The following is a 129,778-nucleotide window of genomic DNA, read 5'->3' on the forward strand; positions in this document are numbered from 1 at the left end:
AGGGGGCTAAGGGATAGAGAACTGCATGTTCTCTTCTGATTTCAAGAGAGCCTTGAGAGTGAGAAAGCTGTGAGTTATAGTCTTGTACACTTTTGGGAAGGCTTGTATTGTGAGAGAGAGAAGAGGAAAGTCTTGTACAGTTTTCATCAATAAAGAAGGCTGCGCTCGGTGGTGGTTTAAAGGCTGGATGTAGTGCCAATTCAATTAGCATGAACCAGGATAATCTTCGATGTTCTTGTAGATGTGTGGTTTGTGTTTCTTGTTTGTTTTCAATTCTGTTTCTATTTATATTTTCTGTTGATTCTATTAAATCTATACCTTAGATCAAATCCATGAGTGTGTGAGAGTAAGTGTGGTACAATTTCTGTCCAAGAAAATTGTTCCAGCAACCCTAGATATAACAGGTTGACATTAATTACCAATCTATTATTGGATTGGTAAGGCCAAATGCATAAATGCACTTGGCATGTGTATTTTGAATGAAAGCTATAAACACTAAAAGAGTATTGGCCAAATGCATGTTTATTGTTTCACTTAACCAAAAATTTTAAGCTTGTTAACAGACACTAAATTGGTGATTATTTTCAGCCAATACTCTTTCGATAACTTAAATAACACTATTTTAGTCAAAAATTAATTAGATACGGAGTTCTGAAGTCAATACAGGGTGATACTGCTCCATAGATAGTATAATTGTTAATTTCAAAGGACATGCTACATAAGCAGCAAAAATGCTAGGAAGAATGGAGAAAAAACAGGGACAAGGTTCAGCAACCCTAACATCTAATGGCAGGATTGTGGACAGCAAGTTCAATCCCTACAGAAGCGTGCCTACAAATTTTTACAAATATATGTAATATCTGTTTATCCAAAAAAAAAAATCCCATATTGGATTGTCATTTCCCAGATTGAAGTGATGTTTGATAGCCCTAGCCAAAAAAAAAGGGACAAAAAAAAAAAGAAACACTTGCATAAAAGCAATAAGGATTACTAAGATAAACAAAAAGTATTTTAATTCCCAATCGTAAGTCAAAAAGAATATGATACAGGGTAAATTGAGAGGATATAGGTACAACTTCTCTGTTAAGTGTTGGGACAAAGCTTTATTGAGTTGATTTAAGTTGAGGATGTAACAGAATAATACCATTTTCTTCTCCTGCTCAAGCTTCCTTTTCTCACTCTCATTTACAACTTTGCGTTGTTCCAGTTCTTTCTCGAGCAACTCAAGCTTTTTCCTTTTCACTTCCAAATGTGATTTTCTCCTTTCATGGTCATTGAAAATCTTTTTTACTTGATCCGATGCATTCTTCTGCATTTTCTCCAGCTCTAATTAATAACAATCAACTAAACTATGGTAAGAACAAGTAGAAACCATAACGTTAGATAAGCAAAACAAACAAAATATACATTTAGTAAAAAAAAAATGTTTTGCTGCCCACATATATTACATTATAAAATAAAATCACAGCTCCTGAAACTATGTCACCATTAAGGTATTTCTTTGTTTACCTTCATTGTAAGTCTGAACCATCTCTTCTTTCTGCCTCATCACATTCCTTATGAACCTTTCTGTGCTACTTATTTTGCTCTTTATCTCGTCACATTTTCTATTCTTAACCTCAAGCTCATTAGTTAAGTTAGAAACTAGTTTTGTGTCTTTCCTTTTGTCTTCCATTTCAATATCTGAGAGAGTCTTTAAGTCTCCATTCTTGCGGAGATAATCACCAACAGGACTCTTCAAAATGTAATCTTCCTCCCTGGCAACCCAAGCATATAGTTTGTCTCCTTTATACCGCACTGCATACCAATCTCTCCTCCCATGGTTCTCCATTTCAAACATTTTTTCAAATTCCATGGCATTCTTAAAGCCATCCCAATCTCTCTTAAACTCTACTATAGCAAAGCCGGAGTGACCCGTGTGGCTCCACAAGGGATGAACCTTAACAGGGCAATATCCTTTGCTGATCCACTCATGTTTTAGTTTTTTACCACTGTCTCCCACATACTTACCATCTTTAAACTCAATTTGAATATTGGCCACAACGGCCATCCAAGGCCAAACAATAAGCTCCTCCTTTGGCTTGTGTTTGGAAACCTCAAAGGGCTTTTGTAATGTATTCCTTGTATCAGCACGTTTCACCAGGGACTTGGACACTGCATCGTCGATATCCATATTACTTTCCAGTGGTCCAATAGCTCTGCCGCTGGATCCCGGTATTGTATCTCTAACGTGCCTCTCTAAGTACTTTTCCAACCCCAAATGTCGAGCCCGGTCCTTGAATCGTCCATTATCGAAGTCATGGCCAATTCGAGAAGCATGTTCGAGAATCCCTCTATAATTGTACTCTTTCTTACCCCTGTCATGACAATAGGGGCAGCGGAAGGTTCTCTCAGAAAGGTGGACTCTTACCTTTCCATCCCTCATTTCCTTATAGTACATATGCGTGTCTTCCTCCAATTCAAAATCACGAGTGCCATACTTCTCTTCTCTTCTCCTACCCATTTACAACCTGAAATCAAACATAACCAAGTGTCATAACGAGAAGGGGGGGGGGGGGGGGACGGGGGACCATTTAGCCCTAAACCCTGTTAGTTTGCCAAGAAACAACGTGACCGTCATCATGTAAAATCAACGCAGACAAATGCATGGCCCGCTCAGGCCCAATTAAGTGAAATTCCAATCCCCGTCACCACCAAAAACCAAAAAGTAAATAAGATTCTGAATTTTTTCATTGGCGATCATTCACTCAAACACACATATAGACGTATCCACCGACGAACATATTCGACACATTCTCCGAGCAATCAACAGAGGCCGTAAATGCAATCAGAAGAATAGGAACTGCAAATGGAATTACCTCAAACTTCTCGGGGCTTCGTCGAACCCTAAGCCCTCTAGGGTTTTGACAGAGAGAAACGTTTCCTCCGCGCAACAAAGCAAATAGTGCGTGCAGAGAGAGGGGGGGTGGGGGAGAGTAATAATGTTCTTGTTTCGTTTCCTTTTGCGCGCGGAGAAAATATTCAGTGCATATAGAATGCCACGTCAGCACATTCCATTTTCCATTATAGAAAATGTTATTAGTACACTTTTATATAGTAAAATAACAAAAAAATTCCTTATGAAACGCATAAAGGTACATGTGAGGCGCGGGATATTTTAGTCATAATACCTCCGTAGCCCAAAATGTACAAAAAGATTGAGGTTTGATATCTCATTTAAAAAATTATTAAAAAAAATTTACAAGTATAAAAATAAGATCAATTGGCCATTTTACCCTTTTTTTTTTTTTTCTCACTTACACCTGTTATCTCGTTCTTAAAAATTCTAAACTGCCTCACTCCTTTATCAATGGCCTTACCAAATCAAAATTACACAAAAATATCTCACCCTTTAATAATACTATAAATTTAACAATACTATAAAATTATTAGTGAATCTCCTCCGTAAACTCTTCCTTATTCTCTCTCTCTCTCCATTGTGGGGTGCATGTTTTCCATATGTAACAGGCATCTCCTTTACCTCTCGTGTGTCATCTACCTTCGATAATATGTATCATTTCTGTTCATCAGCAGTCTTCATCAGCAACGATATCTCTTTCTCTCTTACATGCACGTGCGTGCAATTGGACTTTCAGAGTCCTTTCAGCTCGTTCCGATCGTCTATCTCTCTCCTACTCATGCGATTACATTTTCAACGTCCTTTCGAAACGTTTCGGCTATCCTAGCACCTCTCCATCCTCACTCTTCTAATGGGTGAGTTTGATTTATCATACATTTGTAATTTTTGTTATTATATATTTATAATTTTTTAGATTTAGCCAATTGATTTTATTTGATTTTTGGTGTATTTGTCTTATGTGTATTGCTTAATAGTAATTCCTCTAGGGCCATCAACATTTAGGTTCTCAAGTGTTTTGAGAGATTTTGCAAACTCATGTTTCTTGAACATTATGATCAACAAAGTTGGGTTTGTTTTTAGGGAATGTAAATGTAATGTAATGTAAGGGACTGAATGTGGTGGTATTTAGTTCATTTTATATCAATTCCTTATCAATGTTTGAAAATTACACTCCAATTGAAAACAAGTGAATTTGCTAGGTAGTGACTGTTTACATTCACTCTCTCTTTTATTAGTATATTGTTTGCTCATTTAATTACTTTTCATCAATATTATTTGCATTCAAATAAATATTGCTTATCCTTTTGAACAATAAGAACTATAATAATAAGAAAGAACTACGGATTATGCCGCGGTTGTAGATAATCGGGACACTAGTTGGATGACTATCCAAAAAAACGGCATTGTCCAGACTATGAACAGAGATTTATAAGATGGCTAAAGATGGAGAAGATGTCATTGAATCGATGGAGATTGTTATTTTTTCGTGACAAAAATTGTGAATTTTTTAAACAGGGTGAATGGGAATCAAGTGGACATGACTCAAATAAATCAGACAATAAGGTCGGTATTAAAGATTTGGCCCGACTACTGAAAATGTATGCATAGATAAGCGATAAATACGACATGGAGATATCCCTTAACATAATCATTTGAAAGGGTAATAAAACTATAGACAAGAAGGGGAAAGAAAAGTTGTAGATGAGAGCAATTTTAGTTGTACTTGTGTATATTAGAAACACAAGTTGTGACAGATTTACTTTTTCTTTGACTTCATTATGTATCCTATAATCATGGAAGTTGGCACCAAATTTTGCTACATTATGCCCACATGTGATTCTATTATCCCATGACAATCATTCTTATACAGTTAAACAACTATTTTTTAGAATATACAATGTTTTAATAAAAAAATTAATTTCATCTTTCTAATCCTAAAAGATATGTTAAAATGTACACTTGAGATGGGAAAAGGCCCTTGTCATCGGCATGGTCCACTGCAACATACAATTGGAAAAATGGTTACCCCATCCATCACTAGCATCAACTAAGATAACTTTATATGTTAAAATTATAGAATATCAAATCCCAACAGCCACTAAATGATCCAGATTCCAGATAATTGAAAAAAGTTATAATCTAACTTATGTAGAAAACAAAAACATATGCCCCACGTATCATCTTAGTTATGTATGGCAACATTGATAGGAGTCATTTAAGAATTAACGAGATTATGGAGAAATTTTCACAGAAAATTAAATGGACTCTGGCGCATTTGTACGAGGAAAAATGTTTTATACAGCTCCAATTAGCCCATTTTTAGATCTCTTCCCATCTCCATTGCTATAGCCGTCCCCACAACCTGCCACTGTCTTCAAGGTCTCTAGTGACTGCAGTGATGGCACAGCAAGAAAAAAAATTAACCAAAATTTCAACTTCTAAATTTGGCCAAGGCAGTATCATAGTGAAATATCAGACACAGAATGCAATAGAGAAATAAAGCACCAGAAAAAAAGTGAAATAAGCAAAACTGAGTATTTGTTAGCAACTATCAGCTTTAGCATCATGAGGGAATGGGGGGAAATGTTGCCTAATCAATGCACACCACTCTGCAAATCTGACGAAAGCCATAACAGATCCTAACATGAACATTGGCAAAGGAATGGAAGATTGAGCACTTCCGAGACTCAGCGATAGACTGATAGCATTCCACCATCATTATCAAGTAGAACAATCATCTTCTAGGAAACAAGGAGCAACATACAAGTTAAATTCCTATACTTCACAGACACGAAAGTAGTTGCACAATCAGATGGGTTGTCTCCCAATTTAAAGTAATTATCCTGTGAACCCAGCATTTGCTTTGTAGAGTTTCGTAAAGCTCTGTTGAGTTTTAACATATCTTTTTTAATTTGTTAGCAAGTTTTATAATCAATATAATAAGAAAGACACACCACACCCAAAGTACCCTTTAGAACATGTAAATGTTGGTATATACGTTTAAACTTCAAAAACAATTTCATTTAGAATGCATAAAGTTTCTTTCAAATAATATGTTGTTTTGAATATTAAGCTATACCCGGTTAAACATAAAATGGAGAATTATAGTGAGGAAAAAAAAAAGAAGCAAGCTTATTTAGGTTCGACATTGTCTCTGGTGGATGATGGGGGCGAAGACAGTGGCTGGTAAAGGCGAATGCGGTTCGACTGTTGGCGGTGATGGGTGGAGGAGAAGGTGGTTAGACTGGCAACGATGGCGGGTGGGGGCAAAGACAGTCCAATTGTAGGCTGGCGGAGATTTCGATTTGAAAAATGGGGAAATTGAGACTTTGATTTCAAATTGGTGGTGGCCGATTGTGGCTGTTGACAAGCAAGAAGAAGAAAGTTGTCGAGCAGTGTAGAAAGTGCTTGAAAAATGGAATAATTTGGCACTTCTTTTGATATGTGTGTCTGTATATCTATATATATATATGTGTTTATGTATGCGTTTGGATTTATTGTCAACGTGAATAGACAACCATATATGTCGATTAGCGAGTAGTTTATTGAGGGAGAAAATGGAGAATAAAAGTAGATTTTCAAATTAGAGTATTTTAAATATATTAAAAGATGACTGTCAAAAACAAAATAAATAGCTGCAAATAGAATTTCTCTTCCAAATTTAGCCCAAACAACAACACATGACCCTTTTACCCCTTGTTTAGCATTATCATAATCCACCTATACACGTGTACAGCTCGCTAGATTAGTTATTTCGGGACAAACTCATATTTTTTAATTTTTTTATATAATTATTTAATTTTTTTATTTCAATTATATTATATAAATATATATTTTTAATTCAATTTAACCCTTATATTTTAGCTATTTCAATTTAACTCTTATATTTTGACTATTTTTTTTATGATAATCTAAATTTTTCATCATTTCAGTTTCATCATTTTACATGTATTTTTAATTTAATTTAACTCCTAAAATATATAAAAAAATGTGAAACAGGATGAGTTAATTTAATTTTTTTTATACATCAAAATATAAAGATTAAATTGAGTGAAAAATATAAATAGAATGGCATAATTGAAATAATGAAAGTTTAGATTGTCACATAGAAGACATTAAAATATATGAATTAAATTGATTAAAAAATATAAGTACAATGATTTAATTAAGACAACAAAAAATTTAAATAATTATAAAAAAATATAAAAGTAAAAATAACTCCTTTGTAACCTCCATCTGGATGTGCCACGTTAAAAGATAAAAAAATAAAAAATAAATTGTTTGGCTGTGCGTTTTCCATTTCAGAAAAAACTAAAACAATTTTCAATAACAGAAAAAAAAGAAAGTGTTGAAGCCATGTTTTAATTTAAGGGAGCAAAAACAAGTTAGCAAGTATAACTTGAAAGCAAATATAATAAAACAGACGCCGTCTGTGGGAATCGAACCCACGACCACGTGGTTAAAAGCCACGCGCTCTACCAGCTGAGCTAAGACGGCTGCTGAATGCTCTCTTCACCTTAAAATTATCCAAATAATTATCTCTTAATAGCGTACGGGCTGCCAATACCCTGTTGCCCAGTGCGCTATTAACCACCAGTACTTACTAATTCTGTCTTCGTCAATTCCAAATTTCCGAATAAGAGAGTAAGGGTGTTCAAAAAAATTGACAAATCATGAAAATTAATTGAACCGAACCGCACCGCATCGCGCGATTTTTTGAGGGAAGTGGTCCGGCACAGTTTGAGAAATTCTCAAACTGTGCGGTTTGCGGTTTGAAGATTTCTTGGTTCGATTTTAAACTGAACCGCCCAAGTATTTTGTAATAATAAAAAAAATATGAAATAATTTATTCTCAAATCAAAAAAAACAAATCTGGTAAACAGATTGTCTGTTTTGTTTATATATAAACAGATTGTGAACAATCTGAAACAATCTGTTTACAGAAAACAGATTGTATAAATATTAAACAGATTGTTTATATATAATTTTTTATTTATTTTGGTTTATGGGCTAAATGGTTGATGAAATAATTTATTAAACCATGAAAATTATACCACGAAAATTGATAGATTAATATTTTGGATGTTTTAAACAAACCGCGGAAATCGCACCGAACCGCACTGCAAAATGCAGTGCGGTTCGGTGCGGTTTCGATGCACCAAACCAGACCGCGCGGTCTGGCTTGACAGAAAAACCGCACAAACGGTTTGGCGTATCGAAAATATCCAAAATCAATCAAACCGAACCGTGAACTCCCCTAAGAGAGAGTCTCCAACTATAATAGACAAATGGAGTATGAAAAATAAACTTTGAAACTATCCATATCATTGAAAAGATTGGGACCCAATGATGGTTTTTCTATTTATCTTACTTTATAACATTTTTATTAGCACTATGGTGCATACTTAATATGTCATTAAAAGAAAGTCAAGTGGCCCACGAGCATAGTCCAGCAGTTGAGGGCAAGCACAAATTGCTTTCAGAAAGGTTTTAGATTATAAACTGCTATATAATCAGTTGAAGATCCCGTATTCAAATTTTGGCCCTAAATTCCTTGATTCCTCTGCAGAAATTTTGAAGCTGAGCTGCGAGGATTCCCGAGTGACAGACTTCACCTTTTACTTTCAAAAAAGGCAAGTCAAGTAATGATACTAGTATTTTATATCTTAATATGTCAAATGGACACTTTAATATTGACTAAAAATCTCTTTTCCCTTGATCATATAATTGCATTGCATTTTTTTTGTAGTTACGGTATTTATGTACAAAAAAGAAATGTAGTGTAAAAAATAATGGGAATTATGTGATTCAAGTATTTATAAAAAATCATATAAAATAATACTTTTTATGCATTATTATTTATATGAATAAGAAATTTTATGAATACTATATTAATATATGCATCTACTCATCACTTTAAATGAAAAATGATTATGATTATGATTATTTAATGACGAACTGATATAAATTGCTTTTCGAAATTATAAAGGATGCTCTTAATTTAATTTCCAGTCTTGAAACAAATGCAGTAACTTACGTGTTGAACACATGGCTACATTTTTGGGATTTATTAAATAGCTAGCTATAGATGGCACTTGCAAATACTTGTGTAGGAGTGTAATGATATCTGCCCATTTTATTTATATGGGTATGTGTGTCTTAATAGCACAATCAATTTGCAAGGGCACGGATACAACTCAAGCATTGCAGGACAACTAATATATTAAAAGACAGTCATTTATCACAGTTAAAATGATGTACAAAGTTTTTTAGATATATTTCCCAAAGAATAGAGTACAATATTGCTAGCTTAATTAAACGCGAGTGACAATAAAACTAATTACTCTCCTTCACCTTTAACCTGTGATTATCTCACTGAAACTAAGTTCTGAAGTTCATTTAAGGTTTGAGAGACAGTTTAATTACTTATGATTGGGAGGCAACAAGTTTTATATCTTTGAACCATCGTATTTGTATGGTCCCCGATATTTGTATCTTCAATTACGTTAGAAGAAATAAATAATAGGTTGAGTTTTAGCTCTTGTATAGGGCAAATATCGAACTCGTAACCCATTAAATTGATACCAACATATTATTTATCCGATCAGTTATTTTATGACAAGGCAAGTTTTATATTATCTTTATTAGGTGAACCGGTAACAGTATCAATTTCTTGTGATAAAACTACGTATGCGTACGGTACAGTGGTTACTGTTGTATAAAGCCCATGCCACTGCCAGCAAGGAGAATGGCAAAAGCTTGCCACTCTCTCTCTCTTTCTCTCTCTCTGAGTCCGTAGTCTTACTTGCAGTAGCAGCTTCACGTACTACTGGGTCTTCCAGCTAGCAAGGTGGAGGAGATGTCCGGCGTCTGGGTTTTCAACAAGAAGGGTGTGGCTCGCCTTATCCCTAACCCTACCCGAGAATCTTTCGAGCAAGACGGCGACTCGTCATCATCCAGCTCCAGCCGCCCCGGCACCGCCACCGCTCCCGGCGCTCGTCCCCGAGTCCTCGTCTACGTCCCGGCCAACCACGTGATCCGGTCCTACGCCGACCTCGAGCTCCGGCTAGCGGAACTCGGTTGGTCCCGCTACCGCAACCCCGGCGCCGCCGCCTCCAACTTCCTCCAGTTCCACCGCTCCGACGACTCCGCAGACCTAATCTCCCTGCCCAGAAACTTCGCCGACTTCAAGCCCCTCCACATGTATGATATCGTCGTCAAGAACCGCTCCCTCTTTGAGGTGCGCCATCCCCCGCCACCGCCGTAGCACAAAATTCTGTGCCTTAATTTAGTATTGTGACAATATTGTTAATGCAATGTAAGTTAGTTTAATTCTGAAGCGAGCAAGCCTTCTAATTGATGGCCGTATTAATCAGTTTGGTAATCCCAATTATTATTCTTAAACCGTCAGTTTAATTACAAGTGATATAATTTGAATGCATTTGGATTTTCATGTTCGGGTGTTTTCTCTTTCGCAGCAATTAGAACACGTAGTTGGTACCTTATGTTTCAGTTAATTAGCTCTACACGTGCATGGTTTCTAAGTTGATAGAGAAATGTATTAAAGGGGTTGAGTTTCGACCACATATTCGTCATTAATATTGATAGCACGAACACATTGGTGATTTCATATCGGCTACATTGAATTAAAAATATGGATATATGCAACGAGCCTACCTAACTCGCTGGGTCTGGGGGAAGAGAAGGGAAGTGACAAATGTCACGAGGGGGGATGGCATTTTGGTGACTTTGTGGTCGTCCAAGTTGATCAGGAAGAGGAACGATTCCGTACCCTATGTAATATATTCCATAGTAGTGGGACCCTCAGCCAAGGCTACGACTAACTAGGAACAAATTAACAACTTTTTTATTATATTAAAATAATAATAAAATGCCTTTTGTAATTATAATATATTACATTCCTGAACTAATCTCTTTTTTTTTTTTTTTTTAAAAAAAAAGGGGGATTCATATTTATGATATGGACAGCTAGTCCAAATGATCATTTGGATAAATATATATCGTTAAGACCCTGTAAAAAGAAGACAAGCATGCATGAATTTGACAATTTGAGAGAAAGGAGGGGAAGTGGAGGAGGGTGATGAGACAGATGAAGCGGCTGTCAGTGACCCATCAAGCAAGCGTCCGCCGAATCGTACGTAGATAGGGGACGGGAGGGGAGTCAACTTGACGTACAATCGTTAAACAACCCAGACCCAGCTGTGGTTTGACCGGTCCGAGGATGAATCTGAGTCGGGTTGGGTAACTTTTGGATTGGGTTGGATTGTTATTCTTTCAGGTTGCTCACTTGCTTCCAAGTATCTGCCCGTACATGGCCTCTCGTGATTTCTTTCTTTTTCTTTCTCTCCTTTGATATGTCAACATCTTCTTCTCCCTCCGTACGTTCTATTTATATATATATATATCCAAACCCACTTGTTTCAATTATTCTATATATATATAATAAATCCATTTTTAAGATGTACAATAAAATAGATTTTTTAGTTTATTTTTTATTTTAAATTTTATAGGTGTCTTGATTGAGTTCAGGCTTTATACAACAGGAAGGCTGCCCGGCCAACCAGCCTATATAAATAGGCTTTAGGAAATATAGGGCCAAGGCCGCCTGCTGCTGCTGCTGCTACTGCTGCCGCCCCACCTTCAACTGGGTTGATTGGTTGTTTGGTTTTGCTTTTCGCTTCTTCCATTTGTATCCCAAATCTCGAATTGGACCAACCAATGCAAGCACGCTACGTCCCAGGTATCTTCCTTCCTTTAGGTGGCCTTCACATTACAATAGTCTCCGATTCCAATTCCTAGCTGGGTGTAGCTCTTTTCTATTTTTGGGTCCTTCCATCCAAACCTAAACTTATTTTCTTTAGAGGATGATTTAAATTTATGACTTTTTTTTTTTTTTTTCTCAAAGAGATCCAAGACTATGACGAAGATTCAGGTTTATCTTTATAGATTTCGACTCGAGATTAAAGTACAGTTTAAATATACCACCCATTGACAACTTATTAAAAAGTCGAGTCATAAATCCTTAATTAAGTCTTTGAAGAAGAAATGAGCTGAGCCCATTTGTTCAAGTCTTAAAGAAGTTCAAATCCAAGCTAAATTGCTCTCCAACTGTGCCCTAGTCTCGTCATATAAAAGGCCCTTACTGCTATCTTGTTGCCCTTATTTTGATGACTGATTCTCTCTCCCTCTTTGCTCACCCGATTGCTTTCTTTGTATGGCCGATCCGATGTATTCCCTTTTTTCTCTCTCGATCTAATCATTCTTTCCTTGCTGATGTTCACGTTTTACCTTGTGAATAACTTGGACGACCCTCGGATGTCTTCTATTAATCCATCCCGATGGTCTCTCTTGAAGGTAAGCTTTCGATCATTGCTCTTCGTCCCATATCTGAGTGATTGCTTTTGTTCCTTGGGGGATCTTGCTGTGAGTGTAACTTGTGTGGTTCTACGATGCTATTGCTTAAAGGAATCTGGGGTGGTGTCCACTCGCAGTCCCGCCACTTGAGCCAACAACCGGGGTGGTGTCCACTCTCAGCCCCGCCACTTAGGTCTCGTAAGGTGAAGTCCGTCTCAGCTCCGTCCCAAGTGGGTCACCTAGCATTAATCCTAGGTACGCATCCCGAGTGCTATCACTCTGGGCTACGTCACAGGTTACCAACCCACGTCCCACATGGACGACACAAAACAAGCCAATGTCGAAAAATCATAACATGCATAAAATCAACATCTCAATGAATGTGTAACACCCGAGAATAATTTTGAGGATACAAATGATATTTGATAAAGGGCATAATTGGAATTTTGGAAAAAATAAGACTATAGGACGCACTAACACAGCTTTGGATGATCGAATTAATTAGAGGAAGTACCTCGGACCCTAGATAGCCAAGGAAAATGGTATAGTATCGACGTGCAATTAAAATTATGATTTTTGGTGATGAAAGAAAGAAGATCGGGAACAGTTTTCAGTATCGCAAAAATACAGCTGCCAATTAGGTCGAATTACCGAATTGTTGTAAACGACGTCCAAAAAGTCAATGGAGAGTGCCAAGGACTAGTATTCGATGTATAGAACAACCCTTAAGTGGTTTCAGGTTGAATCAAGTGGATTTGAGGTCAAATAAATCAGTCGGGCCTAAGTGTAATTTCCAAAAATTGCCCGAGGGAGGTCAAAACGGTAATTTTTTGAAAGTTTCAAGGTAGAAATGAGAAATAATAATCTTGAGGGTCTTAGGGATGGGGCTAGAAAGATCAGGGGCTTGAGGATAAGGACCAAAATGCAAAAGAGAAATTTCAAGGGGCTGAACTGCAATTTTCAGAAAGTTGGACGCACATGGCAGATCTGGCCGAGATCTTGGCCTGAAATTCCGCCGATTTGGGCAGCCTAGGGTGGTCAGGGAGTGGCCTAGGGGGGTCTAGGAGGCGTGGGGAAGAAGCTTTGGCCAGAAATCGGCCACGTGGGAGTCGGATTTGGCTATAAATAGCCAAGGGTTTCAGCCGATTTTGAAAGCACAAATCGATCTCGATTTTTGGATGATTTTTGGAGCTTTGATAGAGGGCTTTTGATCTCTAGGAGTCAAGGATCATTTTGGCATCGTTTTGAGGCATTTTGAAGTAAGTTTGGAGGAGGATTGAGCTCGGCCGAGGGTTAGAGGCGGACCGCCTTCTGCCGCCTGCAACTCGAGTTTTAAAGCTCTTTCCGACGTCCTTTCGACTTGAAACTGGTGGGGCTAGGATCGATTCTCCAAGGGCTTTCGAACGGCACCGATTTTGTGTCCATTGGAGCATCCGCCGGCGGCCAGCTAGAGATTGAAGAAGGTGGCGCGTGACTGCCACGCGCCAGCCCAAAATGTTCAACCACTCGCCTGCGCGTAAGGGCACGTGAGAGCTTAGGTAATTTTGCAAATTTTTTTTATTATTTTAAGAAAAATAAATTAAGAATTTTCGTGGAAGAAAATTTTGAAAAATATTGGAGAAAATGGTCATTTTGTAATTTTCAAAGTAAATAAGGCTTATGAAAAATAGGAAGAGGTATTGGAAAATTTTTAGAAAATTCTGGTAGTTAGGAAATATTTATTTATGAATTTTTATGGAGAGAAATCGAGGAAAAATCTTGAGTAGGTATTTATTAAAATTTTTGAGGAGAAATTAGGAAGAAATTATGAAAAAAAAATTGGAAAAATAGATATTGATATGAATTTAAACAAATGTGATGTCTAGGGTATTGTTGAAGCGCGAGGTTGAATTATAAGAGGTCGGGCACGAAAATCGAGGTCGGGCGCGCAAATCGAGGTGACTCGCGTACTTTGAGAAAAGTCGAGTTGTAAGGTGAGTGTTCGCCCCCAACTTTGTTTTGACTTGTGAGTGGTTCTACCCGAAAAGACTTTAAGTGACATGTGAATGGTTTACTGTAAATGTTCATCCTTATGGCTTGGTTTATTATGGTTGTCCAAACAATTATTTACACATTCATTGAATTTCGTATGGTAAATTGCATACATTGAGATGTTGATTTTATGCATGTTATGATTTTTCGGCATTGGCTTGTTTTGTGTCGTCCATGTGGGACGTGGGTTGGTAACCTGTGACGTAGCCCAAAGTAACAGCACTCGGGATGCGTACCTAGGATTAATGCTAGATGACCTACTTGGGACAGGATCGAAACGGACTTCACCCTACGGGACCCAAGTGGCGGGGCTGAGAGTGGACACCACCCTGGTTGTTGGCTCAAGTGGCGGGGCTGCGAGTGGACACCACCCCAGGTTCCTTTGAGCAATAGCATTAATGCTGAGGTGACGTCGATTCCGAGGATATTGCTGATGTGACACTCTTGGGGCTAGGGTTGCGTTGGGTTTTGGAATGCTTTTGAGTTGGAGCGTAAAGCCTAACAATGACAATGGGGTGATTCCCAGGTTCATATGTCGAGGTTGTCCCTCTTAAGCAAGATTATTTTGCCAATGGGCCGAAGTGGTCGTATCGCCTTTAGAGAGATTGCATTTTCCTCGGTTAGGGTTAAGTGCTATGTGGGATTCTCTTAGGCTGGTGCATGTCGGGACTTGTCGGTTTTATATATGATTTTGCATATATTCATGAAAATGTTTTTGAACTCTCACTTAGATAATTCAGCATCTAATTTGGACTATATCCCTGGAATATTCAAACGTTCCAAGTGAATGCAGTGGCGCCAAGGAAAATAATGTCATCAAGATGTAGCTGCTGTGATTAGTTTTCATAGGTTTTGTCTATGAATATGATGTTCAGAGGTTATGTAATATTTTGATATTTTCATGTGAAACATCGATTCAGTTATTATCTGTAAAAGAAATTGTCAGTTATATATCATTGAGGTTTCGATCTGGCTTCCGCTGATGTGATTGATATTACCTGTCTTAGTCTATTAATTCTTAAATTTTGATATGCTAAGAAGGTACGATCGGGATTGTCGAGAAATGACTATGATGAAGGTATATGTATCGAGAGACTTATGTTGTGTGTTTAAAAATATATATATATATATATTCCCGAAATCTCAAGTTAACGCTCGTTGTGGGAAAACAGAGCATTACAAGAGATCTTGTATTTTGGTCGAAAGAGTTCTGGAGTCTGACTTGGGGGTTTTCATGGCTTGGTTCTTGTGTGCTTTTGTGAGACTTAGTATCCTTATTTTTTGGAGTTACCTGAGTGGTACATACTGGACAGATCCAGATCTGAGCCTTGAAAAGATATTTTACAGGGAGTTCTCTTTGTTTACTCTTTTTGTGATCTTGATTGTTTCGATATCTGTTTAAGTTTTGCATATTTTTTGTTCTAATCTTCTGTTTTGATAAGTGTTCTTCCGCAATAATGACATTAAAAAAATAGTAAGTATTTGGTCTTATGTATTTTGATAGAATTAAAGTAACGACTTTGTTTCTTCATAATAAATATGGTTTAAAAAAAATTGTTGAAAGAAAAAATAGTATCATTTTTTTATTTGGGTTACTTCTATGGATTGCCTTCTAAAATTAAACTAAAGTGTAGGATGAATTCTTAATTTTATATTGGAATGTGTATATGAAAGAGCAATTTGCATCGATACCCTCTATAATTTAAAAATATTTATTGAGATTCTTAAAATTTATTTTTTTACCCAATCACCTCATTCAAAGATATCCTGATTCTTTGTGATTTAAAAATATCTTTAGATGTTGTTTTTTGTTACTTTAATTTTTTGCTTAGGCATCTTATTTAGAGACATACTTGGAATTATTGTCTTTACACTGTCTCTTGCTACTCATGTCCTTAATTTTGGTAGAAGAAGTATATCGCAGGTAGAGATTTTGCCTCACTACGTAGAATAAGAAATTGAATCCATGACCTACTGATGTGAATCTCAACTTATCGTGAACTAATTACTTGACCTATGTTTTGAAAATTATTTAGAGACATACTTAAATTAATAGAAAATGTGCTTAAACAAATAAAAACTAAACAATAAAAATCTATAGATACATTTTTAAATCACGTGATTTCGTTATAAATAATCCAAATTACATAAAATCTAAATAAAATTTACCCTAAATAAAATTCAATTGAATTGTGAATAAGAGATAAGAATATACTTATTATAATATATAACCACATCAATAATCTATCTATTGAGGGGTGATATTGTCAAATCATTATTATAATAGATTTGCTACTTGTACATAGAGGTTGACCGATAGTCTTATAAAGATTATATACGCGATATTTTGATATCAAAATATCGTGATATATCGTTCACCTCTTTATCTTTTTCTTATTCTCTTGTTTCAACAACTAATCCTCTCTCCGCTATCTCACCTATCTGTGCAGCAACAACAAGAGAAAGAATATAGTGGTGAGAGGTAGTTGATAGAGCAAAGGAAGAGGAGCGAGAGGTATTCTGTAATTGAATGAAGGATATTTTTGTCATTTAAATTTTATGTATGTCAACACGTGATAAGCCTCTATGTACAATTAGCAAAATTCTATTATAATTATATGTTTTAAATGTCTCTCACTACTTTAAAGTTTTTAAAGCATACGGAATTAGTTATTTAAAATCATAAAATTTATGATGATTTTCAATTTTAACTATGCAATTACAAACTATACGTTTGAATGGGGTTTTATAAGTTTTACATGCAAAACTATTATTAGTTAATTATCTCCTTGTGTTTAGATTATGAGCCACAACAAGAAGGATAAATTATGTTAATTTATTTTTATCTTAATTTCTATGCATATGTACATGACTAGTCGTAACAAGTGACATTAGTATTACTCTAATAAGTATTTTATCCTAGTAGTTAACTAAGTAATTTTTGTGTATGTATGCCTATAAATTACGTAGTTTGTGAGTTATTAAATATACTCAAAATTTAGTTATACAGAATCAAAATATTAATAATCACAAATTTCTTATTTAAAGAAAACCTTTTAAAATGGCACCCTTCACCCAAATAATTATGAAGGTGCGAGGTGTTAATTAATTATGAAGTCCCATTATCACCTCCCCTGATTCTTCTTTTCTAAGTTACGCTACGCCACTTCATGATGAGCTCTCTAAGTCCGTAAATGCAATAATATTTTACAAACAAAAGCAAATTACGTGAAACAAAATTGAACAAAAGTACAGTTTGACTGTACACATTTTTTATAAAAAATATGTAATTATTACACATTTTCTATGAAAAATAATCAAACACTCTTAATTTTTTCATGAAAAAATATGTATAGTACAATTATTTAAAACTTCTTTCCATGAAATTCATTTTCCAAGGGGGTGAGATGATTTTTATTTTCTAGGGAATATTAATTCTAGGTAATGCAATCAAACACACCTTAAGAGTTATTGCATTCAGATAAATTAGAAACCCACTAATAATAGTTAATAGTATAGCTGTTGTTTATTTTTATTTATTGTTGTGTTATAAGTAAAGGTTCATTAAAAGTTTAAAGATATTTTTTTAGATTAAAAGGTGTAAATTTTCATACATAAAGTAAGAGAGGCCCCGTTTGTTACATCTTAATTAGAGAAATTATAGCTTATAACTTCTCAGATTGTAGTTTCTAAAACTTAGAATAAGTTGTGAACTTGTTTGTTGTAACTTCTCAAAAGTTGTAGTTAAACAGTAGTGGTGTTTGATACCATAACATATAAAATAATTTATTTTTGTATAATTATCTATAATACCCTTAATAGTTATAGAATTATAATTTAAAAATTAATTAGTGTATATGTATAAGTTTCAAGTGTTATAAAAAAATTAATTAGTGTATAGAGAGAGAGGGAGATGGTGAGAGAGAAGAAGAGATCTAAAAATGGAGATGGTGGTGGAGAAGAAAGACCCTTGATTACATGGCCAGAAAAGTAATTCTTTGTTAAAAACAGGGACAAAATTGTCACAAAAATGTGACTGTTTAATCAAAAGTTGTAGAAGCTGGGGTATCCCACTTTTGAAAAAGTCAATTTCTATCCATTCTAAAAGTTAGTAGAAGCTATAAGCTAGAATTCTACAAATTAAAACAAACACTACATTCCCAGTTTTTTGAAACTAAAAACTAAAAATTGCAGCTTTTAAACTGCAACAAACAGGCCCAGAGTCCCACACCAACTATATAATTTCGATGTTTGAAAATTTTTTCGAGAAAATAAACAATTATTCATACGGAATTCTAATTCTAAAAAGATTTCGAAATATTGAGATAAACGTTATCTATAATAATCATAATCTCATTCGGATTAGGAAAAATTAGAGTAAATGTTATTTATAATAATTTTAATTCTAACAAGATTATGAATAATCAATATAAGTATTATCTATAATAATCATAATTCTGAATTAACTAAAATTATTTCGTATTTCTTTATAAATAGATATACACTCATTCATGAAAAGATAGGTCTTGAATACAAATTTCAATATAGTTTGAATACAAATTTCAATATAGTTTTCATTATATTTAGTATTTGATTTAAGTATCGAAGTGTTTGTGCGAATTTTTTTTTGTATTCTCTGATTATTGTCTTATTTTTGTAAATTCAGAAAACTTGAAGACGATATTTTTAGTCTAATAAATTTATTGTTGTATTTACGTAATAATATTTATATTTTAAAATAATATTTATAAAAATGGGAAAAAAAAAAAGTGGTTGAAAGTGGTGATGTATCCAAGAGTGTGATTTGGGACGAATCTTTCGATTCCACTAAGGGCACGAATAGATGAAGGCTCGATGATGGTGTTGCCGTCTCATCTCACAATTATTATCAAAATTTGGTAAAAAGGACGAGAGCTTTGAGTATGTCCAGTGACAATTCATATTTATGAATAATTTTAGCATCTCAATTGCCCATGCCCAATTCCATAAGAGTGTCGTAATAAAAAAAAGCACTTTGCATTATGCTTTATTCTTTATTAATTATTATCTGCATAAAAATATATTCCATTATATGGCCCAAAAGAAAAATGCAAGTGACAAGGCAACACAATGTATTGCCTTTTAATTTAGGATAATTACAAAAAAAAAAAAAAAAAACACTCTTGAAGGGAATCATTTCATATATAGCTAGCGTTATTGATAATCTCTCATTCTTAAACACTTAAATAGTCATTAAACATCATAATTAAATAAAATATTCTAAGTCTAGATGTAAGAGATATTGTCCACGAAATGAAATTGCCTAATAAAAGGTGTTTTTATCTAATAAACATTTTATCTCATGCAATGTAAAAGATTGTTATACATTAACTTTAATAAATTGCACTAGATTAGATTTAACATATTTGATTTTATCTTCTTTAATAAAATTAATCGTTTGTCAGGTTGCTTAATTAGATAGTCAATTTTGATATCTGATGTGATATTTTATATTAATGCATTATATAATTACACTGATCTAACACACACAAATTATTCAAAATGTAGCAATTTTAGTAAAAATTCAATTTATTTGTTAGTTTAAAGATTTAAAATTGGCCGTTGAATCAATACTTAATGGAGTATTATTGTAACATCCCACTCGAGTGATAGGAAAGACCAGGACAACTTATCTTGATGGGTCTACATGAACTTCTCAAGGGTCATCCATTCCTGGATTACCCCAGGTCAAACACACTTAATTTGGGAGTTCTTTACCAACATTCAGCTCAAAAAGTATCCAATTGGTGTTATTTCTTTTCTTACACTATCCTCAATACATAATAATCTCTCTGGACTCTCGGAGTATTACAATTATTAATCTTACACTGTTTTTGTAAAATCAATTCTACGAGTCAACTCTTAAAAATAAATTTTTTTTGGACATAAATTAGGTAATAAGACTAACCTAAATTATTGTCATAAATACCACCTTAAGTTTATTTGATAATTTAGTAAATAACATAAATTTTGTGGTATTTATTAAAAATAATTATATATTTAGATTAATTCATTTACAAATAAAAAAATACTAATTTTAAAACCAAAACAAAGATTAGAAACAGGTTCACAATATAGCAAAATCAAATCAAATGAAACTAAATTAACAAAAAAATGAAAAAAATTAATAAAAATAATAATTCGTTTTGAAAATTCAAATTTAATCAAATAATATGCTAATTTAAAAATAAGAAAAAAAATCAGACGCGGTCCAATTTTCCCAAGGCGCCGCCCTCGCATTTAAAATGAAAGGGAAATTGGACGCGCCCACATTGACCGTTACCAGCCTTCACGAGCCCGCAATTTGGCCGATTCCAAGTCGGGGGCCAGACAATATAATAATTAATAAGAAGAAATTTCTTGATTAGGACTTATTGAAAGTACCATTTCACCCTCCGACAAAATCAAGAATCGAGTTAGGTACGGAGCTGCTTAATTTTCTCTGGCTTGACTTGACACTAAAGATTTAGAAATAAGACCAACTTGTTTAATTGCTTTTATCTGTCTGTCAGGTTGGGTAAATTTCACTTATTATTTTTTAAATTTATCTTATTTATATTAATTATAATTATATTTTTAAAAATTACATCAACCTCTTTCTTCAACACGTATTCTCTTATTGTTAAATAACAATAGTTATTTTTTTTTAATTTTTATAAATTCCTCCCCTTCCCAACTTTTGTTCTTTTTGCTAAAAAAAAAAAAAACTATAAAATCCAATTGAAACTGAAACTCAATAGCATGGGCTCTAAAGTTCTTGATTTTGATCAAAGAATTGAAATTACGTTCCATTCTAAGAAATATATAAAAAAGAGATTGGTGGCAATAGATTCAACAAGAAAAAATAATCATTTGTATGACCGAATCAAATGATAACAACGACAATAATAATGATAATATTAATACGTGCATAAAGAGAGAAATAAAGATAAAAAATATTTATCATCATGCAATATGATGTTATTTAGTAAGATATCTAATACTCAAGTAGATTAGAATTTTCTTATTCTTTTATTCTTAATTCAAGTATCGAAATTTTTTTAAGATATATTTTGAGCAGTTTTATTGCATTGTGATACTCAGTAAGAGCATAGGTTACGTAATCTTAATTGTAATTAAACCAAACACTAATCAAAACAGATAATTAAGGGGAGTAATAATTTGGTTTGGTTAATCTACGGGCGGCGAGCGTGACATAGACGCTCATCGCATCGCAGTCTGTTGACGCCTCCTCTCCTCGTGAGTCACACTGGATGACAATGAACAAACAAACGACACGGGCGACCTGCTCTCCTTGTTTTTCTATCATCTCGAAACACCTATTCATCGTGTCGCTTTCTGCTTCTGCTTCTCCTTCCGCTTCCGGTTATCTAATTCAGTTCCCTCTCTCTTTCTCCCTTCCCAAATCCCAGTTTGTTGATCTCCTCTTCCTCTGTTTCTCTCTCTGAGCCTTTCTTCCGGTTCTGCAAACCAGATGCCCCTTTCTAGGGCTTCCAAGCCGTTGCTCCAGTGATTGATCGGTGAACATGAAGTGCTTTCACTTCACCAACGGCGAGAGGCGAGAAGACGACGAAGGTACTGTCTCCGGCGTTTCCAGGACGTCTAAGGTCTCCTGGGCGCGCTCCTTCAGCGTCGCGTCCAGCAGCGTTGACACGAGGCGCTCTGAGTACGACTCCGATTCCAGGGACTTCTCCGACTCGTTCAGCTTCTACGACCTCCTGGTTCACCGCAGGGCCAACGATCTGCGGGTGTTCGCGTTTTCCGAGCTGAAATCGGCCACAAGAGGATTCAGCCGCGCTCTCATGATCGGCGAGGGCGGGTTTGGGTCCGTTTATCGAGGGGTTATTGGGGCGTCCGGCGACGGTAACGGTCCCGATTCGAAGATGGATGTTGCTATCAAACAGCTCAATCGCAATGGCTTCCAGGCATGCCCTTTCTTCCCCGCTCTACTCCACAAATATGGGTAAATATAGGTGTGTTTGTTGTGCAGAAGCTGGCACAGAAAAAAGTAGAAAATTCGAACAACATTTGCCCGTTTTCTTTTCTTCGGGCTCTAATATTAATAATACAGTGCGTTCCAGTCAAGACCCTTCTCTTTGTACTGTAAAAGAGTAGGCTGAAGTACAACATCATGTCTTCATCTATTAAATTTTATCCTACATGCAATCAGTAACGGTATTGATTGGCAAGGACATAACATGGATGTAGCGACATAAGAGATCGTTTAAATCAGACATTTTTATTCTATTTTTTCTTTTCATTTGTGGCGATACTTCCCGACCGATCTTATTTCCTGATCAATTTTTTCAGCTATAAAGATATTTGTTGCAATCGAATTGGAGAATTTTGTTTTCATACATAATTCTGTAGTGTAGTACTATGCAAACTGATAAGACGCCATCAATCTTGGCTGTGGCTCTGTTAATCTTTAAAGCACCATTTTTGTACACTTCCGATGCCGTTAATTTGTTGTGGAATGTGAAAGTGGGAGCTCAGGTTTTGAGCATTCCGAGAGTCGCTGCACTACCAAGCTAATGAGACAAATTGATTTTGCAGTGTCAGTGCTTCCTTTGCTTAAATGTAACTGAACTATTGATTATTCTCAGAAAGTGTGCCTACAATACCAAATGCTCCCATTTCTTTGTCAATCACTGCACTTTTAATGCCTTGTAAGCCATGTATCAAGTGAACAGGGTGGATTCCTCCGCCTATAGAACTAGTCTCATTTGTTGGTCTACGAGAATGGCAAAATGCTACATTGAATTATGTGAATTTTGCGAGAAACATTTTCCATTATCAAATTTATTTTAAGTTCATCTGATGGGCTTTGTTATTTTGTGTTCTAGCTCTCAGGGGCACAAGGAGTGGATTAATGAAGTGAACTTTTTGGGGGTAGTGAAGCACCCAAATCTTGTTAAATTAGTGGGATATTGTGCAGAAGATGATGAAAGAGGCATACAACGGCTTTTGGTGTACGAGCTAATGCATAACAAAAGCTTGGAGGACCATTTATTGTCTCGGGTAGGATCTCCTCTGCCATGGAAAACAAGATTGGCAATTGCTCAAGATGCCGCTCGTGGTTTGGCTTATCTACATGAAGAAATGGACTTTCAGGTCATTTACTATATTATTTAAGTACATGCATGCATTCTATATGCAATTCGGTTTATGGAAATGCAAGTCGCTCAAAGGTCTTTCTTAAGTTTCATTAGTGTCTCTCTCTCTCTGTAATAACTTGGGAGCATGTCAGACCAATTTTTGAACTTGAAGAATCTATACTGTCATTGTCTCTTTCTTTATATTTAACCATTATTACATGGTAACGGCAACAAAGTAATAAATTTCAACATTATGAACAGATACCAAATTTAAAACTATAGTTGCCATAAGTCACGCATGGAGATAAGAAACTCTTAGGAATGATTTGGATATAATGGCTTAAATTTAATAAGAGATATGGTCATTGGTAGATTTGATTGGTGACTCCACTTCATTTAGTAGACTAAATCTCGGTGGTGGTACTATTATTTATGGCTGCCACATGTCATTTCCCCCCCCCCCCCCCCCCCCCCATTAAAAAAAAAAAGAATGTTAAGTTGCAGGTGGATAATGCTGGCGGCAAACATGATAATGCTGGCCTTAAGTCATCACATCTTGAAACAAGCAACATGATTAAAAGATTGTTCATATTCCATTTGCATGGTTGTAGAGCTCAATGATATTTTGAGCTGAAAGGTGAGAGAGAAAAATGGTTTGGCAAGAAACCCAAATTAAACTATAATTAGCTACTAATCCTAAATACCTTTTATGAATACAAAATTTTGGGAAGATTTAGAGGGGTTGATATAAGAAATACCTAGGAGGTGAGTAAATGATCATGTGGGTAGAGAAGGGAATTGATATGGAGATATAACCGGAGGTTGTGGATTTGGAGAAAGAAATAATGAAGGTAAAGCTATTTCAGATTTTGCCACAGCGTATGAGCTCATCATAGCCAAAACTAGGTTGAAGAAATAGGATGAGACATTTGGTCACATGTAAAAATGGCTTATGTATGTTGCACCCTTTATGAACACAGCAAGTCACCAGTAAATATAATTTTTGACATCCATTGAAGCTTACAAAGGACAGCATATGCTCTTATTGAAGCCAAGGTTTCTTCATTTTAAGAAACTGCCTATGGAAAAATTCTGCTTGATGTTTAGTGAAATTAAAACTCTCAGTTTTTATGTGTGCCTCTATATGATAAACCAATTATTTAATCCTGTCATTGTGAAGCTGCCATGGGGAATTGTTTTCTACTCTTCTTGTTTCCCAGTGCTGATACACAAAAAAAAAAAAAAAAAGATTGCCATGGCCTTTTTTGCTAATTATGTCTTAAATCTTAGCAATGTGTAGTCTTAACAGAGAAAATAAAAAATGTTTCTTTAACACGAATGAATGCATGCATAAATGAAGAACCCTATCCAATTTGGATCTTTGGATAACAGGACACCGTGCATGAATGTTCTTTAGTTTATAGTCTCCCTTAGTCCCTTAGGTGACACCCTAGCAGCTTAGGCTGCGATCTCCCCATAAAAAGACTCAAGTTCAAGTCCCATTAAGTTACCTATTTAAAAAGTTGTTCAGCTTGTCTCTTTGGACTTGGCCATAGTCAGCTTTCTAAAGTCTAATTTGCTTGTTCTGATTTTGATCTGTTTTGTCATGGGTGCAGCTAATATTTCGAGATTTTAAAACTTCGAATGTTCTTCTAGATGAGGACTTCAATGCAAAACTCTCAGACTTTGGACTTGCTAGGCTGGGTCCAGCTGCTGGACTGAGTCATGTTTCTACATCAGTAAGTTTGTCTTTTCCTGGCATCTAAAGTCTAAACTAATTTAGTCCCAGGCTTACCCTCCATCAGGTACATCAACAAAAGTAGCCTTAATCCCACTAGGTTTATGCCCCTCCATGGTCATATTCTCTCTGAGCTTTTACTAAGTTTTCTTTGGTCTTCCTCTCCCTCGTATGCCTCTCATCAGGTGATTAGGTTTATTTTTATCTGGACCCACGCAGAAAGATTTTGTTCGTGAAGACTGATGATCTGGATTCTATAATCAATTCATCATCTACTACTTTTTTGTCGAAAATACTCCAGAATGAAATCTGTTCAATGATTAGTTGTGACCCTAACAGGGTGTTACATGTCCCCGTTTCCTTGTGATCTTATATCCAAACCTTTATCTTGCTTTAGGCAATTTTTGAGTTTAGAGCATACGTTTCTCTAATCCTTCACTTTTTTTTGTTAGGTTGTTGGCACAGTAGGTTATGCCGCTCCCGAATATGTACAGACTGGTAGATTAACTGCTAAAAGTGATGTTTGGAGCTTTGGTGTGGTCCTGTACGAGCTAATCACAGGAAGACGGGCTGTGGAAAGAAATTTGCCTCGGAGCGAGCAGAAACTCTTGGAATGGGTGAGACCTTACATCTCAGATTCAAAGAAATTCTACCTTATTTTGGACCCCAGACTAGAAGGGCAATATTGCATAAAATCAGCTCAGAAGCTTGCGCATCTAGCCAACAAGTGCCTCGTGAAACAGCCAAAATCTCGCCCTAAAATGAGTGTAGTAGTAGAAATGCTAGGAAATATTATTAGCGAGGCATCATTACAGGATGATTCTGCGCCTCAACCATCCAAAGATGATGAAGGCGCCAAGGAAGAGACAGAAGAGGAAGCCGAACCGGCCAAAGAGGAGAGCAATATCTGGAGTAAGGTTTTTGACTTTAAAGACATTGTCAACTTTAGGAATAAATCGATTGGGAAGTTGGATTGGAGAAACTGGACGCCAGGGATTGTGAGAACATGGTGAGACTAGATTATTATGCCCTTGTTCCAATCCTTCCTGCCACTCAAAACACAATTGCAGCTCTTTCTTTTTGAAGTCTTTTGTCCATACTATTCTGTTGATCAATCTTGGAGATAGCTAGCGGCTGTACCTGTACATAGGGTTGTTCTGAAAGCTGCATTCATGCAAAGTTGTTGTAATGCTTTCCGATTTAACCCGAATTTTAGGACAAATGTTCTCTCTCATTGCCTTTGTTAGCCGAGAAAGTGGTTTTGAGATGAATCTTCAACTAATCGCCATTGCCAAAGTTGGTGCATGTTCTGCACAGATGGTTTATGTTTTTGTTCCCAGATTTTGTCTGCTTCTTTCTGTTCTCTCGTAGTTCTTTCCTTTCCATTTTAGTGAACAGTGCGATAACACGCTGCTAGTCAAATGTTTACATTGGAACCAACGGAACCTTAATATATCCGCCCAGAATCATCAATTTCTGTCTACTGACGTGTGTAACTGTGAATAAAGAACAATTTCTTTTCCTTATGAAAACAGGAGCATAAGTTACATATTACAAACCAAGTAAACAAAACCAGACAAGTTTACTCGCTTGGTGAGTTTGAATTTGGGAAGGGGGATTCTACGAGAGCTAAAATTTCATGTACGCATAAGTGCTTATGCCTCCTACTGGTTTCCCCAAAACACTTTGGTAGACTGTCTGAAAGAAGCCATTCTTCAATACAATTCCTTTTTGAGTTTTACAGCTCACCCTATAATAGATTTCAGTCCACGCTTTTCCTTTGATTTGGAATATCAGCCAAAACCACTGTACAGTCCCATCTGAGCCCCCAGATCACTGCCGAAGAACCTGCAAGGCTGCAACACCACCTTTAAAAGTTGCTTGATTCACTTCCTATAGAGTGGGGAACTAGAGGGCCTGGGATAAGCAGCTGTGCTGTTTATATTCCCAGCATCATTTGCGCTTCTCCTCCGAGGCCTTGGCTCGCTACTGAGAACACCGTGAGTATTTCCAGTTTCCTTAGGGTCTTGGAGCTGTTCCAATCCCTTCACTACCTCATCCATGTTTGGCCTGAGCCTGGGTTCCATGGACAGGCATCGCATTGCAAGATTGGCTGCCCTAAAAGCAACCTCTAATGAGTACTGGCCTTCGAGACGATTGTCTAGGACACGAAAGATCTTCCGTTTGCTGGCCAGGTAAGGTTTGGCCCATTCCACCAAGTTGTGTTCTCCAGATGGCCTAGTCTTATCCACTGCTCTCCGGCCAGATAACATTTCTAGGAGAACAACACCAAAACTATATACATCACTCCTAGAAGTTAAATGACCTGAAATAGGTAAAAAGTAGAATTGAGTATCTCACGATGCATTAACCTTCTCAGAAAGCAAGACTTGGAATGAATAATAAGCTTTGAAATAGAAGACTCTATAGAAGTATGCTAAAGAAAAATAGGGAAAACTGCATCAAATTAAAAACAACGTGCAAAAATGGACCTCAGGGTTTCCTGAAGGGAGGATACCCTACGAAGTTCAGTACCCAAGCAAAGAGAGACAATTGCCCATTATTTTGAGCGAGTATAACTTCATTTGTTGGGCCCCTATGGCATGTCTTCATTGGGGCAAAGTCAGGAACTGGCTTTACCTTAGCCGTAACTAAGCATAGATGAATAAATAGTGAAAGAGATTAGGAGTCTGAAAACAGAGAAAGAGGACTAATATAGCAGACTCGAACTAGCTGGGAAATACTTAATTGAGCGAACAAAATAGAAATCTTTTCTTGTAAGTGACAAAAAAGAGCAGGCTGACAGACAAAAATGATAAGGAGACTGAACTCAACTTTCTTCCACCAGAACCAACCGTAGGCCAAGGTAGAATTACCAAATTAGAATTAGATTGGTTATTATGAAAAGGGGTATCTCCAATATACCAAATCAATGTCCCTTTCAGGCTAGGAAACTGGAAGAATTTCCAGGCAAAGCAAGGTGGTCAAAATGAAAGAGTAAGTGGACATGAAATAATATTTTCTAATATGAAATGATTATTCTTCACATTAGCTCTTTGCAATTATGAACCAGTTACAAGAACCCCTCTTGTATAAGAAAGATCAAGCATTCTGTTTGAAATTTCTGTATAAGGATTTTGTTTACACTGGAATGGTAAACCAAATAAAACTACTTCTGTCAAAGTCATACCGGTGGCCAGATACTCTGGAGCTGCATATCCATAAGTTCCCATGACCCTAGTGGAGACATGGCTTTTATCACCTGTTGGCCCATCCTTGGCCAGCCCAAAATCAGAAAGCTTTGCATTGTAGTTCTGACATCAAATGATTGAAAAATGCTTATCAGAACAGGAGGAACAGTGAGTATCTTGGGAAAAAAAAAAATCATTGTCAAAAACTTTGCTTTTCGAAGTCATATACCTTATCCAGTAATATATTAGAAGTTTTGAAGTCCCGATATATCACTTTTGTTTCAGCACTGTGTAAGTAAGCGAGTCCCTTTGCAGCACCAAGAGCAACCTTCAACCTAAGCCTCCACGAAAGAGGTTGGAAGTAAGAGCCTCCTGTTATACAACAATTTACTCTTTCATTACAAAAGCCTCATAGAGGAAATTTCAGATTAAATTTCTAAAATAGGTTAGAAACTTACTCCTGAACAAATGATTCTCCAAGCTGCCCCTGGGCATGAATTCATACACCAGAAGCCTGTGTTCATCCTCCAAGCAATATCCAATGAGTTTCACAAGATGAGGATGATAAAGCTGACCCAGATAATTCACTTCTGCCTGTAGGACCAGCAAAAATTCAAATAAATGAATGAATTACACACATCCGTTTGATAGAATAAATCCACCAGCAGTGTGTATTGAGGAGGAAATTCAAAATTAAGCCAAATCTTCCAAGAGGACTCATGAATGATTTTGCAAACTCAAATGTGCTTTGACCAAAGATGGGAAACTGTTCTTGCAAATGCAAAGACCAAAATTGCCTCAAAACAAGGCATGAGATCAGTTGTCAGAAAATGATATACTCCCAATAAGCAGAGAAAAGAACAAACAACTAACCAGCCACTCCCTGTGCCCTTGGAATCCATCTTGATTAAGCCTTTTCACAGCAATGACCATCCCAATCCCTGGCTTTGTAGCAGCAAAAGTGCTCTCATCAATCCAACCCTTGAAAACTGAACCAAAACCTCCTTCCCCTAACACGCTATCGGGCCGGAAGTTCCTCGTGGCCGTTTTAAGATCAGCGAAGCTAAAGTTCTTCAAATTAGAAGACTGCAATATTTCCATCTCACTTCGAGGAGTTGGAGGCACAGAAACTGACGAACGTTTGCTGCTAGAACCACTAAGATCCTTCCCATCTGTGCTAACATTTTTTGAACTCTCCCCTGGAAGAAAGAAAATGCAGTAAATTTCACATCAGCTGGAAAGTGATATCCATCGCAAATGCCTACGGTCTTTGGGGAATCTGAAACCCAAGAACTAGATAAACGAAGTAGTTTCATAAACAATTGATCTGAAAAGGCACAATTAACTTCAGAATTCTGAATCAACTCCATTCTGCAGAAACATGGTTTCCTCAACTTGTCCAAATGGAATAATTGCATATAATACAGTCAGTAATGTGTCAGAGGCACAATCACGATTATCCAACCCAAGAACAGCTCCAAACCAAATTGGGAGATCAGTTTGGAAAGCAAATTAATTGTTTCACTCCAACCATGATCAAACAAAACCAAGCCCCACATCAATTTATAGAAAAAGAGGAAGTCGGAAAATTAAGATACGCCCACACAATTAAAATTCCAAGAAAATGAAAGGGGTTATAATAATTGAGTGAATTTAACGGTACCTGTATGAGAGGGGCTCTCAGCTTTGATTCGAGCACTTAAGCAAATCCCCATATGGTACCGGAGCTACAACCAAGCAGAAGGTGAGGAACTAATTAACCAATCTTTGATTTCTCGAATTAACCCCCTTTGGCGAGAGCCCTCGAAACCCTAGAAGATCGTCCAAGAATTGGGCCTTTTCAGCCGCCGGAACAAAGCAGATCTGAGACCCCGAAACAGAGAAAAAAGACTTGGAAAAAAAAAACAACTGGCTTTTGCTTCAGTAGAAGAATCGATTGGCTCGCTTTACTAAACCCCAACTTGGGTGAATCAAAGCCAGTGCTCACGGAAGAAAGCAGAGAGAGAGAGAGAGATATATATATAATAGCTCCGTGAGCCTTTCAGCTGAAATCGATGAGCGAGAGAGAACGACAGAGAGGGAGACAGAGACAGAGAGACAGAGGGAGAGAGAGAGAGAGAGAGGTATCCAGGTATTCAGAATTCACGGTATTCTGCGAGCTTTGGTTTATGAGGACGCCAGTCCTCGCGGGGTCGAGCGATGGAGGCAGCTAAGGAAGAAGACGAGAAGCAGACAAAAAAGGAGTTGAGAAATGGGCATTTAATGGTGGTCTCGCGCGCGCTCTCTCTCTGTCCCCCTCTAGACTATTATAGTCTTGAATAAAAAGGAAGAGATAAGCCTCGTGGTCATTTTCGTCCCGATAAATTTTTTTTTTCTTTTTCTTTTACAGAGATAATGTAATCCACAAATAACCTGTCAATTCAAATTTAGGATTTAAAAGATTTTGATTGCTTTAAAACTAAGACTTTATTATTGATCCTAATAATGTTTGTTATTTGATCTTAAATCAAAAGGTAATCAATCATAATTAGCTGTCTTCTTCTTCTTCTTCTTCTTCTTCTATCAAATGTTTAATATGTCTTTGCATTTATTTTAAAAATCAAACACAACAACAACATATTATTAAACGTATTTTTATTACCAGTTCTAAGTGCCCTCTAGAAATAGAAGTGATGTTTGATGTGATACTTTTGTTCTTTTCCAAATATGCATGCCATTAAAATTTTGTGATTTCTCTTAATCATAATTAATAAAAAAAATTAAGTTTGCTAAGATATTTTATTAATACGAGTAAACTTTATCAATTTTATAATATCTCCCATTTTAGTTTAGACACATGAAATGAATAAGATATTTGTACTTGACTCGCTCATAAGAATCTAATAATAACGGAGTGGGCTTGAGCTTTTCACGTGAGAAAAGCAAGACTTATAATGAGCCAACTGACCCCCGCAGCAGCAGCAGCAGCAGCAGCAAAAGCCTAAAAGGAAGGAAGAAAATCAACAATGAATCGAGTGGTGCTGGCTGGCTGGCTGGCTGGCTGGCTACGTAGATAATATCTTTTTCGTGATTCGATAAATCAAGCACGGGACGGCACCGGCACCCCAAACCCCATCACGGTGTCGTACACACGAAATCCAAATTCGCCCTTTTCAGCTCGTTCTGACGTAGAATTTGATCGCCGCTTACGTACTGAGGAGCATTTTCCAGATGGAATCTGGACCGCTCCTCCAACTCCAATGATTCTCTTTCTCCATCCACCCAACCCAAGGACTTCATCCAGCAATCCAGGTTGGTTGACTGACCACTGTCGTCTCGTCAGGCATCTTCTATTCACGCATTACGTTACGTGGCCCCCCAAATTCGTGTTATCCTCCTACCCTATCCTATCCTATCATAAATAAATTTAATAAAAAAAAAGTTTATGATAATTTAAATGCGAATATATATATATATATGATTACTTGGATTGTGACATTCACGATCATATCATGTAGTAATTAATAATAATCTGATATTTAAAATTTTTGAATATTAAAAATGGAACCAAATACAGTTGAAGTTGAATGTAAACGAGACCTCCATCGTAAACTAATATCATTATTTAATTTCATTTGTTGACCGACTTAGCTCTCAAGTGAGCGAGTGGTTCGGGCGGAGCAGAGGGAGGGAGGGAGGGAGGGAGGAGGAGAAGCGTGCCGTGTGGGCTTTACCTTTACTGCGTGGACCCCCTACCCTCCCTCCTTGCCATTATTATGCTTCCAGAAAAGGGTGCTTTATTTCATTTCTAAACAAAGTGATTTGAAAGCTTCCAAACAAACAAACAAACAATGGGAGAAAGGTCCCGTGGCCCTACTTATTAAAAAAAAAAAAATTTGGGACATATTAATTATTATTTTATTAATAAAATTTGGTATTTGTTAATTCAAGGAGCTTCCATTTTGCAATCTTCTTGGACGTCCTTGCATGCAATTTTATAATAAAAACTTTTTAGATGGTTGTATAAAAATAGTATGATAAAAACTAAACAACAACAATATATTTATTTTTTATCTTATGTGGGGTTGATTATATAAATTTTAAATTTTTATATATTTCTATCTTTTGTTATATTCTTATTTAGATTCATACACTTCATATCAAATTTTAATGTCTCTATTAAAGTCTTTTTAACTCTGTCTCTACTTGTTTTAAACTAATTATTTCACTTCATCAACTCTCATCACAAAAACGTCTATTGGTCTTCTTATCATATGACTAAACCATCTTAGTTAGTCTCTCTTATCTTCTCATTGATTGACACTACTCCTACTTTATTACGAATAATCTAATTTCTAATTTTATTTATTTTTGTATGGCTGCACACCTATTTTAACATCATTATCTCTGCTACACTAGTCTTTTGCTCATGTTGGTATTTGACTACCCAACATTTTGAGTCATACAACAAGACTTGTCTTATAGCTGCCCTATAAAATTTTCCTTTCGATTTTAATAAGATTTTACTATTACATAACACCCTCGATGCATTTCTCTATTTTAGCCAACTTACCTTAATTCTATGCATGACATCCTCGTGATTTTTTCCATCTTTTTGAATAATTGATTCCAAATATCGAAAATAGTTTTTTCTCTGTATGATTTGACCTTCCAATTTTATTATAATATTCTTCACTCTTACATTCTTATTAAATTTACATTTCATATATTCTGTTTTCTTTTTGCTTAATTTAAATCCCTTAAATTCTAAATTATTTTTCCACAACTCAAGTTTAGTGTTCACTCCCTCTTTTGTTTAATCCACCAATACTATGTCATCTGCAAATAACATACACCATGGCATCTTTGTCTGAATGTGTTTAGTGAGTTCATCTATTATTAAAGCCAATAAGTATGGACTTAGTGTAAAACTTTGATGTAGTCCCATTATAATTTTAAATAGTTTAGTATCCTTTCCGTATGTTCTAATTCTTATTTTTGCACTGTGATACATGTCTTTAAGGGTTTATATATAAACTATTCGAACTTCTTTCTTTTTTAAAACTCTCCATAATACTTCTCTAAATACCTTATCATAGACCTTTTTTAGATCTATAAATATCATATATATGTCTTTCTGATTATCCCGATACCTTTTCATTAGACACCTCAATTGCTATATAGATTTCATTATTGACCTACCAAATATGGAACTTAATCACATTTTATTTTGATGGGCTTTTTTTTAATCTCATGCATGCATCCTTATTATATTAAAATCACATAATTTTATAATCTCATGCATGCATCCTTATTATATTAAAATCTTATGGATCAGCCAGCGGGGGAGGGGGGCATATTGAATTGAATTTAACTAAGGCTAATCAGTAATGAGAGGTTGGTTCTAGAGTCAACCAGTGATGTCAATTTGTTACCAACCCCACCCCTTGGCTGCGTCCCCATGATTCCCCAAACTGGGCCTCCCTCCCTCCCTCTACCGTGTATTAAATGCCTGCCCTAGCTGGGTTACGATAGATACAATCAATCACCATTTTGACAATAAAAATTTATATATTTTCTTTTACCCAAATCAAATCAAATCAAATCAAATTTTCGCAGTCCACCAATGAATAGAGAGTCAATTTTATAGTCTTTATATAGTTTACTTTTGTGTGGGACCTCAAAAGACTTTTTATCACTAAAAAAAATAAAATAAACTCAACACTTGTAAATAGAGTCGACATGGATTTGAACGGCATCGTATTAAGTAGCTTTTTGTAAATAAAAATAATAATATCTAATGGGATTAGGATGAAAGTTTTCACAATTCCAAGGGAATATTTTGACTCTCTGACCTTTCTATTGTTTTATTGTATCTTCTAGAACTAGAAGAAAAGTTTTCACATTTCCAAGTATAAAATAAACCTAATTTGGAGCCTTCTCATACACTTGCCATAAAAGATGCCAACACCCTACACTTTGTTGTTGCCATAATGGGATTGGGATCCCTCAAAGGTCAAAACACACCCAAATCTAATCTCGACAACATTGCCTTCATTAATTTCTTAACTTAAATAAGTTAACAATTTAATCCTTTAAAAGGGCAAATTTTGCTAGCAATAATCAGATAAGAAAGTAAATTAAGGACTAAACATAAGAATCATGAAGTTAAATTCATCAAGATAAATAATACATCATTAATGTGTTAAAACTACATAAGATATGTACCTTCTTGTACTCTAGAAAGGGGAAACATTTAATTATATATCAGAACTTGGCTAATGTTATACATGTGTAAATGATTTTTTTAACTAAATGATTTTGATGCAAGCTAGCCATTATTTAAATTTCAAAATCCAAATATTAATTATTCTAAACTTATTATGACATGTAATAAATATCTAATGAAGTATTTCTTAACAAAAAATTAAAATAAAATACTTTTGAAAATTTTGAAATTTCACTTATTTAAGAAATAAGTGCTTCCTTAAATAATAAGTGAACACAAATGCTCCCCCATATGCTTTGAGGATGGTTCTTATCTAAAAGAAGGGATGGCAATGTATCTTCTATTGGTTTTAATTATTATTTAAAACTAAAAAGGGTGAATCCATAAATGTATTTTGGTACTTTAGCAAAAAAGTATTATGACACTCTAAACTTTTAAAATATTTCATTAGAGACCTCTATTTTTTAAAAAAAAAATAGAATTATTAATTTTTTTTTAATTTATATTAAATTAAATATATTTCTGTACTTTACAAAAAAAAAAAACATATGACACCCTAACAAGTGAAATTATTAAATACTTTTTAAATAAGTTCGGGTGTCATGAGACATTTTTGATAAAGTACAAAAATGAATTTAGTTTAATACAAATTAAAAGGTGTTTAATAGTTTTATTTTTTTAAAATAGAGGTATTTAATGGAACATTTTAAAAGATTGGGTGTTAAGAGGATTTTTTTTTTGCTAAAATAAGGGTACATATATGCCTTCACATAAATTAAAAATAATATATAAAATTGAGACATGGACATAAGAACAGAAAGCACGGTAAGTGATATTGCTTAGTTAGGTACCTTTAACCTAACTCAAGAATTTGGATGGAATTACTTCTCCCCTGTTTCTCTCCAGGGATCTTAAATATATTTTACAAAGTCTCCTTTGCGGCATGGAAAGCTAGGCTTCTTCCCAACATTCTATTTTTCGATAGCTTAAACTTCTAAGATGAGAGTATAGGTAGAGACTGATGACTTCAAACTTGACTGTGCCATATTGTTTAGAAGACTTTCAGCTTCTTTCCACTTCCCATCCTTGCAGAGAACTTTGATGGTGGCCCCAGGGCACATCCCCACTGGTAAGGCTGTTCTGTTGGGTGCTTCATGGTCCTGATTATGTGTTCGAATTTTGTCAATAGGATATATTCTCGATTTATTTTTTTAGTGTAGCTTTAAAGATGAAGTGGTTGGATAGAGTGGTTAGCACTTTCAGTAATGAAACGTAATTGAAAAAAAAAAAAAAACTTTAATGGTGAAGTTATATATATCTGGCCGCATTTGGGATCATTTCATTGCTGCTCATTTCCCTGAGGAGTCTTAGGGCCCTGCAGGAGCTAGCTTCCTTGCAATACCCATGAATCATCATGTTGTATATCACATCATTCGGCTTCAAATGCGTCTCACTCTCACTCATTGACTTGAAAAGCTCCTATTCTTCCATCATATTACCTTTTATGCACCTCCCACTTATCAAGACTCCATAAGTGCACACATTGGGCTCCAGACCAGCCTTCTCCCAGTGTTGAGATTTGGGGGCCTGAGGTGAAAAATAAAAATGGCCCCCCAATCATAAACTACATTTAAAATTATTTTTTTAAAATTATTAATTAAAAATTATATTTCTTGTAATTTTGAAGGCAAGAATATCAATCAAGTTTACATAATCAAGTTGATCGAGTAATTTTTTTTCAATAGACAGCATAGCCAATCCATGACACTAATAAAGCAATAATAATTTTAAACTTAATTTCTATATCTAGACTTGTAATAATAACAAGAAGAATAAAATGAACAAGGCATCTCTAGATTCTAGTTCAATTTTTTAAGAAGAAAATAAACAGTTATCATGTATATAAACAAAATGAAGACATCAATAAAATTATTATTTTTTTTGTCAGATTCAACCAACATCAATAAAATAGATATAGGCAAGCTATCCAATAATCCAAATCTTCGAATGTATCATAATTTTATTTTATAAACGAAATGAAATGAAAGAAAAACTAATCGCTAAAAGTTGAATGAAGCTAAGTAGTAACCAGTAAGCAGATCTAGATTATGGAGTTAGGGTTTCTGAGAAGCAGATTTGTTTCAAAGACTGAATTTGAGGTAGTGAACGACGGAGAGCGAGGCAGTGTGAGCGAGCCACCGGTGACCGACCACTAGGGCGAGGGCGAGAGCGAGAGGGCGAGCCTGGTGATGGTGTAGGGCGACGGAGCAGCAAGGCGCGAGCGATGGAGCAATGAAAGGCAAAAGCGAAGGCGAGCCACCGATGACAAGGGCAATGGAAGGAGTGACAGAGAGCGAGAGAGGGCAGCAAAAGCGAAAGCAAGAAAGGGAGAAGGGCAGGGGTGAACACAAAGTTTGCAGAGAAATAGGGTAGACTGTGGACAACTAGGCCCTTACCAAAAGAGGGGTTTCCAATTTGTGAGCCCCCAAATAGTTAGATTTTCATGGGCCCTGAGGCAACTGCCTCATGGGCCTCATGAAAGGTCCGGTCCGGCCCGGCCCTGCCCTCTCCATGTAGTAAAACAATTCAAATGAGTGCAATTTTGTTCACCCCTTTAACGGGGTGAACATGATCCTCAGAGAGGCCCTCTCTGTTAGTTTTGACTCCAAAGTATTAGGGGTCATGTTTACCCTGTTAAAAGGGGTGAACAAAATTGCCCTCAATTCAAATGACTTCTCCATGTCATCTAGTCTAACATCTGCATCAATTAGAATTTATATGTTGTTTTCGATGGAGAAATGCCTCTCTCCTCCATCTCCCTTACTAAATCAAGAGCTTGTGCTGGATTTCCTACTTTGGAGAAACCCTCAATTAGCATGTTATAGGAAACTAAAGAGGGTGGAAAACCAATGGACTTCATTTGGTTGAACAGAGTTAACGCTCTGTCTAGCTTCCCAACGTTACAGAACCCGTGTTCCAACACCCTCATCTCTCGGCACAGCCAGCCAATCAAAGTGTTATATATCACCACATTGCGGTCCATTCATCCCTCACGCATTTCATCAAACAGTTTAAATGCTTTACTCACTTTGCCCTCACTGCAAATTCATTCACTACAGTATTGTAAGTGTATACATTTGGAGAAGCACCGTCACGTTTCATCTCTTCATGCAGTTCAAACCCATCTTTTTTTAAGCCCTTTCTTGAAAAATCCATGATCAAAACCGTGTATGTATACTGATTAGCAACCAAACCCAACTCCTCCATTTTACGAAACAACTCTTTTGCTCGCTCAACGTCGCCACTCTTACAACACCCGTCAATCAAAGTAGTGTAAATAACAACGTTCGGCAGCCAACCCAGATCCCCCAACTGAGCCAGAACCTGAAAAGCTCGATTCAGGTCACTATTCTCGCAACAACCCTTTATCCACTCTTCTATTTTAAAGTTGTATTTCTAGTAATAATTTGATGATAGAAGAGTTCTATGATGCACAGAAATGCCTGGAGAATACCATTTCAGAGTTTTTGAAATGTTTCTTATATTAAAATGCTAAAAAAAAAATAAAAATAGATAATTTTAGTAATTTCAAAAATGTATAGATACCTTTACTAAATCAGGAGATTCCATTCCATCCACGAAGGGGTTAGAGACGGAACGGAATGTTTCCGTCTCTAACCACCGTAATATATTTACCCCAACCTCTTTTTCCCTCTGGTTTACCTTCGTCACAGCTTACAGCTACTCCCTATCTCTCTGACCGTCCCCTTATCATCGTTCCCCGTTGCCGCCCGGTTGCACGGTGCTCGGTGCCGCCGTCGATTCGCAAACACGAATCGACGTTTCCGTGCAACTCGAATCGATTCACAACTCCGATTGCTTGGTGCCGCCGTTTCCGTGCAACACGAATCGTCGCTACCCCGTGCCGCCGTCGATTCACAAACACAAACTCCGTTCCTCTTAATCTAGTTACGAGTATGTCTTGAATCTCTCTTTTAGCTTTTATTTGTCTTCGTAAAGTTATTAGAGAATTTAATCCTCAAACTTTCGTTCTCGAACCGGTTCCGATCTTATTGGGAAATTCTCTTTTTCAATCCTTAGTTGAGCTTGGCTGTTTACTGCAGTAAATTAATTCGAAAATTGACCAGTGGTTTGAATTTATTGTAATTTTGTCGGTAAATCTTGCCATTATTGTATTTCTGTTGGAATAAACCCTAAAATCTGTGCTGGCGCCTCGATTTTTGATTAGTTTCTAGTGATTTTTGAGAACTCAAATCCCATATAAATATGGATTAGAAAGATGACGTCAATTAGATTATGATCTGCTTTTGTGAAATTTTGGCTCTTTGCATCAGCGGTATTAACCCCCTCTCTTTTGTTTTTTTGTTTTTTGGGGGTTGTAGGGTTGAGTTTGTTATTTGAATTTCAAGATGCCGGCGACAGCAGGTAGGGTTCGTATGCCTGCAAACAATAGGGTGCACAGTAGTGCAGCCCTCCAGACCCACGGTATATGGCAGAGTGCCATTGGGTATGATCCTTATGCCCCCAATAAGGAAGAAAACAAGAACGCCCAGCAGAAGTCTTCAAACTCAGGACCAGAAGCTGAGAATGCCTATGCCAGTTTCCAGGGATTGCTTGCACTGGCCCGCATAACTGGTTCCAATGCCGATGAGGCTCGTGGGTCCTGCAAAAAATGTGGCCGGGTTGGGCATCTCACCTTTCAGTGCCGGAACTTTTTGAGTGTTAAGGATGACCTCAAGGAGAAAGACCCAGATACAATTGAGGCTGCAGTTCTGTCTGGGTTGGATAAGCTAAAGGGAAATAGGGTTAAGGCAAAAGGTGGCAAAAATGCACCTGAGAGCTCAGAAGAGAGTTCTGAGGAGGAGGAGAGTGAAAGTTCAGATTCTGACTATGATTCAGAAATTGAGAGGGCTGTTGCTGAGAAATATGGAAAGAAGATGAGTAAATTGCAGTCATCAAGAAAGAAGAAAGAGGATTCTGATGATGATAACATGGTTTCTGGGCATAAGAAAAGGGGTAGGTCAAAGAAGAGAAGTGAGAAGAAGGCACATACTGATACTAACAGTGAGGATGAGGGTGGGAGTAAAAGAAGAAAGGAAAGGAGGCGGAGGAGAGATGAATCATCAGATGAGGATGTTGATTCCACTCGACATCGAAGGAGGAAAACTAAGAAGGAGAAGAGGAAGAGAAGGAGCCATTGGCGTTCTGATGATTCAGTTTCAGAAGACTTCGAGCATTCTTCCAGACGACACAAGCGGAAGAGTAGGAGGGAAACTTCGCCATCTGATTCTGATGTTAGCAGCTCAGAGGATTCCCGTGTTGGGAGAGACAAAAAGAGGTCTGGGAAGAAGATTAGGAGGCACCACCGTGAAGAAGAGGACTAGTTTTCTATGGATGGTAATAGATGTGCCCCTGGATTCTTGTTCTTTTCTTGTGATATGAAGTTGAATCTTTTGCACTTTGTTTCTATTTTTCTTTCTCGGAGACTATATGGTTTTTATAGTTAAGAACTTGGATACTTATGTGTGTATTATGTAACTCATGAGCCAGGGAATTGCTAGATTCTCTCATTACCTTTACTCTCCCTTTAAAGGTTGAGATGTGAAGCAGTTATTGTGAATGGGGGAAACACAGCAACTTCTATGAACAAGTTTTTTCATATATGTCCACAGACTGTTGGAAAATAGACCTGATAGAATAATATCCGTGCTCTGATGTTTTGTTCTTTTTCCACATTCCTTCGTTGGCATCTTTTTGCTTTGCCCCTCTTTGTACACAATTTCTTTGGTTTATGAATTATCATACTTGTATCAGGAATGCTGTTCAAAATCTGAAAAGAAGCTAAAAGGTTCTTTTTTATGTTTATTTGCTAGATATGACTGGAAGGTCATGGGTTTGAGTTGTGGAAACAACCTGTAAGGTTGAGTACAAAAACAACTCTCTCTTGACCCTTTCTAAGTATTGAATTTATGTCTGTATTTTTGATAACTGCACTAGGGATTTATATGAATTTGTATTATGATGGAAAAGGTTACCACTTGATCTCAATGATCATATCACCAAGGGAGCCCATGGGGGCTTGGTCTTCCGTGTAGTGTTATATGTTACAGTACAAAGTGTGGTTCAGTTTCCCTAAGCATAGAAAAATCTAATCAGAGAATACTCGTAAAAATCACCAAGTAGTCATTTGTAGAGACTAATGATAATTGTAGAGACAAATGACATGTTTTCTCAGCATTGGATGACTTTGTTACTCTAGTTGATGGACATGTATAGGTAGTCTTGACCTTTCCTCAAGGAGAGCTTATAGATAAAGCCTACAGATAACTTTCAATTATTTGAATAATTAAGTTGATTATGAAGCGTGATTTTTTAGGCCTAATGGAAGGAAAGGCACCTTGCTAAAATAAGGTTGAAGATAATAGTTGGAAAAAGGTAATATTTTGGGCAAAATTGGAGAAGATTTCACAATGAGGGAATCAAGGCTTAGTGTCTACAAAAAGAACATCCTTCAGCTCATGGAACCTTGAAATGGTTGAAATAGAACATGCGCTTTGATTAAAGAATAGACACCCTGATGCATTGGCATCTGATGTTAACAAACGTGCCTACTTCCTGGTCGAACAATCCTTTCAACAAGTGTATCTCAAATAGGTCATGCAAAATGATGCTGGAGCAAATAAAATAATATTGGTTACGGTTCTTGATCAGGAGCTGTTGGAAGACTATAATTGAAGTCTGTAGCTTCTTGATCAGGAGGGAGGCTATGCCTGAAAGCATATTGAATTCTCTTTGAATTTTAGTAAACCTCCAATATTTAGAGGATGGTGGTAGAATAGAACTAGATTTAGCTCTGGCCAGAATAGGAAAGAGTTCAAATATACTGGGGTTTATCAAGGAATAAGATGGAGATCTGGTGGGATTGGGTTTATTGAGAGTAAGTTTGTTCTTCTAGATACCATTTCCAATAGGGTGAATAGTTTTCTCTGCAATGGTGAACTCTCCCTTTATCAAAATAGACTAAAAGAAGCCAGGTAATCCCGTGGCAAGACTGCCAACCTAACCTACCAAGTCAAAAGAGCCAACTTCTAATCTTCTAGATTGATCAACCTTGCACCGGTTCCATGTTATGTGAAGCATGCACCAAAATATAAGGAATTTACATCCCCATAAAACAAATGTACTGGCTGCTGAGTGAGTCACCACATTGTAATCCAACAAATAATGGTTTCTCATTATATGTTTGTTGCCGACTTCTAGGTTGGCTTTATGCCAATGTCATGCTTGGTAACTAACTGTAGGATATGATGAAATTCATTTGAATTATGGGAGTTCGGGAGTTCTGTTGGAGGGGCCTGTCTCTTTTATTTTTAGTGTTAGTATTTCTTTTATATGCAGATCATAATGTTCTGCCTGTTCTTCAAGCTATTACTATTTTATTTTTAGTGCTGGCTGGGATTTCTTTAATCTTCGGATCATAATGTTCTTCCTTCACTTAAGATTCTACTACACATAAAAAGCATATGAAGAAACTGCTACCTTGAGCGGCTGTAGATTCTAACAGTACATCACTCACTATGTCCAATTTGGAGGCTGCTGCATACATGGTTTATCATTCTAGTGTCCGTACTTTGGTTTTGAAGTTAATGATGTGGAGCCAGTATCTGCTACATCTTTGGACCTTGATCTTTCTAATATTCTTAAATATATTGCCACCTTTCTACTACCCTGACCACCTTCTCATTGCAGCAGGCAATTTAACTTTTGTGCGGACTCCCTTTTATTCAGTTGCCTCTGCGGCTTTGCAATGAGTTTTTATTTATTTATTTATCTTTTCCCATATAATTGCATAGTGATTGATTTTTTATTTATGTTGTGATAGGAGAGTAGTTATATTTGGATTCTCTTAAAGAGTTATGTTGGTGAAATGCTAATCCCTCGCCACTATTGGTTTTGTTTAGGGCATTGGAAGTGGAACCTTTGGCTGTGACTGAATTATCAACAGAAGGCGGACTAAATTTGTGTATGCTATTTTCCCTGCTGGAAAACATATTTATTTTCTGTTTTAAGTATATTATGTTTTCTGTGTTGCCTGCTACCTTTACCCGTGCTGTAAACAAATTCACCTTTTCCACTCCACGTTTCTTTCACATTTCTGCTCGGTTTATAATTTCTCCAGATGCATAAAACCAAGTAATATGTAAATGTGGTCTCCTCGATGTCTAAATTTAACGCACGTTATCCTCGTGTCACACTAAAAAATTACAATATCTAGACATCAAAATTTAATGTTCGTTTTCATATTTTTGGGTTTGGTACCTGTCATTTGATCTTTTAAAGACAGCAAATGTTTGATTTTTGAATTTTACATGTCCCTGTAAAACAAGAAAAAGCAGCGTTTGATTCGCCCAATATATTTTTGTCTACGCATGTGATGAATTAGATCACCTGTAACTTATAAACTTTTTATTTATTTATTTAAAGATGATGAAAAGTACACAAATTACTACCAACGTATTTCTATTTACACAATGCTATTCCAATTTCTACTAAAAACTTGTGAAAATATAATGGCAAAACAAACCATACAACGACAAACATTCCATAGTCAAATGGCGAACTACCATACGACTAAGATAAGAAACCTTAGGCTTTACAAATTTTCACACGAATGATTCTAATTAACCTACTTGGAAGTACAACGCATAAAAGCGGATCCTTCCCCCGCAGCCGAGTCCACTCGCTTCTTGAAGGTCCTCTGTCCGTCGCTGTCTTCGTTGACTTCCTCCTCGCCCTTCAAACGTATAAACAATGTCATCCATTCCTTAGATCTACATTCCACATGATACAATACGCCACAATATGAAAATGAGGGTAAAAGTAATAACTAAGTACACTCAGACCACACGAACAAGAAGTCACCAATCTTCAACAAAACCCTATCAGCAATCTCATCCCATAAATCGACAAATAACATATTAAAAGCCTCCACAATCCCACGCCTTATGGGTGGCTCTAGTGGTAAAAACAGAGGATAGACATGCCTGAGATCTCATGTTCAAAATTTCCTGGAGACACTATATGAAGATTATACTGGGGTGTGGGGTGTGGGTTGGGGTGAAGCCCACCTCCCCTAAGGACTAGTCGAGCGAAGCCTAGGATACCCCAAGTTAATTAAAAAAAAAAAAAAGCCTCCACAATCCCATAAACCAACATTTAAGTTGCCAACACTAGCAAACTTATGAGAACATTTTTTCTAGTTTCTTGGTAGTCCCATGGAAATACTATAATAGCATGATAGAAAAATGGTAATAGAAATTACAACAATAACAAGAAAGAATTCTGCAACAGATAATTTCCCATTATAGAGAATGAAGGCCAGCTACTTTACCATAAGCAGAAAACTACAACAGCAGAAGGTTAGATCCACCATCCAGCACTTAAATACCACAGATGGCAGACAATGAGATACACTATTAGTTTATCTATTTACAAGGAACAACTACACGAAGCAAAATGTGAAAATTCTAGTAAAAGTAAAATCATGTTTTCATGAAAGTGCAATTTCTATTCTAAGCCTCCACATGTATGCATTTAGTTGGCAACCAAATCAAGTCCACAAGCAAAAATGAAGAACACGCATACTTGAGTAAAACCCACATAAGGCAGAAAATGGATGTCATTTAATCCTCCACTTGATACTTAATTTTCCCTTCTAAAACATTATCATTAATAAATTATTTCAATTTTTTATATAATTTTTGTTTGTATATCAATGCTGAAGATCATGAAATCAGTACACGCAAGCCCCAGATCTGACAAGCTGGCTTTCTACAAAATGTTGATCATGTTGCAAGAATAAAAACAGCACAAATTTCAAATAAATAAAGACAAGCTCCTTTCTCCTCACTCGAGTTTAAGGATTTAAAGACACAAAGATCACAGTTTGTCTCCACACTATACTCAACTGGATAAAGCAAAAGGGTCTAACATACCTAGCTTGGATCTTCAATACGAACTTGCTCCTGATATTTATAGGTGCTGTGGATAAATACCACAGTTGCATGCGAGTGCTGGATGAACCTCCTTGGTGATTTGTGTTCAGATCTGGAGTTTTTCTAGTTCTGGGTTATTGATATGAGCGCGTGCTTGGCAGTTGTGGAGCTTGCCCATCCTGTCAGCCATGTGGAGCTCGCTGAAAGAAGTAAGAGTGCTGGATGATTCTTCACTGCTTGTCCTCTTCCAGAACTGGATCTCCTAGATGTTTAGAGCCTCAGCCGTTGAGTTTTGCCTGGGAAGAAGCCCACTGTCAAAACAGGATGTCGCTGGTGCATGATCAAAGCTGATTGTCAGATGTGGAGCACACTATCACGTTGATTCACAGGACGAATGTGAGTGGAGCAGATCTGGAAGTGTGAGTGAAATTAAATAACTCAATATGGAAACAACTTCTAGGTGTTTTCATCTTTGAAGCCACTTTTCATTTGCTGTTGGGTTTCATGGAAACAAGTTGCATCTGGTGAATGCTGTTCATTTTTCTTTTCCAAAATAATGGAAACTTATTCCGCCGCCCCTGCCCCCCGGCCACATTTTCGATCTGGCTCTAAACTTCATATAGAAACTGATTCAAGACCTTCACTAAAGAAAACATAGATTCCATATAGCAGTCAACGGAATAAAAACAAAAATGTCGCCTACACCGTGCTATAGCACAGTGGGAAATAATAGAAAGAAGATAGCATACTTCCATGTTTCGCAGAAAGAAGTTGACCGAAAACAAATAAATTCACCAACAAACATCAAAGCTTTAAAGACTGAAACGAAGATACCAGTGAATCTGTGTATTTCGGCCAATAGTGGACCAAACACCATCTGTCTTTCACCAGTCAAATCGGCTAGTACACAAAAAGGAGCAAGCAAAGAAAGGACCAAGATAAGACAAAAACCTCTAAGTTCTTCATAATCATGAGTAAGACAGGATAATGAATAAAACTAACCACAACCAAATTCGAAGGCAGGAAAAAACAACAAAGCCCCTCAACAAATTCTGTAGTGCCATTATACAATGTGAAGCAACCAGTTCAAGAAGACGACAAATGATGCCATTCCTTTTCCCTCTCAAAGAGAAAGGAAGGAAGAGAAAAAGAAAAAAGAAAGGAGGAACAAGGATTGTTACACAAGTTCCTTTAAATATGTAAGATATTTTTGAAAGCCTTTGCATTTGCTGGAAGATAATGAGCCTATATAGACAGATCGGAAAAGGAAAAAAAAACTTTTGGCATTTCACTGAAAGGCAATGAGCCAACAGAAACTGACAAAAGATCAACCTTGCAAACTGCAAAGAAAAGGTCCTCAGAAATCTTCTATCAAACTGCCTGAGCTGCAGATGCCAAAGATGCATTTGATCTAAGAGATCTGTATTCAGATGCAAATGTTGTTCCCTTAACGTCCAGCTGCAACACAAATGTTGCACTGGTTTTGAGAAGAACATTGTTTTAGCTTCACGTACAAGTCACATAAGTAGAAATCAATCATGCAACCTATTAGACAGAAGCCAGAAGGCCAATCAATAGGGACCAGCATATAAAACAACAAAGAAACAATGTCTTGGCCTGGGAAAAGAAGAAAAACCTGTAATGTCATTAGCCATGGAAGTCTGTGTGCAAAAATGCCCTCCTCTGACGCTTGCAAAGCAAGAAGCCTTGTGCACCAGGGACACCATTTAATGCATATGTTACCATGCAAGTAGCTGTATGTGTCTTCTTCTGCAGGGCTTCCTCCCTTTTTACCATTGTTAATATGTCTTACTTCAAACAAGATAAATTATCAATCCATGCACAGAAAATTAGATTGCAATACCTTATGAAAACTGAGTACAGCATTGCAGACATGAAAAGCATTCATCAGCAAGGCAGTAACAACTTAATCAATCAAAATACCATCTAAATGCAGTCTGTATGATTCTCCGCCTTTAACAAGCATCCTAAGACCATCTTTTAGCTCAGGGATTCCTTCCTCCAAAACTGCACACACAGGGAAAACAGGAACTCCAGATACCCTTCTTTTTAGTTCTGCATACACTTGTTCAGCCCCTTCCTCATCAATTTTATTTGCCACTATTAAGGACGGTCTATTTGACAATCCTTCTCGATAAAACTCGAGCTCCAATATTAAATCTCTCAACTGTTCCCATGGTTGGATTCCTTTCCTACCATCTAAAGCAGCAGCCAAGTCCACCACATAGGCAAGAACTTTCGTGCGCTCTATGTGACGCAGAAAAGAATGTCCAAGTCCACGATTTTCATGAGCTCCACTTATAAGACCTGGAATGTCAGCCACTGTGACTGAAAAATCATCATAATTGAGATTCCCTAGATTGGGCCTTAAAGTTGTAAAGGCATAATGGCCTACAGTGGGCTTAGCCCTTGATATAGCCCCTAGGAGAGTACTTTTACCAGCATTTGGCATTCCCACAAGGCCTACATCAGCAATGCTCTTGAGTTCTAACAGTAGAACAACCTCGGAACCAGGCAAACCAGTACTAAGTGAAGAAGGTTCACCATCAGGTAATTCAACATCAAAAGCATCATCTTTCTGGACCCCGTACTTCACAATATTATTACTCTTGGAAATGTTTGAAGATACATTGCCTAAACCACCTTCCCCACCACGTGCAATTACAATTCTTTGGCCAGGTTCAGTTAATTCAGCAACATTATACTGTATCTGTTCACTGTCCTTTTCTTCTTCCCTCTCAGCTTCAGAAATATCACTATCAGTCACCAGACTTTCCAACTCAACAGCACTTTCTTTACAAGAGCCAAAATCGTCTGAGCAGCCCCTGTACTTTCCACAAGGAACGGAAGATTGAGGAAGAGATTTAATAAATGGAGCACGGGTAGCTCGGTTTGCATCAGCTGATCCAAGAACAGTCTTTCCGGGACAAGTCCTTTCATTCCTATTAACTGTTTCCACCATCGCTACCTCAGTTGCACAAGTGGAGATGAGGTTTTTACCAGATTCAGTAGGAGATACATCAAGGGCTCCTGGCATCTCCCACGGGTCTAAAGCTGTGGTTGAACTGTTCTCAACTACAGTTGGAGCTTCACCCTCCACAAGATGAATAACAGTGCCAACAGGTACTTGAACAACCTACCAGACAAGAAATATCTCCATCAATGGAGGCATCTTCAAATGAATAAATGGCTGAACGGCATATAGAAAGTGGAGCCTGGAAAGGAGAAAAAGAATAAACTAAAGTCCTAACCTTATCTGCACCTCGGCTTCCTATTTTATTTTTTGAAGCTCCATGTCCCCCTCTTTTTGCATTCTGCATAACCAATAAGTATTACTATCCATTCACGGTTAAATAATAAAAGAAAAGAAAAGGCACGTTTATATGCAAGGACAAGAAATAGCATACGATATGATGTTGCAGACTACTGAAGTCCCAAATTCTGGGGGAACATTCTAGTATAACATCGCCGCCTCTTCCGCCATTACCACCTACATAATTCCTCACACACAGGCCACCAAATTAATTAGACTGTAAGTGGAATAACAAAGGGAAGTCGCATCAGTTGATTGGGAGGGCAGGGAAAGGAAACATGTCTGATCAAAATAGTGACTACAAACGTTGAGTCCTCTTATAGGAAACTACTGTAAGGAAATAGAATTGACAAAATAAAATACCTAATGAACCTTGAGAAAAACCAATTGCAGAGGTTAGAAAGTTGAAAACTTAAGACTTCACCTTAGAAGTGATGCAGGAGAGCAGACAGCCAGAATTTTGAAGAAGGTTGAAGAAACATAGAAGAAATTAGGGGAAGAAGGCAAAGAAGAAGAAGAATTAGAGGGGGGAAAAAGAAAAAGAACCCAGAGAGAGAGATTTCAGCAGGAAGGAGAATCAACAATTTTTATTGTTCAAAATCCAACAAGCTGAATTTTTTTATTACTTCCTAAAGCTTATTCATAGGCTAAAACTAAAAGATAAATATTCTAGTATGATTATGCAAATAAATAAATAAATAATAAAAATCATAAATCTAAAAATAAAATCTAAATTTTAAAATATAAATAAAACCTTAATCCTAATATAGACATTAAAATTTAAGAATTCCACTTTCTCATCAATAAGGTTAGGTCACATAGAAATATATGTGCATAGTACAATTGAGAAAGAGTAACACACCATCGGGTCTACCATGGCGATCATGGCGGCTACGGTGAAAACTTGAACAACCATTTCCACCATCACCACCTTTAGCCCATAACCTAAATTGGTCAATCATTCTGCGCTCCTGCAATAATATATAAAAGATTTAAAAAGAATACAAAATAGAGTAAATAAAAGTATTAGATAAGTAAAAATTTTGTGTGTGTGGAGAGAGAGAGAGAGACCTGCAGAGGGGCAAGCTTTGACTTATTGTAAGGAACGTCTGAAATGGAATAGGATGGGAGAAAGCACGATGATTTGGAGAATTTTCTGGATAAGTGAAAGGGCTTTGCATAGCGTAACAACATCCCAGTCTCTATATTTACTGAATACTTCGTGGGTTCTGGATGTTAAAAAGATACAGACCTGTATGTATTAGCAGTGGACTCTCAATTCATTCACCTATATCATGCATGATCAAAAAATGAAATTTGATTAGGAACAAAAGGGAAGAAGTGATAATTCGTAAGTAAATTAATTCCAAGGAATGGAACACGCTGTCTATGCAGATGATGTTCATTTCTTCCCAGAGTCACTTGTAAAAATATTGAAAATAAAGGGCAAGCTATGAGTGCAAGACCCAGGTCATGATGAATCATTTTGTTACCATTGCTCCAAGGCCAGCCTTAATATAAAATATAGCCAATTAATAATTTATGGTTCCTATAACAAGGTCCATTCAGTATTGAGTCTATTGGCATCTATCTTTAATATCCATTTATTTTTAATTTGGTAGCAATGGCAAAGTTACTCCTTTATGATTGGAAGATCAAGGGTTTAGATTGTAGAAATAGCCTTTTTGCAAAACAAAGTTAGGGTTGTGTACAAGGATGATCCTCTCCTAACCTCACAAAACTAGGAGCCTCCGCACTTGATATGCTCAATCACAATTCTTATGTTTGCTTCATCAAAAGAGAACAATCAAAAGCCTTTAATCCCATACATGAGTTCTAGATCTCCAATTCACTCTTTCCATGACATATCTTCTGTAAGGTCCTTATATCCTATGTTATGTTAAAGAGTTTCCCACCAAATTTTCCTACTGTATAATGCTCAAGGAATCAGTCTGCTTCGATCCTTCTCTGCTTAGATCCTATGTTATGGCTACATGTACATAACAAACCATGTGTAGCAGTAGACAACCCACCAACTACAGGGAATTTTCAGCAGTTGACACCCCTAACTGCCCCAAGTATATCTCTCTTCATCAAGTAGATAAATATTCATTGCCTAAGCATTGCCAACTGCATGCAAAGAATCACCCATGCCAGCAACTGGTTGTGAACTACTGCCAACTGTTTCAAGCAACAATTGATGCCAACCACATGGCATGCGACTTATTCTGCAGTTATTTGTTTGCCATCCTTGTTACTAGTGCTGCTTGTGACCAACTCAACTCCTTAGCTCACTTGTCCAGCTAACCACACTAGCTTCTTGGCCCTCTGCATGGTACTAGCCTTCCATACCTTTGCTGCATGAATCATGTGGGGCACACCCCCTTTGCTGCATGTGGTGTGCAACCCCTTTGTTCCATGTGGCTAGGTGGCCTTTCAATTGCAGGTGGTGCACTACATTGCTGCTGCATGCAATATGCTACCCCCTCAAGTGCATGACTAGCATGAGCGTTGCTGGCATGCCCCCGAATGTTGTATTGACTTGTGATCAAGAGACTCTGGCTAACAGTTTCTTGTTGCACCTAGCCTAGGCATGCCTCCCTCATGCCTTGTGCTTGGCTTAGATCACCATGAAACATCAATTCATGGACAAGGTGCTTGCATATGAAGATTTCAAGGGTCTTGCACCAAACATACACCATTAAATCACAACAAATGATATTATGTTCACAAACACTATAAAAGCTTCACATCCCATGTAACGAACATTAATAAAACCAAATATCTATTTTCTAAACCATTTCACATCCATGTCATTTAGCAAGCGAGCATGTCAAAAGAGATTACAATGGGTTGCGTTCTTTTGGTATAGATTTGAAAGTTCTTTTTTTCACAAGCAACTAAAGCATTTGACTGGCCAAATGTGTATCCCATTTCTTTTCAAGTATATGATCTGATTCTGAATTCTTAAAAAGGGGAATACCCAGCACCTAAGGGTTAGATTAAGAGTAGGTTCTAAACAATCAACACCTGAAATATTTTGCAATTCATGGTGTTAAATTTCAAGTAATAATCCACTTCCAATTGACTATAGAAAATGTGTTTTGGCTTGTCTATTTTTTAACTCTTTGTCTACTGATTAAAGGTGAGGTTATATAAAAGTTTCATATAGGATGATGCAGGTGATGTACACCTTGTCAATCTACAAGAAAGTTCCAAGCGGCTTGGAATTTAAAACGTCACTGCAACATCATTTAGATTCGATGTTAGTGCATAGGATAAAAATTTTCAGTTCAGAATGAGTAATCATATTCTGAAAATTGAATCATTTCTATCAGCTAATATGCCTCCACCTCTGCCCTCATGCCACTTCTGGCCACTGGAATTTGTAAGGAAAATATAAAGTACAAGTGACGGCATAAATCTTTTGAAATTTTTTCTATGCAGGTTCAGATCCTGCCTATTCCCCTTGTTTCTAGACTTGTGAGAAGAAAAAGGAGGCAACAGCCCTGCCCTTATGCTGCATTTTCTCTCGGAATTCCAGAAGGGAATGGAAAGAAACATTAGCAAAACAATTTCAAATGTTTGATTGTTGTGCAAAAGATAAAATAAGATAAAGAAAGAAGTATACAATGTTATACGTAATAACTTCCCTCCATCTTATGATAATTTTCAAGAAGTTTTTAGTTTTTAATTTCACCTATGTTAAGGAGAAAAACACCTAGGAAGCTAATTTTCTTTTTATGATTTCTAGAGATTGATTGCCTGGGTTTACCTTACCAGCAACCATTCATCTAAAACCCATATAATCTTTCTTTCTCTTCTGGCATAAAAAGGGAGTTTGGTTGCATTTTTTAGTACTTAGTCATTGGATTTTTACATTTTTTGGTTTGAACCCAAGTACGGAGAGAGAGAGAGAGAGAGAATGATGGTTCTTGTTAATTCACTATAAAAATTATTGCTTTAAAGCTTTTGGGTGAATATGAATTTAGGAATTTGAAGATGGCATTGTATTGTGTGACTATAAGCAAGAGGATCTATGAAACTTTCTGCCAATAGTGCACCAGAAACCATTTGTCTCACAATCATATTTTATTCCAGAGTAGAAAAGGAGTAAGAGAAAAAAGAACCAACTACAACAGGACAACAAATAACCAAACAGTAAACCCCAAATAAATTATGACAAAAACAAGACAACTAACACCAAGCCCCAAACAAATTATATGATGCCATCATAAAGTCAAGGAACCGGTTTAAGTGACAACTAATGATGCCGTTCCTTTTTACTCTAAAAAAGAAAGGATAAGAATAGTTGTGCAAGTTCCTCTATAATATGTGGCCACATGTTAGGATCCCAAGGATAAAATAGTAAATCTAGTAGGTATTTTCTGTTTGTTTGTGTTCTCTGTTTCGGTTTATGCTGTAACTGTTACCGACTTACTGCCTGTCACGAACCTGCCACGGATATTTTAATTTTTTGCTCTTAGCCTAGTTTATTTTCTGCTTGGTTGTAATTCCCTATTCCGTTAGAATATTTCTGCTACAGCTAGCATTCAGTTAGATGTCAGGCCACGTGTAAGGCTTGAGGAAAAGACAAAGGAATTGGTTAGGAAAGGGATCTGAGGTAATCGGCTGTAACCGCTTGCATGGGCGAGATTCTCCCCACCGAGCATGTATATTAACTCCTCCACCGATGGAGAGAGGACATGAATGAATTAAGAATTTTCCTCCACTATTCTCTCTGTTTTTCATACTCTTCTCCCTCGTACGTTTTTCTAATCCTTCTCCCTCTCTTCCACTTCCCTCTGCCCGTCCTTGTATCACACAGATTCAAGGACTTTCTCTTGTCTATCGTGACACTGCCTACCTAAAGGAAGTAGCTATATAAAGCTACCAGAGATGTACAGAGGCATTATTGTGGAAATTGATGATTGAAATTCAGTCTTTTCCCTCTAGAATTCTCTCTCTTGATCTCCTATCCTCTCCCTCACTACCTCTATCTCTCTCTTGTTCTGTTCTGTTTCCTCTCTCCAATCTGTTCTCCTCCCTAAAAATTCCTTCTAAACTGTTTAAGAGTAGAAACAACAATACTCTCTAGGACACTCACACCCACTAAGTCAAGAATAGAGACTCACAACCACTCACGGCAACAAGAAATACAAAACACAAAAGTAAAGAACAGAAATCAGCATCAAGAACACCATAAGATTATCCTGGTTCAGTCTCAAATTGAGACCTCCGTCCACATTGTCTTGGCCCTCACTTTTCCACTATCTTGTATAGGTTGATTACATGTGCCTTTGACAGAACTCTCTCATAGCCTATATATCCTGAAAACTATGGAGTTCCCAACCCAGAGTATACACAACAATACCCGCCTCACTCTTAAGCACACAGCCAAAACAAACCCACTCGCTCACAAGATAGAATTCCCGCATAAAGCACAAAATGAAGTATGGCCCTTCAGCCCCCTCCCGACCCCTATTTATAAGCCATACAGGAGTTACAACAACAGAAGATAACGCCCCCAACTGACCGTTACATAACAATTGGCCAGCTGTCCTTCTAGAAATGTTCCTTTTAGAAGACTTTTCCTAACCAACTAAACATGACATAAACAACACTAATTTTACATAGATTTTCCTGATATCTACATCACTAATCTAGTACAAATGTCGTATCATAAACCCTAGCTCAACTTTATGAACCTAACAAATTGGTATCATAGCCAACGGTTCTTGGCTATGATTTCGGCAAACCTTAGCAATTCTCGAAACTGATTGAGTCATAGGATTCGATTTAGGAAGCTGAGCAGGCGATTCCAACTGCAATCTAGACCAGCGGTTTTTGGCGGAATTCTGACGACTCATAGAAGCAAGTTCCAACGCAGATTCAGGCTGTACAGTACATAAATCTTGTTGCATGACCTTCGACTTTGCCTGCTCCTAATTCAGGTTTGACTTTTAAAGGCGGAATAGCAGGTTGATTCGTGGCTGTTTTCCAAGACTGTTGCAGTGTGCATTCAGGAAGGCGACCTCAGTTCCCGTCAGACAATTGAAGCAGATCCAATGAAGTGCGAGCAAACAACTATCGGTTCAAACTTGGAAGGCGAAGCAAGAGGTGGTCTCTCGGCTGCGAATTTCAGTAATTCTTGGCTCAGAATTGTAGGCGAGCCAGAGCAACGCTCCTTGGCCTAGATCTAGACTCAATCAATGACAACAATGGTGGATGGAACCAAGATGAAGCAGATGGAGTCCCAACTACTGCAAGTGACCGCCTCTGTGTTGGAGTTGCAGAATCGAGTAGGTGTGATGAAGGAGACAATGGAGAAGAAGCTCAATACAATGATCAACCAGATGAACCAGATGCGTGCAGAAACACAGTGAAATAGGTAGCATGCGTGACGACATTAGTAATCAAATTCGCAAACAGATCCAATCCTTCATGATGATGTTTGGTCGACAGAATCAAGTGAGGTTCACCTGATTTTCCTCCTAGGGAAAGAACCAATCCAGTCCTGGCAGGACTTGAACCAGGCCCTAGGGCAGCAGATTCATTTGATTTTGAAGCAGAACCTTCTGTTAATGGAGAGATGTTCGAGGAGTGAATGCCAGGCAGAAGGCAAGGAATGCAGGCTGCTCAGCCTCAATCTCATTTCCCTATGCCAAAGTTGGATGTGCTGTTGTTTGAAGGGAAAAATCCACGGTGTTGGATCAGGCGCTGCAAAAAATTGTTCTCCTTATATCAGGTTCTGGAGCAACAGAAGGTCACCCTAGCTTTGGCCTACCTGAGTGATGTGGCAAACTCTTGGTTCCAAGGCTAGAACAGGTTGCAAATGGACAGCAATTGGACAGACTTCATGGAGGAATTCTGGGGCAGGTTTGGAGATCGGAATCTAGTTGATGTAATGGAGGAATCAACAAGCTGAGAAAGGAAGGGACTGCCCAGCAATACCAGGAGAAGTTCGAGGAACTAAAGTCCTTAATGATTGCTCTTAATCCCGGTTTAAGCGAGCCCTACTTCGTTTCGAGCTTTTATTAGCGGCTTAAACGAAGAGTTGAGGCCAACGGTCAAAATGTTGCAGCTAAGGTCTGTCAAACAGGCTGCGGAAAGTGCAAGATTACAGGAGATGACCGTAGAAGCCATTATGAGGAAACAAAAGATCCAATATGAAATTCCTCCTATGGTCAGTCCACATCTGGAAGGGACTTCTTGGACTACATCCTTGGGACTGCATCAAGGGAGGGCTCACCCTAACCCTAATTTTGCCAAATCTCCTTCAATGGAACAAAAGAGACAGCTAGGCTTATGCTTCATATGTGGAGAAAAATATAGTCCAGGCCATCAATGCAAGAAGCAATTATTATCTATGGAAGGTCTAGAGGACGAAAAAGAAGACGAAGAGCAAGAAGAAATTGGCTAAAGAATCAGGCCAGTTGGCGTACGTTCTTGGGGCAAGAACTCTCTCAAGAAGGGGGGAATTGTTAGAATCCCAAGGATAAAATAATAAATCTAGTAGGTATTTTCTGTTTGTTTGTGTTCTCTGTATTTATGCTGTAACTATAACCGACTTTTCGCTTACCAAAAGGAAGTAGCTATATAGAGCTACCAGAGATGTACAGAGGCATTATCATGGAAATTGATAATTGAAATTCAGTCTTTTCCCTCTAGAATTCTCTCTCTCGATCTCCTCTGTTCTCCCTCACTACCTCTGTCTCTCCCTCGTTCTGTTCTGTTTCTTCCCTCTAATCTGTTCTCCTCCCTCAAAATTCCTTCTAAACCCTAGCTCAACTTTAGGAACCTAAAACCACATTTGAAAAATTAAACTATAAGGTTTTTATATTTCCTGGAAGATAAAGAGCCAATAGACACTGAGATCAGAAAATACAAATGTTGCACTAGTTTTGATAAGAAAACCAACAATAACTCAATTTGAAATAATTCTAAATGAGTTTATTTGGTCAAACAGAGGCAGCCTCAAAATTAGGGTGACGCGAATCAACAACCCTAGCAAGAAAAGGTTCCCATCACTCGGAAAGAGTATAACAACACAATCAAATTATCACAATGAAAGTAAAATCATTAGCTTATGGATAGGAATCAAACACTTTCAAGTCAAAAGGAAGCAATATGAGAATCCCCAGAAATAAGACCATTAAACAGACAAAAGAAGAAAACAAAAGAAATCATACCCCTTTAAGTTGAATCGACGGCAACACCGAGCAATCAGAGTTTGTGTTTGTGAATCGACAACGACAAGGGGTAGTGACAGATTATGTTGCACGAAAATGGTGGCACCTAGCAATCAGAGTTGTGAACTGATTCGTGCTGCATGGAAACGGTGGCACCGGGCACGAAAACGTCGATTCGTGTTTGTGAATTGACGGTGGCTCAACCTAGTTTGTGTTTGTGAATTGATGGCGGCACCGAGCACCAAGCACCGAGTAACTGGGTGGCAAGGGAGAACGATGATAAGGGGATGGTCAGAGAGAGAGAGTAGCCGTCTGAGGAAGGTAAACCTAAGACAGGTAAGGGTTCACACAGGGTCGTACCTGAGATTTTGGAGACCTGAGTTGAAATGTAAAAATGAGCCCTTAAATTGTAATGTACATTTAAAATTTATTTTTTTATAATAAAACATCAAAAAATAAATAATAAAACATCAAAAAATAAATAAATATTCGTATCATATCAAAAAATAAAATAAAAATTTAACATTAGCATGAACAATTCAAATATTCAATCACAATTAACAAATATTCAATCACAATTAACACATGTCAGCCACAATTAACACATCTCAGCCACAGCAATTCCTAACTAAATGAAGTAGTCAAATAACAATTAGCAAAAAACCTAAAGTCATAATTCCTAAACTCATTATAGGTGTTAAATTAGCCAAAATAAAATAGAAATACACATTAAATAGAACATAATCAAATACATTAACTTACCTCTAGTCTCTTGGTCACTAGAGTATGAAGGGATGCCCACTGGCCAGCGGCCACTGCCTGCCTGCCAAGAACAAAAACACAACACCAAAGATTGAACCAAAAGATTTTTTTCACTGGTATTGAATTTGAACCCGAACAGAACACAACACCAAAGATTGAACCAAACCTCAAAAGATTGAACCAAGGTGTCCCAATGGCAATGCAGAGAGGCGAGCGACCCAGCAACCCAGCGAGAGCAAGAGTTAGAGAGCCAGATCCAGTAGCCACAGATGCGACCTCCCCAGCTACCGACCGAGAGGCGAGGGCGAGCAAGCCAGAGGCAACGAGCGAGGGCGAGGGAGCCAGAGAGGGAGAAGGGTTTGCAGATGCCAGAAGGCACTGCTTGGGGGTGGGCTTGGAAAAAATTTATGTGCCCCCAAAAATGACTGGGCTTGGGCTGGGTTGCCCCGCAAGGGCATTCCAAATTAACCCAGGCCCAATTTTATACTAACATAGTTCATGTCAGGATAATTGCTGATATAATTCATGAAATTAATAAAAAGTGATAAAGAATATTTAAAAAATATTTGGTAAATATGCTAAATTTACCAAATAAAAAATTTAAAATCAATTTGGTAAATAGGCCCAATTTAATAAATATTCACTTTATGTTACTAAAAACATATAAGACTTGATTGTGTTTCATAGAGTAATAAAAACTTTTGTAGGTCCATGTGATGCACTTTTATTTTGTAAATATGCTGATTTTTTTACTTAATAGTTGTAATTATTTTTGAAAATATAAATTTTAAATAGCTATTAAAAAAATTCAGTCAAAACATTAATGAACACTACATCAAAGAAAAATAGTTTATAGAATCTAGTTCACTCAATAAAAGTTTGCTGGTTTGATGAGTTTAATTAAGAGGAACAAGTGATAGTTTCATTTTTATCAATTAACTTTGTCGACTCAAATATAAAAATCTCAATATTTAAGAATGAGTCAAAAAATCAAACTAGTTAAATCAACAGTCTTTAAACTTTAAACCTTAAATTCAAAGTGATTTTATTTAAATTTTGTGATTTAATAAATCATAAAATTAGTCTAATAAAATAAAAATGTTTTTTTATGATTTAAATTTTTTATTTATTTTAAAAGTGATGGAATTTTTAATTGTTCATCAAGTAAAATAACAAATTTGTAATAGTAGATTATAGAGATGTGTGTGTGTGTATGTATGATTTTCCGATAGTCTGAGACTACAGGCTTACGGTGAACAGAAATGCTTATGGGGGTATTCTTTCTTTGTTTTGTTCGTTTTCCAAATGTCTTTTTAGTCTGAAACATCGATAAATATCAATAAAATTATTTTTAAACTATTTTTTATAATTTAAAAAACGTTTTGCATGGACCGCTCAACGAAGAGTCTAGAGACGGAATTTCCCGTCTCTACCCAGCATAATATATTAAATCTCGACCCCTCTTGCGAATTCTTCTTTCTCGGGTTTACCTTCATCACAACCTACAGCTAATCTCTCTCTCTCTCTCTCTCTCTCTCTCTCACCGTCCCCTTATCATCGTTCCCCCTTGCCGCCCGGTTGCTCGGTGCCGCCGTCGATTCACAACTCCGATTGCGCGGTGCCGCCGTCGATTCACAAATACAAACTGGGCTGAGCCGCTGTCGATTCACAAACACGAATAGACGTTTCCGTGCTCAGTGCCGCCGTGCAACACGAATCGTCGCTACCACGTGCCGCCGTCGGTTCACAAACACAAACTCCGTTCCTCTTAACCTAGGTACAGGTAGGTCTTCAGTCTCTCTTTTAGCTTTTATTTGTCTTCGTCAAGTTATTAGAGAATTTAATCCTCAGTTTTTCGTTCTCAAATCGGTTCCGATCTTATTGTGAAATTATCTTTTTCAATCCTTAGTTGAGCTTGGCTGTTTACTGCAGTAAAGTAATTCGAAAATTGACCAGTGGTTTGAATTTATTGTAATTTTGTCGGTAAATCTTGCCATTATTATATTTCTGTTGGAATAAACCCTAAAATCTGTGCTGGCGCCTCGATTTTTGATTAGTTTCTAGTGATTTTCGAGAACTCAAATCCAATATAAATATGGATTAGAAAGATGACGTCAATTAGATTATGATCTGATTTTGTGAAATTTTGGCTCTTTGCATCAGCGGTATAACCCCCTCTCTCTCTCTCTCTCTTTTTTTTTTTGGTGTTGTAGGGTTGAGTTTGTAATTTGCATTTCAAGATGCCGGCAACAGCAGGTAGGGTTCGTATGCCTGCAAACAATAGGGTGCACAGTAGTGCAGCCCTCCAGACCCACGGTATATGGCAGAGTGCCATTGGGTATGATCCTTATGCCCCCAATAAGGAAGAAAACAAGAACGCCCAGCAGAAGTCTTCAAACTCAGGACCAGAAGCTGAGAATGCCTATGCCAGTTTCCAGGGATTGCTTGCACTGGCCCGCATAACTGGTTCCAATGCCGATGAGGCTCGTGGATCCTGCAAAAAATGTGGCCGGGTTGGGCATCTCACCTTTCAGTGCCGGAACTTTTTGAGTGTTAAGGATGACCTCAAGGAGAAAGACCCAGATGCAATTGAGGCTGCAGTTCTGTCTGGGTTGGATAAGCTGAAGGGAAATAGGGTTAAGGCAAAAGGTGGCAAAAATGCAACTGAGAGCTCAGAAGAGAGTTCTGAGGAGGAGGAGAGTGAAAGTTCAGATTCTGACTATGATTCAGAAATGGAGAGGGCTATTGCTGAGAAATATGGAAAGAAGATGAGTAAATTGCAGTCATCAAGAGAGAAGAAAGAGGGTTCTGATGACGATAACATTGTTTCTGGGCATAAGAAAAGGGGTAGGTCAAAGAAGAGAAGTGAGAAGAAGGCACATACTGATACTAACAGTGAGGATGAGGGTGGGAGTAAAAGAAGAAAGGAAAGGAGGCGCAGGAGAGATGAATCATCAGATGAGGATGTTGATTCCACTCGACATCGAAGGAGGAAAACTAGGAAGGAGAAGAGGAAGAGAAGGAGTCATTGGCGTTCTGATGATTCAGTTTCAGAAGACTTCGAGCATTCTTCCAGACGACACAAGCGGAAGAGTAGGAGGGCAACTTCGCCATCTGATTCTGATGTTAGCAGCTCAGAGGATTCCCGTGTTGGGAGAGACAAAAAGAGGTCTGGGAAGAAGATCAGGAGGCACCACCGTGAAAAAGAGGACTAGTTTTCTATGGATGGTAATAGATGTGCCCCTGGTTTCTTGTTCTTTTCTTGTGATATGAATTTGAATCTTTTGCACTTTGTTTCTATTTTTCTTTCTCGAAGACTATATGGTTGTTATAGTTAAGAACTTGGATACTTGTGTGTGTATTATGTAACTCATGAGCCAGGGAATTGCTAGATTCTCTCATTACCTTTACTCTCCCTTTAAAGGTTGAGATGTGAAGCAGTTATTGTGAATGGGTTGAAACACAGCGACTTCTATGAACAACAAGTTTTTTCATATACGTCCACGGACTGTTGGAAAATAGATCTGATAGAATAATATCCGTGCTGTGATGTTTTGTTTTTTTTCCACATTCCTTCGTTGGCATCTTTTTGCTTTGCCCCTCTTTGTACACAATTTCTTTGGTTTATGAATTATCATACTTGTATCAGGAATGCTGTTCAAAATCTGAAAAGAAGCTAAAAGGTTCTTTTTTATGTTTATTTGCTAGATATGACTGGAAGGTCATGGGTTTGAGTTGTGGAAACAACCTGTAAGGTTGAGTACAAAAACAACTCTCTCTTGATCCTTTCTAAGTATTGAATTTATGTCTGTATTTTTGATAACTGTACTAGGGATTTATATGAATTGGTATTATGATGGAAAAGGTTACTTTACTTGATCTCAATGATCATATCACCAAGTGAGCCCATGGGGGCTTGGTCTGCCGTGTAGTGTTTCCCTAAGCATAGGAAAATTTAATTAGAGAATACTCGTAAAAATTACCAAGTAGTCATTGTAGAGACAAATGACATGTTTTCTCAGCATTGGATGACTTTGTTACCCTTGTTGATGGACATGTATAGGTAGTCTTGACCTTTCCTCAACGAGAGCTTATAGATAAGGCCTACAGATAACTTTCAATTATTTGAATAATTAAGTTGATTAAGAAGCGTGATTTTTTAGGCCTAATGGAAGGAAATGCACCTTGCTAAAATAAGGTTGAAGATAATAGTTGGAAAAAGGTAATATTTTGGGCAAAATTGGAGAAGATTTCACAATGAGGGATTCAAGGCTTGTCTACAAAAAGAACATCCTTCAGCTCATGGAACCTTGAAATGGTTGGAATAGAACATGCTCTTTGATTAAAGAATAGACACCCTGATGCATTGGCAACATTGGCATCTGATGTTAACAGACGTGCCTACTTCCTGGTCGAACAATCCTTTCAACAAGTGAACTATCTCAAATAGGTCATGCAAAATGATGCTGGAGAAAATAAAATAATAAAATAAAATCAGTGACATTTCAGTACTTTTTAATTTTTGTTTTGGGGCTTTTTATTTCTTTTTAAGTTACTTTTTTTAGTTCAATTGTTACCCTTGTTGAGATTTCATGGGTTTTAAGGAGAGCTGTTCTTTCTCTTAATTGCCCTTTATGGCTAGGTTTTTGTTTTCCCGCATCACTAAAGAACAAGAAGATTGGAGAGACCATATTTCCAAGGCTTGCATGAAATGGAAGGAGCATTTTTCCCTCATAGGTCTATTTGATTGTCATGTATAAGAATTCCCTTTTCTTTCAATGACCAAGAGTAGTAGTACTTACAAGGTGCATAGGGCCAAATGAAGCAAAAGATGAAAATCTAAGGGCTCGTTTGAAAACGGTGTTGTTTTCAAAATTTCCATTCCATTCAATTCCAAAAAATGTGAAAGTGGTGTTTGTTTTTGAAAATTGTTTTCAAAGTTTTGGAATTGGAAAAAATGGAATGGGTTCATTTTCTCCATTCCTTCTCTTTACCTTTCATTTCTCCCATTCCTGCTCTTCACATTTCAGCACCATCCTTACCATCCTCTCTCTTCGTCCCCTTTAAGAACTGAAAATCCTTTCTCATAGCTGGCTGGCCCCGACCCAAGCTGTCTTTTCAACAACGTCCTTCCAGTATCCTCACTGACCTCTCAGTGACATCTTGCAGATTCAGCCGAGTTTCCGATGAACACAAACAGATTCGATTGAGTTTCTAGCGAACCAGACCAGATACAATCGTAGTTCTGGTCATCCTTCCGGCGAACACCACCAGATCCCCCCCCCCCTCTCCCCCTTTCTTCTTCTTCTTCTTCTTCTTCACTGTACACACTCCTCCACCACCACCCCTCTTCTTTCTTTTAATCTCTTGCTCTGTTTATAAACCAAGCATACAAAAAAAAAAAAAAAAGAAGTTTCTTTGCCTAATCACTTGCTTTATAACATCGGTTTTCAGTTTAAGTTTTTATTTTTTATTTTTTATATGCTTGTTGTTTTTCTTTCAAAGTACAGGTCTATCAAACTAAGTTTTTATATCAGTATGAAACTAATTGTTCATCTATTCTTTATTACATTTTGGATTGAACTTCAATTTTGATAATGATGATTGGGAAATGAGTATATTGTGTAATTTTTTAGTTGTGGTTTTTTATGTTCGCAAATTGTATTTCATTTATGCTTGCTTCTTTTTATGAATTTGTCTACTTTGTGTTGAGTCGAAGTTTGAAATAATGCTTGTTGTTGATCTTCTATACTCCTAGTACTTAAAACAAATATAATCATCTAGATTGGTCAACCTTGCACCTGTTCCATGTTATGTGAAGCATTCTCCAAATTCTGAAAAGTCCCACTGCTATTAGCTGAATCTGCATGAATTCTGCTCCAACAGGTAGCCATACCAAAATATAAGGTATTTGCATTCCCATAAAACAAATATACGGGCTGCTGAGTGAGTCACCACATTGTAATCCAACAAATAATGGTTTCTCATTATATGCTTGTTGCCCACTTCTAGGTTGGCTTTATGCCACTGTCTTGGTAACTAACTGTAGGACTTGATGAAATTCATTTGAATTATGGGGGTTCGGGGGTTTTGTTGGACTGGCCTGTCTCTTTTATTTTTAGTGTTAGTATTTCTTTTATATGCAGATCATGATATTCTGCCTGTCCTTCAAGCTGTTACTATTTTATTTCAGTGCTGCGATTTCTTTAATCTTCAGATCATAATCCTTCACTTCTACAGTTCTACTGCATAAAAATCATACGAAGAAACTGCTACTTTGAGCGGCTGTAGATTCTAACAGTACATCACTCACTGTATCCAATTTGGATGCCGTTGCACACATGGTTTCTCATTCTAGTGGTCCATACTTGGTTTTGAAGTTAAATGATGTGGAGCCAGCATCTGCTACATCTTTGGACCTTGATCTTTTTAATATTCTTAAATATATTGCCACCTTTCTACCCTGACCACCTTCTCATTGCAGCAGGCTGTTTAACTTTGTGTGGACTCCCTTTTATTCAGTTGCCTTTTGCGGCTTTGCATAAGAGTTTTTATTTATTTATCTCTTCCCATAGAATTGCATGGTAATTGATTATTTATTTATTTTGTGATAGGAGAGTAGTTATATTTAAATTCTTTTAGAGTTATGTTGGTGAAATGCTAACCCCCCACCACTATTGGTTTTGTTTAGGGCATTGGAAGTGGAACCTTTGGCTGTGACTGAATTATCAACAGAAGGCGGACTGAATTTGTGTATGTTATTTATACGAAGGATAGATCGGACCGCCCAAGGCCCTGCTGGAAAACATATTTATTTTCTGTTTCTTGAAGTATATTATGTTTTCTGTGTTCCCTGTTACCTTCACCTGTGCTGTAAACAAATTCAACCTTTTCCATTCCGCATGTCGTACTCATCTCTGTTCTGTTTATGAATTTCTCCAGATGCATAAACCAAAGTAATATGTAAATGCAGTCTCCTTGATGTCAAAATTTAATGTTCGTTTTCATAGTTTTGGGTTTGGTACCTGTCGTTTGATCTTTTAAAAGACTGCGAATGTTTGATTTTTGAATTTTACGTGTCCCTGGTAAAACAAGAAAAAGCAGCGTTTGATTTGCCCAATATATTTTTTTCCACGCATATGATGAATTAGATCACCTGTAACTTAATAAAAAAAATTTAATTTGAAGGTGATGAAAAGTACACACATTACTATTAACGTGTTTCTATTTACACAATGCATTAAAATCACCCAAAATTTATTCCAATTTCTACTAAAAGCATGTGATAAAATGGAATGGCAAAACAAACCATATAACGACAAAACATTCCATGGTCAAATGGTGAGCTACCATACAACCAAGATAACGAACCATAAGCATTACAAATTTTCACACGAATGAATCTAATTAACCTACTTGGAAGCAAGCACAAGGCATAAAAGCAGATCCTTCCCCCTCAGCTGAGTCCACTCTTGCTTCTTGAAGGTCCTCTGTCCGTCGCTCTTCGTTGACTTCCTCCTCTTCTTTTAAACCTCTAAACAACGTCATCCATTCCTTCGATCTACATTCCACATGATACAATACGCCACAATATGAATATGAGGGAAAAAGTAATAACTACCTACACATGACCACACGAATAACAAGCCACCAATCTTCAGCAAAATTCTATCAGCAATGCAATCCCATCCCATGAACCAACAAACAACGTATTAAAAGCCTCCGCAATCCCATAAACCAACATTTAAGTTGCCAACACTAGCAAACTTATGAGAACATTTTTTCTAGTTTCTTGTAGTCCCGTGGAAATACTATAATGGTATGATAGAAAAATGGTAATAGAAGCTATAACCATAACAAGAAAGAATTCTGCAACAGATAATTTCCCATTATAGAGAGAGAATGAATGCCGGCTACTTTACCATAAGCAGAAAACTACAACAGAAAAAGGTTAGATTGATCCACCATCCAGCACTTAAATACCACACATGGCAGACAACGAGATACACTATTAGTTTATCTATTTACAAGGAACAACTACACGAAGCTAAATGTGAAAATTTTAGTAATAGTAAAATCACGTTTACATGAAAGTGCAATTTCTAAGCCTCCCCATATATGCATTTCGTTGGCAACCAAATCAAGCCCACAAGCAAAAATGAAGAACACGCATACTTGAGTAAAACCCACATAAGGCAGAAAATGAATGTCATTTAATCCTCCACTTGATACTTAATTTTCCCTTCTTAAACATTATCATTAATAAATTATTTCAATTTTTTACTGTATATCAATGCCAAAGATCATGAAATCAGTACACAAAAGCCCCAACATCTGACAAGCTGGCTTTCTTCAAAATGTTGATCATGTTCCAAGAATAAAAACAGCACAAATTTCAAATAAACAGAGACAAGATCCTTGCTCCTCACTCGGGTTTAAGGCTTTAAAGAGACAAAGATCACAATTTGTCTCCACACTACAATCAACTAGATAAAGTAAAAGGGTCTAAAATACCTAGCTTGGATCTTCAATACGAACTTGCTCCTGATATTTATAGGTGCTGTGGATAAATACCACAGTTGCGTGCGAGTGCTGGATGAATCATGTGGAGTTTCTAGTTCTGGGTTATTGATATGAGCGCGTGCTTGGCAGTTGTGGAGCTTGCTCATCCTGTCAGCCATTTGGAGCTCACTGAAAAAGGCAAGAGTGCTGGACGACTCTTCACTGGTTGTCCTCTTCCAGAACTGGATCTCCTAGATGTTTAGATCCTCAGCTGTTGAGTTTTGCCTGGGAAGAAGCCCACTGTCAAAACAGGATGTTGCTGGAGGATGATCAAAGCTGATTGTCAGATCTGGAGCGCACTATCATGTTGATTCTGTTGGAAAAAACGTGGTTAATATATCAAAGATTGAATGACTCCAAGGCACGTAAGACGCTATCTTTTAAGAGATGTTTCTCTCCGTGTCTATATTATCCCTAATGGGTTTAGAGAAAATCTCTCTCAAGATATAATAGAGTTTCATGTTTGATTCAAACCGTGATGAGTTTGATCAAGCCGAAGAGAAACTTGATTTTAGAAAATCTGATGATGTCGAATGAATGAATGAGATATGAGACGTTGTTCTCTAATCATTGTAAATGACAGAAGTAAACATATTATATATAGAAGATAGATGTCTGTTCGGAAGAGGTGTATCTCTCTAATCATAAAAATAAAGGTGTCTTTAGTTAATTCGAAACATTATAACCTTTAGACATAACTTGTTAGTAATTAATTAATTACTAACTAGTTCTCATATTTAAATTCTGTTTACCTTTCGGGGCATTGCCCCTGAGCCCCCACGGAGTGCAAGTCATTTGCAAACACAAACACAGAAATAAATATGAAAAATATCTAACAGATTCTCAGGACGAATGTGACTGGTGTAGATCTGGAAGTGTGAGTGAAATTAAATAACCCAACACGGAAACAACTTCTAGGTGTTTCCATCTTTGAAGCCACTTTTTTCATTTGCTGTTGGGTTTCATGGAAACGAGTTGCATCTGTTGAATGCTGTTCACTTTTCTTTTCCAAAGTAATGAAAATTTATTCCAAAAAACAGGGAATCTGACACAAGAAACAAGAAAAGGCCACATTTTCGAACTGGTTCTAAGAGGAGTGATATGTTGTCCGCGCGTCGGACTACCGGGAGGAGGGGGGCAATGCTCGCCCTCTCATTGTTGCGCGCGTCGGGCAACATTTCAAAATCCCTGGTTCTAAACGTCATATAGAAACTCATAAGACCATTAATAAAAATAAACATAGATTCCGTATTGCAGTCAACAGATACACAAGCTTTTGTTCACGTGGTTTGAGTAGAGTTTACATCTGCAATTAGTACATGAGAATGCTAGAACACCAAAATACCAGAAAACCAGAATATGAGAATGCCAAAAAACCAGGATTTTGTCCAAGTGATTTGGCGCACCTCGCCTATGCCCGCAGGCATATGGATGCCGCATTAAAAGTGAGAGGCACGTCTCCAAGTGCCTTGACTTCCCTTGCTTGAAGTGTCAAGGCTATTGAGTATCTCTTCCTGCACTGCAAACTTGTCGGCACGCAAGAGAAGATCAGTCAACGAAGTAGGCTTATCAAATGCCAAAGATTCCTTTAACGGGGTGTAGGTTGTCCCCTGCATAAGTGCCACAGATACCATATCAGCCGGTGCATCATGGACTTCCAAGATGGCGTTCCTAAAGCGATCAATATAACGCCTTAGTGGTTCACGCGGCTCTTGGCGAACACAGAGCAGATAAATAGGGTTTTTTGCTTGTGAAGCATTTATGGAAAAGGCCACGAGAAACTCTCGTCGCAGCTGATCATACGAGGAGACAGACCCTTCAGGAAGCTTGTAAAACCAGTTATAAGCATAGTCTACTAGGGTCAAGGTGAATACATGGCAAGCCGTGACGTCATCCCATCCATGCAGGAGTACCAGAGACTCAAACTGTTGCACATGCTGAATGGGGTCTCCCGTTCCAGAGTAGACAGGAAATTGCGGGAGTTTAAATTTTCGAGGGGGTGGTCGCCTCAACAGATTGGCTGCAAAAGGGGTTCTCTTATATGAGTTGTCACGGGCGGAAATAGTCTTTTCCCTCTCAAGTACCTCCTCAACAATCCTTTTTATTTGTGACTTCAAGGGATTTTGTGATGTGACCCTGATGGGTGCCTCATCATGAAATGTCTGTCTTCGCCTCTTCATATGTTTCCCTTCTAGAGTGGATATATGACGATGTGGCCCCTGAGGAGTCCGAGGTGGTATATACGAATGAACTGAAGGCGAATGAGGCTTGTCTCCTCTTGAGACTAAACGCCTTACTGATGAGGGCAGATTAGCGGTAGGCAGAACATCTTGCACAAAACTTGTAAGGTCCCTAAGTGCCTTTGAGTTCTCTTCGTGGCTTGCCTTCAATTCATCATAACTCCTTTTAAGCTGTTGATATTCCTCGACAGAAAGAACCTGTGGGGCAGTTCCCCCCGGAGCTCCCAAGGTTCTTGTCGAGACTTGGGCACTCCTTCTCGAGATTGTAGCACGCCTCGAGAAGCATGTGTCATAGGACCCGGCGGAAGTAGAAAGTTGCCCGGGAGGGCACCTCCGTCTACCAGACACTGAGTCCCCCAGGAGAACCCGCCCCAGGTATTCGCCCGGGAGGACTTTGGCACTGGTGGCTTTCTCCCCTTGTTGCAATGATCTTTCCTGAGCCATTATCGTTGCTTCACTCGATTAATTAGCGATGTACACCTTGTCAATCTACAAGAAAGTTCCAAGTGGCTTGGAATTTAAAATGTCACTGCAACATCATTTAGATTAGATGTTAGTGCTAGGATAAGAATAAGTAATCATATGCTGAAAATTGAATCATTTCTATCAGCTAATATACCTCCACCTCTACCCTCAGCCACTTTTGGCCTCTGGAATTTGTAAGGAAAATATAAGGTACAAGTGACAGGTCATAAATCTTTTGAAAGTTTTTCTATGAAGGTTCAAAGCCTGCCTATCCCCCTTGTTTCTAGACTTGTGAGAAGAAGGAGGCAACAATCCTGCCCTTATGCTGCATTTTCTCTCGGAATTCCGGAAAGGAATGGAAAGAAACATTGGCAAAACAATTTCAAATGTTTGATTGTTGTGCAAAAGATAAAATAAGATAAAGAAAGTAATATGCAGTGTTATATGTTATTATTTACTTCCCCCTATATTATGATCATTTTCAAGAATTTTTTGGTTTTTAATTTCATCTATGTTAAGGAAAAAAACACTAGGAAATTAATTTTCTTTTTATGATTTCTAGAGATTGATAGCCCGATTTTACCTTAACAGCAAAAAAGGAGTTTGGTTGCATTTTTGAGTACTTAGTCATTGGATTTTTACATTTTTTGGTTTGAACCCAAGTATGGAGAGAGAGAGAGAGAGAGATAAAATGACGGTTCTTGTTAATTCAATATAAAAATTATTGTTTTAATGCTTTTGGGTGAATATGAATTTAGAAATTTGAAGATGGCCTTGTATTGTGCAACTATAAGCAAGAGAATCTATGAAACTTTTCGCCAATAACGCACCAAAACCCATTTGTCTCACAATCATATTTGCTGTTGCAGAGTAGAAAAGGAGTAAGAGAAAAAAAGGACAAACTATGACAGGACAACAAAAAGCTAAACCCCAAACAAATTATGACAAAAACAAGACAACAAACACCAAGCCCCTAACAACTTATATGATGCCATCATAAACTCAAGAAACCACTTTAAGTGACAATAATGATGCCGTTCCCTTTTACTCTCAAAAAGAAAGGATAAGAATAGTTGTGCAAGTTCCTCTATAATATATGGCCACATTTCAAAAATTAAACTATAAGGTTTTTATATTTCCTGGAAGATAAGGAGACACTAGACACTGATATCAGAAAATACAAATGTTGCACTAGTTTTGATAAGAACATTATTTTCGCTTCATGTACAAGTTATGCAAATAGAAATCAATTGCTGCACCCTATTAGACAGAACACAGAAGGACAAGAAATAAGGATCAGCATGCAGAACAACTAAGGAAGAAATGCCTAGCCTCAAAATGGGGAAAAAAAAAAACTAAAAAATCATTAGTCATGCAATTTCATATTTTCTGATATAGAAGAAGGTGAGTACATAGAAAATTTCAAGCATCCACCATTTGAATATCAGCTGATGGATATGATGTCATCAAATTCAGATATAACTCTGCATGAACAAAGTAATATTTCTGTATGCAAAGCTTCAGTCCCTAAAATTGAAGAACCTAAATAGTGATAGGTCTGAATTTTTCCATATCACCCCAAGTTGAAGCGGCATTGGGGTTAGATCCAAAGTGCCCCAAACACTAGCAATATAAAAGCAAAAAAATAAAGCGTATAACCTGATTCCTAGAGTACATGCATTCAAAAGAACAGGATCCATGCACTTACTTATCAGGTGAAAAGAAGAAAGATACATGTACTTCATAGGTTCAATTGACAAATATTACAATTTGTTTTGCACAAACTAAATATAAACATAGTTAATCTCATTTAGAAATGGAAGAATCTGCAAAAGGTTTGGAAATCAGTGTTGTAAAATTATGGGTTAGCTTCAATAGAAGGTCTTGTAGGCATTATTGATTAATGCATATCAGAATCATTAAGCCCGTTTTTTCTTTTTATTTTGAGTACATATAGTAACAATGATTAAAAGCCTTGATCCCACTCCCTGAAGTCTTATTATAACTACAAGTAGGAAGAAAAAGATAATACCAGATAAATATATACATGTAGTACAGAATAAATAAACTGAGAAAAACCAACTTAATATATTGCAGAAATACAATATGCAAAATTGAACATTACCAATCCACTATTACAATATTATTTTGCAAATAAGAAAGTCAAAGCCTCCTAAAGGCCAGTTTACACACTTACTTTCTTACCAAACCAAAGAAATAAAAAAGCAAGTTAAAGCCTTTGTCAAAATTCCAAGAAATCCTCAATTCACACTTTCTGTGCTCAGGTGCCATGGGTGCTGTAATGCACACGAAACCAAAGAAACAGGTTTGATGTTTGCTTCAGGGAATTTGTTCAGAAGTTACAAGTGCCCCAGAGAAAATATATGCAAGCAATTCATGGAAAAAAAAATCACAAATACATATATACAGTCAAGAACGATTTGCAGCTAAAGCAGAATGATCAAGCCTCTGTTAACTTAAATAAAGAATCAAGGGACAAAATTCTAGTAAAGGGTCAAATAGAATTGAAAGTCTGCAAGAAAATCTGAAAAATTAAGGGAAAAAGATTCCACAAAAAAGGTAGAACACTTTGACAGAAAAGTTATCAAAAAAATTTTAAACGTTCATTCAAAAGTTGTTTTCTGCAATCACCAGAGCGGAAAGAATGTGGAAGAAATGTAAACAAAACAAAAAAAGAAGATAGAAGGGGGGAGGGGGGAATGTGTGTGCGTATAGAGAGATTATATATATATATATATATATATAGAGAGAGAGAGAGAGAGAGAGAGAGAGAGAGAAAGAAGGAATAGCCCTGTCTATCTCAATCTGTTTCCATCTCTCAGTGTGCTGCCATCTACTATCTTTTTAGTTCATCTTAGTACTCCACTCTTTTAAGTCCTTTTTTCTTTCATGATTTCAGAAGGATCACAATCAAGATAAAATATTTTACTAGTAAGCAACGTATGCAAACCTTGTATTTAAATAAATATCAAATAAGTGAAAAATAAGGAAATATGATTTTTGTTATGATAAATGTTTTCTGGTAAAAAATTCCTTCTATAGACATCTTTTCAATCAAAAAAATGGCACAAAAGAGAAAATATATTAGGTTTGTAAGAATAAGTTCTTAAGCCACCAGATAAGGCAGCAAAAAGATATAAAACTGAAGCATCAAAATATTATTTCAAGAACAACTCATTTAAAGCCACCAGACCTCAGGCTTCAGGTTGAAAACAAAACAGAAAAAAGAAAAGGGAAACAAATAAAAAGAAATAAAGCAAAAAAAAAAAAGAAAGAAAGAAGGAAAAGCTCCAAAAAAACAAACACAAGTGTCAACCGACCTGAATATGGCATCTGTGTGTCCATGAGAGGTTGTATAATATGGTGCACTATACATCATTTGGCAGTCATTAATAGAGTTTTCCATATGTAATTTCACAAATACAAAAATACTAAAACAAGATAATTAAATGGTAATTCATAATATACCTTTAGAAACAGAATTATGTCCACACAGCTCAAGACTACATCCAGGCATACATATTTTGCAAAGACAAAATTCAATCCATAGTTTTTAATGTATAATCTGTTAAAATTTCCTAAAATTAAAAAATAAGCAATATGAAACCAAACAGTGCTGATGATAATCCGGGAAGTGAGTTTGTTAATGATGTAGGAACCTCCAGTGCTCAATCAATAACTACTTTACCTCCAGAAATATGAAATGAACGAAAGGGCTAGGAATCAGTAATAATGATGTAAGGAACCTATGCCTCCACTACTTAATCCACAACTAGTTGACCTTAATAAATAGACTAAGGAGGCACAAAAAGCAGTTGTCACTGATAGAGAGCTGATGGAATAGACTGAAAGGGTCACAAAGAACAGTAGCCACCATAAGAGCTCAGCTTATAAGTGAGACAATGAGGATGGTATTAAAAAAACTAAAGTAGATGGGGTATGGCTCAGTAGGTGATACAAGGAAGCAAGTTAAGAAGTCCAAGATTGTAGAGACACCGATTTGTTGTTCCCTAGGCATTCATATGCAGCATAAATGCCACATCTGATATTAAAGAGAACATTATTACGGCGTCATATAACAAGGTCACACGACTAAAAGATCAATCACGCAACCATAGGATTGAAGCCTATAACAGATCAAAAATTTAAAAACTCAGCCTAAAAGCGCCTGCTGGAGGGAGGCAGATTTAGAGGATGTTTGGCTTACCATTTTTTAAGATGACTTTTAAGCCTTTTTACTTAAAAGCCATGTAAGGCTTTAAAGCAAACTAGGAGTTAAGTTAATAATGTGTTTGGATAAATATGTATTAAGCTATCATTTATATAGTTATGTGTTTAGTTTGAAAAAACTAATAAGCTATTAGAACTTAATAAAAAGACTAAAATGAACATGTTACTAAATAATACAAATAAAATTTATAAAATATTAATTTTTAATAAAAATAAATTATAAATTAATATTTAACTGATAAAATTTTTACTTGATAAATTATATATAATTATTAAAAAAATATTATAATATAATATTTTTTTACTTAAATAAATTTAGATTTAATTCATAAAAATGTTAAATATATATATATGTTGAGACATTAAAATGTATATGTATGTTAAATATATATAAAATATAAAAATACAAAGAGAAGGGCAAGGGACAGAGGCGGCAATCGCGATGGAGATGGAGGTGGCAAACGCGATTACGTAATGAGGCGGCGGCGGCCATGGGGCTGAAGGCGATGAAGGAGATGGAGATGGAGGTGGCGATGGAGGCAACAGAAGGAGATGGCGCTAGAGGCTGCGACAACGATGGGGCTGGAGGCAGCAATGGAGATGGAGATGGAGGCGGCAACAGAGAGAAGGGGATGAAGGGCAGAGGGATAAGGTTGACTATCATACTTGTTGGAGGGCAAAACTCTAAAATACTTGATCTACTCTAAAAACTATGTATAGCATTTTGAGAAAAACTGGGGAGCTTTTTCAAACTGCCGTCAAGTAGCATCTAAGTTTAGCTGCACATTTAATTTATAACAAAGGAATAACTAAGAGGCTGTTAGGCTTAGCGGTTTGACCGCTTTTAAGCTGCTTATGCAGCATATGAGCTATCTGGCGTTTTAGTGCGAAGTGTTTAGCAATGACAATCAGCTGAAAAGCTGTGTAGTTTAAAAGTTATTGGAATAGCGTTTTACAAAAGCTGTGCCCCCAGCTTCGGCAAAAAAGGGTAATTCTATTTACAACCATAGAATTTGCTCTATGTAACCATTCTAATTAAAATATTAAATTTTACTATTTACAGCCACACTTACTACTTTTTACAACCATTTACATACCAAATATACCCTTCACACACTCAACTCTCAAAAACTACACCCACGCGCATCAAACCCTATTCTTCTTCTTCTTCTTCTGTGACAGCGCCACCGACTTTGCTTGCCTCATCCAGCCTGTTGAAGTCCTCCAAATCGCATAACCAGTAAAAATTGTACCTTCTAGTTTAATTGATTTCATGGTAGATGTAATAGTGTTGGGACTCGTCGGAGTTCCCGACCGACGCTTGGTTAGCACCCGAACCTGGGCGTTCGGGGGAACTGGCACCCCCGAACCCAATTGTTCGGGGGAAGCCCCGCCCTCCGAACAGCGAGTTTCGAGAGGCTGGGGCTCCCCCGAACCACGTTGTTCGGGGGAAGCCCCGCCCCCCGAATAGCAAGTTTCGGGGGGCTGGGGCTCCCCCGAACCACGCTGTTCGGGGGGCTGGGGCTCTCCTGAACCACGCTGTTCGGGGGAAGCCCCGCCCCCCGAACAGAGAGTTTCGGGGGGCTGGGGCTCCCTCGAACCACGCTGTTCAAGGGGCAACTTGCAATTTTATATTTTATATGTATTATACATATTTTATATTTTATAATAGTTATAGTTATAATAATTTATGTATATAAAATATGTATGTATATAATAGTTTATGTAATATAATTATGTATAATTATATATATATAATTATAACTATATATATAATTATAATTATAACTATATATTATAATATATAAAATATATATATATATATATCTCCTGAACCTTGAGGTTCAGGAGAAATCAATTCTCCCGAACCTCAAGGTTCGGGAGAATTGATTTTCTATTATTTTATATTTTATAATAATTATATATATTATACATATTTTATATTTTATAATAGTTATAGTTATAATAATTTATATATATATAATATGTATGTATATAATAATTTATGTAATATAATTATGTATAACTATATATATAATTATAATTATAACTATATATATTATAATATATAAAATATATATATCTCCTGAACCTCAAGGTTCAGGAGAAATCAATTCTCCCGAATCTCAAGGTTCGGGAGAATTGATTTTCTCCGAATCTATAGATTCGGAATTCCTTCAATCTCTCGAATTTTAAGATTCGGGGGATAGGGGATGTCCCGAATCCCAAAGTTTGGAGAAATCCAAATCGCCCGAATCCCAAGTTTCGGGGTATCCCCCAAGCCCCGAACCCCAGGGTTCGGGGCTTTAGGGAAGAGTATTTTTTAATTTTTAATTAATTTTATTTTTTTAATTCATCACTCCTCGTAAATTATGTGATTTAATTTATTCGTAATATATATAAATTATGTTATTTAACTAATGATCGATGTTTATGATATTATAAATTATGTTATTTTTAAATATAAATTATATAAATGCATGTTATTTGATAATATTGAGAAATTATTTTAATTTTTAAAAATATTAATAATTTTTTACTATTTTATATTGATTTACTATAGTTGCTGCTATTTGAAAAAATGATTGTGGCGATGGTGGGTGAGAAAGTGGGTGCACGCGCTTGAGGAGTAATGGTGAGTAGTTAATTTTCAACTATTTAAATGAGGGCAAATATGAGTTTTTATTTAAGGATATTTTAGGAATATTAAAAGTAGGTTACGGAGAGTAAAATATGTGGTTGCAAATAGAATTTCCCGGCAAAAAATGCTGCACAGTTGACCAACGAAAATACTATTCTGCCCTCATCTTCTCCTATCATCTTCCCTTTTTGCTCTCTTCTCCATCTTCCCTTTGCTTCTGGCGATTGCTGCCGCCGCCGCCCCTCCTCCAGCTGGGCTGCTGCCGTCGCCCCTCCTCCAGATCCACCATCGGCCGCTGTTCTTCTCCTTTTCGCTGTGCAGCGCTGTTCTTCTTGCTGTGCAGCGTATATATATATATACATATATATATATTATATGTTATATGTATATATATAACACAAAATAATATATATTATTATTATATACAACATATATAATATATAATAATATTGTATTAATATATTTTTAATAATTCTGTATAATTTATTAATATTTAATAATAAAAATTTACATCATATCTATTTTAATCTTTTTGTCAAATTTTAATAACTTATAAATTATTTTAAATTAAACACATAAATATTAATTAATAACTTAAAAACATATTTATTCAGACACATCATCAACTTAAATGTTATCTAACTTTTAACTTGAAAGCCAAATAACTTGAAAGCTATGAAAAAAATGGATAAGCCAAACAGCCTCAGATAAGTTTGTCCAGGACCTAGACCATGATAAGGTGTGATTCGCAGACCATGGATTCGATTCCACAAAACTGTGATTTGGATTCAATTTTACAAGATCTCCACCTACAATTTACTTTCACAGTCAAAATAAAAGACACGAGTGATGACGAAAAACAGCAATAAAAGACACGAGCGATGACGAAAAACAGCGTAGAACGGTAATGCCAAGGAATAACTAAATAAGCTTATACAGCATTTAAGCTTCACCAATAACTTATAAGTGGTCAAAACGCGGAGCCAAACACCCCCTAACCTTTATGAAACAGAAATGATGAGAGAAAAAACATGAAGAAGAAATGGTTGTTCCGTGTTAAACATTAGTAACCGACATCACGGAACAACAAATTTTGGCACAAGCACGATAAACAAGCGAGACCAGGAAGGAATCACACTGAACAGAATCACAGAGAGGAGGAAGGTCTATAAATCAAGTGGAATTCGAGGTCACGAAGCGAACCTGCAGTGCATTGGAAGGTGATCGATCAGACAGACATTCCGAGCTTATCTCTGATTCCTAGGGTTTATGTGTGTAAATGTCTTGGCCAAGAAACCCTAGGTCGTCTCCAAATGATTGCTGCGCGCGCCAACAAGCTATCCGTGACATCGAAACGCGGCCGGCATTAGGTTTCCCCCCCCTCTCTCTGGACCTAGAACCTTCGTGCTGCCCCTTTGTTTTCTCCTTTATCTTCCTTTGCTGTCTTCGATTTACAGTTTCAGAAAAGTGTTAAAAGTCTTCAAATGAGACTTGTTCCTCTTTTTAGTTAAGTCTCAAATAAGTTATTTAATTTTGACTTTATAAAATTAATTTGGTTATCACATTTTTAAAAATATTAAATAATTTAAATATAAATTTAGGTTAATCATTATAACAATTCTCATTTTGATACTAATAATAATATTTTAATTTTATTGAAAATGGTATATCTATTTTGGATAAAAATAATTTCACTAAGCTTTAAATTTAAATTCAAAAAAATCTTAAAATAAAATAATTTATTTAACTTATCTAAAAATAAAATGATTAAATAGATAAGTAAGAATTGTTCTGCGCCAGCTTCTACCAATTCTTTAGGGTAGGGACAATTTGGGTAATTTAAGTATGAATGCAAATTTTTAAAATAAAATTATTTTTTTACCTATGATTTAATTAATTTTGTTAGTTTCGCTTTGCTCTCTCCTACACGGAACTGTCATCTCTTCTCCGGAAGAAAGCGAAATCACAAGAAATTGAACAGTTACAAGTAAGAGATGCGTAATATAAGAAACCACGTCTCTGTGGCGCAATTGGTTTTGACATCTCCGAGCTTCACGAAGCTTCCATCCCCACGCAACCAAAGAGTCAACCATCCAAAGTTCCAAACCATCAAATCCCCAAGAAAATGGAACAAGATCAAATACCAATCCAGATTACATAAACATATTCATATACATCAACAATATCAATTCGTTTCGGAACATACATAGATCGAACTCCATAACCCACAAACCAAACACACAATCAAACTTCACACAGAAGAACCAGTTATTGGGTCGATCAGCAAGCTGATCTCCTAGCAGCTGTCTTTACATAACAACACGAGCACTCATAGTAATTAATACAAACTTATTTTCATAACAAACTATTCCTACGTATGTATGTGGGTGCATATATATATAATATTGACTGCAGGCTACTTCAACTTTGGTTAACAGTTACATGGGTCGCAGGTGCAGTTCGACCCACACTTGCAGCCATGCCCAGCTTCTGTTCCGGTGCTCTTCTCCGACCCCTCGGAGTACGTCTTCACCGGCGGTGCAACGCCGCCGATGGTGATTGCAGTGGCGGTGCTCTTCTCCACGTCAGGGTACATTCCGCACCTGCCAACGCATTAATTTCAAGGGAAACAAATAATCAGTGCGTTGCCATAGAATAGAAGTAAAGCAAAGCATAACTGCTAAACCTTTAATTTTCCACAATAAAGAAATCACACACACAGACACGTATATATATGCTTACCCTCCTCCACAGCTGCTTCCGCACTGGCAGGAAGAACCACAGCCACAGCTTGACATTTTGAGATGGAAAATGGGCTAACAGAAGATTGATTTCGCCAAAGACACGCTCCAGAGATGGGAAATGCTCAAGACTGGAATTTATAGGCGGAGGGAAGGGAGGGGTAGGGAAGATCCACCCTACACGTGTCGGGATCAGGATCAGAGGGGACTTGCGTGTTGGTTAACAATGCCCTTCCAAGCTTACTTCTTCAGACCTGACAATTAATCTGTTCCTCTCATCGTTGTCGGCAAAAACTGAGGAATGATAATAAATACTGGATGGTGGGATTTGACTAGTACTAGTATTAGAATGGTGTAGAATCCTCTAGAATGCATTTAGTTATATCGTAAACAGTTCACAATGCCACGAAGGTATCAAGCTTGCAACTTCTCAGGCTCTAATGGTAAAAGGATAAAATTCTTCGAACTCAGTTCATACATAAATTTTTATATAATTATTTATTATAGATAATTAATTCATTCAGTTTGTATAATAATTTATCAGTGCATTTGTTACCAGATGAGTAGAGCATCTTCTGTTTTTTCTACAGGATGCCCTCCCCTTTCGCTGCTATTAATATATCTTAATAATATAAATTGTCACATATAACAAAATTGCAATATGTAACTAAAACTCGGTACAATATAGTGCAGTAAGTGGAGACCATTCATCAGCAGTGCAGTAACAGCCTATATAATCAATCATGACAAGCATATATATAACTGTAGTCTCTAAGATAACTGCTAAAATACAAAATCTCAATGACGTTAAGTACATCATTTTCTATACAATCAATGATCACAAATACAGAAACCATCCTTTTTACTTTCTATCTACGAATTGCTGTATGTATGGAGTTTGGATCAAACTAATTTTTTCTCCAAGTCCCACCTGATTGCCCAGAAGCAATGAGAAAACAGCTGAATTTCAAACCATTGAGATTCAGCATGCTGCAGTCTGTGTAGCTGTTGCAGAATTTCAATTTTCATCTTCTCCCACAAACCATAGAGTTTTCCATGGAAGAAAATATACATTGAATTTGAATGAAGAAGTAAATTTTGATGTACCAGACTGGCCTGGAAGAATAACATTAGTGCGGAGAGTGCAACTTGGTCTGGCCCAAAAAAGATCTCACGAGCATATGATTTCTTCCAAAAGTTCATCCAAAATCATATCCTCCAGCTCAAGTGCCACACACTCGGTTTCCATCTGGAGGTTCATCCAGCCATCATCCCTCCCCAGGTCTTGAACAATGGCACAGTCCACTGACTGATCCATCCCCAGCCTTAAGCTTCGGATCTTGCTGATTCTTCCCCAGACCTCCTCTAGAATGTGGTGCCTCAAATTCACAGGCATTGGGCGTAAGCGACAACTGAATGACAATTCCTTTGGATAGTAGGTGAATGAACTATCACGTATCTGAAGCAAAACCTCATTAATTAAATCAAACATAAGCTGGTGATGACAACAGGTATAGGTTTCTTCTCCGGAGCATTGGGATTCATGGGGCCAGCAAGCCTTCACTTCTTCAAACACCAAAGGGCTCAGTGGCTGGTCCAATGAGTGCCATGTTCCAAGGAAGCTATTTCCATTGAAGCCCGAGTGCTCAAGAATAGCGTGGACAAAATCAAAGTCGGTGTTGTCATTTGTACATAATTCAATAAGCCTCTCATTCTTAACACTCATGCTTGCATTTTGAAAATTCTCAGGCTTTCCTGTCCCATTAGAACTTGCTAGGGTATCTGAACCAGAAGTGCATCGTGAGTCAACTGAAGGTTCCTTGTCAACATAATCGCCTCTGCCCTCAGATCCTAAAACAGTGTAATGGAACGAATCAGTTCTAGGAGTTTCAGAGAACTACTTTGATCAGTTTCAATTTCAAACTACAATACAGGTTTTCTATTAAGAGTTTCATTTCAAGCTGTAAAAATCAAACAAATGACAATTACTACGGTCAATCAACATCTCAGCGAGGTATAGCTCAAGAGTAATGAAAAGATTTAACTTGTTAGCTAAATGGAATTTTCTTGTGGAATAACCCAAAACTAACTAAATGAGTTTCCTATACATGGCTTTAAAAATTAAAATGCATCAGATAACATGGCTTAATGATTGCATACCTTCTGAGGTTGAAAAATCTGCACATCTGGTTACATCTTCTTGGGAACAGCTTCGGACAACTGAAGTCGGTCTTGCTCGTGGAAGATTATTGATGGCAATCTCCCGTTCTTCAACAAAATTGCCTTCCCTTACAGTTTGCTTTTCCATTTCCTCGCCAAGCTCAAGCACCTTAGCAGTACCAGGCTGATTTATATGTTCTATTAAGCTGGATAAGTGTTCCTTTTCCTGACTACTAGAACTTGTTTCTACAGTGTCATATAGACATTCACTCTCCTTATTAGCTTCTGCTGGGACATGCTCTGCATTTATAGGAAGATTTACTGGCTTTGTTTCATCATGACTATCACTTGCAACATGCTCAGTGCCATCCACAACTGTCCTAATAGGTACCCCTGAAAAATGAGCATCAGAAGACAGCTCATTTGGAACGGAAGGATAAGAATCAAGATGAGTTAGAGACCGAACCCTTTTGAACGATTTTGGAGCATCACCTGACAGAATCTCAGACTCATTTGTCAACTTTAAGCTCTTTGAGACGTGCAACTTGACCTCCCTGTTGAAACTATTCTGAAACAACTGAGCATATCTTTCCAGTGATTCGTTTAAAGAAGATGTTCTTCTAATGTGAGTTGGTTTGTCCTTACTGAGATCATAAACAGAACCACCGATTTCATGAAAACTGTTCAACTTGTCTTCATGCTCCCCAACTGCATATTCTGTTTTCTGACATAAAGGATTCAGCGGTACTTTGTTATTCCCTCTCTCATCTAGTTCCTCAGTTGGGTATTTCAAATAAAAGGGTAAATCATGAGTTTGCACTTTTCCTCCCTTTTCAACAACCATGAGAAGCTGTGAAATTGTCTCTGGATCCCTTAGAGACTTGAATGCAACCAACTTTGGAGCCTGAGTTCCAGCAAACTTCTCTCCCTTTAGGGAAGACCAAACTTCATTTTGTTTGTGTCTGGGAGTACTAGGCCTAAATTTTCTATTGTGTGAAAAGTTAGCAGCAGGAAATGACCCTGATTTAATTAATCTCGCAGCAGGCAGATTATGATAGCATTTTGCAATTCCATCATCTGTTTCTTGCATAACTTTTAAAAATAATTCTTTATTCACCCTAAATATTTCCAGAACGTCTGCAGACTCATCATTTGAAGCATTTCCACGGTGCTGGCTAGTTTCCATGTGTTTCTGGTTTTCTGAAATTTCCTTTGCCTTTTCACACTTCTCCGAGTTCAGTTTGAGATTCTCGGTGAGCTCTTTATCCAAGCAATCCAAAACATTGTCAATATCATCTGCAACAAAATTGTCATTGCTGCCAACTGGACTCTTGGTACCGTTCATGTGGCCTTGATCTCGCGATCTGGTGACACCAGCATTACTTTCAGCATTAGCGGGCAGGAAAATAATTGGGCGATTCCAACCTGTGTTTTTCCCATGAGGCTCTTGATCTGAAGGTTCTAAATGATGGATTGAATAAGTTCGCTGCAGCTGTGACCGAGGTAAGCCTGAACCTCTTTGTCCGTGGCTCTCTTCCTTAGACATCTCTTTAGAAATTAATGCTTTTATGCGTTCTCTGAGAGATCGTTTGTTTGTTGAGCTAGTCTTTCTGCTACTTGGATCAGTCTGATATGCATGAAAGCACTTTCATGTTAGTTGCTGTTACTTCCAAATACACCCTTTTACCTTTCTATACAAGAAGTTGTGACTTCTGGCAAAATGTTACTCTAAATGTACCAAAAGAACTTAAAATGAAGGAGCTTGCCTCAGCATCCACGAGCTTTTGCATTTCATCAGAATCAGCTAAATACAATCTTGTTTTATGTCTTACATTGCCTACAAACAAAGAGAAATGATGAACACATTATAAACACTTGTAGAAAGTTCACAATTCACGAACAAATTTCACATTATGAAATTCACAAAAGAATCAACTCACGAACAAAATTTGAGAAAGGAACCAAAGTAAGTATATTTGACACAATGGTCATTAAAGATAGCCAGAAAAACAATTTGGGAAGGAGAGTATGCAGGTTCAGGCATGTCTTGTAACAATTTGAACTAATTTTTAGGCTTAGTAATCAATTAGACATTCATCGGCAACCAAGACCAGACCATTTCAGATACTCATCCACTCAGACCCAGGTCATTGGCGTAAGCTGAATTTTAAGGATGCAAAGAAACCTTTCTGCCACATACTTATGCACATTGAAGAGCGAACAAATAAACTGTCAATTCTAGATACAACTAATGAAATTTATCAGGTCCCTACTGACTTCCAAGGCCAAAGAAATAAATACTTTTGATGCTAGAAGATGAGAATCAGTTTTCCATGCACATTCTTGCCAACAGAAAAGAAGGTAACTTTAGCAGGTCATAAAAAAATGATTGAAATATTGTCCATAAAAAAAAAAAAAGGATTGAAATACGAACATAGGACATAAAGCTGTGTGTTTAGTAATGAGCCAATAGCATCTAGATTTTGCAGAGTTGATGGTGAAGAAACCAAAAAAATTATTACAGGAAGGCTCATCAAGACAAAACAAAAGTACAACAGAACTCTGGACACTTGACCCTGTCTGGCTTCCATAATCACCAAGTTATGTAAACGTCGCAGATCATATGATACTTCAAATTATCGTTTGGAAATTATTTCCTGACTTACAGAATTGATATACTGGAAGGGAACATTCTTTGAAAAAGAGTCGGATCATGTGGGGGCTAGTGACTAAAGTGCGTCACTGTAAGGTCAAAATGACACAACAGAGATGAAGCCAAGGCGGAAGACAGGTATAGAATTAAGTGACAGGAAAGAAGTTAGGATTTTTTTCTAATAGGGAGCTTAGCTCAATTCATTGCATGCTCAAGACTGGCAAAAAAGAAATAAATAGAATCCTCGTTAAGAGAATTGCCAAGATCCCTGGGATATCAAACAAGAAAGAAAGAAAAAAAAAGAGAAATAGATAGTGCTCACCTTTGTCATATCTTGGTCCATTAAGTTTTTTGTGAGGCCGTGTCTTCTTGACATTATAGTTCCAATGATGGTAATCAAGGACATGAAGAATTCCCCACATGCAGCCTGGATGATTATCCTCAAATTGCTGATTAGCAGGTTCCCTCCACAAGTGCTTTCCCATTTCTAATACTAGCAGCAGTTCTGTGAAGCCCCTTAATAGTTGAACTTAAGCACTATCTTCTCCAGCCTAATAGAAGTAATTTAACAAAAGACCATGTGAATAATCATCTTGATCACCAGTCCAAGAACATGCAACTCAGATGCCAAATTCCAAATTAACAGAAAGCAATTGGTTTGAAAAACTTATGGAATCTTGAACAGAATACAAATCAAACACCATGTAAGCAACTCACCAAACTATGCTTTTACTCGGACGTTTCAGGCGTCTTGTATATACACCAAGCTCAAGCAGCAAAATCTTATATTACCGAATCCCCATATGTAAAAAAATTGTAGAATTCTCGTTTCTCTATAGTTTTTCTTTTTCCATTTATTTACTTATCTTTAACGTCGTTGGCATGTGAATTTCTGAAAACAAAAAATCCTTCTGATAATCAAGCGTGTTCAATAACTCTCAAACAAACTAATAATTAAAAGAAAAACAAAACGGAAATTTGATGGTGTAGCCAACAAAAAGCTAACAGAACTCCAAAAATCGATTCTTAATTAGAATAGCTGGACCCAAATTAAAAACAGGGAAAAGGAAAGAAAAGTTCAGAAGAGTAACCTTTGAGCCAGAGACATGCAAGAGATTGAAGCTATGACAGCTTTTGGGGGATGAGAAATTAAAAAGAGGAATAGACTCGATGGTATCGACCACTGAACCGTGAAGTCTTATATTCTTCTTCTTCTTCCCCCCTCAGTGGAAATTCGTATCCATCTTTGTACCGGCAAGGCCCTGTGCAGGTTTATAAGATAACCAGAAGAATGAAAAGAAGAAGAGTCGGGTTATGTTCCAACTTTGGAACGGGTCTAGAAGAAGCAGACGCCAAAGCTTATGAAGCGTCCTTTACCCGTCAACTCATTCGCGCTTTCTATGTACAATATAGTAATAGAGGAGGAAGTCTGCTAGGGGTGGAGAGCTGCTGGCTGCTGCCGAAGACTGCGTCAATGGAGGAAGAGGAGGAGGTTAGATTACCAAATGGGAATATATTATACGAACATGCGACTGGTTTTATAGGCCAACAAATCTATGTTCAAACCAAGTAACCAACCATGGTGTGTTCCCTTTTGATGGCTATATATATATATATACCATGATAAGTGTAATATTATTATACTATTAAATAGTATTTATTAAAATAAATAAGGTAAAATTTATTAAAATAAAATTCAAATATTTTCAAATCAAAATATAAAATGATCAAGATAAGAATGAGGAATATTTTAAAATTTTATCAAATTATTATTAAATTTTTTAAAATTCATTAAGAATATATAAATATTTTTTTATTATTTTCTAAGAAACAAATCAAAACATGAAAAATAACAGACAGACAAATGAAAATGAATTTATTTGGAAATTTTAGAAAAATATTATTGACATGTTAATTTTTTACAATGAAAAATATTTATTTTGTCTAAATTATTATTTCAACGTGCCCTAAATTGACATCAATTCATCTGATTGATATCTAGATGGTCAACACCTTGCTCTCTCCGATAAATTAAATAAATAAGCATTGTTAATTAATCTACTGCTGAAAGGGAGGCATCAAACAATTTTGTTTTTAATTTTTAGTAGGTAACGTTAGGAAATGACACCAAGCATATGAAACGTAAGACCTTTACAAGAGTCGGACTTTTACAAGAGCATGGTGCAAAAATGCTATATAGATTAAGACAGCGTTTGTTAAAATGAACAAAATAATAAGTATCAAATTAAATTTGGAATGCATTTCGAATCAAGATATAGAATGATCAAAATAAGATTGAAAATCATTTCAAAATTTTTATTAGAGTGTTTGTTAAATTTTTTAGAATCTATTGATAATTATATTTTTTCTTTTTATATATTTGTTAATACATATGATAAGTACCAAGATAAGAGTTTTTTTTATTAAAATATTCCTATTACTAAATTTATGATTTTTATGATTAATATGAATTGTCAAAAAAATTAAAATTAAAATTAAAATTAATATTTTATTTTCTAAATTCATGTTCAAAAATAAATTTAAAAAGAGTTGAAAAGTATAAATAATTAATTCTACCTAGATAATTAAAAATGGCCAAAACATATTTTCATAATAGGTAATAAAATATAAAATTAAATAAAATAATTTAAGAATTGATGAAAGGAATTATATTAGTTAATAAAATATATAGAGAGAGAGAGAGAAATTTAAATTTTAAAAATCAATGAAATGAATAATGTCATTTAAAATTTAAAAATTGTCAAAATATATAATAATTTAAAAATATATTAAATAATATTAATTATAAGAGTTAAATAAATAAGTTTTTTTAATAAATTTAAATCTTTAAAATGTATTAAATGGCATTAACTATCCTATAAAGGGCATATAAGTAATTGAGCCTTATCTTGAAAGAGTCAGATAAATTTATCCAAGATGAGAGGTCAGATAAATTTATCTTGAAAATGGGAAATAAGAGATCACGTGAGGGCTTTTTCGAAAGTGATCAGATAAACTTAACAAACACGTTGGAAAGACCAAACATCTGGAATGTTTCTCGTATCTGACATTTTCTCTCTCTTATCTTGATTAATAAACGCCCTCTAAAAAAATTGTACGTATATAATTGTTCAAATTGTATCATTTATATAGATTACGTTTTTAACATACATGTCGGATTCTCCGTATGATCATTTTTTGAAATTATTTAAAGAAAATTTTAACATTATCAATCTCAAGATTTATGGTCATGAAGTAGAGTATTTTGACCATTAATAGCTTATTCAGACAACAAAGAGAATGAGCACTAGAACGCTATTTAGATTAAGAAATGTGTTCTTTTATATTTATTTAAACTATATCACTTATATACGTTGAACATCTAATGAATACGTCAGATTTTTAATACGATTATTCTTTAAGATTATTAGACAAAATTCTAGATATTATCAATCTTGACATTTTCAAGCTATAAAATAGAGTATTTCAAATGTGAGGCTATTTCTTCGTATAACGAAAGGAAGAGTGCGACAAGTGATACCTTCCAATGAATAAGGACATCCATCATGCGATAATAAATTATTTATGGGAAGGGATTACAAAAATAATTTAAAAAATAAGAGATCTTTCCTCGTAGACAATGCAACAAGAGGAATTAATATTTTTTAGAATTTAAATTTAATAAATACGTTTAAGCAGTCTCTGATGACTTCATCCCATGACCCAAATGTTACAATAGAGGGTCCCAAATAGGACAGGAACGTAGACTAATCAGAATAGTTGTGAATAGCGTATTGAACAAGATATTGAATTTTGACTTATTATTGGTATCATAGTATTAATATTGGATAACATCAGGTAATATTTTGAATATATCTCTATATATAAATTAATAATTTATATTATTTCCTGATGGATGGTACTTGTGGAGGAGAGCACACGAGTGCTACAGTTATTTGTTCTTTGCTTGTTCCTACTCTTCCCAGTTATTTCTTAACTAAAGCGTAAGATGAAATTTATGTGGCCTTGGAGGTATTGGTCGAGGGGGAATTTTTGGAATGCCCATAGATCATGTGGAAAATTGTTGTGGATTGTGGTTGTTCAGCTTACCCTGCAAACGACTGTTTATTTCATTTAGTAAGAACACAAAAACTGATACTTTCATTATAATACGCGCTCCCCTGCTCCCCTTCTCAGCTAGTTTACCAAATTCAAGTCTTTGTTTGGACCTGATTGTCCTTTATGCGCTTCTCACGCTCATTGCAAGGTTTGACTTTTATTCATTATTGGCATCTACCACCATCTTATATGGCCTAACTCCTTATCTTTTTTTATAATTATCTTTTTATCTGGATATTAATTTAGATGCTATTGATACTCTTATCTATAAGTGTGATTTTTTTTACGAGTTTGCTACTTGGGTTTTCCTTTAGCTCACATTCGTCTTCTTGCAAACACCCTATGTTACAATCAACATAAGGGTCAAGTTTATCTTATTCTCTTATCCCCCTTCCCTCTCTTTACCTCGTTTCTTCCTTTCCTTTATGTCGTGTTTGCGATAGTCTAGCAATTCCATTCGACCAATTCTTCTTCTTCCTTGTAGTCAGTTGACCTAGTATCGTAAAATTTGACAGTATGCTCCTGTATCAAATTGCATCGCGGAATAGAGTTGACTTCGATGGTGGAGGTCATTGGAATTGACGATTCCCCCCTCCCCATTTTTCATCCTTAAAGCTCTTTGGAAGCCTCTAGTGGGCCTTTATCTTCTGCCTCAACTGCCAACCTAGTTTGGTGGTTCTTCATAATAGGCCATTGATTCATATTTCATCACAGTATGAGGAATGCTTTCCAAGAGGAAGGTTCTGGCTTAGATTCTCTTTCAGAGATCCTCCCATATTCTCTTTAAGCCTTTTTCACATTTGTAACACCTTATTTTTTCTAAGCGTGCGTTAACATGAAATTTTGAAAATTTTTTTTTTTTCAACAATCATTCAACATACACTCAGCATAGATTAAATCCCAACAATCTCATTCTATATTTTCAGCATATCAAATTTAAAATGAATAAGTTAAGACAGGTATATCATCATATCAGTGGAAGCAAGAATCAAAACCTCGAATATATACAACCATAATTCATTTATTCATAATATAGATTTCGTACCATCAATGTTTAACATGACATCACCAAAATAATATACCTATAGCTGAATATCTCGTACATAAATAAAGACCTACAAAAGATCTAACATGTAACTATCAGCTACATCTCGATAACTTTCTTTCCTTTGATGTCGCTGCTTTTATCTGGAACGTTTGAATATTTCAGGGACAAAATCCAAATTAGATGATGAATCATGTAAGTGAGAGTTTAAAACATTTTCATGAATGTATGCAAGACCATGAAACAAACCGACATATCCCGACATGTCCCAGTCTAAGAGAATTCCACATAGCGCTTAACCTATACCATGAGAAAAGAGCAATCTCTCTATAGGAAATATAATCACATTGACGCATTGACATAACACAATCTTGGCTTAAGAGGGGCAACATCAATGCATCTTTCTGACATTTCTGGAATAATCGTTACCACTCCCAACATGGAAGGGTGAATATCAATGCGAGAATCCAGCTCACCACAATCACGTCAAAGATTACGTTCCCACTCAAACGCATACTGGAACACTACTCATGTCTAACACATATGCCAATACCATAACATGGAATGATGAATTATATAAAACAACATTTCAATGCACATATTTCAATGCAATCTTAAATAAACATTTTGGATGAACCATCCATATGAAATCAACCTATTTATATGCCAAAACCATTACATGAAATGAAATCAAGTTTAAAGTAGAAACTTTCACAAATCAAACCATTTGTATAAAACAAGCCAAGTTTTGATTGTAGAACCACTTACAGTAAAACAAAACTTCGCTTAGGAACTCTCACGATAAAACAAAACTTCGATTGTGAACTCTCACCTTGAACGTATCTCAAATCATCTCGATTTTCGTGCACAATCTTAATTTTGTTCCGATCTTTCTCATTCTTTTTGCAAATTTCTCTCATCTTTTTCAAGCACAAATCCCTCACTTCAATCTCTCTCAAATGGAATTTCAAATGGAATGGTTTTGAGAACAACTCCATGGCCCTATTTATAGGCTTGAAAATTAAGGTTGAGACTCCAAAGTGATCCAAAGTTAGAATTAAATAAGTTTTGAAATCTACAATCATACCTCTCACCTTTTTCTCATTTCTAACACATCACCTTACCATACCTTTCACTTTTTTCACTTTTTCCCATACCTAACACATTACTTGAGCTCATTACTCCTCATAATTAACCTCAATTAACTTTTCATAACCCCATTTTAGACTTTGCACAATCCTCAAATATCAAATTAATAATTATCGAGATACTTGAAATCCAAGATTAATAAGTTTAAGCTTACTCGATAAGTACGTTTTTGCCCTAGTATCTTCACAGAACCTTTATTTTATCCCAAAATCACTTCATGATTGATCCTTATATAAAACTAGAGCCCCTTCAAGATTCTGTTGACTTTTTGGAAGTCTCTTACAACCATTCGATTTTTTAAGTTGAATCATAGTTATACTGAAAATTATCTCCGATTTAATTTCTTTTGATGTCATAAATCTTGTCTGGAGATGCTCGTCGTTAACATATTTTTTTCTTTAGATTTCTAAGCTCCATAATACTCTCCACAATCGATTCGACAACTTATTTTTACTATTAAATTAATTTTTGATATTTTAATTTCTCTCAAATTATGTAACAACCTTAAGTTAAAACGGGATATTGCAATATTGAGATGCTCGTTGTTGTTCTTCCATAATTATATATTATCTTTAGTTTATTTACTCTTTGTCTTATATGTTTGAGGCTATTATAGTATTATTTTTTTTTCTAGTGGGGGCGTTGGACTGTATTTTTGTTTGTCAGCAGGTATGCCTCCACTTTTTTTCTTGGAGGTGCTTGGGTTTTTTTTATTAATATATTTTTATTTACGGAAAAACAAGCCAGATACAAGTCAGAGGCCATTGCAACAAATAGTCAAACATAACAAAAAGCTTTAAATATAAAAGTTATTACATGCTGTGTAGCACGTGATTTACTGGTTGGTTAGCCTTCAACTTTGAATTCAACCACGTCAACCATCACACATGGCAACATTCCCTTAAAACAAGAATGGCTGCTACTTATCCGCATGGTCATAGCTGGGGATACAAGATGTCTCCAAAGTAAAATTTGAGACAAGAACTAAGAATCGAGTCTCATCAACAGTAGTGTAGGAGTAATCTCTTAAAATGAGGAGATTTCTTGTGCGCAGTGAGTACTGATCTAACTACTGTACCCGACTGAGTCACCATGATTAATTCTCTCACATTCTGTAGGGCCGGGTGTGGAGGCACATTAGGTGAGCGATTCACCTTTTGGGACAAGAATGGTTGGTACTCGTGGCATACGTTAAGTACTTATACCATGATAAATTAAAATTTATATTAACACCCCATATTCTCTCAAGTCTTTATCATATTTGTAACACCTCATTTTTTCTAAGCATGCATTAATATAGAATTTTGGAGATATTTTTTTTTCTAACAATCATTTAACATACACTCAGCGTAAATTAAACCCCGACAATTCCATTCTATCTTCTCAGCATATCAAACTTAAAATGAATAAGTTAAGATAGGTACATCATCACATCAATGAAAGCAAGAATCGAAATCTTGAATATACACAACCATAATTCATTTATTCATAATATAGAATTCGTACCATCGATGTTTAACATGACATCACCATAATACACCTACAGCTGAATATCTCGTACATAAATAAAGACCTACAAAAGATCTAATATGTAACTATCAACTACATCTCGATAACTTTCTTTCCTTTGACGCTGCTACTTTTACCTGAACGTTTAAATATTTCAAGGACAAAATCCAAATTAGATGATGAATCATCTAAGCGAGAGTTCAAAACATTTTCATGAATATATGCAACACTATAAAACAAATCGACATATCCCAACATGTCATAGCCTAAGAGAATCTCATACAGCGCTTAACTCATACCACGGGAAAAGAACAATCTCTCTATAAGCAACATAATCATATTGACGCATTGACATAACACAATCTTGGCTTTAGAGGGGCAACATCAATGCATATTTTCGATATTTCGAGAACAATCGTTACCACTTCCGACATGAGAAAGTCAACATCAACATAGGAACCCGGCTCACCACAATTACTTCAAAGATTACGTTCTCAATCAAATGCATACCGGAACACTACCTATATCCAACACACATGCCAATACCATAACCACAACATGTAATGATAAATTACATAAAATAACATTTCAATGCAATCGTAAATAAATATTTTGGATGAACCATCCATATGAAATCAACCATTACATGAAATGAAATCAAGTGTAGGGTTGAATCACCTACAAAACCAAGTTTGAAGTAGAAACTTTCACAAATCAAACTATTTGTATAAAATAAGCCAAGTTTTTATAGTATAACCACTCACAGTAAAACAAAACTTCGCTTAGGAACTCTCATAGTAAAACAAAACATCGGTTAGGAACTCTTACCTTGAAAGTATCTCAGATCATCTCGATTCTCGTGTACAACCTAGATTTTGCTTCGACCTTTCTCATTCATTTTGCAAATTTCTCTCATCTTTTTTAAGCACAAATCCCTTACCTCAATCTCTCTCAAATGGAATTGTTTTGAGAACAACCCCATGGCCCTATATTATAGGCTTGAAAAGGTTGGGACTCCAAAGTGATCCAAACTTAGAATGAAATGAGTTTTGAAATCTACAATCATACCTCTTACCTTTTTCTCATTCCTACTACATCATCTCACCATACCTTTCACTTTTTTCCATAACTAACACATCACCTCACCTCACCTTGTTACTCCTCATAATTAACCTCAATTAACTTCATAACCCCATTTTAGACTTTGCACAATTCTCAATATATTCAATTAATAATCATCGAAATACTTGAAATTCAAGATTAATAAGTTCAAGCTTACTCGATAAGTATGTTTTTGTCCCAATATTCTCACAAAACCTTTGTTTTATCCTGAAACCACTTCAGAGTTAATCCTTACATAAAACAAAAGCCTCATCAATGTTCCGTTGATTTTTTTTTTAAGTCTCTTATAACCATTCAATTTTTTAAGCTGAATCATAACTGTATTAAAAACTATCTCTAATTTGATTTCTTTCAGTGTCATAAATCTCGCATCGAGACGCTCATCGCTGACATACATTTTTCTTTACACATCTAAGCTCCAGAATATTCCTTGCAGTCGATTCAATGACTTATTTTTACTATCAAGTCAATTTTTAATATTTTAATCTCTCTTAAATTATATAACAAACTTATGCTAAAACAGGATATTACAACATTGAGATGCTTGTTGTTCTTCTTCCATAATTATATGTTATCTTTAGCTTATTTACTCTTTATCTTATATGTCCGAGGCTATTATAGTATTTTTTTTTTTTTTTTTCAAGTAGTGAGGGCGTTGGACTGTATTTTTGTTTGTTAGTAGGTATGCCTCAACTTTTTTTCTTGTAGGTGCCTGTGTTTTTTTTTATTAATATATTTTTATTTACGGAAAAACAAGCCAGATACAAGTCAATGGCCATTGCAACAAATAGTCAAACATAACAAAAAGCTTTAAAAATAAAAGTTATTACATGCTGTGTAGCACGTGCTTTACTAGTTGGTTAGCCTTGAACTTTGAATTCAACCACGTCAACCATCACACATGGCAACATTCCCTTCAAAATAAATTATGAATTGGATTTTTTATTTTTATTAATAATTAATTTATTTTACTGAAATTAAGAATACAAACAATTATTGTGTAAGAATAATAATCTCAAAAATGATTATTAGTCAAATAAAAAAAAATTTACTAAATTTATATTTATTTATCCGTCTAATGCTTATATAAAGTATTTTGTGTTATAGGTATCGCACCAGTTTATTTTAAATTAATCACCTTTTATTGCCTTGCATTATGACAAAGTATAATTTAATAAATAATAATATAAATTCTATTAGATATGAACCTAATTACCTGCCAAACTCGCCCCAACATGCCCGCATGCAGACCAAACTGACTAAACTTTAATACAAAATTCATAATTATTGCTAACAAGAATAAAACAAATTATAATTTTATTGCTAAACCTAACCAATTGAATTAATCATTGACTTTTAAAGATATTATATATATATATATATATTCTAGTTATTCTAGAAACATTCTCCTTCCCAACTCTTTTAGGGTAATTGAATTGAATTTTTGTGGGATGAGGACGACTTGTGGACGTGAATGTGATTAATTAAAGTTAGTCGCCAAAATGGACTCTGAAAATTGACCAATAATTCAAATCCAATCCCTAAACAATATTAAGTATAATATTTATTAAATATTATTTGAACATTTAAAAATAATATTTAGTGTAATATTTATTATTAATGTATTATATTATATGTCTAATTAATATAAATATATAATACATTAATACAAAAATATCACACTAAACTCTTAAATGTTCAAATAATATTTTTAAATATCTATCTATTCTCTTCTCTCCTCTTAGTCTTGGCCGTTAACTTTACATCAAAGACTTGGGGGAGGGAAACTAACTGCATGCTGCGACTTTGACGCCGTTTGGTTGGAACTAATCCATCCAAACAGACAATTGAGAATTCTATTATGTCAAAGTCATGTTTCATCGGCAGCCTTAATCAACTTGAAGGGCATCTCTATTCTGCACACACATGCATATATTCTTTTAGATTTGGTGAAGAATCAATCTGGGTTCAGTCGAGAATGTGGAGGAGGAGGAGAGTCAAAGTCTAGTTTGGAATTGTACAATTATTAGTGGAGGTAAAAATATCTTATTTAGTGATAATTGATTATCTATTCGCTAAAAAATGTATAAATTATAATTGTATTCAATTTACTCAGAGATCCAATTATAAGGGAATGTCAATCTCCTCTACGATTAGACAGGTTTACTTTGAATACTTGGATTATAAAAAAAAAAAATAGAGTTTGATAATTGATAATAAGGATTTTTTTAAAATTGAGATATTATTAGCTTATAATAAACAAATTTTTCTTAAATATTATAAATGACCAACGTTAATTAGTAATGTGTTATTTATATTAATTTAAAAAGTAGTATAAACCCGTCATCTAAAATTTCATATTCCCTTATTATATATGAAAAAATAAAGACAAGAAAAGAAAAAATAGTAATTATTTCTAATTTCTATAAGCTATTTGCTTATAGGAAAATCAGAGGTTGTGTATGGACTATAATTTTGAGAACACGGTTGTTTCATATAATTTTTTATTTTCGTGGATAACATATAATTTTTAATTTCATATGGTAGTGATTTTTGGAATAGAGAAAATAGATCCTTATTATTTCTTAACAATGAATTGGTTTAAGATATTATTTGAAAATAATTTTTACACTAGATATATAGCCAGAAATATTTAATTAAATTTATTTAAGTTAGACCTAAAACTAATTTAAGGAACCAGAAGTAGTAATAAATTGTTGTGTAAAATTTAATTTTTTAAGACATTAAAGATAATAACAAAATAAGTTCAATAACAGAAGATATATAATAAGTCAATAACACCATATCATCATTCAAAATGTCATGATATCATATATATGCTGTATAATATAAAATATGGGAATTTATTGCGGGCCTTACCAACGGGCTATATTTTTGTATGGTTGGGCCCTGAATTTGTTGATGGACCACGTAAGCCCAAAATAGGGTTGGTGATAATTAAGGTACGGATTTCAAGTTTTTGGCCCAAAGCTTAGGCACAATTATACCTTTCCGCTAATTACGCAGTAGTTAAAATTGAGTGGGACAATATTACTCGTCCTGAACAAAATATGTTGAAATATTATAAAAGAAAAAAAAAATAAAGAAGTAAAAAAGAGTGAATTAATGGATATAGTTTGAACATTGAATGGTTGAACCATTAGCCACTGTGGTATCATTTTTCTAGACCCATTAGTTTGGTTTGACTTTTAAGGCCAGGTTTGGGAGAAAGGTCATGGCAATCTGCAACCAAAAGACTACATAATTAAATAAATAAATTAAGCACCTACAACTACAAAAGTAAGCATAACCATTATTGCGTGTTTGATTTTACAACATATATATTGTCAAACTTAGAATTCAAGTTCAAGCTAGCCTGTACCAGACTCAAAATTTATAATTTTATTCACCCTTACCAACATATATATATATAGAGTTTTATTAAAATAAATCAAATAAATCCTAATGCATATATATGATATATCTACACATAGTGAATGAATTGAGACAAACGAAGATGGGTGTGGGAATGGAGACAAACGTGATGGTGGTGGAAGATGGATCATATATATGTGGTGCTGGTGATGCGGCCTTGGACAGTGACCATGGTGGCCATCATTCCTTCTCTCCCCAGTCAAACCCTAGGGATTGTGTTTGCTCTATGGCTGGCATTTTTACAATTCCACACCCCCTCTTCTATATATGTTTTATATATCTTACACACACACACACACTTATTTTTTTTTAAGTATTATCAAAATCATATCATGTATGGTTTAAGAATTAATTAAGTTACAAGCAATAAATTGAGACACTAACATAATTAAATTTGAGAGAACTATTTTAGAGATTATTTTAGATAATTTTACCGTATCTCTTATTTTATCAATTAAATATAAGAACCCATTTAACTCTACCTTTATAATGGGAAACAATAATAATATAAAATTTTACATCATCACCCGGTTGGTAAAACTCAAAGTTGAAATTTGAATTTTTTTTTTTAAACCCTATGAAGACCCTTAATTATTAATTATTAAAGTAGAAAAACTGAAATAGAAAAGAAGTTTGTGGGAATTGAAGATAGGTGAAGGGGACAGGAGTGGAAAGTCAACAAAACACGGTGCCAGCCAAACCTTAGAAGATCCACCTTGTAATAAGAGAAAATTAAACCACCCACTGCAAACACACACGCACAGAGCCCCCAAATTAAGGCCCGTCCACAGCCAGCGATGTCAATGGGTGCATGGTCCATGTAGATTAGATCAAACCATGGCCACGGGATTGCACCATTGCAGCTGATGAGGATCCAATGCATATATATATATATATATATATGTGGCAGCTGTGATGCTCATCCCCCGTGGCCAAGAAGACATGTTGTTTCATTATTCAAAGTACAAAAACCACATAATAATTCATTGAACTCTTCTCCCTTCAAAAATCATTCTTTTTTCCTCAAATCATGATGCACCATGGTACAGTCCAAGATTGTGAGATCTTTTCTGGATTACTTGTTTCCCAACCCCCCTTCCCCCAAGCCCCTAATCTAATAATATATAATAATAGTAATGAAAATCAACCATCTTTTGATTTCTACTCTCCATAATTTCAGATGGGTAATTCATTTTTATATTTCTCACAATTTTCACCTAAGATCATATAATTTATTGATAGCCAATACCCTTCTTTTTTTATATCCTAATATAGTTTTTTTTTTTTTTTTAAAGAGTGTTGAGTCTGTTGATAAATATATGCAAATCTATCTGTCACCTTACTTTTTTTTTTTTTTTAATTTTATTTTTTTATGTCATTTAAATTACTAGCCTTGTAAATGAATTCGTAGTTCACATTAATTTTGATTTAGAAGTGTCATGGGTTGCTTCCTGCAAGGACTTTTGGAAGCGTCCCTAGCTAAATGGCTGGCTGTGGCTGGGAGAAAGAAGCTCAATGTTGTGTGTGGGGGCAACCATTAGAAAATGGACCATAAAGTGTTCAAACATTACCCCCCCTGTCTTAATTAAGCTGTAAAAAGAGGGAGACTACATAATTAATCGACACACTAGCCTGAATTTGTTTAATAATATTATCTTGAAAGGTTGTGCCGTTGTCAAGGCGAAGAAGACAAAAGGGAAGTAAGGTTGGGTGGGTCTATTTATGTGAGATGGATGGATTGTGGAGGAGGAGGATGAGGTGGTGGTGGTGGTGGCTTGTGAGCCTTCTCCACTACCTCCATTGAATCATTATGGCTTTGAATTCTCAAATGGGATGATATAATTATGCAAGTGGAATTTTTTTCAAACTTTCCCTCTGATTTTAAGTAATTAATTATTATGTATTAACAACCTAAGTCTTCTCCACCTTCCCTTCCACCACCCCTTTTCTTTATTTTTTTAATTCCCCCCCCCCTCCAACACCCATCATATTCCATTTTGTCTTCTTCATTCTTTCTTTATTTCTTTTTTCCCTGCAAGTTTGATCTTTGTAGCTCTCTAAATCTAATTAACTTAATTATTATATCTCATAATACGCCACTAGCCTTTAAGAAACGTTAACACCCTGCAATTCTCAACCAAGTGCATTCATCTGCAACTTGACATTTCTTTTCACACATATATATATATATATATGTATGGACTAACTCAACTATGTGAATTAATAACTGCCTTTCTTATAATTCAAGTTAGATGAAATAAATTCTATATATGTGGTTTAATTTTAATATTTTAGTTTTTTATAGTTTATTTTTAGGTAAATTTTATCTAGATCTATTGTGATTTTAAGCCATATTTTTTATTGATATTTTAAGTTTCGATTGATTTATTTAATTATTATTTTTATTGACCCTTTCGAACTATAAGAAGTAACTATAAATATAATTTAAGTATAAGAACTAGTTGTCCGTGTCTTTGAGAAAATAAAAATATATTTATTTTAATTATTAAAAATAAAACTTACATGGAAATGATTGAAAATATAGTCTTGATATAAATTTTTTTATAAACATATTTTTTAGGATAAACACAATTTGAATGGAATGAAATTTGGGTTGTTTTTTATTAAAAAAAATATAAATCCAAAATATATTAAAAGATAAACAACAGAAAATATTCGTAAAAATCCTGTAAGAAATTGAAACTCATGGGAGGGCATTTCCTGAGTTAGGTTGATGCTAATGATCATAAGAAACCAATAAATAAATAAAATAAAACAAAACAGGAAGGATGATTAATCAAAAGTCAACATGTGACCCGTGGGCTTTCGTCCATCTGCCAGTGTTGACAAAATTAAGAGGGTTGATTTTAATGGGATCTTATTCTTTAATTAGTGTTGGTTTGACAAGAAGATTAAAAGTAAAATCACAATATTAAATTGGGGGAGGGGAGGGGAGGGGAGGGGAGCCAATGAGTACTCATCCAAACAAGTCCTCTCAAGATGGCTCTGGCTGGCTGGCTGACTTTACAAGGAAGAAGAAAGATCAGGTGCTCTCAGCTCCACCGGATCAAGTTCCGCTCCTCCTGTGGGACCCACAAAATCCATGATTCCAGAGCCCTCTCATTTCTGGATTCATTAGTACGAATTAACAGTCAAATGGCATCAAAGAGTCAACATAAATTGCACACTCAACTTACCTCAAACACTCCACACCTTCCTTTAACCCAATTTATGTGTGTGTATATATATATATATATATATATCAAGATTAACCCACCGTGTTAGTTTAGTTTTTATTTATTTATTTTTTAAAAATAAATTTTGATGTTAAATAATAATTTCTTTAATTGTATTTTTTAGATTAAAAAATAAATTTAGTATTTGGTTATAAATTATTATTATTATTATTATTATGTAAATTAAATAAAGATAGAAAAAATGTATAGTGTGAATTCAATGGCGTAAAAAATTTGAATTCAGATGGGGGGGGGGGGGGGGGGAGGAAGACATTAATGTCTCTTCTTGGTGGCCAGGCGACTGTTAGGGGTTAACGTGGAGTGAAGTAGTATATTTAGAAACTACAACCACCCCGACCGAATCAAAATTAAATAGCAATACACTACTACTGTCTGTCTGCTCTGCATTGCAACCCAAGTACCAGCCAGTAGACGTTATTTAAACCAAACCTAAAACCTAAAAAAACAAACAAAAAGCAAAAAGGGAAAAAAAAAGTTGGGGTCAAGGTAGGGCGGGAGATGGTAGCATTGCCAGGTGTCAGTCAACCCTTGCTTCATCACACACTTGATCCAACGGTGATCATGGCACACTTTCCCATGCGTATTTATGGGGTTTTGCTCTTTGACATTTCCCATTATTTCCAGCTCCGGTTGTTCCTTATGGTGGCGCGTCCTCAAGGTCATCCCTCTCTGGCCGTTGGATTGAGAGCGTGTAGTTGACGCTCTGTGTTGGAGATTGCTGGTAGGAGTCTACACGCTCTGCACCTCTTGCGTTAGTCAACGCCCAACACACACTGCAAAAGCTAGAAATATTAAAGTGAAAAACATAAATATTGCCCCGAGAGCCAGAGAGAGTTTGTGTTTCTATCTATGATTTCAAAACCTCCACGCAAAGTCAACGCCTCTCTCTCTAGCCTCTATTTCTCTTCACCCTCTTCTTCCTCTTTGCGTCTCTCTCTCTCTCTCTCTCTCTCACACACACACACACACAGTTTGTGGAAATGAAATTTCAGGTGTTGAGTACAGAGCACTGAGATTGTTAATTGTTTGGCTGTAAATTGGGGTCTTTTTTCAATATGGGTAACGGCTTGGGAAAGATCGGCGTGTGCTTCACCGGCGGCGAGGACCTTCGCCGGAGGAAGGACACGGCCTTCGTGATTTCGGACCCAATCGACGATCTGGGCCACTCCTTCTGCTACGTCCGGCCCGACCCGTCTCGGCTCTCCTCCTCCAAGGTCCACTCCGAGGAGACGACGACGTTCCGGTCGATCTCCGGCGCCTCTGTCAGCGCCAACACCTCGACGCCTCTCTCCACAGCTCTCGTCGATTCCTACAGCTACAACAGCTTCGATCGAGCCTCGGCTTTCGAGAGCTCCACCTCCTTCGCTTCCATTCCCCTCCAACCCGTCCCCCGGAATTCGATGAGCTCCGGTCCCTTGCCCAAGGTTTCGGGTGGAATACCCGTGTCCGGCCCGATGGAGAGAGGGTTCATGTCCGGCCCGATCGAGCGGGGCTTCATGTCGGGCCCCCTCGATCGGGGCATCTTCTCGGGTCCTCTCGAAAAGGGCGGCTCCGATCAGTTCAGGCGAAGCTTCTCTCATGGAGGTTTTGCCTTACGACCCAGATTGAGAAAAGGGTCGTTGATCCGGGTCCTACAGAGAGCCATATCCAAGACGATTTCCCGTGGCCAAAACTCTATTGTTGCGCCGATTAAAAGCGTGGTTTCCGTCAAAGAGCAGAATTGGATCGTCGGGTCTGAGAAACAAAACCAGCTCACAATCAGCAGCGTGAATCTGAGCAGCGACGGGAGCTTAGACGACGACGATTCACTCGAGAGCCAGAATCTTCAATGGGCGCAAGGCAAGGCCGGCGAGGATCGAGTTCACGTCGTGGTCTCGGAGGAACACGGATGGGTTTTCGTCGGAATTTATGACGGATTTAGCGGCCCCGACGCTCCTGATTATCTTCTCTCCAATCTCTACCCCGCCGTTCATAAGGAGCTCAAGGGCTTGCTTTGGGATGATAAAACCGAACCCTCAAATTCTAGTTCCTCTGTTCGCTCTGAAAGCTCCAATTCGGATATGGAAGCGACTACTAGAGATTCCTGCTCTCCCTGCTTTGAGCAAGAGAGTTTTCCATGCGGAAGCTGCGAATCGAACTTCAGGAAAAAGCGATGCAGCAATTCGAAGAGTAGGTATAAAGGGGCGGCGAAGAAATGGGAGGAGAATCAGAGGCGATGGAGGTGCGAGTGGGACCGGGAGAGGCTCGAGCTCGACCGGCGGTTAAAAGAACAGTTAAATCGAAACAGTTCGGATGCTTCTGTGGCGATCAATCACTCCGATGTGTTGAAGGCTTTGTCCGAGGCTCTGAGGAAAACAGAGGAGGCCTATTTGGACATTGCAGATAAGATGCTCGTCGAAAATCCTGAGTTGGCCTTGATGGGTTCTTGCGTGCTTGTGATGCTAATGAAGGGTGAGGATGTTTATGTTATGAATGTAGGGCGATAGCCGGGTGGTTTTGGCTCATAAACCGGAGCCCGATCTGTGGCGGCAGGACTTAGAGAGGATCAATGAAGAAACATTGTACGATCTTGAGGTTTGTGATGGTGATGGTGATGGATCCAACACAATGCCCAGTTTAGCCGCCTTTCAGCTCACCAAGGATCACAGCACCTCTGTGGAGGAGGTACTGATTTGTTACTGATTCCAGTCTATTTGATTACTTTTGGATAGTGTTAAAATTGAATCTTTGGCTGTGTTGCATTTCAGGAAGTTCAAAGAATAAAAAATGAACATCCAGATGATCCCGGCGCAGTGACCAATGATCGAGTGAAAGGTTCGTTGAAGGTCACTCGAGCTTTTGGCGCTGGTTTTCTGAAGCAGGTAGAGTAGATTCTATAATCTAGAATTCAATTAACTTAGGAATAGAAAAAGATGGAAATGTAAAGTTGTTTGGATCCGCCTGGTGCTTGACAAAAGTAGATTCTTCAAATGGCTGTGAAAAATTCCAAGCAAACTATAAAGTAGATTGATATTTGGAGAATAAATTTTATAATCCACAGAAACAGAGGAAAGCAACTTGCCTTTCCATATTTGGAGGCATCTTGCTAGATTGGGTTGGTTGTCAGCCTCGTGGAGATGTTCTGGTACCACGGCGTACTCTCTTTAGAATTAGTATGATATACACTTGATGAAAAGCATTCATAAGCTACTTTTAACTAGATTTCATTTCTGTCGGTTAGCTTAATGCATACACTATGGATTTCACTAGAGAAATAGAACACCTTCTGTAACTTAATATTTTGGTCTTTCCTTTCCTTGGAGCATCTCTAAACCAAAAAGGAAATTGCATAGCTAAAATGAGTAGCACTTTTATGCTGACACTTTACTTGCTCGTTGAAGAAAGTGGGAGCAACTTTAGCCCAGTTTTGATGTCAAATTGTCCATATAAGGTGGCACTAGCTGTTTGTCTCTTCATTCACTGAAACAATAGCTTACAGGAGGACTTTTTTGCGGGGGGATAGGTTCTCTTGAAGCAAATAGAGCTTTTGATGTTCTTGTTTATGGTGACAGTTTAATCAAAACCATTACAGAATGCATCGAATTTCATTAAGGATGATTTCCATTTCAAGAGATAATAAATAGTGGATAAAGTGCATTATCTTTTGTTAATGATGGTTTATATTTGCAGTACTTTGACATTTTGCATTCTTGATTCTTGCAGCCCAAATGGAACAACGCACTTCTGGAGATGTTTAGAATCGACTATGTAGGAACGTCGCCATATATCAACTGCCTACCGTCTGTCTATCATCACAGTTTAGGTCCAAGAGACAGGTTTTTGATATTATCATCTGATGGGCTTTATCAATACTTCACAAATGAAGAAGCTGTATCCGAAGTCGAGCTTTTCATTGCATGGTGGCCTGAAGGGGATCCAGCACAGCACCTGGTTGAGGAAGTGCTCTTCCGAGCAGCAAAGAAAGCTGGTATTGCTTATTCATCGATACAAATCTCATAAATAGAAATAACTAGCGAGTTAGTGATATGTTTATTCTATTCATTGATACAGTCCATCATGAAAACTAAATGGCATCCGTTGTTTTGGTTAATTTTAGGAATGGACTTCCATGAGCTGCTTGAAATACCGCAAGGGGATAGGCGGCGGTACCACGATGACGTTTCAATAATTGTTATTTCTTTGGAAGGAAGGATATGGAGATCATGTGTATAAGTAGTGGGAAATCACACGTAAAAAGATACAGAGAGGTGTGCAGAATCGGCGGGGCACCCATTTTTGAGGCTTTTACCTTCACCACTTTTGATATATTATAAGCTCTGCGAAAGCATCTGAAGCAAACACCACCAGCTGGGTGGTGGGTTGGTTGGGGCTTTGTAAAGGCGTAAAATCTGCTTCTTAATGTTGATTATTATAAACTGTCATACAAAAATTGTAATTTCTCTAATAAATGACATTCCTGGGAAAGAAAGTTTTGCTCACAAGCACAAATTCCTTTTTCTCTGAAAATATCTGGAGCGGTCCATGGCCCACGCCGACGATCCAGACGAAGAACATCTTTATTTTCTTGTTCAAGTGTTACGTCATCTACACACTTGGTGAAACTACGTGGCAGAACCATAGCCCAGGAATGAACTCCCCTCCCCTGCGTCATCAGTTCCGCTTGAGTAACCCCGATCATCAATTCTGTTCCCAACTCCTAACCAATTCGGAAATGGGCAGTAAATGCAGTGCAGGTGGAAGGTGAAGGCATTGGTATCACGCTTGCTTGTAATAAAAACCTGTAATTTTTTTGTTTTCAGATCAGATTTGGACCAACAGTTTCCATTACATTACACACTGCTGTTACACACACACACACAGAGCAAGAAAAACCTGTCATTTTATATTTTATTTTTTGGGGGTGGGGACGTGTCAATTGCTGTAATTTTGACGACGGTAAGGATATCTTTTTGATTTAGTCAATTGCCAAGGCTGATGATGTCTGTCCGAGCTTAACCAGAAAGACAAACGAGAGGTTTTACTTTTCTCTGTAATTTGGCTAGCAGTACAGCCACGCGACTAGCCGCCAAGGCCCAAGGCTCGGGAACGGACAAAACTTCAAAGCACCAATGTGACCATTCATTAATTGACAAATTGAAACTTCAAAAGAGAAAGTAGTAACCTTAAAAAACACATGCGGAACCTTCTGCTAAAACCAACTTTCTCAAGACTTTGTTTCAAAATTAAGTCACCTGAAGCTGTTGTTTGTTGAGTAACAAGGGCAGCAAGAATAAGAATTTTGGCTTTATTACTGCATGATCTACAACAATAAGAGTTGAAATCAGGCACCTCAAAATACAACTTTATCCCCCCCCCCCCCCCCCCCCAAAAAAAAAAAAAAAAAAAAATACAGATTTGGCATAGCAGCAGGTATACTGTAAATGGGATTTCTAGGACTTGCAAAGCCAATCTTGTATTGCAAGTCTCAGTGCGTGGTTGGGAGTGAGATGCAGGTGATCCAATTTCAAATTGGTCATCGGAGAAGTTTCCCGGCCACCCTCAAACCATCCACGCAGGGCTTCTCCTTCGTAGGTGAAACCATCGGCTGCCACCTGAGGGTCGTGCATTATCTCCTGAAAAGCAAGCCAAGCCAATTAAACATCTTTGCTCAAAGCCAAGCTAAGACGTAGTTGCTACAAAAAGGATTAGATTCCAATCTAGCTAGTTCAAGCTTGAGGAAAGCTCAAGCACTACTGAAGCTTTCGTATACTGGTCTTTCATTCAATTAGAGCACCCAAGTTTAGGATTCTTCATAAACATTACTGAGCCATATCAAGAATGCCCATGAGTTCACTGCTCCCACTCACATGGAAGATCCCTGGAGGGTTATTTAGTTGGGGTTTCAAGCATCACAAGGTTTATTGCTATATGGCAACTAGTAGGGGGGATGAAGCCTCAGAAAGTTGCCAAGAATTGCAGTAGCTGCACAAATGAACCGACATTTGAGCACCAGCAGGATCTCATCTTGTTCAGGCCAGAGAACAAGTTTCAAAACTGATAAAAATCAAGATCAAGTAGTCACAAGTTCCCTAAACTACCCAGGCAACGTTGGGTCCCCTGGAGCAATAACTTGGCCGATTAGTATTTATGTGTTAAAGTCTATTACCAAACCCAAATATCATATGTGAGAAGCATTATTCACCTGAAGGATAGGGCACAAGAAGAAAGATGGAACCGGCTGTTCTTCTATGGTACGTAACTGCTCCAATTCTCTAGCCAACCTTGGTGTTAGCTCAGGCCTATCCCTACTGCTTGATTCACAAAACTGCAACCCCACATCCACTAGTTGCTTTGCCACAAAGTTAGGCCATTCTCCTGCAGATGAATCCAAGATGGTTGCTAATTTCCCACATGACGCTGCTTTCCGCACCTCGCTTGCCAATCCTACTGGAGACTTTCCAGTGAGTAGCTGGAGAATGATCAGACCGAAAGAGTAAATGTCAGACTTAGGCGTCAATGATCCAGTTCTATGAAACTCAGGATCCGTATATGAGAAAGCACCCTTCGGCTCAGTATAACGCCGAAAACTTGGGCACCGGAGGGTGTCCTGTGACATTATTCTACAAATCCCAAAATCTGATATCTTACAGCTGAGATCAGAATCGAGGAGGATGTTTTGGGGTTTTAGGTCACCATGTACAATCTTTTCAGGTTTACGTGAGTGCAAAAACAAAAGAGCACTCGAAATTTCAGCAATGATTTGTGCTCGGATCTTCCAGCTCAAGAAACAAAGATTGCTTCTTCGGAAAAGACAGTCTTGGAGGCTTCCATTGGGCATGTACTCATATACAAGAGACCAGGCATCCGGACATATGCCAATCAAAGTCACAAGGTGAGGATGTTGTAGTTTGCCAAGTACTTGAACCTGCACAAGCATATTGAAAGGTTGTCTTCTCTCAGCAGTCTATTTACAGAAAGAAAGGACATCAACATCTTTAGGAAGTCTAGCTGTTCTTTCTATTTCCACATTTGTAAAAATCATGGAATTGCAAGGCTGAAGAAGAAAAGAAAAGAAAAATCTGGACATTAGCAAATTGATAGACATATCCCAGGCACAAGATTTAGAAAGATTAGTTGATCCCTACATCCCGATGTAGTTTCTAAATTGAGAATGTTATTAAAGAAAAGCTTACAACAACAACAACAACAACAATAATTGTAAGTCTTAATCCCACTAGGTGGGGTCCGGTATAAGGATTCTAGATTTCCAACCATCTATATCCATGGCCATATTCTATGTAAGGGCATTACATCCTATGTCATGCCTAAGAGTTTCCCTCAAAGTTTTCTTCGGTCTTTTTCTCCCTTTTGCTGCAAATTTAGTCTGTTTCATCTACTCGCCTCATGGATACCTCTATTAGCATTCTTCTCACATTTCCAAACCATTTTATTGTGACTCCCTAGTCTTATTTTCAATAGGTGGCACTCCAATCTTATTACATATGATCTCATTTCTTACTTTTTATTTCATTAGTGATTAGACATCCACTGTAACATTTTCATCTTAACTACACTCATAATTTGAATATGTTAGCGCAATTGCCCAACATTCTAGCCATACAACAAAGATGGTCATATAGTCATATGATAAAACTTCCCATTTAGTTTTAAAGGGATTTTACAATCGCATAAAATGCCACCTTGATTCTATGAGTGCATTCTCCATAGTCTCCCTTTCTTCTCGAACAATTGATCCAAGATATTGAAATTGATTTTTTTTTTTTTTTTAGCTACTTGATCTCAAAGTTTTAACATTATCCACACATCTATTTTTATTAAACTTATACTCCACATGCTCAGTTTTCAATCTGCTTAATTAAAACCTTCGAATTCTAAGGTGTCTCTCCATAATTCAATTTTATTATTCACACCTTTTGTCTCATTTATCAATACAATATCATTTGCAAATAAGACACACCAAGGCGCATTGGATTGGTTGTGTTTTTTTTACTTCATCTATCACAAGTTTTAAAGAGGTAAGGGCTCAATATTGATCCTTGATGTAATCTAATTGTATTTGGAAAGCCTCAATATCTACTCCACAAGTCCTAACCAAGCTTCACAATAACATTATCCACACTTCTATTTTTACTAAACTTATATTCCACATGCTCAATTTTCAATCTACTTAAATTAAACCTTCAAATTCTAAGGTGTCCCTCCATAATTCAATTTTATTATTCACACCTTTTGTCTCATTTATCAATACAATATCATTTGCAAATAAGATACACCAAGGCACTTTGGCTTGGTTGTGTTTTTTTTTACTTCATCTATCACAAGTTTTAAAGAGGCAAGGGATCAATATTGATCCTAGATGTAATCTAAGGCCCCCTTTGATAGCATGGAAATTCCATGGAAAATGTCACATGAAGAATTGAATTACATCTTTACTGTTTGACACACTACATTTTTCATGGAATTGAATTCCATGGTACAACCATTAAAGCATGTTTTGGCCTATTTTCCATGGAAAATTCCATCTAGGGGGAGGGGGATTGGTTTTTGTTTTTTATGCAAGTTGGAAAATATTTTATTTTCTAACTAAATGCTATCAAACGGGGCCTAATTGTAGTTGGAACGCCTCAATATCTACTCTACAAGTCCTAACATATGTTTCTACTCAATGCATAACCTTAATTAAGCAATATGAATTCATTTATTCTCCAACACCTTCCACAAGACTTCTCATGATAATTACAAGGTATATGTTCTTTATGGGGCTTAATGAATGGTGGCAAGTAAAGCTATGAGGAAGGGTTTCTTTTCTTTCATGTGCATCTAAGTCACAAGCATGAGAGAGAGAGAGAGAGAGAGAGACCTCTTGCTGGAAGTCAGATTGTTGTTGCATGTTACGTGGATGCAGCTTTTTTATGGCAACAGTCTTATCCAACATTTCCCCCTTGTACACAGAACCATATCCACTCTGACCAATCTTGAAGCTCTCAGAGAAATTGCAAGTTGCAGTTTGCAGATCTGCTAATGAAAATTCAGCTAACTGCGGCAAATATTCAGTACACCCAACTAGCCCAATATAATTTGCATTTCCTGCTTGTCCACGGTTTTTCCAACGATCAAGCCAACATGTAGCTTCCATTTTCTGCCACTGGATCTTCTGTTTTTCGAGCTGCAAAGCTGCAACTGATGCATGGATGAGTTTTAATTCTCCAGAAGCCTCTTCTTGGAGATGATGTGCTTCTTGTGCATGACTATCTAGAAGAGCGATATTCCTCATAGCCTTTTGTAGCTCCCTAGTTAATTCTTCTCTTTCTTCCAACAGCTTTTCTTGTTCCTGGATTGTCATTGTTAGTGCATCTTCAGCTTCTTTTCTAAGTTGTATTTCATGAGCACAAGCAGATTCCAAAGCTTTGACCTGGATAAATTAAAAGATGTGTTATTAGGATATTTGCAGAGATTTTGTCAATCAAATTCGACTTGAAGTAATTAATTGATTGCTGGAAGAAAAATAGGTATACGGGCCCATCATGCCATATGACAGACCAACATTCCATCATAATCCCTATGTCATCATCAGCATTGTTTTCAAAGTCAATGCACGTGAGATACAACCTGCATCATCAGAAGTTGCCAACTGAAACCCCCAATGATAGAGCTTTTCCAGCCAAGTTATATCAGGTGCCTTAGCCTCTAGCCAAGACAGATAATCTCATATTGCCTTCTAGGTTGCTCAAGCTCAGCCAAGCTACCTTTTGGTCCAAATGCATCCATTTCTATTCCCACATGTGGGCTTGGGCCATTCTCAGCCAATCAAGTGCTCCCCACCTGAGGAGTTTATTTGTACTGACTTCTTTAGGTGCTGTTCCAATCTTAAACAAACATGAGAAAAACGCATGCATACTGTGGTCAATTCATGCTTTACATGTAAGGAGACCAGAAAAACAAGAGAACCTTTTTATGTATCACTCTACGGCTCGCCAAGCATCGAGCCTTGCTTATTCAGTTTTTGGCATCAATGATGTTAGCCTTTATAACAGATATTTTGCAGTTGGGGTTGAGATGCCCTAGGAAATTTGAAAGCCATATCAGTGGCAGCTCTCTGTGTAATAGGTGTTCCGCTGAAAGAAACAGGAGAGCATTTGAAGTTATTTAGAGGATGATCCTTTGCTTGAAGGGAAACATTCTTGTTTCTCCCCATATTTGCAACAAGACACTCCTTTTTCTCTCCATTCTTGTATAATCTTAAATGATAGGTTTAACAAGCTTTGCATTTTCTCTTACAAGTTTGCCCCCGTATTTACTCACAGGCCAGCTTAAGGCATAGGGCCCCAAAGAGGGGGGGGGGCAACGAGGTGGAGGTTCTACTTTAGGCATGGGCATGCTCTCTTATCTCTCCAATGGTTGTTTAACTGTTCACGCTTATACGTGTACGTGAATTAGGATAGTAGTTACATATTTGTGTTCTGTTTTTGGATTGGTACTTGGGGAATATTTGTTATCACAAGAAAGATAAAAAACGAAAAAGAAAGAAAAAAAGTCACAGCTGTTCATTCTTTAATAAAGACCTCTTTACGAGTTACAACTTGGTGCTCATTCTATCAAATTTGTTACTTGTGTGTGTCTGCATCTATTGTTATCTGATCATGTCATTTCCTGAATGTCTAATGCTATGACATTTTTTGGAGTCACACAACGCATATACTCATTATTTTCTTCTTATACAAAAAGATGAAAACTTTTACAAGATCATATTTTTAATTTGACACTTAAGCCATTATCACAAACACGCTAGGAAAGTCGTATTGAAAACGTTAGAGCAATAAGATTTTAAGCTCCACAGATAAGAGATATTTTATATCAATTAGCAGAAATTAGTAAGGATCTTAAAAAAAAAAAAAAAAAAAAGTGAAGCGATTTCTTTAGCAACTTATAAGATTGAAAATTTTAAATTTCTATTAGGCATAATTATTTGGTATAATATGTTATTTGTTGTTAATACGATTAGGTAGTATTTGTTAACCAAAATATAGACATAAAAATGTGGGTTATAGAAAGTAGGGGTGTGCAATCGGTTATAACCGAACCGAACAGCCCAAAAATTATGAACCGAATCAAATGCAATAACCAAACCGAACCGACCGACCCCAATAAATCGAACTAACCGAAACCGATCTAACCGAAAACCGAACTGGAGACAAAATAACCAAGAGATCGGCTTTGCTGTTGCTGCCGGCCACCTAGCCGACCGGCAATTCCGATGATTGGAACCGATCATCGGATTCCCCCAACCACGGTGACCCACATATTCAAAAACTAAAAGCATCTAATGGTGGGATTTTAGTAGATCTAGGTTTCAAAATTTCAATGTAAAAGAGAAATAGAGTGCAAACTTACTGAAAAACCATCGGCGTAGTCTTCGTCTTCTTCTTTGGCATCGGCGACGGCGACGGATGGTGGAGGGAGAGAGAGAGATGAAGACGAAGAGCCTTCGACCAGTGCCTAATCTACGAAGCATCGAAGAGCCTTCATCTTCGCCTTCACCTTCGCCTTCGTATTCGTATTCGCCATCGCCAGATCTGTGAACTCAAACTCAAATCGAAGAGAAGATGAAATGGTGAGACGCGAGAGAGAGATAGAGAGAGAGAAGAACGAAGAACAGAGAAGATGAAATGTCGCGCCCGCGTGACTCGTGACGGGGGGGGGGGGTTGTGGCCGGTTCGGTTCAACAGATGCTATTTGCTACAAGTTCGGTTCGGTTCGATTTTTTTAGTATTTTTATCAAAATAACTTAACCGAATCGAATAACTGATTTTTAAAGAAAAATATAACCGAACCGAACCATTGTTTTTGAAAAACCGAACCGAACCGACCAAACTTTTCGGTTCGGTTTAACCGAACTTTTGCTCACCCCTAATAGAAAGCAACCCAAACAAAAGTGTTTTCATTGTGTTTATTAAATTTTTTGGAAAGAAGTCACATGACTTTTTATCTTGAACTTTTAAGATAAATTTATCCCTTTCCCCCTTTTGAATAACTTATCTTGAACTTTATAGATAAGTTATCTTGATAGAGACTTATCTTAATCATTTTAACAAGGATAATGCTATTTGTACAGAAGACAGTGTACAGAAAGCTTTACAAAATAATGAAATGACCAAATCACCCTTCTGAGAAATGACCCAAGGGTTTATTTTGGTGTGTTTTCTTCACACTCGCGCTACATGCTGCATCATTAACCATTCCTGTTATTGTTGTTTTAGCAAAAAGAAGTTTTTCAAAATTAAAATTAATAAAATCTTATTTACGTTCAACTATGTCACAGGAAAGATTAAGTAATTTGGATATATTGTCAATTGAAAAAGATTTACTTTCTAAACTAGACAACAAAAATTTAATTAGTGATTTTGCATCTCAAAAAACAAGAAAAATAAATTTTCAATAATTTTTATTATTTTTTAGAAGGCCACTAAACTAATTATTGCCTAGGGCCCCACCAACCCTTGAGCTGGCCCTGATTACTCATAAAAAAAGACATTTTTTAACAGAGTGCAAAATGAGGCTACTAAACATCATTTTTAAAATATAAAAACATAGGTGCCAATAGTAAATCAAATTCACATTTTAGCTACAAATATTTAGAGCATGTTCTTTTTACTATTTTCATGCCGTTTTCAATTTTTAGTTTTTCAAAATAGTGAAAACGTGTTTATTTTCATATTTTCAAAAACTCATTTTTGAAAACAATGAAAAAATTTATAAAGAAAACTCAAAACAACAAAAAGTTGTTTTGAGTGTTCTCAGACAAAACAAGGCCAAAATTTGAAAACGCAAAAAATAGCCTCTCAAACCCGAGCGTCCTAATCTCACACACTCGCAGCAACCTTGTCTTTCTCTTCCTTCTCTCTTCTCTTTTCTCTTGTCTTCAAGGCTCAGTCGTCGAACGTGCTCGCCACTGCCATCACCTGCCCCTTGTCGTTCGACCACCCACGCCTTCCGTCATCGATGCCGTTCGCTCCCCTTGCATTGCGACCAGCAACCTTTGTAAATCTCTGATTTTATGTCTGACCGGAGGTTTAAGCTAGAGGTGGGCAAAAAAACCAGCAAATCACAGAAATCGCCTGCACTGCGCGGTTTTTGGGGGAGCAGTTCGGCATGGTTTGAGAAATCCCCAAACCGTGCGGTTTGTGGATTTCGTGATTCGGTTAAAAACCGAACCGGCAAAGTAGTGTACTAATAAAAATATTAAAAATATATAAAAGCCTAAAAGGGTGGAACACTAATCCTAATCTTATTCTTCCTCTCCACTCTACCCAGCCCCCACCGCAGCAACTCCTCTGCAAGACTGCAACTTCTCCAGTTCTTCGGTTGTGATCAAAAGCACCCACCGCCCGATTAGCCAAGACTGACGACATAATTGAAATGGTAATTGGCTTTGTTAATGAAAACTTTGTTTAGTTTCCTCAGTTCTTGAGCAATAGACAGACACATACACACACACACAAAGGCACAGATAGATTGAAACTTGAAAGCAACAGTCAAATTCAAATTATAAACCAACCCAATTTTATGTAAAACAAGTACAAGTACACCATAGTATGTAACCCCCTCAAGATTTTGTGGTTACTGGCAGTGGTGGAGAAATGGTCACGTGAAAGTTGCGTGGCCATGGCCCCTACCGCTTGTTTTGATGGACCGTGGTAATTGGTTTGTTGAATGAAAACTTTGTTTAGTTTCCTGTTTGCAAACTGTTTAGTTTCAGTTTCAATGTTTATAATACTTTTAGCTACTTTCAGTTTCAACTTTGCTTGGTATTATGAAGACATGTTAGTAATATTTTTTAAGATTAGTAATTGATTCCTAGTTAGTAATATATTACATGTTACCCAGAATGCATTTCAATATGCATGGAACAGAAATGGGGCTTTTTAGTACTTTGGTACACTACAGTGTTGTTGTGTTTGTGTGATATGTGAATATGTTTTTAATGTTGTGATTGTTAGATGGAAGAAGATAGTAGCACCAATCCTTCATCGGTGAGAAACATCAATGAAATGACCAATACCCTTGATTCAAGTAGTGGTTCTAAACCTCCATTGCCTTCTAAGTCTAAGGCCAAAGCTGTGAAAAAGAAACCTAGGTAGCTATCTAAAGTCTGGGATCATTTTACAAAAAATGAGGATGACCCTAGAGTTGTGTGCAACTATTGTGGTAAACATTATGCAAGTGATAGTAGAAAAAATGGGACAAGTACTCTTTGGAACCATGTAAACAATCAATGTAAGAGAATCCTTACAGATTAAAAGATAAGATGCAGAAGATTTTACGTTTTCAAAAGAATAGTGACAATGAGGATGAAATGTTATAGGTAGTAATCTTCTAGTTGTGAGATTTAATCAAGCAACTTGTAGGATTGCATGCGCTAAAATGATTGTGATTGATGAATTACCATTTAGGTTTGTGGAGCAAAAAGGTTTTAGATTATTTTGTGGTACTGCATGCCCTAAGTTTGATCCTCCTTCACGCAAGACAATTGATAGGGATATAATTAGTCTATACAATGATGAGAAGAAAAAGTTGGAAGTGATTTTTTGTTAATAATTCACAAAGAGTCTCCCTTACCATTCAAAATGTCAATTATATGGTGTATACAACTCATTTTATAGATTCTGGATGAAAAATGCAAAAAAGAATCTTAAAACTTTTGTCAAATTCCAAATCATAAGAGAGAGACAATTGGTAAAGCAACTGAGATATGTTTGAAACAATGGGGTATTGAGAAGGTTTTCACAATCACAGTTGCCAATGTTGGTTCTAACAATGGGGCTATCACACACATGAAGAAAAGATTGCAGATTTGGAAGAGTGTTGTTTGTGATGAGGAATTCTTACACGTGAGGTGTTCAGCTCATATTCTAAACTTGGTAGTGGATGATGCCTTAAAGGAATTGGACTTCTCTATTATGGTTGTACGTAATGCAGTTGGATATGTTAGAGCTTCTTCTTCAAGATTGGCAAGATTCAAAAGTTGTGTGAAGAATACTTGTAAAGAAGAAAAGGCTCTTGTGTGCTTGGAAGTGCCAACAAGGTGGAACTGACTTTTTATGATGCTACCCTCAAGTTTAGTGCTTCTTTGAATGTTACTGCAAATATTTATTTTCATGAAATTTATAATGTGTTTGGGAGACTAATCAAATGGAGTTCATCTTACAAATCAATCTTAAAAGATATGGCTTCTAACATGAAGATAAAATTTGATAAGTATTGGGGCAACATTGAAAAACAGAATATGCTTCTTTATGTGGCGGTTGTGCTTGATCCTAGGTATAAGATGAAATATGTGGCATTTTGTTTGCGCAAACTCTATTCTGAAGATGAAGTTAAAACTATACTGGATTCTATCAAGAGTACTCAAGGGAAGTTGGTGCATTTTTATGCAACAAATGACTCAAATCAACTATTACTAGAAGATAAATAAGGTGGGACAACTTCTGAACAAAAGTTTCCAGTTGTGGATTCTGATGATGATGATGCTGATAACATATTTGAATCTGATTTTGCCATCCAAGTGTCAATAGTGGCTTCTGAGTCAGCTTTTTCCAATGGAGGTAGGGTGCTTGATTGTTTTCAAAGTTCATCGAGTCTATCTATGGTAGAAGCGTTGATTTGTTCCCAAAATTGGTTGAGAGCCACATATTTACCATTAGATATGACCTCAGTATTAGAAGAGCATGCTACTTATAAATCAATTGAATCTGGTAATTTTTTATTTACTCATCAAATATGTTTATTATTTTATTTGTATTAACTCTAATATTTTAATTTTCTAACTTTATTGTTCCCCTTAATATTGCAGATAAGTCTACTATGATAACAAATATTGTAAACCTTGATTAGTGATAAAGTTGAAGTTGGAGCATACTGGCTTGACCATGAATTATGTTGTGGATTTTTGTGTTATTTTTATGTTATGGACATGTTGTTATGTTGTAGATTTAGAACTTTTAAGTTTGCATTTTTTATTGGATTGTAACTTATTTTATTTTTGAACTTCAAGATATTGTAAGAATCTAAAAACTATGATTTTATGCATTGGTTTTATTATTTTACTTAAAAATTCACAAGGCAATAGAGGAAGCACCAAACCATGAAAACCATACCAAACTGCACCGAACTTATGAATCAATTGAATTTGGTTTTATTGTTTTGCGGTGTGGTTTATGCGCACCAAACTAGACCGTGCGATCTGGTTTAACACCAAACCGCATGTGTGGCTTGGTCGCCCAAACCATACCGTGCCCACCCCTAGTTTAAGCTCAGATATATGGAGATTTGGCTATTGGATCTTGCTGGTTTTTGGATATGTTGACCAATGGGTATAAAGGTGTTAAGTGGTTGTCTCTGATCACTGGAAACCACCAGCCACGGTGGTTGATGGCGACTGCTAGTGCGTTTTTCAGTTTTTGTTGAAAATTAAAAATCAGATCAATGAAAATATAGCAGTTAAATCTGACCCATTTTTGTGTATGTTGACCCCCTTGGCTTGGTGTTTCTAATGGTAGGCTCTGATCGTAGGAATCTCCAGTCGGTTGTGGTCGTCGGCGACCGTTGGTCGCGGCGATTGTGGCTAGTTTAGGCTATTCATTGAATAAAATATCATAAAATATTTTTTCTCAAAATTATAAAGTAAACGCGTTTTCCAATTTCCTATTTTGAGAAAGGTTTTAAGAATAACAAAAAAAACGCATTTTCAGCAATTTTAAAATAGACATTCAAAATACAAAACTAAAAATAAATTCAAAACTCAAAACTAAAACACGAAGAGAACACTATCTTAACTTTTCATTTTTAACTTGTTTGATTTTCAATTCGGGAACAACTACTTGTATTATTCTATGTTTATTTCTCAATGGACAAAAATCCCCATTGAGGTTGCATCACAGAGCATCAATTAGAAGATTTCATGTGGGGTCTTTGGGTTGGGAGATTTCTTAGTGAAAGTTGAAGCATTATGGTACTCTTTGAATTATCTCCTGTGGGGCATATACTTCAACCAGTCTGAAAGAAAGCTAGATCTCCAAAAGAACATATTCTTCAAACAAGACACAGACATGGCATAGTCATACATCCGTACTTGAGGTGCACACTTGACAAACTATGAAGCCTTTATGGTCTATGAGGATTTTTGGGTGTAAGCAGAGAAACAAACTTGTCCCTTAGTCAGTCACACGCCCTGGTTATGCTCTGCTTAGTTTGTCAATTGCCAGTCTCTCCAATAAATAATAAGCCTCAACAATGTCTTAAAAAATCATCTCCATCTTCGCCACACAGAGGCTTTCTTCTACCACCTCCAAACTCTCTCTCTCTGTTCCCTGCTCACCTAGCACACCTCTGGTGATGTGGCACCATGCCAAGTATGCTATACTTCTCAAAAGGCTTTCTCACAACTGGCCATCACAGCATTCATCATCCATTACCATCAAAGAAACATATTCTGAGGTCTAATTCTAGATCCGATCAAACAGGTAATTCCAAAACGTGCACAGAAATATAGTCAGAAGGGAATGCGATTAAATTTTTGCAGCCACTAGAGAGTACTGTCCGCCATCTGGTGAGAGCTTCTAGAACCACACAACCAGGTGCCAGGTGCAAGTTTCCTAAGGGCAGCCACACTATTATACAGAGAACTCAAAAATTGCAAGCCTGATAAGACTTAATCCTGAATAAACAAGTTTTCAAATTGATCTAACCAGGGCATATTGTCCTTCAGAATGACTAGCTTTGACATAGAGTATGGGACCATAAAATTAAAATTCCAAAGTAAAAAAAAAAAAAAAGGAATAGAGCTTTACCTTGTCAATAGCTTCAACAGCACCAGCTTCCAAGTTTTTGCGTTTCAGAAACTCTTGAAATGCTTCATCCCTCGATGCCTCAGCTTCTATTCTTACTTCTATAAGTTGAGTGTGTAAGCTTTCCTCATCAAAGTTGGTTGCAGATTCTAAAGACATCCTTTGTTCAGCAGAAGAAGCATATCCAGAGCTAGAGCAAGAGCTTGTTGGACTTGATGAACCATTGCAATAGTGTGGATTAGATCTGTTAACAGAACTGGGTAAAGTGGGTGTTAAAGCCACTTCTGTTTGAACTGATTCGGATTTCATCCATTTCCTAGTTCCATCACAAAGAGTACTTCTAGCAGAGCTGGAGTGAAGACATTCAGGGTGGATCATCAACCCACTCCTGTGATCTTGCAATGATCTGAATCTTAAATTGTCAGCAGTAGCAGTCTCTGACTGACTGGTGGTGGACACCACAAAACTTGGGCCTTCAAAAGCTTCTCTTGTCCAAGCATGTTTCCCTTTATTGATAAACCATATCTCACAGTACTGGGGAGCATATTTTGTAGCATAACTGGCTTTGCTAGAGCTCTTTTTCATCTTCATACAACTGTTTTATATATATTAAGATGAGCAAAATTACATAGAAACATCAAATCAAGAGGGAAAAAACATGGGCACACAAGCAAGATAGCTTAAGAGCCCATTTTGATATGACTTTTTCTGGGTATTGGGCACACAAGCAAGATAGCTTAAGAGCCCATTTTGATATGACTTTTTCTGGGTATTGGTATTAGAGAGAAAATAACCCGTATCCATACAACCACTAGATGTTTACCAGAGTATGCAATTACGTAAAAATTCTAATATATGAGCTCACATACACACACAGACATGTATATATATTTATTTTTGTGTGTGCGCACCACATTCCACATGAACAATTTTGTTATCTACACAAGGTAAATCTTTTAGATGGCAATTCTTGCTCTAAATTTAATTAAAAAGAAAACCTCTTGCTCTAAATCATCACAAAGAGAAGCTAAATGCAAAATTCCATCTTGAAGTGACAGATAAGTTCTAAACAGAATGCATTGTAACCCACATTATGCATCCAACTGAAAATATATGAACTACCTAGAAACTCAAACTTTACCTTTCTGGCACAACTGCATTTAAATTCCATCATCATCACAAGCCTTAATCCAATAATCCCACTAGGTGAAGTTAGCTACATGAATTCCAGCTCTCCAATCATCTCTATCTATAATCATATTTTTTGTAAGGCCAATAAATCTCATGTCATGTCCAAGACTTCTCCATCAATTTTTTTTTTAATATTCCTTTATCTCTTTTGCTACAAACTTCCTCTATTTTCTCTACTCACCTCATAAGTTCATTCATTAGTTTTCTTCTCACTCGTCCGAACCACCTCTTATCTCCGACCTTATTATGAATCATCTCGCTTTAAATTCTGTCTTTTCTAGTTTATCCACACAATTTATTGTAACATCCTCACAACTTAACTCTCATATTTTGCACATATTAATACTTAATTGCTCAATATTCTGTATCCAGAATAAATATAGTCTTCCAATTAAATAAATTTCACAAAGATAACAATAATTATAAAATGATTTGTAAATAAATGTTAGAATGGTTCAATCTTTGGGAGTTACATAGTAAAACATGACTTTTTTTTTTTTTTCTCAACAGCAATGTTAAGAATAAATTTTGATGAGGATACTAAATATAATAAACTTGGGGTAATAGTTATAGAATAGAATTCACAAAAAACCTTGACTTCAAGTAGTAATGGTAAAAAAAATAAAAAGAAAAAAAAAGAATAATAACAATTGTATAAGAAAGATATCTATTTGTAATAAGAAAGAATGAAAATAATTAATCTAGCAAAAAGAAAAAAGAACAAAAATTCTATAATTGAATTACCTATCACATTGCTATCTAAAAGAAGACCGTGAAAGGCCAGGGATTGTGATAACCCATGTTATGGAATATGGAAGTATTGTGATTTCTCAACTTCTGATCAATTGCTTAGAAATTACCGACCGCCTTTGAAGTGTCCATTCTCCAGATATAATTTCTCTTAATTGATTGTCAATTGGCTTTTTACTTGGAAGCCTTTCTAAAGCACTTCCAAGGTAGTTTCATATGTAAAATTAACTGATATTGTGTTTCACTTTAAATGACATAAAAAGAATTGTTATCCAAGAATTTTAAATTTACAACATGGACCTATGATGTTAAGAGTAGTTCAGCAAAGTGAAAGATGTGAAGATGGTAAAGTCATTGACAATAACTTACTGACATCACCTGTTGCCATTCACTCAATGTGGGGGCAAAAAATGCAAGAATCGAGAGCTTAACATGTTTGAACTGAACAACATTTACATTTGGGGTCTCTTTTTCAGCCAGGTATATACAGCTTTACCCCAGTATGTGCATTGACTATTTCCCTGTTTAGAATCAGCAATGCAATGCAAAGTTAAAGTGAACCAACAACCTTGTCACTGCTCCAAGGTCACCCTCATTCCTCATTCATCTAAATTTGATAATAGACATACCTCCAAGACAAAAGCAAAGATATGTTCAGTAGAAGGGTGTCTTGTCAAGTATCTGTTCTTTATTATGCTTCAAATATTGAACCTAATTTTTTCTTTTTTCTTTTTTCTTTTTTCTTTTTTTGTGGAGACAATCTTTTAAATAGATTTAAATGCCCATTCACTTGGTTTCAAACTAACAAGTTTGGAACTTGCAGCCTTGCATACAGGAATCTGAAGTAATATGATGCAAGAATTTGAGCATAGCGGCCATGTAAGATCCAAATAAACTCAATAGACAATCCAAGAAGTTACCATAATCTGAAGCATAGAGGACAAGGCATCTGCATTTTTTTATAGGCAAAAGTGAGCCACTTACTTTTCTGGCACGGCTCCCATTACAAGCTTCCTAATATGATGCTCATTCACCAGATCTACAATTCCACTTTGAATTTGAGAAGCTTCAGTTACAAGGATGCTTGATTTAACCTGAAATATGTTTGTTTCTTATAAGATGTCTACAGCTACTGAGGGGAAAACCATCTGTAATAAAGCAATAAGATGTCCCATGAAACTTATTTTGCTTGAATAGTTCTACAAAATTATATTTGAAGGCCAACTTATTAAGAATACAACTCCTGTAAGAGCTCAAAATAACATAAAAATAAGATCTGAAGATACCTAGAGCACCCACTTCAGATCAGATGTCCATTCAAAAATCAATATTATCAATGATGTCAGACAATTTGGAGTTGTGTCTAACTAAAAAGCTCAAGTCAATAGAGTTTAATGTCATTGCAAGTAGTTGGCTAAATGGATCCCTTTTTTTATATGAAGAAAAGGTCATTAAATCTCTTTGCAAGTAAAAGTACATTACATCCAGACAGGGATAGCGAGGTGCTCTGATTACAGTTCTCTGAGGTCAGGCCAAAGTTAACAATTACAAAAGACCTTACAAGAAAGTAGAGAGGCTAAGTGAAATGGTTTCCCTAAAAAGTAATTGTTTCCAGATATCTGAGGGAAACATGTAAATAAGAGAGAAGAAAACCTTAGATTGGCAGCAAATGCCTAAGTAATACAATAAAAGTTTCCTCATCTGCTCTCTCTCCTCCCTCCTGTGAGCAGATACCACTTCACTGCAAGCTTGACTAGCTGGTAGCTTCCCCACTGCAAAATATTCAAAAACAATCACGGAATCCACCTAAATCATAGAGGAGAAACAAAATAAAATTTTAAAACTTAAACCAAAAAAAATAAAAAAATAAAAATGTTCACGTAGTTTTGGTTTTAGGCAAAGGGGTTAAATTACAACATGAAAAATTCTGATGCAAAATATCTCTTCCTTTGGTTCTTTGACCACATTTTGACAGCAGTCAAAAAAACCCTAAATAAAGAGCCATGACACGAAAAGAATTCCAATTTTCAAGGTTGTAGAAGTAGTCAGCTGTCCAAGTGTACGAGAGATGAAAGCAAACATTTCTTAATTCAAGGAAAAGTATACCATTTGCAAACAGTAAAATAAATGCGTACATGTAGAGGTGGTGAATTGTCAAAAAATGTATGAGAGATCAAAGTAAACATTTGTTAATTCAAGAAAAAACATACCATTAGCAAACAATTAAACAACTACATGCATTATAGCCCTATTCCTTAACATGGAACCAACCAAGACTTAGTTAAAATATTCTAGCATTTATGTATGATTCTATTCTTCAAATTTAACTTACCAGCTTCATCCAATTTCATGTATACCTTAAAATTATACCAAATTCATCTTCTTCCCTTGTCTTTCTTCAACAACAATTATCATGTACATCTGTATTTAGAAAAAGTTCAGAGAGAGCGAGAGAGTTACGAAGAGTAGGAATCAACGGAGAAGGTCGATGGACATGAACAATGCAGATTTCTCTGCCCTCGAATTGCCGGAAAGTCCACCGGAGCAGAGCAGTGGCTTTGCCGACCGACCTGCCCACCGCCACGTATATTCTATCTCCACCTTCTTCGACAATTTCCGGCAGCTGAGAAGTCGCTGTCCGCTCAAGCCCACCTCTCAAACTGGCCGGAGGAGAAAACCCAGAGAAGGAATCGCCTGCGCGGACCGGCGGATGGGTCGGACTCAGTAGCTCCATCGTGTTCGTTTCGCCGGAGAGCCCTCGTTTCTGGGTTGGCTCCGTAGACTTTTCCAAGGCTGATAATGGAACCCAATAAAGTGAGATTCTTGGAATTATTTTAAATTATTGCCTCGAGTTTGCTTGACTTTTGCTGACTTGATTGCGATGAATGATGAATCTTCTTCCCGTATCCCATGTCACCCCACATCAATTATTCAACGTTTGTTGGGGTAGAGAACATTGTAATTTAAAGGTGGCTTTGAAAATCTTCTTTCAGTTTCCATAACTCATTTATATCTGACAAATTTAATTTATTTAGTGACGATCTATCTAGACTTAAAATTTCATGGACTAGGAATTGAATAGAAGATATTGTAAAAAGTATCAACTGATTCAAGTAAAAAATATCTTTTATCATGCTCTCAACTTATACCTAATCTGCATATGTTATCATCTTATCATTATGAAACAAGATTATATCACTATTTAGAAAATAAATTTTTTTTTTTTTGTTGGGTATGTTGCGTGTCATAATATGAATTTAAGGACACACTTTTTTATCTCTAAGAAAAAAAAAAAAAGAAAGAATGAACAAACAGTATTATTATGAGAACAAAGGTTAAATTTAAAAGATTTTAAAATCAAAATTTGAAAAAGAATAGATTAACTATTTTAATTAATGTAAATAGAAATATTCTCTTGTTCGCCTCAAATGCAAGCATGGGTGGGGTTTACGTCTCTCTCTAATGTTGATTGTGTCGAACAAATATTATATTATTTGTGTCAAATAACATAACAATTTCGCTAATATAAATACCTAAGGTAGGATATGTTAACGTGCACCCATAATCAATCAACATTATTTTATATAAAAAAAATGCAGAGTTACTTATTATGTCATATAATTCTTAATTATTTATAACAATTTAAGCAAAAGTCAGCTGTCACTGAGACCAAAATTCCTTGCCCTATATCAGCAATGGACAACCACTATAGCGATTCCCCAATCCAGAGCCTCCATTCATTCCTGATTGTGAATGGATTGATGGGCCGGCCTTGGCTGCTTTTGGCTTCCGCCAGATGGAGTCAACATATTTTATGTTTCGCATGTAATGTTAAAACTTTTATTTGAGACTGACTTCAACTTCCCAAAATTTTCAAGCTAATGTCAAAAAACCCACTTTGTTTGGTGGGTGAGAACAGTGAAAATTAAAAAAAAAGAAGAGAGTATTAATAAATAAATAAACTTTCATTTGAGAGTGACTTCAATTCAACTTCCAAAAATTTTCCACCTAATTTCAAAAAACCCACATTGTTTAGTGGGTGAGAACGGTGAAACATTAAAAAAAATAATAAGAAGAATATTAATAAATAAATAAATCCCTTTTAAAAAATTGTCAGGTCAATAAAATAAACTAGTTGATAATTATTTTTATTAAGACCTAATGTAAAAACACTCAATTTATTTACACATTTCATTTTTGAATTAACATATAATCGTAAGTCACTTGATTTTTCAAACCTAAAAGAGGCAAAAGCCCTCAAATCACATTGGAATGAAAAAATTCCTTTAACCATCCATCTAATCCTTCTTATTTTCTTAAAAAAACAATTAAAGCAAAGGGATTTATCTGTATTTTCCATTTTAGCTCAACAATCTTAATTAGTTTGCTAAAATAGTAACAAATAACAAATTTGGTCTCAAAATAGGAATTGCCAGCAAAAATAATCATTATCAAGCCACCAACAGCGAAAGCTAGGTAGATGTGAATACGCATGCTCTAATTCAACCTTCTTTCGATACAGTGCCCAGACAAGTTCATAGCAAATGCTTAGTGTCAAATACTAAACCCTAAATCTAATCAATCAAAGCTTCTTTCCGTACACTGCCCATTAAGTTCCCAAACTTTGTCCAAAGCTAAAAGTCACGAGAGCAGTGGAGCGAATCATGCAAAAGCTTTGACAAATCAGGAGCCTTAGCTTCTCTCGTCAAAACAGGCTTAATTGTCTTTCAGAATGTGAGGAGCATGTTTTTGCAGCATAAAGCTCTGCTAATTGAGCTTCACGCACGCATCTGTATCATGTCATGGAGCCCAATCACCGGCAAGAAGGTTCCCGGAAAACACTGGCATCTTTGGAGCCAAAGTCAAGAATGTCGTGCCAGCCAAGTACAGATGCGTGCAGCATGCATGTCCTAAATTCTGCATTCCTTTTTGAAATGTGTGGATTACTTGAAAAGACTCGACGAGAAGTTGTCCAAATTTAAGTTGTTGAAAATAAATTAAATAATTTTTAAATAGTCAAATATTAAAAGATTGTGTCATTTTAAAATTCTAATTAAATTTTGAAAGTTGTTTCCTTTTAAACAAAGGTTGTTTCATTTCGAAAAATGTTATTTTCTTTTGTATTTTTAATTATATTTTGAAAGATTATATCCTTTTAAATAAGTAGTTGTTTCCTTTCAACATTCTAACTAAAATTTTGAAAGGCTATTTTCTTTTAAAATTTGTCTATATATATTCAGGTAATTCTGAAGTTTATATACAAGTAAAATACATTTGAAATACAAATTTTTGCCCCTGTTAAAAGAGGATAAAAACTCTATCCATTATTACAAAATTTGATTTTTCACTTTTTGTCTAGTGCAGTCATTAAAAAGAGATTGTAATATTCACTAAAGCAATTTGATAAATCCTCACAATAAACTCAAAGTGGAGAGAGGACATATTTCAATTTTAAAAAAAAAAGGTTTTTATCGTGTTTCAAGCCTTCTATAATATGAAAATTTTCTACAAATTTTCTTATTAGTTATTATTGTTGTTGCATTTTAAATTTTATACTTATTCTCTGTAATTGTCATTGTTATAATACCCCATTTAGCAATCTAAAAGAGAAATTTGTATGCACAATCATGGAGCATAGAACACTCAAAGATGTTGAAGCAAGATTTTGTTTGTCTTGATCAGTAGAGGCGGATATGGGGAGGGTTGGATTGGACTTTAGCCCGTGCCAGCCTCAATACAGATCTATGTAAATTAATTTTAAATGTTTGAACTGTCAGTTCATATTCCTTTTAACTAACTTGTTTTCTTCAAGCCCCAATTCAAATATGTTGCCCTAGACCAAGACCATAATTTGGCCGAAATCAATTTTTTTTGAATTGGCCCAATACCCAAATCCATCAAATTATTCTCATTCTCTCTCTCTTTTCCTTCACGTTCACAGACATCATGCTTGACTTCCTTTATGCTTTGCAATTCACGTCTTTATTATCTCTATTTCTTCTCAATTTATCATTCTCTATCATCTGCCCCAAATTTCAAACATCAATTTTCTCCAAAATCTCATCTCTCTAAAGGCACTGACGACTGGCAATGGTTCTCAATCTATGTATAAAATCCTAACTTCTAATTTCATTACATTGACTTTCTTAATTTTCATCCCTTACGTTCTAAATTTCTAGATCCGCTCCTGTTGATCGATTTGACGATGCCAACTTTATGCGATAGAATGATCAAATGAAATCATGCTTACTGTCTTAAGGACTTTCTATGTTCTTGATCCAAATCATTGTTGTTAAAATCCTGATTCAATACTTATGATTTTACAATTTTACACATCGGAGACTCCCAAACGATTCAAATCACATACAAAATTAAAATTGGGGTAAAATCACATAAAATCGCGATTTAAATTGAAAAAATTGCTATTAAACTTGCAATTTCAATGAGTTTAATTTTTTCACTTACTGGAGACTTAGAGATGGACGCCCAAATCACAATTGAGGTCTTGCTTTCGAAACCCTTATCTCTCTCTCTAGTCTCTACCTTCCACCCGCATTCTCTGTCGTCCTTGTCTATCGCCACGAGGTTGCTCAATGCTTGGCATTGTCAATGATAGTAGTGTAACCTCTATCTCTTTCTCTTTGCTTTGTGTACTTCACTTTCAACTACTATTTACTAAGGAAACCATGCTAGCTTAGAAATTCAATCTAAATCACTAAAAGATTGTGTCCTCGTGGTTTACATTCCCCTAGAAAATCTGGTAAAGTTTTACAGGAGTACGAATGTGTTGTCCATGCAGCTTATGTGCAGTCTAAGAAAGCAAGTCCCAACCTAAATGTGAAGGAGTTCTGCCTAAAAAGACTGAAGTAGACATTATATATTACTCACTATAGATTTTCTCTAATGAATATAAAGGTTGGTAAATGAGTTTTCTATAAGCAGGTGGACATAGTCATAAGCAATATTTCACATGATATTATTATCTTTAACAGAGAACAGCCTGCCAGGCTAACCACACAACACAAATGGGAATTAAAATCCCTAAATCGTGTTTCCTTGTTAAAATATGTACATTTGAAAGTTCAATGACAAAAAACAAAACAAGTGGTAATGTATATAAATATATATTTATAAAAATTAAAGAGTATTTTTAATTATTTTTAAAATTTTACAATTTTATAATCCGATTTTATAGACCCTCTTTCGATACACTTAAAATCTCGATTTTAACAAACTTGATCCGAATATTCCACCAAATAATGATGACTCTGAAACACTTAAAGCACAAAGGAAGAAAAGGGTGGAAGATAGAGTTATGTATAGAGGGCATATTCTTAATTCATTTTTTGATCAACTCTATGATTTCTACACTGTAGAATAGTCTTCTTTTGCAATTTGGCATGCTTTGGAATTCAAGTACAAAGTCGAGGAGGCGAGTACCAAAAAGTTATTAGTCTCTAAATAGTTTGAATACAAATTTCATGATGATATGCTTATCTTAGTACAAGTGCATGAATTACAAGTACTAGTTAATCAATTGAAAGTTGCAAAAATTGAAATTTCATAAGTTTTTCAAGCTAGGGCAATTATAGCAAGATTGACATCTTCTTGGAAAGGCTATAGGAAGAAGCTTCTCCTTGATTCCAAGGATCTTTCTTTGAAAAAATTACAAAAACACTTTTAAATTGAGGAGGAAGGAGAGTGAGAGAAAATAATCAAAATTCTTATTATGGAAATAATAATACAAACAAAGAGGTTTCTATGTTCCACATTCAAAATGAAAAATCTTGGACATGTCGATACCATTTTGGGTATCAAGATAAAAAGAAATAGTGGGAGATATGTATTGAGTCAATCTTATTACATTGAGAAAGTGCTAAATAAATTCAGTCACTTAAAATTAAAGAAACTAATAAGTGATTAAAGGATTTTCTTTAAGAAATTAGTTGAATTCGAAAAATGTGAGTTCAATCTCTATTCATTGTGATAGTCAAGTTATTTTAGCTTGAGCATATAGTGATATATATAATGAGAAGTCAAGACACATAAGTTTTAGAATATGATTATGTGAGGAAATTAATCAAAGATAAAATAATTTCTCTCACATTTGTGAAATCGAATAGGAACTTGATCATTCCATTCACTAAGTCTTTCACAAAAGATTTAATGAAATCGACTTCAAGAATGATTGGGCTAAAACTCTTAAATTAAATCGGCCAATGATGACAACCCTACTCAACATTGTGAAATGAGTAATTTTTAGGTTCAAAGAATAACAAAAAGTCATTGATAAGTGGATGATTAAGTACTTAAAAATAAAATTGGCCCAAAATGTGAGGTAAGTACTTCTTGTCACAATTTTGAGAAGGGTTGAGTTTTTATACTCTTAATGAAATAAGTGTCTAACATGTAAACACCGAAAGAACTTCATTTGTATGGGTTCAATTGAGAATTTTGGAATTATTCTAATAAAAGTTCATGAAATTGGATAACACATGGCCTTAATAGTTCTAAGCAAGTGATTGAGTAGAATAAATGATGCAATCTTTATGTGTATAGTGACATCGATGAAATCATAAGGAATAACTTGTTCAAAGCTTTCATGTTACTTGAGATTTTGATTTCATTTTGTGTCACTATACTAAGATAATGTTCAAATCAAAAAATATATTATTTTATGAATAAATATATTTTGACCTTCTTTAAGGGTCTTAATTTATATTTGAACAAGTGAGAGATCGTTAGAAATTTAAATTATTCAAAATAAATTAAACAACTCTTAAATAGTAAAATATTAAAAGGTTGTATCCTTTTAAAATTCTAACTAAAATTTGAAAGGTTGTTTTCTTTCAAAAAAAAATATATTATTTTCTTTTGTATTTCTAACTATATATACTTTGAAAGGTTGTTTTCTTTTCAATAAAGGGTTGTTTTCTTTCACATTCTAATTAAAATTTTGAAATTTAGATACAAGTAAAATACGTCTGAAACACAAATTTTTGTCTATTATTCTAAAATTGGATTTCTTCACTTTTTGTGAAGTATAGTAATAAAAAAGGATTTGTCATATCTATTAACACAATTTGATAAATCCTTACATCAAATTCAAAGTAGAGAGGACAAATTTAACTTTTTGAAAAACAATTTTTATCGTGTTTCAAGTCTTCTACAACTTGAAGATTTTTTAAAAAATTTCTTATTTATTATTGTTTTATTCATTTTAAACTTTTTTACTTATTCTCCATAATTGTCATTGTTGTAATATTTCATTTAACAGTCGTTTGCCTTCGTGGCAGGACGGATTAAGAGACTGACATTACACCACTTCACGTGTTCATAAGCATGAAAGAAACCTACTCAACTGAATGAAGTCAGTTTCGACCAACTTCAGTATGAAAATAAACAAGTGATTCAGCCCACACAGACTCAAATTCTGGAGACGATTTGTGTTTCTTTTCTTTTTTCTGTGAAAAAATTGGTACTTCATCTCTCGAATATGGTGCCTTAGACTTCAACGGTGTATTTAAAATGAAAACTGATTAAGGGATATCCTTCCCTACAAGCAAAATACAATATATGATAGATCATGAACAAATATAAAGCATATCAATATCTTGAATTAAAAGGCAACTAAAATGTGCAAGTTCTGATTCACATCAATATCTTGACTTATCAAGAATGTGCTGATGCTTAGACTAGCAACATCAATAATTAAAACATATCTCCTTCCAGTATCTAGAAACAGTAAATTAAGGGACCCGATCCACCGTGCATTCACAGTATTTTGCGGCTTCTCGAGAACCACATACAAGACACCACTTTGAGAGAGAAATCCTCGTGTAGATACTCACTCACTGAGGTCCAAGGTCACTTGATCCACTCACTTAGCTCTAGAACTGTAACATTCCTCTTGGCTAACTGAGTGACTCCAGTAAAACTTCAAACACTTGGAATCTTGAGGAGAAATAAAGTGCTTCAGGCTTCTCGGGTTCCAGTGGTTTGGTGACAAGAGAATAGAGACTAGTTGCAGGTGTGACTCCAGCCCTTAGGGACTCTCACTCGCCAGTGACTAGTTTGGGAGAATGTAATCCGCATCCCATATTCCATGGGTGAATTTTGCAAGATCCAAGCCCAGATTTGTTGGAGAAGTTGTTAGGACCCCCCCCCCCCCCCCCCCCTCCATCTTCAGCCCCGGTCATAACTTTTGGCGGCTTCATATCAGTGGCCAGTGCTATACCACCCTCGCTCGCTCTGGACACTTACTAATTTACCATCAACATCAATTCGTTCCGCTGGGGATTCACGGCTGCTCTATGATAATGGCACCTCACCTCCCACAAAAGGTACGGGGTTTGCCACTGCCAAACCCAGCTAATGCAACCGGCCAAAGTCGTTCACTAGCGTAGCGCTGTTGTGGTGGAAATGGAAGTAGGAATTTTTTCAATCAAAACCAAAACGAAAAGTAAATTACACTACATGTATTTTATATAACACAGATGGCATTTATTTTTCTTTTTTTTTTCTTTTCCTTGTAGAAATTGTAAACAAGTTCTTACGATTTGCTTGAATGGAATAGTATGGCATGGTATGTCGGGTAAATAATTTTGACCGTTTATAATTAGAGAGAAGAAAACCTTTGATTGGAAGTAAATGCTCAAGCAATATATCAGAAGTTTCTTCGCTTGTTGTCTCTCTACTACGCTGCTGAAAGAAGTTACTTGTTCGGTACTTGATTGACTTGCCCAGTAGTCTCCCAACTGCAAAAACATATAGTAATTCAGAATGGAATATGTCAGGGATCAAACCAAGAATTAGCGAATCGAGAAGAGAAGAATAAATAAGACCGAGACAGTCAGACTCACCGAGAACCTCTGTAAAGCCAAGTGGTAGTAGATCAATCAACAGCTTTTTCAACACCCTTTCCAACCGCCAGAAACTTTGGCGCCGCCTCGCTCGACCGTCTCCAGCTGCAGAGTGCTCGCCCTTCCGATTTCTCCGATAAACCCATGTCTAAAATTCGCCGGAGTTTCCAGGACAAAATGCGATTCTATTTTCTTTTGTTTTCTTTAATCGAATTGGAATAAAACTCGAACAAAACAGTGTGTTTCTTTCAAGTATAGCAATGAGCTTGGGATTCATCCTTGGTGTCTAGTTTGCTTTGTTTCTTTAATCTGATTCAATTATAAAGATTAGCAAATACATGTTGCATAAAAGATTACTTATGAGATAATTCAATTAAAGAGCTTAACTGAATTACTACCACAACAAAAAAGAATATTTAAATAAAAATAATAATCTCTAAAGATCGATCCAACTGCTAACACACTATTTACCAACTCAATGTATGTAGGTAGAATTTCATGCAACCAAAATAAATGATAAATCGCCAATAGCTTTGAATTAGCAGACGAGAGCAGAAGTTCAACAACTGACGGATCATAAAAATGTGATACTGCAAGAATTGGACTACCATTCCTCCACTTGCTCTCTAGCTAGCTAGGTAAAAAATCAAACCATGACATGACCAGGAAACAAAATTAAAGGTGGTTTAAGAACTTGCAAGCCGCAACTTCTTTGGCAGAAACAGAATACTACGGAGCCTGCCTCATCTGGAAGAAATGACAGCATTTCCTGTCTTCCTCTACCTGAAGAATCAGAAGCATTTCCTGTGAACAATGGACGGGCCAGATTCATCGTACTCTGCCTTTGCAATCCACATCTGCAAACAAATATGAGCCTTTCATCAATATTTCTGAAAAGTA

The 129,778-nt window shown here is 36.2% G+C and overlaps 13 protein-coding genes, 1 non-coding gene and 1 pseudogene across 32 annotated transcripts in view; 5 read left to right on the forward strand and 10 right to left on the reverse strand.

Annotated features, from left to right (window-relative positions):
- The window catches only part of LOC127812693 (factor of DNA methylation 4-like), a 24,455-nt gene extending 21,465 nt beyond the window's left edge, over positions 1 to 2,990 (reverse strand). The window contains exons 1-3 of the mRNA XM_052353213.1: positions 2,859 to 2,990; positions 1,510 to 2,510; positions 1,145 to 1,326 (exon numbers count right to left, since the gene is read on the reverse strand). Of these exons, the coding sequence (XP_052209173.1) occupies positions 1,145 to 1,326; positions 1,510 to 2,503 (1,176 nt within the window). The 5' untranslated portion in view covers positions 2,504 to 2,510; positions 2,859 to 2,990. The remainder of the gene's footprint in view (positions 1 to 1,144; positions 1,327 to 1,509; positions 2,511 to 2,858) is intronic.
- A 4,333-nt stretch (positions 2,991 to 7,323) lies between these two features.
- On the reverse strand, positions 7,324 to 7,396 carry TRNAK-UUU (transfer RNA lysine (anticodon UUU)). The gene has a single exon. It is a non-coding gene; the product is annotated as a tRNA-Lys (tRNA).
- Positions 7,397 to 9,628: 2,232 nt separating this feature from the next.
- LOC127787431 (flowering-promoting factor 1-like protein 1) lies at positions 9,629 to 10,281 on the forward strand. Its single transcript, XM_052315478.1, has one exon. The coding sequence runs from the start codon at positions 9,759 to 9,761 to the stop codon at positions 10,164 to 10,166; it is 408 nt and encodes a 135-aa protein (XP_052171438.1). The 5' UTR covers positions 9,629 to 9,758; the 3' UTR covers positions 10,167 to 10,281.
- An 11,312-nt stretch (positions 10,282 to 21,593) lies between these two features.
- LOC127801687 (serine/threonine-protein kinase PCRK1) lies at positions 21,594 to 26,505 on the forward strand. Of its 3 annotated transcripts, none has more exons than XM_052337028.1 (4): positions 21,596 to 22,307; positions 23,191 to 23,458; positions 25,059 to 25,181; positions 25,633 to 26,505. In XM_052337028.1, the coding sequence occupies exons 1-4, from the start codon at positions 21,871 to 21,873 to the stop codon at positions 26,191 to 26,193; spliced, it is 1,389 nt and encodes a 462-aa protein (XP_052192988.1). In that variant the 5' UTR covers positions 21,596 to 21,870; the 3' UTR covers positions 26,194 to 26,505. The 3 variants fall into 3 exon arrangements, with proteins under 3 accessions (XP_052193004.1, XP_052192988.1, XP_052192996.1); XM_052337036.1 differs by having other exon boundaries at positions 21,598 to 22,269; positions 23,198 to 23,458; XM_052337044.1 differs by lacking the exon at positions 25,059 to 25,181 and having other exon boundaries at positions 21,594 to 22,307.
- A 174-nt stretch (positions 26,506 to 26,679) lies between these two features.
- Positions 26,680 to 30,654, reverse strand: LOC127801704 (probable serine/threonine-protein kinase PBL9). Its single transcript, XM_052337057.1, has 6 exons — positions 30,035 to 30,654; positions 29,245 to 29,570; positions 28,830 to 28,965; positions 28,601 to 28,743; positions 28,371 to 28,494; positions 26,680 to 27,506 (listed from the first exon to the last, which is right to left on the reverse strand). Exons 1-6 carry the CDS (start codon positions 30,084 to 30,086, stop codon positions 27,067 to 27,069), a joined length of 1,221 nt encoding a protein of 406 aa, XP_052193017.1. The 5' UTR covers positions 30,087 to 30,654; the 3' UTR covers positions 26,680 to 27,066.
- Positions 30,655 to 35,469: 4,815 nt separating this feature from the next.
- On the reverse strand, positions 35,470 to 38,209 carry LOC127814229 (pentatricopeptide repeat-containing protein At4g11690-like; annotated as a pseudogene).
- A 9-nt stretch (positions 38,210 to 38,218) lies between these two features.
- On the forward strand, positions 38,219 to 63,892 carry LOC127799079 (CAX-interacting protein 4-like). Of its 2 annotated transcripts, none has more exons than XM_052332806.1 (3): positions 38,219 to 38,554; positions 38,983 to 39,997; positions 63,575 to 63,892. In XM_052332806.1, the coding sequence occupies exon 2, from the start codon at positions 39,010 to 39,012 to the stop codon at positions 39,982 to 39,984; it is 975 nt and encodes a 324-aa protein (XP_052188766.1). In that variant the 5' UTR covers positions 38,219 to 38,554; positions 38,983 to 39,009; the 3' UTR covers positions 39,985 to 39,997; positions 63,575 to 63,892. The 2 variants fall into 2 exon arrangements, with proteins under 2 accessions (XP_052188766.1, XP_052188762.1); XM_052332802.1 differs by lacking the exon at positions 63,575 to 63,892 and adding an exon at positions 42,562 to 42,752.
- Positions 43,056 to 57,317, reverse strand: LOC127799004 (probable GTP-binding protein OBGM, mitochondrial). Of its 13 annotated transcripts, none has more exons than XR_008022524.1 (11): positions 57,050 to 57,271; positions 56,884 to 56,944; positions 56,122 to 56,497; positions 49,001 to 49,217; positions 48,792 to 48,900; positions 48,024 to 48,106; positions 47,868 to 47,930; positions 46,540 to 47,752; positions 46,232 to 46,407; positions 44,596 to 44,925; positions 43,056 to 43,394 (listed from the first exon to the last, which is right to left on the reverse strand). XR_008022524.1 is itself a non-coding variant. In XM_052332687.1 (10 exons), exons 5-10 carry the CDS (start codon positions 49,121 to 49,123, stop codon positions 46,043 to 46,045), a joined length of 1,956 nt encoding a protein of 651 aa, XP_052188647.1. In that variant the 5' UTR covers positions 49,124 to 49,217; positions 56,122 to 56,377; positions 56,482 to 56,497; positions 56,884 to 56,944; positions 57,050 to 57,271; the 3' UTR covers positions 45,466 to 46,042. The 13 variants fall into 13 exon arrangements, 11 of the variants coding, with proteins under 11 accessions (XP_052188647.1, XP_052188712.1, XP_052188680.1 ...); XR_008022526.1 differs by having other exon boundaries at positions 43,057 to 43,394; positions 44,596 to 44,891; XM_052332687.1 differs by lacking the exons at positions 43,056 to 43,394; positions 44,596 to 44,925 and having other exon boundaries at positions 45,466 to 46,407; positions 56,122 to 56,377; positions 56,482 to 56,497.
- Positions 58,345 to 63,892, forward strand: LOC127799066 (CAX-interacting protein 4-like). Of its 2 annotated transcripts, none has more exons than XM_052332782.1 (3): positions 58,345 to 58,666; positions 59,097 to 60,111; positions 63,575 to 63,892. In XM_052332782.1, exon 2 carries the CDS (start codon positions 59,124 to 59,126, stop codon positions 60,096 to 60,098), a length of 975 nt encoding a protein of 324 aa, XP_052188742.1. In that variant the 5' UTR covers positions 58,345 to 58,666; positions 59,097 to 59,123; the 3' UTR covers positions 60,099 to 60,111; positions 63,575 to 63,892. The 2 variants fall into 2 exon arrangements, with proteins under 2 accessions (XP_052188742.1, XP_052188751.1); XM_052332791.1 differs by having other exon boundaries at positions 58,345 to 58,660.
- Positions 63,893 to 66,673: 2,781 nt separating this feature from the next.
- Positions 66,674 to 76,553, reverse strand: LOC127799057 (uncharacterized). Its single transcript, XM_052332771.1, has 2 exons — positions 76,246 to 76,553; positions 66,674 to 68,214 (listed from the first exon to the last, which is right to left on the reverse strand). The coding sequence occupies exon 2, from the start codon at positions 68,127 to 68,129 to the stop codon at positions 66,885 to 66,887; it is 1,245 nt and encodes a 414-aa protein (XP_052188731.1). The 5' UTR covers positions 68,130 to 68,214; positions 76,246 to 76,553; the 3' UTR covers positions 66,674 to 66,884.
- Positions 76,554 to 77,195: 642 nt separating this feature from the next.
- LOC127799087 (metallothionein-like protein 1) lies at positions 77,196 to 77,952 on the reverse strand. The gene is made up of 2 exons (XM_052332811.1): positions 77,785 to 77,952; positions 77,196 to 77,645 (listed from the first exon to the last, which is right to left on the reverse strand). Exons 1-2 carry the CDS (start codon positions 77,838 to 77,840, stop codon positions 77,474 to 77,476), a joined length of 228 nt encoding a protein of 75 aa, XP_052188771.1. The 5' UTR covers positions 77,841 to 77,952; the 3' UTR covers positions 77,196 to 77,473.
- A 565-nt stretch (positions 77,953 to 78,517) lies between these two features.
- LOC127798990 (uncharacterized) lies at positions 78,518 to 84,118 on the reverse strand. 2 transcript variants are annotated; one of them, XM_052332667.1, is made up of 6 exons: positions 83,688 to 84,118; positions 83,314 to 83,488; positions 82,919 to 83,147; positions 81,710 to 81,780; positions 79,944 to 81,570; positions 78,518 to 79,634 (listed from the first exon to the last, which is right to left on the reverse strand). In XM_052332667.1, exons 3-6 carry the CDS (start codon positions 83,079 to 83,081, stop codon positions 78,955 to 78,957), a joined length of 2,541 nt encoding a protein of 846 aa, XP_052188627.1. In that variant the 5' UTR covers positions 83,082 to 83,147; positions 83,314 to 83,488; positions 83,688 to 84,118; the 3' UTR covers positions 78,518 to 78,954. The 2 variants fall into 2 exon arrangements, with proteins under 2 accessions (XP_052188627.1, XP_052188619.1); XM_052332659.1 differs by lacking the exon at positions 83,314 to 83,488.
- A 14,932-nt stretch (positions 84,119 to 99,050) lies between these two features.
- Positions 99,051 to 103,064, forward strand: LOC127803554 (probable protein phosphatase 2C 23). The gene is given in 5 exon segments (XM_052339859.1): positions 99,051 to 100,709; positions 100,711 to 100,896; positions 100,980 to 101,093; positions 101,935 to 102,199; positions 102,329 to 103,064. Coding segments are annotated over 5 exon segments (2,103 nt in total). The 5' UTR covers positions 99,051 to 99,287; the 3' UTR covers positions 102,445 to 103,064.
- A 517-nt stretch (positions 103,065 to 103,581) lies between these two features.
- On the reverse strand, positions 103,582 to 120,922 carry LOC127803547 (U-box domain-containing protein 33-like). The gene is made up of 7 exons (XM_052339846.1): positions 120,477 to 120,922; positions 119,670 to 119,788; positions 119,001 to 119,110; positions 116,079 to 116,670; positions 107,093 to 107,644; positions 104,414 to 105,136; positions 103,582 to 103,844 (listed from the first exon to the last, which is right to left on the reverse strand). The coding sequence occupies exons 1-7, from the start codon at positions 120,748 to 120,750 to the stop codon at positions 103,662 to 103,664; spliced, it is 2,553 nt and encodes an 850-aa protein (XP_052195806.1). The 5' UTR covers positions 120,751 to 120,922; the 3' UTR covers positions 103,582 to 103,661.
- A 7,264-nt stretch (positions 120,923 to 128,186) lies between these two features.
- Positions 128,187 to 129,778, reverse strand: part of LOC127791769 (actin) — a 5,448-nt gene continuing 3,856 nt past the window's right edge. The window contains exons 5-7 of one of the 2 annotated variants that reach the window (XM_052321808.1): positions 128,879 to 129,735; positions 128,651 to 128,773; positions 128,187 to 128,424 (exon numbers count right to left, since the gene is read on the reverse strand). In XM_052321808.1, coding sequence (XP_052177768.1) covers positions 129,670 to 129,735 — 66 coding nt within the window. In that variant the 3' untranslated portion in view covers positions 128,187 to 128,424; positions 128,651 to 128,773; positions 128,879 to 129,669. The remainder of the gene's footprint in view (positions 128,425 to 128,650; positions 128,774 to 128,878; positions 129,736 to 129,778) is intronic. The other variant, XM_052321800.1, reaches the window with a different exon arrangement.

This window comes from Diospyros lotus, chromosome 1, assembly GCF_014633365.1.
Source record: "Diospyros lotus cultivar Yz01 chromosome 1, ASM1463336v1, whole genome shotgun sequence".
In the NCBI taxonomy this organism is placed as follows: Eukaryota; Viridiplantae; Streptophyta; class Magnoliopsida; order Ericales; family Ebenaceae; genus Diospyros; species Diospyros lotus.

Excerpts from the sequence above, each read along its gene's own strand:
- LOC127801704 (XM_052337057.1), bottom strand. The coding sequence starts at position 30,086 with ATGGGGATTTGCTTAAGTGCTCGAATCAAAGCTGAGAGCCCCTCTCAT. Across the intron at positions 28,744-28,829 it reads GGAGAATCATTTGTTCAGGA|GAGGCTCTTACTTCCAACCT; the intron begins GTAAGTTTCTAA and ends GTTGTATAACAG. Across the intron at positions 28,495-28,600 it reads CTAATATATTACTGGATAAG|AACTACAATGCAAAGCTTTC; the intron begins GTATATGACTTC and ends ATTTGATGTCAG.
- LOC127799079 (XM_052332806.1), top strand. The coding sequence starts at position 39,010 with ATGCCGGCGACAGCAGGTAGGGTTCGTATGCCTGCAAACAATAGGGTG.
- LOC127803547 (XM_052339846.1), bottom strand. The coding sequence starts at position 120,750 with ATGGAGCTACTGAGTCCGACCCATCCGCCGGTCCGCGCAGGCGATTCC. Across the intron at positions 119,789-120,476 it reads TCCGTTGATTCCTACTCTTC|TGGGGAAGCTACCAGCTAGT; the intron begins GTAACTCTCTCG and ends AATATTTTGCAG. Across the intron at positions 116,671-119,000 it reads ATGGGAGCCGTGCCAGAAAA|TTGTATGAAGATGAAAAAGA; the intron begins GTAAGTGGCTCA and ends TATATAAAACAG.
- LOC127801687 (XM_052337028.1), top strand. The coding sequence starts at position 21,871 with ATGAAGTGCTTTCACTTCACCAACGGCGAGAGGCGAGAAGACGACGAA. Across the intron at positions 22,308-23,190 it reads GCTCTACTCCACAAATATGG|CTCTCAGGGGCACAAGGAGT; the intron begins GTAAATATAGGT and ends TTTGTGTTCTAG. Across the intron at positions 23,459-25,058 it reads ATGAAGAAATGGACTTTCAG|CTAATATTTCGAGATTTTAA; the intron begins GTCATTTACTAT and ends TCATGGGTGCAG.
- LOC127798990 (XM_052332659.1), bottom strand. The coding sequence starts at position 83,081 with ATGGGAAAGCACTTGTGGAGGGAACCTGCTAATCAGCAATTTGAGGAT. Across the intron at positions 81,781-82,918 it reads TGGACCAAGATATGACAAAG|GCAATGTAAGACATAAAACA; the intron begins GTGAGCACTATC and ends CTTTGTTTGTAG. Across the intron at positions 81,571-81,709 it reads AAAAGCTCGTGGATGCTGAG|ACTGATCCAAGTAGCAGAAA; the intron begins GCAAGCTCCTTC and ends CATGCATATCAG.
- LOC127799087 (XM_052332811.1), bottom strand. The coding sequence starts at position 77,840 with ATGTCAAGCTGTGGCTGTGGTTCTTCCTGCCAGTGCGGAAGCAGCTGT. Across the intron at positions 77,646-77,784 it reads GGAAGCAGCTGTGGAGGAGG|GTGCGGAATGTACCCTGACG; the intron begins GTAAGCATATAT and ends ATGCGTTGGCAG.
- LOC127787431 (XM_052315478.1), top strand. The coding sequence starts at position 9,759 with ATGTCCGGCGTCTGGGTTTTCAACAAGAAGGGTGTGGCTCGCCTTATC.
- LOC127799066 (XM_052332782.1), top strand. The coding sequence starts at position 59,124 with ATGCCGGCAACAGCAGGTAGGGTTCGTATGCCTGCAAACAATAGGGTG.
- LOC127799057 (XM_052332771.1), bottom strand. The coding sequence starts at position 68,129 with ATGGCTCAGGAAAGATCATTGCAACAAGGGGAGAAAGCCACCAGTGCC.
- LOC127799004 (XM_052332733.1), bottom strand. The coding sequence starts at position 49,123 with ATGTTGTTACGCTATGCAAAGCCCTTTCACTTATCCAGAAAATTCTCC. Across the intron at positions 47,753-47,867 it reads GAAGCCGAGGTGCAGATAAG|GTTGTTCAAGTACCTGTTGG; the intron begins GTTAGGACTTTA and ends CTTGTCTGGTAG. Across the intron at positions 46,408-46,539 it reads ATACAGACTGCATTTAGATG|TAAGACATATTAACAATGGT; the intron begins GTATTTTGATTG and ends TCTTGTTTGAAG.